This window comes from Podarcis muralis, chromosome 1 (assembly GCF_964188315.1).
Source record: "Podarcis muralis chromosome 1, rPodMur119.hap1.1, whole genome shotgun sequence".
NCBI classification, from domain to species: domain Eukaryota; kingdom Metazoa; phylum Chordata; class Lepidosauria; order Squamata; family Lacertidae; genus Podarcis; species Podarcis muralis.
Genome location: NC_135655.1, coordinates 131,694,886 through 131,837,493, shown reverse-complemented (window position 1 = coordinate 131,837,493; position 142,608 = coordinate 131,694,886). Strand labels below are relative to the sequence as shown.

General features: G+C 44.8%; 1 protein-coding gene across 16 annotated transcripts; it reads left to right on the top strand.

Moving 5' to 3' along the window:
* Positions 1–29,209: 29,209 nt before the first annotated feature.
* Positions 29,210–140,799, top strand: COL6A3 (collagen type VI alpha 3 chain). 16 transcript variants are annotated; one of them, XM_077918652.1, is made up of 47 exons: positions 29,210–29,340; positions 54,617–54,758; positions 57,430–58,047; positions 62,871–63,473; positions 71,934–72,536; positions 74,488–75,066; positions 77,200–77,772; positions 79,184–79,789; positions 81,623–82,225; positions 84,066–84,665; positions 86,494–87,096; positions 88,809–89,155; positions 90,814–90,892; positions 91,942–92,087; positions 92,980–93,072; positions 94,183–94,236; positions 95,478–95,549; positions 97,372–97,398; positions 97,530–97,574; positions 97,692–97,745; positions 98,122–98,184; positions 98,766–98,831; positions 98,954–99,007; positions 100,706–100,741; positions 102,371–102,433; positions 103,363–103,425; positions 104,535–104,597; positions 106,182–106,244; positions 106,557–106,607; positions 108,126–108,161; positions 108,260–108,322; positions 109,419–109,481; positions 111,757–111,789; positions 111,887–111,923; positions 112,026–112,037; positions 112,197–112,690; positions 113,084–113,180; positions 114,993–115,685; positions 117,568–117,661; positions 118,572–118,630; positions 122,395–122,661; positions 123,276–123,359; positions 128,701–128,871; positions 128,987–129,037; positions 134,239–134,322; positions 138,688–138,858; positions 139,971–140,799. In XM_077918652.1, exons 2-47 carry the CDS (start codon positions 54,668–54,670, stop codon positions 140,009–140,011), a joined length of 9,468 nt encoding a protein of 3,155 aa, XP_077774778.1. In that variant the 5' UTR covers positions 29,210–29,340; positions 54,617–54,667; the 3' UTR covers positions 140,012–140,799. The 16 variants fall into 16 exon arrangements, with proteins under 16 accessions (XP_077774778.1, XP_077774786.1, XP_077774773.1 ...); XM_077918660.1 differs by lacking the exon at positions 29,210–29,340 and adding an exon at positions 29,653–29,842 and having other exon boundaries at positions 128,990–129,037; XM_077918647.1 differs by lacking the exon at positions 29,210–29,340 and adding an exon at positions 29,653–29,842.
* Positions 140,800–142,608: the final 1,809 nt, after the last annotated feature.

The following is a 142,608-nucleotide window of genomic DNA, read 5'->3' as shown; positions in this document are numbered from 1 at the left end:
ACACTTATATCTCTTAAAAGTATAAAAATATACTTCTCCCACAATATGAGAACCAAGCTCATATAGTGAATGACGTAATCTTTTAAAAACACACTTCACAGAGGAAACTTTGGAATAATTTATTTCAAGCTCTACATTAATTTGTGCCTTCTAGACTACATTTCCCTTAACACAGAAATAGCAGCTTGGCCTGAGCAGTGCCAAGATTTCAATGGGTTCATAGGCTCTCCTTTGCTCTTATTTTTGTCCTACATCTTTCAGACACAAATTTCAGATATGCTGAAGTTGTTTTATAAAGGTGAACTTGGAATAAACCAGCTTTCTTTCAGCCTAGGTGTATATCTGGCCTGTTCAACTTCTCTTGCAAAGCTGTTTTCATTATCTGCAATGGAGGGAATCTAGGGATAGAGGGATCAATCAGTTTCTGTGTCGTGTCAGTCAGGCACGCTATGCCCAATTCTGTCCTGTTTCTACATCATTTGGCAGGGCTTTTTTTAAAACATACACACACCATTTTGCATTGTTTTTGTATGCTTATTATATATATTTTGGTATCTTTTATGCACTAAGACCCATACCAAAATACTGGGAGAATGTGCTGCAATCTTCCTATTATTCTGGGAAGTGCGAATCAGATCAGCTAACTTTAAATTATGGCTGAACAAAATCCTCAAGCTTCCCGATGTGATGCTATACAATTATCTACAAATTAACATTTCCACTAATTTAAGCTATACAATGCAAACAGTACAGTCCCTTGGTTTGGTGGTTGAAACTCACAAACCATTTAGTCTGGAAAGATTCTGTCATAAACCTCATGAGACTCTCAATATGACTAATCCAGCGCACTGCGGGCTAGCTCAAATTCCTTAATATTCTGAAAAACAACTTTTAGATTGTTGCATAAATCAAACCATCTGGAGCATAGTTAGAAGGACATTTCGGATGCTGCACACTAGGGAGTAGCTAGGAAACTGTGTTCAGGATCGTATCCTATGAGAAAAAGTAGAAAAGAGGGGAAAGAGGTCTCTCAGGTGGTGCAGAATGAGGAGGAGATGCGCAAGGCCAAGAGTCTCAGTAAAGGTTCTTTGGACTATAATTTCCAGGGCTGATATTTGCAAGCAAGCCAGAGAACTCTCTTTCCTTTCTGCTTAAAAAGCAGCAGGACAACAGGAGGGAAGTTCCCATCTTGGATGTTGCTCTACTGGCACTAACTTGAGCATTTCATAGAGAGCAAAGATAATGGAAAGGCCTCTGTTTCCTATAGGAAATATTACTTCAAAGCAACTTCTCTGATATGCCAGCACTGCCTTCAACTCCTCCATTGGGAGCAGACTCCTGCCATGGGCAATAAGTATGGAGGGTGAATGCAGGGGGAGAGGTTTCAAGAACAGGCTTCTGCATATACAATATATAGCCTCTGCGTGCATTATCTGTATATCCAGATTATGTATACCCAGGGGTCATTTGCCTTTACCTCTTTACATTATCTGTAGCTTCAAAAATGTACGGTAGAGAGCCTGGAAACAAAGCCTACATTCATACAGATCATATACAGTGGTACCTCGCAAGACGAATGCCTCGCAAGACGGAAAACTCGCAAGACGAAAGGGTTTTTTGTTTTTTGAGCTGCTTCGCAAGACGATTTTCCCTATGGGCTTGCTTCGCAAGACGGAAACGTCTTGCAAGTTTGCTTCCTTTTTCTTAAAACCGTTAATACAGTTGCGACTTGACTTCGAGGAGCAACTCATAGCACGCGGTGTGGTAGCCTTTTTTGAGGTTTTTGAAGACTTTTGAGGTTTTCGCAAGACGAAAAAATCGCAAGACGAAAAAACTCGCGGAATGAATTAATTTCGTCTTGCGAGGCACCACTGTATATGTATCACTGTGCAGAAGAGCCAGTCGAGGCCTGGCAGGTCAGGGAAGGACAGTTCAAATGACTCCAGAGCCTCGCAGGGGCTGGTCACAAGCTGCAGGGTCACTGTCGAAGGAGCCAGATTTGGTTTCTGACTCAGAGTCTGCTGCAGGTGACCAGAGGGGCACTAAATCCAAAGCTGGCAGGCAGATCCCCCCACTACCTAGAACGGGGGCCCTCCCTGGGGTCTCCTCCTGGGGCTGAGTGCCTCCCAGCCTACATCACAGATCCAACACCACATGGACCACACCAGGCGCACCTTGTTCCATGGGCTCCTTCCCCAGACCAGAACAGCACAGTAGTGGGTGCAAACCCCACACCACCCATGCGTTTATTCACCCTGCAGAAAGCTAATGGAAATACATTTTTCGTTTCTAGTCATACTCAAATAACTTTTTTCAGTTCTTTAAGGGTGTCGGCAACCATGTGGCTTAGGATGGTCTAGTAGGCATTGTGTACTTCACTCCTGAGCAAACTTAGCAGTCATGGGATAAGTAGTTAGGTCCTCTTCTATTTTTTTAAAAAAATAATATTTATTACTTTTACAACAATTTAAACACTACAAAAAAAGAACAAAAAAACCCAATACAATACAATACAAAAACACTACATAACACTAAAACATTAAACTAACAGGACAAAACAAAAACAATTTAAAAACACATTTAAAAAAGAAAAAGAAAAAGTTTCAATATCATATCTTTTTTTCACATATTTCAACGACCTCCTCACACCTCCCTTTTTGTATTCCACTTCTATTAATTATTTCAGCAATTCCTTTCCATCTTCCTCTGTTTTCTATCCTATAATTATCTTAACACAAACTAACCTTATTTTTTCCTTTAATGTTCTATTAATCTATTTATACTTAATTCCTTATAACCTTTCTACTAAAGCCATATAACTTCATTCCAACATTCTTCTAACATTCATTAATTTTACAATATTTCTGTAAATAGTCTTTAAACTTTTTCCAGTCTTCTTCCACCAACTCTTCTCCCTGGTCTCGGATTCTGCCAGTCATTTCCGCCAGTTCCATATAGTCCATCAACTTCATCTGCCATTCTTCCCGGGTGGGTAGATCTTGTGTCTTCCAATATTTCGCGATGAGTATTCTTGCTGCTGTTGTTGCGTACATAAAAAAAGTTCTATCCTTCTTTAATACCAATTGGCCGACCATGCCCAGGAGAAAGGCCTCTGGTTTCTTCAAGAAGGTATATTTAAATACCTTTTTTATTTCATTATAAATCATCTCCCAGAATGTCTTAATCCTTGGGCATGTCCACCAAAGGTGAAAGAATGTACCTTCAGTCTCCTTACATTTCCAACATTTATTGTCAGGCAAATGGTAAATTTTTTCAAGCTTGACTGGCGTCATGTACCCCCTATAAATCATTTTCATTAAATTTTCTCTTCTGGATCAGCAACTGGTTAAAGATCAGGAAGCAGAGAGAGAGAGTAGGACTAGACCGTTCTCACAATGGAGGAATGGAAGAAGTGCCCCCCCCAGTATTTGTATTAAGATAAGTATTTTTTAATATGTTAAATGGGGATTGTAGCTTGTGGACACCCCATTGTCCATAGGATCTGTGCATAGTTGCTAAACAGTTAGATCACTTACTGTTGGTGCTTATTCTCAGGGTGTTTCAAGCATTTTGTTTTGCTTATTCTTAAGGTTTTTCTGCATCTTTGCACCAGCAGGTTCAGTTGAGTGTCAAGGACTGCTCAATTTCAAGGATCTATCATAAGAAAAAACATCAGGTGTTTTTTTTCATTGCACAGCATAGGGGATGAGGTTGGGTGCTGAATAAAAAGGATTGGTCTTTAAAGATATGTATTTGCTTAGCCCACATCTTTGTAAAATGTTTACATCACTCAGAAAGCGTGTGTGTTACTCAGATAAAAACACCAGAAGACAAGGGATCCCTTAGGGATTGTCATAGGCACTTAATTGGCATTTAATTACCTAGCGGCAATCATGTCTTCAGACTACTGGAGCTCTCATTCCAACATTTTAGATAAAAGCTACAAATGGGTTCAAGAAAAGCTGGGGGGGGGGGCAGAAACGAACTCAAAGAATCTTAAAATAAATCTGAACATCGTAATGTTACATTTGAAAAATTAATTCAAAATTGGGGCAAATGGAAATATAAAGTGAGATGTTAAGAAAATAAATGGTAGAGGGGCCTTGTTATGGTGGGAACCAAGCCTTAGGGCAGCAACAGAAGAGAAAGGAATGGAAACACGGTTTCTCCGGCCCTCTGGACGTTTGAGATCACGGCGGCCAAAGCGAGGAATCAGCCTGGTAGTCTTTGGCCTATACATTGGGCATGTGGCAAAGGCCTGCCAAGGACAAAGCCCAGTTCCTGGAAAACATATTTATTCATGAGTAATCTCTGCAATGTCATTGGGATAACTGACATATATAAAGTCTGTCATACAATAGGCCATGGCAACTGGTTCTGTTTGAAATAAAGTAACCATAACACCAGGATTTCCACCACAAATGTTCAAAAATTGTGAATCACTCACTCTCCGCTCTAAACTGAGTTTCAGTTAAAATATTTTAGAATTTAAAAATATAGGGTGTACCTGAATCTACAGAGATTCTGTGGGTGCTGGCACTGGGAAGGCCACGACTCCAGCAGAGCCCCCCTGGGCTCCTGGGCAGCTGGGTGTGACTTTCCTCTTCCTCCTCTGGATGGACGCCCCATGCCCACCAACCGTATGATCAGTTGACTGTACCTTGGATGCTTCTTCCTCCTTGATCCTCACATTCAGTCGCTTGCCATGTTTCTTTTCTCAGCACAGAGCAACACAGCAAAACCCAACCCATTGCCCTCTCTCTCCCTGCAGCCAAAATGCTGCTCCATGCTGGACTTGAGTATGGCAAGTTCCTTCCTTCTGCACTTCCTATTTCACACCTTAGTCTTCTCTCCAAATCTGTCCCTGCATTTTTTTTAACAAAAGCATCCTTTAGAAAATTAATATTTGGGGTCACAAATATAGTCATTACACATGCCATACAAACTCTAAGGCCAATATCAGCATTAGTAAGGATAGTGTATGATGCAACACCTCTTAATATATAAACCTTTCTATATTTCTATGGTACTTTAATACAAAACCTTTAATATCACTGTTGTATATTAAAGATTTGATGAAATATATACAGGCAGCAACCATTTTAGGCGTGATCAATTGATGTGTGTCCACCAACGCGTGGTCCTTTTGGCCCCAGAAGTAGGCAGAAGAGGGGCAGAGTGGGGCAGACCAAGGGGAGGCACTCTTCGACACACACAGGGGCAGGAAAAGGAATCCCCATGCGAAAGGGTTGTCACCTGTATATTAAATATTTATTTCCCTTGCGCGCGCATATATATATATATATATATATATATATATATATATATTTGCTTTCGTAGATTTTCACGGGTACAGGAATGCAGGTTTTGGTGTCCTCGGGTATCTTCCCGTGTAAAAGTTGGGGTGTCTAGGCGACGTTTCGACGAGGTCTCACTCGTCATCTTCAGGCTGGTGCTTTCGGCTTCTTGTTACTGGAACAGAGCAGGATCTCAGTGTTTGAGTTCCTATAAATACTGTTGAGGAGGTGTGGCCTCCAATGTTCTGGGCAGAGAGGAGGTTCCCAGGCTAGTGTGCCTTTTCTTCTTTTGTTCCTTAATTGCTTGAGGGATATCTTGAGTGATTTCTTGAGTGATATCCTGAGTACCACTTAGGTGGGTCATTAGGTGTGGATTAGTTGCTAAAGCCTTTGTGTCTTGACCTCTTGAACTTTGTGAAGAGTTTTTCTGAGAAGATGGGTGTACTACATTTAGTTGTGCTCTGGCTTGGCTTCGTGTATAGGGGCGAGCTGTGGTTTTGTGGCCTGTGCCAGCCAGATCTGTGTAGGATCCGGATGCTGCACCCCCCTGCAATCCCTACACAGATCTGGCTGGCACAGGCCACAAAACCACAGCTCGCCCCTATACACGAAGCCAAGCCAGAGCACAACTAAATGTAGTACACCCATCTTCTCAGAAAAACTCTTCACAAAGTTCAAGAGGTCAAGACACAAAGGCTTTAGCAACTAATCCACACCTAATGACCCACCTAAGTGGTACTCAGGATATCACTCAAGAAATCACTCAAGATATCCCTCAAGCAATTAAGGAACAAAAGAAGAAAAGGCACACTAGCCTGGGAACCTCCTCTCTGCCCAGAACATTGGAGGCCACACCTCCTCAACAGTATTTATAGGAACTCAAACACTGAGATCCTGCTCTGTTCCAGTAACAAGAAGCCGAAAGCACCAGCCTGAAGATGACGAGTGAGACCTCGTCGAAACGTCGCCTAGACACCCCAACTTTTACACGGGAAGATACCCGAGGACACCAAAACCTGCATATATATATATATATATATATATCTGTTGTTTATGTCCATGGAGTTTTCTTGGCAGGGACAGTGGAGTGGCTTGCCAGTTCCTGCTCCAGGTGGATCATGTTTAGTCAAAACTCTCTACTATGACCTGTCCGCCTTGGGTGGCCCTGCATGGCATTGCTCATAGCTTCTCTGTGTTATTCAAGCCCCTTTGCCATGGCAAGGCAGTCCGTATACTTAAAGCTATGGTTTCCCCAGTAGTGATGTATGGACCATAAAGAAGGCTGATCGCCAAAGAATTGATGCTTTTGAATTATGGTGCTGGAGGAGACTCTTGAGAGTCCCATGGACTGCAAGAAGATCAAAGCTCTCCATTCTGAAGGAAATCAGCCCTGTGTGCTCACTGGAAGGACAGATCCTGAAGCTGAGGCTCCAATACTTTGGCCACCTCATGAGAAGAGAAGACTCCCTGGAAAAGACCCTGATGTTGGGAAAGATGGAGGGCACAAGGAGAAGGGGACAACAGAGGATGAGATGGTGGGACAGTGTTCTCGAAGCTACTAAAGTGAGTTTGACCAAACTGCGGGAGGCAGTGGAAGACAGGAGTGCCTGGCATGCTCTGGTCCATGGAGTCACAAAGAGTCAGACACGACTAAACAACTAAACAACTATATATATATATATATATATATATATATATATATATATATGCACGAGCGCGCGCACACACACACACAAATTTATCTCCAACATCTCAGTAGCAAGTATTTGACTATTTAAATGCTTGCTTATAAAAATGTATGACTATTCAGGAATTAATTTCCTTTATAGTAGCAAGTGATCTAACCTTAAATCTGTTACACATGTGTGTCTGTGTGAATGTGTGAATGAGAAGGAAGGAAGTGGATAAATGGAATCCAAAAATCATATGCCTACTGTATATGATGTTGGATTCCATTTATTCATTCCCCCCCCCCCTTGTAATTTTATATGATTGTATCATCCCTGTTAATTTCAAATTTCCCCTCTGTTTCCATATCTTTCTAATTAATTATTACTTTCTTGGAACCTGGCTCTGCTTCCAAGATTTGGCAAATGATATCCCTGCTAAAGTATATACAGTAACTGTGTTTGAAGCTTCCTGATATTTGCCTTGCCTGGGGGGCAGTCAGAGGGGTGGGGCTTCATCTGCCTTTCTCCCCATTGTTTCTTCAAGGGGCTCTCAGACAATGTTGTAGTTCTTCCCCCATTTCCCAGCGCTACTTTCCTAGCTTGGGTTCTCACAGAGAAAATTGCTTGGGCCAAAAAGGATGATGGGAGGATGGGTGCAGCCAAGAGGGGGCAGAGAAGGCAGGGCACTATAATCAATCAATCAATCAATCAATCAATTAATTTTACTACTCAGATACATTCCCATCCTGCCACACCCATGAGTGTGATTGCCTTACACTGCAAAGGAAAGACACACATGGTGTGCAAACATCATTAAAACCCACTAACGAGAGAACCTGGAAACTTTGTATTTAAAAGCTAAGCATGCCATACACCTATGGCTTGTTTAGAAAACGTAGTAGTAGTAGAAGAGGTTTATTTAACTATAAAATAATGTTTAAAATCGGAGCTTGTCTTATACACAGATAGTGCAGAGGGGGCGATGGGCGATTGGTTGCAGCTGTGAGCAGGAGGTTGTCGGCGGTGATTAGGTGGGTGAATGGTGGCTGCTGTGGATTGGCTTCCGCTGCATCAATTGCGCTTGCGCTTGCCTGCTGCTTGCAACTATCAGGCAGACGCTTTGTGGCTTTTTAAAAAATAATAATTTTTATTAACCGGCCAATCAAATCAAATTAAATCACATCACATAAGTTCCGAATTACAAAGCCGAATTTTAAATTTTGTTGGGGGGACCCATATTTCAAGATCCGAAGGGGGATTCTGATTATCTTCTTGCTACTGCATTAATGTCCAAATCAGACCAAATCAGTCCAAACAGAGTTCATAATTCTATCCAGTCTTATCTTGCTGTTTCCACATCACACCTTGTTCATATATTTTCTCTTTTTTCTTTATGATCTCTTCTGATAGTCTCCTTAAGCCGATAAACACCAATATTAATCCTGTGTGAATTTTTCCGTTCTTCCAATCCTCAAATCGAGATGGTTCTCATATATCATCACCTTCATAGATAACATCGTTCTTTCCATCATTATCTCGCAAAACTGTCGTTGAAATATGTGCAATTAGCTTCATCCAAATTGTTTCTTTTGAAGTTCTTGCAGCTAGTGGCGTGGATCAGGGACGGCGTCCAGGAGTGCCGGAATCCCACAGGAGGGCTTTGTGCCTAGTGCCCCCATCCCCACAAATTCGGGGGTGGTGTAGGGCACAGCAGGCAAGGCAGTCCCCCCCACCACCCTGGGGGGGGGGGGGTAAGAAGACTAATTACCCCCATCATAGCCTCCAAATTACCTCGTGTGGGTCGGAGAGATGTTATTGCCAGCCATCTTCCGATGCGCCCCCTAGTGGCCCCGACACTTTGTGGCTTTTGTGACGTGTGCGATTGGCGATTTGTCAGTCTGGTGAGTGATTTTCGCCAACCCCTCCAAAAGCTCAACAGCTCTGGGCCATCTCCGCCCATTTTCTCAAATTGGAGTCCTCAAAAATAGGGAGCGTCTTATACATGGGAGCATCTTATACATGGAAAAATACGGCACTTAAACCTGGAACCTTCCTTAATAACTGTTATTACCATTTGTGAACATGCTTTAGGCTTCCTACACCTCCACCACATGAAAAAAACACCTCTTGACCTCTCTTTGGTGCCATAATTGGCTGTTGGGCCTATAATTTGTTTTGACCATTGGGCCATGCAAATCTCTCCCCTCAAATCTATTGACTGGCTCCCCATCTGCGTCATGAATTCAGTACGGTACATTCAAGCAGACATACAGGGAAAGTTTAGGCAGGTCTGTTCCCCTGAGGTTCTTACATCTAAAATGTACAAGAGAGAGAGGGAAGGGAGAAATTGCCTCCTCTTCCAATGGAGCCTTGCTTAAGCAACAAGATCTCCCTGACTTTAGGCGTGTCTCTGCAGCCTTGGCTATCCTTTGGTGCTGACTGATGGATTGCACCTTGACTTGGGCTTGTCCTCCGGTTCAGCCTTGGTCTTTGGGTACTGGGTACTGGCAGGTCCCCATGGCCCCCTGCTTCTGGCTCACTCCAGATTACTCCCCACAGCCCAGCCCCTGCAGGACAGTCCTTCTTTGATTGTTGGCTGTAGCTTGGAATGAAGACTAAGAGGAATCATAGAATCATAGAGTTGGAATAGACCACAAGGGCCATCGAGTCCAACCCCCTGCCAAGCAGGAAAAGCCAAAGGAAAAGCCAAAGGCTGTGAAACAAGGAAGAAAGGCAGCAGCATGGCTGTGTCAGCAAGGCAGGAGCTCCATGCATATGGGAGAAGGGCTGGAGAAGGATAAAAACTGGACACCTTCAGAAGGTTAAGGGGCTGGAGGAGAGGCGGTCACCAGGGGCATCTAATGAGGACTGAGGCATGGATAGGGCAGAACCATGGACAAGGTTTGGAGATGTAAGGAAAAGACTCATAAGAGTGAAGAACATGGGGGGGGGCATTTATTTTGTCTTCTCCAGTAGAGTTTAGCTTGAAGCCAAAGAGATGGACATGCTGAACCCCCACTACAGCAACAGCTCATGCGAAGGAATCTGTGGTCACCATGTCCTGCCCGCATAGCAAGGGAGGGCAGAATAAAATTTCCCAATCTGTTTATGGTGGGGGAAATGTCCTTTGCTTAAAACTTTTCTGTTCTGGGGTGACCCCCTCCAGATTATTCACCGGTGACACACCATTCCAGTAGGAAAAGAGCAGTAGCCAGAATGGGCCCAGCCAGTTATTTATAGTCCCTGGGAGTGTTGCCTGAATTCTTCAGAGAGTCATCCTTGCCATTTGGGATATGGGTGGGTAGTTCTTGAAATGCGTGTAATGACGACAAGGACACAAACGCACAGTGTTATAATTCGGGTGGGTGGGGTGCCACACCTTCAAGTGTTTCCTTTGCTGCATAATGAATTAAACGTTTGACAGCACACTAGCAGGCCTCACAAAATTTGATTTCTCCGTGTTTTATAAGGAAAGCTGAAGTCCTTTTTCCACTGCCTTCGCCATCGTCTGTTGGAAAGGTTGGAAAACAGTAACAGTAACTATGTAAGGCTGCCCCACCTCTTCCTCTCTCAGAACAGGTCGATCTTGCATGTCAGAGTACACCTCAAAAAACAAACCAACACCCTTCATATAAAGTGGTGAACTGGAGCCTGGCTGACTCCACCGAGAATGTTCCAAAAAATCTGGATGTTCATTGTGGGCAATGGTCACATTCCTGTGCGGGAGGCCAGCTGAATGTGCCAGGGCATCTCATTTGCTCCAATGTTCCTTCGTCACCAGACATTAAACTGAGCTCACAATTAATTGGGTTGTGCTGTTTCCTGGTGAAAGGCCCAGGATCCTTCAGCACTATTTTCCCCTGCCCAAGTTATAAGGTATGTGCTTATTCACCTAGTGCTCAGCAAGACCCTCCCGTTCTAGCTAAAAACCTTAAAAACCCAGGGGTATGTATATGTGGTAGGACCAACCCCCCCCCCACAAAAAACCCAAACACCACTACCACCCCATCCATAACTGTGGATGAACTGTCACGTGCAAAAGGAAGCTAGGTGTCAATGCTTCAAACAGCAAAACCCAATTATTATTACATTAACATTGAATGACAAACATATCTTAAAGAACTTGGCGCTAAAAATCAAAACCCAAGGTTTATTGCAATAATACAATACAGTGGTGCCCCGCAAGACGAATGCCTCGCAAGACGAAAAACTCGCTAGACGAAAGGGTTTTCCGTTTTTTGAGTCGTTCCGCAAGACAAATTTCCCTATGGGCTTGCTTCGCAAGACGAAAAAAACGCAAGACGAAGAGACTCGCGGAACGGATTAGTTTCGTCTTGCGAGGCACCACTGTATAAATCTTGTGGTGATCACATCTGAAATCCCACTACATGCAGCATAAAAATAACACCTATACAATACCAAATAAAAAAAGCAGAATTGTACTTGTGGTTATTTTTAAGCAATATCACTATTTCTAATAGAGAGCTCAGTTAGTGAGTGCTGACAGGGGTATAGTGAGGAGGCTGAGAAACAAGAGGCAGGCATCCATTTCCTTGGTGAAACCCTGTGGTTTGCAGAAATACACAAAAAACACAAAAAACCCAGCAACTTATTTTAAGAACCCTCAGCCTAATAAAGACTGGTTCTGCTTGGTGGCCATAGACGTAATCAGAGGAGACCAATTGAAATCAACAGGTTTAATTCATTCTTACTCACTGGCTTCAATGAGTCTACTCTCAGGGCAGTTCAGTAGTGTTTGTTCAGCAGAATCAAAGGAGTGTTCAGAAAGTTCATGGAAGCCTGTTCTGGCAGCGTTGATTCGAGGCCACACTTTCTGCTTTGTGCTATAGGCCCTCTTTGGCTGCAGATGGATCTTGCTCACCACCAGAGAGTGGCACTGTGGTAGCTCTGCGGTAGCGCCTGGTGACAATCAAGTCCTGCTGGTGCCAGTGGCCTGAGCTTGGATGTTTTCAGGAGACTCAGTGTTTTGCTTTGGTAGAGAAGAACATGTCTGTGATGCAGAGGTTGTGATACAGCACAGCTAGAGTAGCCTTTGTCTGCTCTTGTTCATGGCTGCCAATGCCAAAGTGGCCTATGCAGCTGTCCTATGTGTGATGGTCATCCCCAACTCTGGCACTGAAATCTCCCAGCAGGAAAAGGTGTTCACAGTCTGAGACCATCCTGACAGCCTGGTCTAGTTCCTCCTAGAACTGCTCCTTCACCTGTATGTCAGTGGGAATGTAGACACTCAAGATGCTAACCGGACTGGAGGTGGTTGAGAGAAAGAGAGAAAGCAACCCTCTGGTTAGCAGTTCTATCGCAGGCAGAAGGAAGTTCCTCACTGAAAAGACTACACCATGAATACATGGTTTTTTTGGATGCCCTCCTTGCCAGAAGAAGGTGTAGTTCTTCTGTTGTAGGCTGCCATTCAAAGCGAGTCTGGTCTCCTGTGAAATGGCAATGTTGAGTGTTTTCAGCTCATGGTCAATGAGTCATTGACTTGTGACAGGTTCGTGGACAAGCCACCTTGTTAGGTGTGTGTGGGGGGGGGTTAATTATCTTCTTTGTTGCCTGGTCTGCTTGTCAAGTGATACTCTGAGCTCCAAGTACCCATTGAAGCAGGGGGCAGTGGTGGGTCAGCACCCTATTGACTGGTGGCTGCACAGCTTAAAACAGGCAGTAGCTGACCAGTGAGACACAATGATCTTTCCCACTGATGAAGGCAACCCATAACTCTCATGCCTTACACAGGCTGAGCTTATAACTCGTAACTGCTGCCTCCTGCATTGTTTTCGCCGCATTAGCAGCACCAAAATGACCTCTCCAGGGTGCAAGCCTGGGCAGTGTGTATGGAGGTCCTGGGCTGCCCAGACAACATCACACACACACACACACACACACACACACCGCCTTGCTGGTGTCATTAACACATCAATGAAAATCATAAGCAGGGCAAGAGATTCTCTGCCAGTCGGGGGGAGGTTACAGGAGACATGCTGTCACACAGGAAAAATATGTCCTTTCAAAAACAACAACAGTGGTCTGGAGAGGGGGCAAGCAGACAGGTTGGGAGGAGTTGCTTGGCAAGGGGTTTTCTGGGAAGGAGAAGGAGGAAGCAGGAAGAAGTCCATGCAGGGGCCGACCTTGGCAGGTAGGGACAAAGGCATGGGGGATGCGGTGGACCCAGGTGAACATTTATGCTTATAAACCATATTTCTTAAAGACACAACAATTTCCGCTGCAGCTTGATTCCCAGTGGAGACACGACCCTGGGTGAGAGCCTGGAACCCCCTGGAATCTTGAAACCTCTCGGCAAAGATTGCAGGTGGTGTGCAACCTTCATAACAAAATTGTTCAGATCAGTTTATGGTTGGGGTGAGCTGAAGTGAACCATTTTAAATTAGGCAGACGATGGTTGTGTTTGAACCTTGTACAAGAAACAAACAAAAGAGTACTGGTGTGTATATAATGCATGTTATTACATATATGAAACATAAAGGAAAATGCCAAAGCACTTAACTTTTTTTATATATAAAAATGAAGCTGAAAGTAAAATTTCTCATAATAAGTAAATATGAAGAGTGACTAGTGGGGTGCCACAGGGTTCTGTCTTGGGCCCGGTCTTATTCAACATCTTTATCAACGACTTGGATGATGGACTCAAGGGCATCCTGATCAAATTTGCAGATGACACTAAACTGGGAGGGGTGGCTAACACCCCAGAGGACAGGATCACACTTCAAAACGACCTTGACAGATTAGAGAACTGGGCCAAAACAAACAAGATGAACTTTAACAGGGAGAAATGTAAAGTATTGCACTTGGGCAAAAAAAAATGAGAGGCACAAATACAAGATGGGTGACACCTGGCTTGAGAGCAGTACATGTGAAAAGGATCTAGGAGTCTTGGTTGACCACAAACTTGACATGAGCCAACAGTGTGACGCGGCAGCTTAAAAAGCCAATGCAATTCTGGGCTGCATCAATAGGAGTATAGCATCTAGATCAAGGGAAGTAATAGTGCCACTGTATTCTGCTCTGGTCAGACCTCACCTGGAGTACTGTGTCCAGTTCTGGGCACCACAGTTCAAGAAGGACACTGACAAACTGGAACGTGTCCAGAGGAGGGCAACCAAAATGGTCAAAGGCCTGGAAACGATGCCTTAAGAGGAACGGCTAAGGGAGCTGGGCATGTTTAGCCTGGAGAAGAGGAGGTTAAGGGGTGATATGATAGCCATGTTCAAATATATAAAAGGATGTCATATAGAGGAGGGAGAAAGGTTGTTTTCTGCTGCTCCAGAGAAGCGGACACGGAGCAATGGATCCAAACTACAAGGAAGAAGATTCCACCTAAACATTAGGAAGACCTTCCTGACAGTAAGAGCTGTTCGACAGTGGAATTTGCTGCCAAGGAGTGTGGTGGAGTCTCCTTCTTTGGAGGTCTTTAAGCAGAGGCTTGACAACCATATGTCAGGAGTGCTCTGATGGTGTTTCCTGCTTGGCAGGGGGTTGGACTCGATGGCCCTTGTGGTCTCTTCCAACTCTATGATTCTATGATACAGTGCTGGTTAACTCATTTGATGAAAAATAATAAAAATAAGAATTCCAGAAGGCATTTTAATTGGTTTGATTTTAGTGTTAACTGATTCTGATTTTTATACTGTATCTTTGCAAACCACTTAGAGAATATTGTAGTGAAGTAGTGTATTAATTGATGTAAAAATGAATGAAAACATTGCTAGCATAAGACAGACTCGTGTTGAGTTTGACATTCAACTTCAAGCTGCATTCTGAGGCAGCTCTGGTCTCAAGCCTTACCAATGCATGGAGAGGTCCACCATCCCTGGATTCCCAAATCTGTCCAGTGCTAGTTCGATTTACAAACATCACGTAAGGATAGGTGGAACAGTCCCTCACCTCTCTCTCTGTTCTTCATGCATACATAGGCACAAAATGTCACTAGTTTTATCGAGATGCTGCTTTCTAGTTCCCACAAAATTCCTCCGATGCTTTGCCTAAGCAGGAATCTCCACATTGACCTTGGATTCCACTTTAGACCCCGTTGAATCTGCGTGCAGATTGGGAATGGATGAGATTTGATTCATTTTACGTTTGCATGTGAAACTACTAGAGTCACATTTTATAAAACAACAAAGGCCATCTTTCAAAATTTACACTTCTCCAGATTCTGGAATGCAATTCTCCAACCATTTAATTTGTACAGAAATATTTATACTATGGTAAAGTGTACATAAATATATGTACATTAGGATAATAGAATGATCGAGTTGCAAGGAAACCCGAGGGGTCCTCTAGTCAAAGCCACTGCAATCCAGGAATCTCCACTATAGCATCCCTGACAGGTGACCACCCAACCTCTGCTTAAAAACCGCCAGTGAAGGTATTACTGAATATAGCATTATATTACATTATACTGTAATACATTATAATACATTATAATAGGGAAATTGTATACAAAACGTGTAAATTAGGATAAATCTGCACTAAAATGCTGATGGATTTTTATGAGGACCTTAAACCAAAGCCCAGTTGGTAGAGCATGAGATAATTAATCTCAGGCTCATGGGCCAAAATATTCCTGTATTGGAGAGGGTTGGACTAGGTGATCCTTGTGGTCCCTTCCAACTCTACAGTTCTATGATTCTATGTTGGGAAGTGAACTTAAGAATGAAAAAACGAGAAGCCAAGAGGAACCAAAATTGGCCAATGTGTACACATACATACACACATGGGATGGGGGAGTGGAGGGAGATTGGATAGCATCAGCTTGGACTGCATGTTGAAAGTTCTGCTTGTGCCAGTGTGGTGTAGTGGTTAGGAGCGGTAGACTCGTAATCTGGGGAACCGGGTTCGCGTCTCTGCTCATCCACATGCAGCTGCTGGGTGACCTTGGGCCAGTCACACTTCTTTGAAGTCTCTCAGCCCCACTCACCTCACAGAGTGTTTGTTGTGGGGCAGGAAGGGAAAGGAGAATGTTAGCTGCTTTGAGACTCCTTCGGGTAGTGATAAAGCGGGATATCAAATTCTTCTTCTTGTGGAAGGGTCTTTGTGAGTAGGCAGGCATGATTTCTCCTCTTTTTTTTGGTGCAAATTATAGACCGTGCAATAAGATGCACATTTGGATGCATTTACCTAAGCCCCTTCTATTAAGGTTGGTGCCAGCAGCCATGCTTCTATGCCCACCTCAGCCTCCACGTGTTAATCTATGCCTGGATGAAGCATCTGCACAGGGATAACGACGTTAATGGAACAACTCCAGGTGGCTTGGAACTATCATATTTGTTTTCCCTTAAACAAACAAAGACGATTATGATGGAGAGAATGTCACTCCTGCCCCCACCCAAAATTCTCCGCTTGGCCTTATCTATTCTCACATACAGACCCTGGCGATTGCAGGTCCTCTTGTTCAGCATGAGCAACAGCTGTGATAATAAAGCCACACGCAGCTGAAGACAGAGGCTAAAAGGGAATAAGGTTATAGAACTGAACTTTGCACATGAGCTGTTTTTCCAGGCTGATTTAGAGGGTTCAGATCAAAGCTATTTTGATGGATGGAGGCAGCAAACTTACATTTTCTAAAGCACACAAAGAAAAGAAATGGAAAGGAGAAAATGGAAAATGGAAAGAAGAAAAGAAATGGAACTTTGAAGAGAATTTGGGTTAGGCTCAGAGATCCTATAGATCATGGGTAGGCAAACTAAGGCCCGGGGGCCGGATCTGGCCCAATTGCCTTCTAAATCTGGCCCATGGACAATCCAGGAATCAGTGTGTTTTTACATGAGTAGAATATGTCCTTTTATTTAAAATGCATCTCTGGGTTATTTGTGGGCCATAGGAATTCGTTCACCCCCCCCCCAAATATAGTCTGGCCCCCCCATCAGGTCTGAGGGACAGTGGACTGGCCCCCTGCTGAAAAAGTTTTCTGACCCCGTTGTAGATACTCCCTGTCTCACAAGGCAAGGGCCACATCATGGGTTTTCTAAACTGCTTGAACTTTTCACAGGGCTGCTCATAGGTAAGCAAGTCGGAGGATTTTCCAGGGTGGCACTGTTGTACTGTGGACAGCAGAGAGCCAATGCGAGTACAAAAAGCATGATGCACACATGAAGCCATCACAAGCCTCACAATGATGGGGCAAAGGCACAACCATGTCTCCCATTTGTGTTGCCCCTTGACATGAATAATGCTTGAAGAGCGCTAAATTCTGGTTATGTTCTGCAAACCAGAAGTGTTAAAACTAGTTCTTAATGCCCGAACCAGGCACCGTATTAGAGATTCCGATATGTCTGCCAAAGAGCTTCCAGTGGCTTTCAAACTTTTTAGATGGGGCAACCTTTTCCTCTCGGATTCGCCTACTGAGGAATCCTGATGTGTTGCCAAGGATGCTGTGCTCTGTTCCGAGATAGAATCATAGAATCATAGAGTTGGAAGAGACCACAAGGGCCATCGAGTCCAACCCCCTGCCAAGCAGGAAACACCATCAGAGCACTCCTGACATATGGTTGTCAAGCCTCTGCTTAAAGACCTCCAAAGACGGAGACTCCACCACACTCCTTGGCAGCAAATTCCACTGTCGAACAGCTCTTACTGTCATGAAGTTCTTCCTAATGTTTAGGTGGAATCTTCTTTCTTGTAGTTTGGATCCATTGCTCCGTGTCCGCTTCTCTGGAGCAGCAGAAAACAACCTTTCTCCCTCCTCTATGTGACATCCTTTTATATATTTGAACATGGCTATCATATCACCCCTTAACCTCCTCTTCTCCAGGCTAAACATGCCCAGCTCCCTTAGTCGTTCCTCATAAGGCATCGTTTCCAGGCCTTTGACCATTTTGGTTGCCCTCCTCTGGACACGTTCCAGTTTGTCAGTGTCCTTCTTGAACTGTGGTGCCCAGAACTGGACACAGTACTCCAGGTGAGGTCTGACCAGAGCAGAATACAGTGGCACTATTACTTCCCTTGATCTAGATGCTATACTCCTATTGATGCAGCCCAGAATTGCATTGGCTTTTTTAGCTGCCGCGTCACACTGTTGGCTCATGTCAAGTTTGTGGTCAACCAAGACTCCTAGATCCTTTTCACATGTACTGCTCTCAAGCCAGGTGTCACCCATCTTGTATTTGTGCCTCTCATTTTTTTTGCCCAAGTGCAATACTTTACATTTCTCCCTGTTAAAGTTCATCTTGTTTGTTTCAGCCCAGTTCTCTAATCTGTCAAGGTCGTTTTGAAGTGTGATCCTGTCCTCTGGGGTGTTAGCCACCCCTCCCAGTTTGGTAGATGCACATCCCCCTTTGCGCATCACCCCAGCCAGGCCAGGTGAGCTTCCCCAAGGGCCACTGTGAGCTTGAGGGTTTGCTCTACATCTCTCTTCCGCAGCTGCCCATCACAGGGGGGTGCTGATATGAGTGCAAACTGTCCTACAGGGAATTGTCTACAGTTCTTATTTCTTAATACAGAATAAACTGTAAGTCTCCCCCCATTTTAATGTTGCTTGTCAACTGCCTTGGAAGAATTTGTGTCTTTCCTGAAAGGTGGGATATAAATAATGGTAATATAATGCTAAATAAATAAAAATCAGAGTGGAACAGTATGGTTCCTCCAATGATGATGTAATGCTATGGGAAATTCTGAACACGTAGTAAGTCGCCTTCTCTGCTTTTGGCACAGGGAATTATTTCCCAACTGGGCAGGATGCTTACATAAAGTGAGATCCTCACACAACACTCAGAGGCTATAAGGTGGTTTTACTGTCTCTGTGAAAAATAGACTGCAACATACAGATTAATATTTAAAGAAATGATAAAAAAGTTACATTCTTAATGGTATTTGTAGTTATATTTGTAACCCAGATAGCAAGGGTTTTGCAGAACCATTTAGAGACAGTCCAATTCAGTTCTACTGATGTCATCTCTGGAAATCTTCTGGAGTTCATTAGAAGCAGCTAAATCTATATAGACCCCCTTCTAACAAAATATTCTGTTCAAAAGCATTTTCCATGTGTGATATTGCAGCTCTTATCTCTGAAACCGACAGAAATTGCATAGCTAGAATGCCTTCAAATCTCATGTGGATTTCTCTGAATAAAGAGCATTCCAAGTTATAATGAATACTTAGAGGTGCCAAAACCCAAGACTATTGTTTGTTTGTTTATATCCTGTCCTTCTCCTAAGAAAAGCATGCAAACGCCCAGACTTCTGACTGAGAAGTTCTTCTCATTATTCAGTGGTATACTCTGCACATGTTCAGAAAGACTCCATTCTGGTTTTTTTATAAGATATTTATTGAGATTTTACAAAAAATAGACAAGAGTTTACAAATAAAAATAAAAATAAAAATAAAAATACAGAAAAGAAAAATACAATAATCGAAAAAGTAAAAACACATAATTAAAAGAAAAGAAAAAAAATTGGGGGGAAAAATAGATCAATTTTTATGCCTTTTGCTTCATTTACTAGTTTCCTTGACTTCCACCCGCCTCCCCTTTTTGTATTCCCATTTACCTAATCAATTCAGCAAATCCTTGGCCTATTTCCTTTATCTTAACTCTTTATCTTGACATATTTATAAATGAATATTTTCATCCTTTGTCAATCTATTTTTAACATATTCTTTTTAACTTTGTTGCTAACACCTCTTATTTTCAATCCAACGTCAAATTAACATTCTATAATTTTACAATATTTCTGCAAATAGTCCTTAAATTTCTTCCAATCTTCTTCCACCGACTCTTCTCCCAGGTCACGGATTCTGCCAGTCATTTCAGCCACTTCCATGAAATCCATCAACTTCATCTGCCATTCTTCCAGAGTGGATAACTCTTGCGTCTTCCAATACTTTGCAATAAGTATTCTTGCTGCTGTTGTCGCATACATAAAGAAAGTTCTATCCTTCTTTGGCACCAATTGGCCGACTATGCCCAGGAGAAAGGCCTCTGGTTTCTTCAGAAAGGTGTACCTAAGTACCTTTTTCATTTCATTATATATCATCTCCCAGAAAGCCTTAATCCTTGGGCACGTCCACCAAAGGTGAAAGAATGTACCTTCAGTCTCCTTACATTTCCAACACTTATTATCGGGCAAATGGTAGATTTTTGCAAGCTTGACTGGTGTCATGTACCACCTATATATCATTTTCATAATATTTTCTCTTAAGGCATTACATGCCATAAATTTCATACCAGTGGTCCACAACCGTTTAGAAAGACTCCATTCTGATTACTTTCTGATTAGTATTACTTTATTTTTTCTTTAAAAACAAAACAGGCATTTATCCAGTTGGGAATCACAGGGTTCCATCTTGTCCCCTTTCTTGTTAAGCATCCATCTGAAGCTGGTAGGAGAGAACAGAGCACTGGCGGATCAGGGCAAAGGCCTGCTCAGTCCGGTCTCCTTTTCCTCACAGTGGCCAGCTCGATGACCTCCATGAGAAGCCCACTGGGACTGGGTGCAGTGGCCTCCTCCAGCGGCTGTTCCCCAGTGGCTGGTATTCTGAGGCATGTGGCCTGTGATCATGGAGGTAGCAGGATACAGCTGTCATGACTATTAGCTTATCCTCCAGGACGTTGACTCATCCTGTTCTAAAGGCATCTAAGTTAGTAGTCAACATCACACCCTGTGGAAGTGAATTCCATGGGCTGAGTGAAGAAGTGTATCCTCCTAAGAACACACAGGTCATCTGGAATATTGTCGGATGTGATGTGGTCCGATGCGACTCTATTGTGCTTTTTGGAGCCCCTCCCAAGGGAACCCCCTACTCTCCAATATCCTAATTTTGGATCTCCACTGTTATATACTGAAGTTCTCACCCTGGGCCAGCAGGGGATACCTTAGATAGTTTTCACTCAGGTCCACATATGCAAATAAGGGATTGAAAGTGACGTTCAGTGATTGGATAGTTACAGAAAATGGTTACTGTTGCGTTCTAGTGGAGCTCTTTATAAGCAGGCTGGCTGAACCCTTCAGTTCAGTTCTGTTCTGGCCTGTGAATAAACAAGAGCTGTTTGAAGAATCTCTGTGTCGTCTGATATGTTCACCCACAACTTAACATCCACCACCCTCTGCCCTATTTCCCCCCTCCCTCCTTTCTACATGGGCTGTTGGCTTCCATCCCTAGCGCCACCCTCTCAGGGACAGGAGTGCCCCTGTTTTCCTCTGTGAAATGTTATGCATCTCTAGCTGAGCATTTACAGGGCACCTGAGTCTCTGGGTAGAAATGTTTCGGCTGGCACACCATTATTTTTTTCCTCTGGAAGGGAATGAGTTGCCCAAAACTGTGAAAGCACTAAGATATAATTCAGGCTTCTTGCAAATCAAAGTGTGGTGAACTGCCTCAGAGACACCGGTGTGGAAGGTTTAAGCTATTTTTTTAATGGAAAGAACTCCTTGAGCTAAATTGCTATTGCCATTTGCTGAGACTGTATCAACAATCAAGGAACAGCTGAGTGGGCAGCACAGGGGGCATTGTTAGGTTTTCTTAATATTAATGTGGTCAATGGGGCTACTCAGAGAGGTGTGTGTGCTTGTAATCTTAGCCTGCATGGTGGCACACCTGTGAGCTATCAGCAATTCAGCACACCTGTGGTATGTTAGCAATTTGCCTAACTAGCAAGGGGAGTTTACCTGCTGCACTGAATGCAGCGATGTGATAGGATAATTGATTATTTTGAATACTGTATTTAAGTTGACCAAATGCTTTGTATCATATCTTGCTATCTTACTCTCTTATTTTGTACTCTCTGTTTGACTTACTAATTGACTAGTATAGTGTTAAATAATTTGGTTAATGACTGGGGGAGGGTGTAGTGGTGAGGAAGGGTGTTTTGCAGCTGTTTGATTATTACTTAAAATAAAGCTAAGCAAAGATATTGTGGGCAAGTTTTTATTCCATCGTCCCAGCTGCTGCGCAAACTTGGTTGGCAGAGAAAAGTCCACCAGGCATGGCCTTCGGGAAGAGGCAGTCTGTGTTTTCTATGGCAAGCACCAGACGTTAGTTTCCCTCTTGTCACCAGGTTCCACAGGCTTCCTGTAGCCATGTAGAGAAATCTAGGGAAGCCTTATCATTTCACGACTCCTTTTTTTTTGAGGGGGGCAAGGGAAAAAAATATTGGGTGGTCATGAAGGTTAAGCCATGAGGGTCGAAAGGCTGCAATGTCTATACTGCATTGACACATGTGGAAATGTAACAGTATAGCTAGTTTGCTACCCTCCAAACTCCTAAAGCTGTTTCTTCTGTTATGAACATGGCTTCTCTGCTTCATAATGAGGCTAACCAACAATTTCTGGGCCATGTCACCCCTTTAATATTGGGTTCCCAAATGGGACTTATAACCACCAATACCTACTGGGTTTACCACACTGTTATACCCTGCAGTGCAGTTCTTACTCTCCTGTGGTTGCTTCAGCAGAAAGCAAGTGGTGAAGTTATAGCACAACTGTACCCAAAACCTTTCATTCAGTTTCTCCCTATTAACTTGTGTGCAGTTTGGCCTGGCAGCTTCCAGTGCTCCCCTGACCCCCAACTGCGATGCTTTAATTATGGCCTTGATCTAAAGAAACGTAATTATTTTGGTCATCTTGTGGGTTTGCTCCCTTTAATTATCATTTGGCCAAAAGAGGAATGTGGTGTGTAGGGTTCCACATATACAATTACAAAGGAAGAGCCAAATGTTTTGACCTATAGTTCATCAATCATGAGTAAATGGGACAAACAGAAATTCAATACAATTTTTATGCAAACCCAGAGCTATGTCTCTTGCAGGAAGTCAGAAGTTTATACACATCTCTACTGGCATTTCTTTTTGAACTATGGTGAAGGAGACAACTGGAGGTCTAGGGAACATTTGTTGGTGGCCCCCAGTGGCTGGCCTTGTCTTGTGATGCTGGCTGCTCTTTCCAGCTCTCAAATGGCAGCATTGTTGTTGTTGTTGTTTAGTTGTGTCCGACTCTTCGTGAGCCCCTGGACCAGAGCACGCCAGGCACTCCTGTCTTCCACTGCCTCCCGCAGTTTGGTCAAACTCATGTTCGTAGCTTCGAGAACACTGTCCAACCACCTCGTCCTCTGTTGTCCCCTTCTCCTTGTGCCCTCAATCTTTCCCAACATCAGGGTCTTTTCCAGGGAGTCTTCTCTTTTCATGAGGTGGCCAAAGTATTGGAGCCTCAGCTTCAGGATCTGTCCTTGCAATGAGCACTCAGGGCTGATTTCCTTCAGAATGGAGAGGTTTGATCTTCTTGCAGTCCATGGGACTCTCAAGAGTCTCCTCCAGCACCATAATTCAAAAGCATCAATTCTTCGGCAATCAGCTTTCTTTATGGTCCAGCTCTCACTTCCATACATCACTACTGGGAAAACCATGGCTTTAACTAATGGCAGCATTACTGACAATGAAATTTTGCTTTTCTGTTGCTGTTGCTTCTGCCTACAGCTGGTGAGTGGAGCCAAATTGAGTGGCAAGGGGCCTTTTACAGCTAAGTGTCCAGAGGGTGATGCTGGAGACCCCAAAAGCCCACAATGTGAGTTTTGTGATGAAGGGCAGTGGAATGAATGAATGAATGAAGAAATGAATGAATGGATTGTATCTGTTCTGACCTGTTGTTGTTCTACGTTCATAGAATCATAGAGTTGGAGGGTCATCTAGCCCAACCCCCTGCAATGCAGGAATCTCAGCTAAAGCACCCAGGACAGATGGCCATCCAACTTATGCTTCAAAATCTCCAAGGAAGGAGAGTCTGCCACCTTCTGGCAGAGACCGTTCCACTATTGAACAGCTCTTACTGCCAGAAATTTCTTCCTGATGTTTAGTCAGAATCTCCTTTCTTGTAAGTCTTTCAAGCTGTTGGTTTGAGTCCTGCCCTCCAGAGCAGTAGCCAACAAGCTTGCTCCCTCTTCCATATGACAGCCCTTGAGATATTTGAAGATGGTTATCATATTTCCTCTGTCTCCTCCCTGTTGGTGAGGACCAGGTCCAAGATAGATGATCCCCTGGTTGGTTCTTCTACCTTCTGGGAAATGAAATTGTCAGAGAAGCAATGGAGGTATTTGTTGGACCTTACATTCCTGGCAGAGTTTGCGTTCCAACAGATATCTGGGAAGTTGAAGTCTCCCATCAGTAATATATCTCTCCTTTCTGAATGCTGCTGTTATTAAATATATATTTTCCCTGGCTGGGACTCAAGGTGGCTTACAGACACAATAAGAATCGCTAAAAACATAGGAGGGAAACAATAATTAAAATACAGCTGAACACTGATTGAATTAAAATCATCTCCTGGTATGTCCCACAGAGAAATTTACGGTCTTCAAATAAAAACATCTTGAAGGTCCCAGGCCACAGAGAGGTTAGGCTGGCCTCAACTAGAGCCAGGGCTTTTTCAGCTGTGGCTCCGATCTGGTGGAACACTCTGTCACAAGAGACTAGGGCCCTGCGGGACTTGACATCTTTCCGCAGGGCCTGCAAGACAGAGCTGTTCCACCAGGCCTTTGGCCAGGGCACAGCCTGACTCCCTCCTTCGACAATCTTCGCGGAGCTCTGGCCCAATCGTTGCCAGTGGTTTGATTTAAATTAATTTTATAATGAATGATTTTAGAGTGTTGTGTTGTACTGTTGTACTGTTTTATTGTTGTTAGCCGCCCTGAGCCCGGCTTTGGCTGGGGTGAGCGGGATATAAATTAATTTATTATTATTATTATTATTATTATTATTATTATTATTATTATTATCTATGTATCTAAACATACATAGTCAGTTCCCCAAAGTCAGTTCCCCAAAGCCTGTTGGAACAAGAACGCCTTCATCTGCTAGCAGAAGGACAGCAAGGAGGGAGCCAGTCTAGCTTCTCTAGAGAGAAAGTTCTGATGTCTGGGAGCAGCCACCACTGAGAAGGCCCTCTCCCAAGTTCCCACCAAGCGTGTGTGAGAGGGTGGGGGGACCCAAAGAAGGGCCTCCCACAAAGATCTCAAAGCCCAGGAAGGGGCTCTATGAGGGAACAGAGTCTTTCAGATAGCTTGGATCTAAGCAACATAGGCTTTATAGGTCATAACCAGCACTTTGAATTATGCCCGGAAAAAGACCAGTAGCCTGTGGAGATGTTGTAACAAGGGAGCCGTCTATTCCAGTGGCAAGCGCTGGTCAACCATCTGGCTGCAGCTCTTTGAGCCAGTTGACATTTATGAACACTTTTCAAAGGCAGCCCCATGTATAGCATGTTACAGTAATTGTTCAGGAGCTGATAACAGCTTTTTATGAGGTTTCTGTGGTTACCCTTGAGTTTGTCCAGCCTGACAACATGAACAGGATTCTTGGAGAAATGTATCAGCCGTGTGTGTGTGTGTGTGTGTTTTCAACCCTTCCCAGGTCCAGGTTATCTATCTTGGCAACTGAGTTTATTCACGCTTATTTGAGAGGGGTCCTTGTTCCAACTAGCAGGAAGTACTAGGGTGTCCCTTGCTGAAAAAGTCATTTCTGGCTGTTGGACCCCAGTCTCTAACACAGCTATCCTAGGAAAGGTCCTTGTGCCGTTGTGGAGGTCCAACTATTGCATGATGAAACTGATTACAGTGATACCTTGCTAATGGGGCCTCCTGCTGCTGCCGCTGTGCAATTTCCATTCTCATCCCGGGGCAAAGTTCACAACCCGAGGTACTACTTCCAGGTTAGCAGAGTTTGTTACCCAAATTGTTTGTGACCTGAAGTATTTGTAACCCAAGGTACCACTGTATTGGGATTCCTTTCTGTGGGAATGTTCAGGGATGCAGGAGAGGATACATTGTCTGATTATATCCTTTTCCAACTTGTGTTAACAAGTTCCACAATTTAGCAGAGTAACATTCCTCTTTTTAAACTTGCAATGGATGCGTTTGCTCAGGCTCGCTAAAGCATCTATAATAACTGTTCTGGTATTTCCCCCTTATTCCCTCATCAAAGATAAGACACAACACAGTCTTCTATAAAAGTAAAAAAAAAAAGGTTTACTCACATATCATTCTGTTCACAGTAGGATCCCAGAAGGCAGACCTAGCTTAGAAAAGTAACATACACTTGGAAACTATTCCATAAGAAGACAGTTTTTTTGTCCTCTCTTGGCTGGAGGCCAAGACAGCATCTTTGGCTAAGCAGATGTTGCTTCTTTGATGCATGTAGTCAAAGAGGGAGATGGCTGCTCTGCCCTGTGCTTTTGTCGTTACCTGCACAGGTGAGGCCATGCCCACCTCTAATCACATACAGAGGATGCCTGTCCTAGCCCAGAAGGAAACAGGAAGTTTACCTGCTGGCTGGACAAACATTCCTCCCCATGTGTAAACATGTTCACTCTAGGAATGTTGTACTTGACTACTCTTGTGTTTCACATCCCACACTTTTCAGCTTGGCCTTGTTTCTTGCTGTGGTGGTTTCTTGGCCACCTCCAACCAGCTTCATTTGTTCTGCTGGATAGAGAAAGAGAAGAGCCAAGAGGAAACTCAGAAGAGCCCGCAAGAAGACAGCCAGCTACATGTGGGATTCAACCAACACCATTCTAGGAACCACACTCTGGAGCTGGGTCACATGGTCCCCTTCTGCGACTCAACCACAGAGCGCATGTGAATGATATAGGAATGATGCTTGAGGTGCCATCCTTTGTGACTGAGTTGTACAGTCCTGCTAGCTCCTCTGTTTGGCATAGCAGTATGGTTGACACTGAAGTATGGGGGTTGTACAGAAGGAAGTCGGGGGCTGCAGGTGGCCCATGGGTTGCATCAGAGGAGCAGGAAATGGGATGCATTCCTCTTGATCCTTCTGGACCTATTGGTGACAGGAAGTGTTCTAGCCCCTGCAGGGTTGACCCAAGACATTTTGGGACCTGAGGTAAACCACAAAATGGCTCCCCCCACCAGGGAAGGAAGAGTGAATGAAGATCTATGTTGGGAACAAGGGTGTTGGGGGGACTCAAAATAACCTTACCCATCAGTTGAAGTGGGAACCTGAGACCACCATACAGAGAACTGGGCTCACTCTGAATCACGCTGGGTAGGTGCAGAGGCCAGGAGACTCCAGAGGGCAGCCGCCACCATTTCCTCCCAACCTTGGTTGAAGGAGTGCTGAACATGCAGATGTAGGTGATGGTTAGTTGATGAAGGACCCTGTGTGAGAGGCAGGGAAGGGAAGGTTGCTCAGGATAGGAGGCTCAGAGATGAAAGCTCCCAGGTGAGAGCTGGGAGGGCTCACCTTTCTCTCAAATTAAGATCTCCCTGTGAAGGAGAATTTTATATTCTCCCCCCCCCCGCCTTTCTCCTCGATTCTTTGTTTAGATTAGTTTGTTCTTTTATTGCAATGTATCATGAAAAGTCTTAATAAAATCTTTCTTTAAAAAAACCCAAACCCACTCCAAGTCTTGCATTATGTCCCCCAGCTGAAGGCATGTGTGGTGGGACCCTGCCAGTTGCAATGCCTACACCCTAGAGCAGGTGTGGGAGCTTTCAGCCCCTCAGATACTGCTGAACTGCATCTCTCATCCTCTCTGACCACTGGCCATCTTACTGGGGCTGATGGAAGTTGCAGCTCAGCAATATCTAGAGGGTCAAAGGTTCCCCACTCCTGTTCCAGGCTGCCCACCCCCCGGGAGAAGCCCTTCTGCCCTCTGCGCTGCATACTTTCTGTTGCTAGCTGACCTGCTTCTTTACAGAGGTCTTGGAAAAGAGCTGAATTGATAATTTGTTCTGTGTACTAATTCTACCACTGTAATATTAGGTGTTGGATTGCACAATGACCATGCATCCCAACCAGACCTATGACCTGGGATTAAGGTAGGTCCTTCTGTAATGCATTAGGTGAGAGCCTATCCAGATAAGGCTGAGGCACTGCTGCTCTAGACCAGATGGATGGGAGGGGGCCTGCTCTGGATTACACTCCCTTTGAAGGAGCAGGTACGCAGCTTCTGGATCCATCACTGTCACTTGAAGCAGGGCTGGCCCACAACAATTTGGTATCTGAGGCGAACCACAAAATGGTCCTCCCACACTGATGGAGATAGGTTTGGGATTGACTGTAAACCTGTGCCATGTGTGTGTGAAAATATGGGTGTGGTCAGGCTGTGAAGCCCTCTTTAGCAGAGTAAAAACGTCTATGCACGTTTGCGGCTGACTGGAAGCTAGGAATTAGGCAATTGCACCTTTCAATCTCTGTTTGGATTTGTGATTTGCTTACTTTTCAGCCCTGAACTGAAGTTCAAGAGACCTCGGTGGCACAGAGTGCCTTCTATCAGCTATGGCTGGCGACCCAGCTGTACTTCTATCTGGACAGGGATAGCCTAACATCTGCCGTCTCTTCTCTGGTAGCCCCTAAGTTACATTACTGCAAAATGTTATACATGTGGCTGTCTTTGAAGGTGGTGTGGAAACTGAAGCTGGAACAGAATGTGGAGTCCAGGTGGCTGACTTGTCCAGGTGGTGTCCAGTTGGCTGACAGAATGGTCTAAGCGCATCCCACCAATCCTGGCCTGGCTGCACTGGCTCCCCATCAGTTTCTGGGCCCACTTCAAACTGCTGGTTTTGGCCTTATGCAGACCGGGCCTCAATATCTCAAGGACAGTCTCTCCATGGGAACGGAGTGCACAAAGGTTTCATTTCTGAAAATAAGGTTTCCTCTTTTAAACAATAGTTCAATTAATTCGAGTCCATTTAAAAGTTTTATGATTCAGCTGCTTCAAAGTTAAATACCTGGGGGCGGGGGGAACATTATTTAAAACTCATTGGCCACCTATAATATCTGGGACAATTTAAGATGTGCATACATTCATATTCTGCAATATATTAATCTCAGTACAGCAAAAGCAGGAGAGCAGCAGCACCACCCTTTTTGCCACTTTAATAACGCAAGCGAAGTGAAAGTTGTAGATCTTTCTTGCAAAAGGACGTATGTATTAAAACACCTCCAATGTTCATTTTGTCTATTACGGTAGGCCTGCAACTTGCATGGGGCTTGCATTCTGGGGATCGCGCCAAAAGCCAAAACCCTGTTTATTCCAAACCCGTAGGGCTCAGAGGGGGGTGGGATCGCCCAGGTCATTTCTCCCCGACGCCCGACCCTTCCCTGCCCCCTTTTCATTGTATAAACTTTTAGGCACGCATGTGAATTCGAACGCGCGCAAGTGAAATGCGGGCCGGTTGCGGGCTGACTGAATGACGGGGGGCTCTCGAACCAAGGTCAATCCGAAGCAGCAGAAGGGCCCGTTTCCTGCAGCCCCCCCCACCCCCAGGACGGCCATCTTTCCGGAGCTGCCTTGCTCTCCGTCTGCTTTGCACCGCGCACTGATGGCTGTGGGCGCGCAGGCAGAGAGATCTCGCCAACAACGTTCTGGGTAATATCACGTTGACAGAAAACCAAGGTAACTTCCGAGTTCAGGGCTTCTTCTCACTCAGGCGCATTCTCACGTTCTCTTTTCCCCGAGTCTCGAATTCAGAAGGAAGTTGGCGCCGAAACCAAAGTTTGACAGGAGAAACACGTGGGGGGGGGGGGAGAGAGAGAGAGCGGCGCTTCCCGCGGATTCTGGGCGCTGCTTGGCGCCCGGTGCGCGGGGCGGCGCGGACGGACCTGGGCCGGCCCCCCGCCCTCCCGCCCGCTGCTCGCCCCTTTGGCATGGCTGGAGGCGGCGCCGTCCCCGCCGCGTCTCCCGCCCCCCCCCCCCCGCCCCGCCAGCCCCTCCGCAGCCGAGAGCCGCCCGCGCGGCAGGATTTTCCGAGCGCCGCCCTCGCTCTGCGCCGCCGAGACGAGAGAGCGAGAGAGAGGCGCGAGAGAGGCGCAGGGAAGAGGCGGCCAGAGGGAGAGCTGAGTCCGGCGCGCAACGCGGCCGCTCCGCTCCTGCCAGTCCCGCGTCCAGCTTCCTCGGGGTAAGCGGGGCGGACAGGGCTTTCGAAGGAGCCGGAGCGCCGGCTCGGGTGGGTCGGCCGGAGGGGCCAGCGCGGGAGGCGAGTTGGGGGGGGGGGCGAGCGAGGCAGCTCCGGGGTCTGCAGGAGAAGCGGGCTGCCCAGTCAGCCCTCCAGGTCGGGCGCCTTCTCCCTTCCGACGCATCTCCCAGTTGGAGGATCAGTTTTGCTCGGGGAAGTTGCTCGGGTGGTTTTGCTGCCCGTTGTCAAGTCTGACTCTCCCTGCGTTTGCTGCCTGCTTTGTCTAGGTGCAAGACCTGCCCAGGTTGGTTGGTGAGTTAGTTGGTTTACTTACTTATTTTCTTATTGGTGGTACTTATATCCCAGCTTTTATTCCATGGAGCTCCAGGTGGCTTACATGAATCTCAACCCCCCCCCCATTGAATGCCCACAACAACCCTGTGAGGTAGCTTAGGCTGAGGGGCCCGGGGTCATCCACACAGTGGCGTAGCGTGGGGGGTGCAGGGGGGGCCGGCCGCACCGGGCGCAACATCTGGGGTTAGGGCAAATCCACAGGTTAGGGGGCGCAAATCCACAGGTTAGGGGGCGCAAATCCACGGGTTAGGGGGCGCAAATTACTTGCCTTGCCCCGGGTGCTGACAACCCACGCTACGCCACTGCATCCACAGCAAACTTCCCAGCCGAGTGGAGGATTCGAACCTGGAAGATTCGACCCGGGTCCACTGCTCCACACCGGCTCTCGAATAAGGCTAACTTTATTTGGATTGCAGAAGGAGGGAAGGTGCTGAGGGGGGAGGAATGTTGGTATTTGCTCAGGAAAAGCCGATTCAAATCAAAATACACGGACAGACAAGTGACTGCTGTTTGATGCAGCTGCCGGGTTCTGCCTGAGTCAGGAGGGGATTCCCAGGTTCGGTACCCAAAAGGTCTATCTTACGAAGCCAGGATGCGGCCAAGGTTTGTGGGCAGAAGGACGGAGCCCTTTAGGAAGCATTTATTAGGGCTGGCCTCCACAGGGATGCAAAGGCGTCCTGGATGCCCAAAGAGGGCAGAGCCTGGGCACCCCTTCACCAGTGACTGTGCGATGCCAGAGAAGGCACAAACAGTGTATACAGAGCAGAAACGGTGTCTTGTCTGGCTGCCTGAAGCAACAAGAAGAGGGAAAAGTAGAGTTAAGCAAAATGCACCAGGGAACTGTTTGGGTCTCTGTGAAGTGTTCTGGGGCACAGGAGGGATCTCTAAAGGATTGGCACTTTAGGAGAATTGTCTTTATCTCAGCCATCCCTCCATGGCACTGATCTCACATGGTTCAGCATCAGTGGCGTAGCGTGGGTTGTCAGCACCCGGGGCAAGGCAAGTAATTTGCGCCCCCTAACCCATGGATTTGCGCCCCCTAACCTGTGGATTTGCCCTAACCCCAGAAGTTGCACCCGGTGCGGCCGGCACCCCCTGCACCCCCCACGCTACGCCACTGTTCAGCATAGTCCTCATATTCCATAATGGACTTGGAAGTCTCATCGTGGGACAGGGACACACCCTTTGGCTGCTAAAAAGAAGTAGCTAGATGGCCCTTGGGGTCCCTTCCAGCTATGATCACACGTCTTCTCTGTTAACAGTGCAAAGACTAAATACAACTGCTCTTCTTTCCTTACAAACTGAGCTTTGGGACCATGATATGCAAGTATTAAGAAGAAATCTACCCATCAACATCTAATCATGTTAGTGGGATAAGAATCTGCTGACGTTTTGTTCCTCTTAAAGGTTCATTCAAGCTGGAAATCGTAATTAAGCCAAGTACTTCCCTGGGAATGTTTGCAATGAAACTAAAATGAATTGAATATGTGAAATTCAAGGCTATGGTCTGTGCCCACTTTACAAAATTATTCCCCTTTAAGGTTGCAATCTTATACATGTACAGTAGCATGAGAGTAGATTCCTCTTTAGACAGTGAGGCTAGAGATTGCACAGTAAATCTGTAGGTGTATGAATGCAGGATTTCCAGCTTAATGTGTATTTTGCAAACCTTTTCAAAATGAAGGTATCAAAATTTAATGGTGGTGCAAACTTCAGCATGTCTAAACTCTGCCAAATTTGGTGCCAAATACAAGGCCTTGGCAAATAACAAAACTAAGGGCGACGTTCCACCTCATGCTGTTACTAATGTTCTGTCTGTGCAAGTGCTGCAGCTTGTAAGATGGAACAATCCCCCTTCTCCCTGTGCACTTTTCTGGAGGTTTGGAGGACATGTGGGTGGGGGGAGAGGAGGGAACACCCCATCCTACAAGCGGAAGATCTTGTGCAAGGCTTCCGCTCCCAGAGCTCGTTACATGACTCCCACCCTAAAACGTTGCTCTTGTGTTCAAACGGAACAAGTGAGCTGAGGTACAGAATCTGGATCTCTTGCTTTAAAATGTTAGCAATTTCTTGATATGCAAATTTATCCCACATGTTGTAGTCACAAACTCACAAGGTGACCTTATGAAAGCTTTCATTTCTCTCTGTCAGTCTCTGCTCCACAAACAGAAGTATATATTATGGGAAGAGTAATATGGCACTGCCTTAACATGACGGTTGTATGACATTTGGACATTGGAAGCGCTCTATAAATGCTGAGTGTGATCATAGCTCCAAATGCACCATGAGAGATGTTCGTTTATTCCTGGTGCCTCTCTTGGAACTATTCCTTGGTTGCAAAGTAAATGAGCACAGCATACAGTGTGCAAAATGGAACTTTCAACAAATTAGTTGGCTTGCTTATTTTTGCTTTCGATATTTACATAATAGTGATGTCACCCCTGGGATCCCAGTTGCCAATGTCACATTTATAGCAGAGAAAATAATGATACTGCTGGAGGAAAATGTGTCTTCGGGTATTGCTGAAGTTTAAAAGTGACGGAGCACTGTCCTAATTAGGATGCTAGAGAATCACAAAGAACTCTGCTTGCGGGGAGCTCATGTTGCACTCCACCCCCACCACCCCCCTGCTTCCATGAATTGTAGATAATTCAAAGCCAACACTATCATGGCCCTGTAGACTGACTGACCTGTCAGTTAGAAGCTACCCTACCCCATGATGAATGCAACATCACCACTGTGAGCATCCACTTCTGCCATATTTGCAGGTTTTTTCAGTTGAAAATAAAGAACAAACGCAGCCCAAAGTAGCTGCAGAAAATAGCCTTTATTGCTCTCATATGAATGGATAGCAGTTTACTTTATGTAACTGTGACTGGTTTTATAGAGGCTGCTATGAAGGAAGCACGGAATCCGATCCATATATATATATTTAGTAGCTCAGTATGTTCCAGAAAAGAAGAGCAGTGGTAATACAGTCAAACTTTGGTTCCTGGGTGGCTCCGTTTTGGAATGTTTTGGCTCCCCAAAACCTGGAAGTAAATGCTCCAGTTTTTGAACGTTTTTCAGAAGCTGAGTGCAGGAAGCTTTTGCAACCAATCGGAAGCCACGCCTTGGTTGTCGAACATTTTGGAAGCCGAACGGGCTTCTGGAATGGATTACGTTTGACAACCAAGGTTTGACTGTAGGCTATACAAATGTTGCAAAAGCGTTGCAGAAACATGTGGAGAGGAGGTCACCAATAACTGTGTAACTAACTGCCAAGGGCATGAAAACTAAACCTGGGCTCCTCCTCTGGGAGATTTCTGTTATGACGGATCTCTGAGAAGGCTATGCCGTTTTCTCTGAGTAGCGCTCACTTCTTCATCAGTTCCCTGGGTGAGAAAGAGATCCCTGGCCAAACACTGCTTCCTGCCTGTACCTTCGGCTCAATGCTCAATGACTAAGGCAGGAATGGCTCAGATCCCATGCGTTCCAGCGGTTTCCCTGGCATTGGGAGAGAAGCTCTGTCAGTTTCTTTGTGGTTCTTTCCCCTGCGGTGATTCATAGGCCCCTTACACGATATGCTTAGCTGCAGGGACCCCTGCGATTCCCCCAGAGGCACTACTCTAACTCTTGGCCATCCTTGCCCAGGATCCAGGGAATCCTTCCTCTCCCCGCCTTCCCACAGGCTTTGCTGATTCATACCTTATTTGTTTGTGGGCTGCAATTTTTTAGTCTGATGTCCTTATCCCACGTCTGGAAATTTCTAAAAATCTTACTGCTGGGATTGATTACTGGCCAAGTTTTAACAACCATTTTTGTTTCTGAGTTACTTTAAAACTACTCTGAGCATTATTATTTTTCCTTTTGTTTGCTTTCTGGTCAGATTTTTATTTCTTCAAGTGTGGGCTCTATAGTGTCAAAAAAACCAGGCTGTCTATGGTTTAAAATTTGTTCAGAATTAAATAAGCTGACATATGTAAACTGGCAATTCGGAGATTTTGGCTTGGCTTGAATTTGTGTTTCCCACTGAGCTTTCCATCTCCTGAATCCTCTGCATGTGCCAGAGGACTTGGAGGCGTGGGGCCGCCCTGGGCCCCCCAGCTATGGAGAGGGGAGTGGGAACCTCTCATGGGGAGTGGATCTGGGGCGCTTGATCCTGTTGAGTTGGTGGGTAGGTTTGTGGAGGCCTGAACAATGTCCTTTCCACCTCATCCCACAAGTGACAGCAGCCACACCTATTATTTGCTTTGCTTTAGTATACTTTCTTGGAATGATTTCTCTGTAGCTTAAGAACACATGAAGAACACATCAGAGGGAAACTTTTACCTGCCTACCTGTTCTCGATATTCCCTTCTGCCCTTATAACATTTTGGGGCTAGTCACTTTTTCACCCTCCATTCTTTCACTCCATTCATCTCATCACATACAGTCATACCTCATGTTACGTCTGCTTCATGTTACGTTCCTTCAGGTTACGTCCCGCAGCGACCCGGAAGTACCAGAAAGGGTTACTTCCGGGTTTTGCCGCTCGCACATGTGCAGAAGCGCAATATGAAGTCATGCGCATGCGCATAAATGCAAGATGATATCACACACATGCGCAGAAGCAGCAAATCGCAACCCGCGCAGGCGCAGGCATGCCGCTGCAGGTTGCACTCTTTTCATGTTGCAAACAGGCCTCCGGAACGGATCCCGTTCGCAACCAGAGGTACCACTGTACACTGATTTGATGTCTACATGCTTAATGTTAGCATGAAAGGGACCTGCACACCTACAAGTGTATGCATATAGGCTCCTTTCTTTCACACTCACACTGCATCCCATGGTGTGGGGGACAACAACAGAAACTTCCAGTGTGCATATAGGGGGAGCCTCTGCCATACTCTTCAAAGGCGCCGCAGATGCTTTTGACCAGGCTTCCTCAACCTTGGCCCTCCAGATGTTTTGAGGCTACAATTCCCATCATCCCTGGCCACTGGCCCTGCTAGCTAGGGATCATGGGAGTTGTAGGCCAAAAACATCTGGAGGGCCGAGGTTGAGGAAGCCTGCTTTTGACTCTTAACTCCCAACATGGCCAGTGGTCAGGGAAGATGGGCGTTGTAATCCAGCCATGTCAGAGCCTGCAGGTTGGGGAGCCTGCTGCAGTGTGGGCAACCAACAGAACCCAGAGGGGGGCTATGAGTCAGTTCTCAGTGGCTCCTGCTGATTTCTGTGGGATTAGCAGGTGTCCCAGAGGTTAACACATAAGGTAAAGGTAAAGGTAAAGGTACCCCTGCCCGTACGGGCCAGTCTTGACAGACTCTAGGGTTGTGCGCTCATCTCACTCTATAGGCCGGGGGCCATTGCAAGTCCTAGGCGCTGAGGCTTTAACCCACAGCGCCACCCACGTCCTTGAGGTTAACACATATAAACACACAACTGCCATTCATTCTTAGGAGAAAGGGTGAACAATTACAGTGGTGCCCCCATCACCACACTGGGCCCCCCAAGCAGTACCAAAGCATGCTTGCACACTCTGCCCTTAAGGCCCCTCCAGTGTTGTGGGTGAGGGTCAATACTTTCTTCTTCTCCAAACTCCCAGAGCCTGAAGATGCCCTGATATACCATGCAAAAGATAATAGGGCACTCTTTTGCATAGGTGGGTAGGGCTGGGCATGTGTCTTGGTGGGCAGGGGTTAGATGGTGGGTCAGCAGAACGCAGACTCAAAGGTGCCACAAGTAGAAAGTGGGGGGAATATACAGAACAGTGAACAAAAAAAGGAGGGCAGGCTTTTCTTGTTGTGGTGGACCAATTAAACCTAGGCTGGTTGGCATACATATTTGTTCCCAAAGGCCTGGTTGCCGCTTACAATCCATTCTGGATCCATAGAGCCCCATATATTTCTAAAGCTTTGGGGTTTGAAGGGAAGCAGATATACTGCTTTTTTGTTGGATTTATTAGTGGCAAAACTTGTGCATGAAATCAGGTCTGGTTCTGGAACCCTTCTGTTCTTCCACACAACAAATTAATAATATCCTTTGCATAACTAGTTCCTGCTCTGAAATTTGTTGCAAGTTTGTTTTGAAAGGGTAATATATTCCCCCATGATATTTTGGTTATTGAACCAACTAAATGTGGGCTAGATTATAGGACTGCCATGTGGGCCCACAGCTTGTTGGAAATTCTGATCCAGTGTAAGGGAGGTTTCTAGAATGGGGCCACGGGGCTCTGCCTTGGACCTGGGGCTCTACAGTGTTGCCAGCCTGGTGACTGCAGGTATCATGGCACCTGCAAAGTCTTTCTGTGTTGCCCTCAGGATGAACCATAACCTTCCTTTCCTTTCTTCCTTCCTTCCTAAAAGAAAGTTGCTAGCATCTTTAGAATCTGAGTTATGAGGCAAAACTTACCAGGTAGCACGCTCCAGTGTTTACCTGAACATCTCTTTGCCATCCTGTGGATGCCCATGTGCCTGGAAAGGGGAGATGTGTGGCTGCCGCCTGCATGCGTGGGAGAGAGGGCTACTTATGTATGTGTGGTCTGTGAGGAAAGATTGCGTGTGAATATGTGGTCTGTAAGGGCTAGAGGGAGAGAGAGAAAGAAGTGTCCGTGTGAATGAAGCGCACATACAGGAGTGAGCGAGTGAGCAAGTGAGATATGCACATGTGCCTGTGGTCAGTATGCGCGCAGCTACTATGTGTGAGGGAAGGAGTGGGGCATGGCCCCTTATACATTTTTCCTGGTGTTGGGCTGTGTTTATGTGAGAAATCAATATGGTGTGATCTCCACAGTCAGGACAGCTGGGCATAGTTGACTTCCCATGGTAATTCTAAGGCTGCCTGAGGTGGCATGGGGTGTGTGTGTGTGGACGCAGCGGTGACTCTGTTTTCTGTGGTGCAATGCCCTTCCTCCTCCTTGGGAGCCATTTTGTGACTGGTGGCCACAGCACTTTCTCAAAATTCAAAATGTGCCCACAGGTCCGAAAAGGTTGGCAACCCCTCTCTGCAACTTATTTATCAATGACTTTGATGAAGGGCAAACTTGTCAAACTTATAAAAGGCCCGGGAGGGACAGCCAACACCTTTGGAGGCAGAAATAATACAAATGAATATGGATAGGATGAAAATCAGGGTGCAGATTTACAGCATGAAGTTAATCAAGGACAAATGCATTTAGGCAGAGACACCTCACAGATATAGGACAGGGATTTACTTTCCCTGGTAACATCAATACATGTGGATATGATATTGCTAACTGAACATAGCAGCAGTGTGATGTGCCTGCAAAAAAAAAACGGTTGTCAGGGGTTCAGGGAGAGAGGCACAGATGAGGGAGGAGACTGAGAGCGAGGGGGAAGAATCCCGGAACGAGGAGGAAGAGGATGACAATGACTTGAGGGTTTCCATGAGTCTTTCAAGTGAATCGGAGGATTCCCAAAAGGGGGCGCCCCTGGTCAGGCCAAGGGGAGCCACAGGGGGGACTCGTCAGGAGCAGGGGAGCAGCAGGGGAACCCCGAGTGGGAGTTGGAGATCGGGGCCGGCTTCCCCGCCGGAACGGAGTGAAGAGGGTGGAGTTCCCAGTGTGACAGACGAAGCAGAGCAGGAAGCAGAGGGGGGAAGGAGATCGGGGCAAGACGTCCTGCCGGAAGGGGCGGAGAGTAGTACAGAGAGTAGTATAACTGTCAAGAGGAAGGTCAGGGGTAGCGAACGCGCGCCAAGTTCAAATGTGGAGGCGCGCGGAAATGCGGAGAGCCCGGAGGAGGAGCCTGGTCCCAAAGCACGGAGGAGGGGGGAGCAGGCGTCTGGGGACTCAGCGTCAGGGGAAAGCAGGAGGGAAGGAACCCAGGGGGGCAGAAAGACCCTGCGGAAAAGGAAGGACAGGAAGAGGTGGACCAGCACAAGCCTCTTAAACTGGTGTGGAGGCGGGACTGATTCAGAGGGGACTTCAGCGGTCTAAGCGTAACAGACGTGGGGCTGCGCGCCTCGGCTGTGGAGCAAACAATGTACTTCAATAAAGACTTTTGTAAATAAAGTGGACTTGGCGTTGGTCTCTTGTGAGCTGGGACCTGAGGCGGCCCTGACAACGGTTTATGTGCTTTTTGGTTCCATTAATAGAAGAATCATTTCCAAGTCGCAGGAAGTAATAGTTCCATTTTATTTGGTACTGGTATCTGCACAATCAGAATGAATTTTAGGAACCAGAAAGTTGTCTTCAAAAATATGACTTTCAAGCTCTCTGGTCCCCAAATGGCAACTGTGGCCCTGGTTTAAGGAGTCATTTGGCGCCTAGCTTATATATCTGAGTCCCGAAGGGCTGAAACACAGAAGAGGCCAAAGACGTGTCCTCTGCTGCCTCAGAGGGTAGGAATAGATTAAAGGGGTTTAAGTTGTAAGAAAGTAGATTGGAGAAATGAACCAATTCCTGAGAGGCCCTGTGGTCTCTTCCTCCCCTGGCATCTTCCTGCAGAGACTTGAAGGCTTTCCTGTGTGTTGAAGCAGGAGGTTGCGACTAGGCCTTCTCCAACTCTTTGATTCTAAGAGAACTGTCACAATCTTTGTAGACGGGAGTTGCCACAAAGCTTATGGAGATCACTGAAATAAAGTTTAATAATGAACATCAAATCCTTTAATTCAGTTAGTACATCACTGAAAGCAGCATCTGAGTTGACTTAGCACTAAGATCCGCAGAAAGGGGCAAAGGAATACATTATAGAGTTGTGCTCTCAAGGAAATGGCGCTCCTTTTCTGAAGGGGGTCTGACCTTGTTCACAGGCTTTCCTAGGGCAAAACCCAAAACTGCAGTAGGTGTAACTGCCATGCTTTTCAAGGGGGATTTTGCAGAAGTGTGACTGGGCCACAGATCAATGTTCTTTCCCCTATACAAGGGGGCAACTGACCCCGTGATTGTGCAGGAATCTAGTTCTGCATCTGCCAATTCCAACAAACTTTCTCCTGGACTGAATGAGCTCTGTTACCTGGTTTTTTCCCTTCTGATTCAGAAGCCCAGCCTTGGAGTGCCATCATTTTTTCCAGATCCTAATGTTCTGTATTCCACATTAAGATGCTGAGTGGCATGGGTGGAGGGAGGGTGGTTGGTAAAATATGTGGTTGTATACAAAGACTTGTTGAGTTTTTAGGGAGTTCCTTGCTTTTTTCCATAAATAATCCCTCCCTGCCCCTTACTAGCTTACGTTGAAGGAATCAGAAGCAGAAAACAGGCAAAGCCTAGTTATAAATACCATTTACAAACAAATAAATAAAAGTCTTCTTTATGACAGTGCCACTTTTATTTCTTTGACCTTCTTCCTCCCTCCTCGGGTTTATTTGCACGTTCCCCTGGCATGGGCACAGAAGCCCTGAGAAATGCAATGCAAGAAGCCATATGAGAGCCAGGAAGTGTTGGCCTTTGTGTCTTGAGATGGGAAAGGAACGTGTGAGGCTGCAGAAATGAGTTGTTTTTCTTATTATTGTTGAACAGAGAGCCTTGTTCTCTGGGCTTTGGTTTTTCACAGCAGAGGGCTCTAGCTAAATGTACCTTGATGCAGGCCTATGGAGACCAGTTTGATAAAACCTCTTAGCTCAGTCTCACCCTCTCTGGAGATCTACTACGATTGTCCCCAGTGGCTGACCTGGGCTCTACGCAAGGACTGCAAGAGGGAACATGCAAATGAATAAATGACCTGAGCCTGAGGTTGAGTTGTGGTAGAAATCCAAAGGGTAGGGCCGCATGTGATCTCTTTGGAGGGAAGAAAAAATCAGCATGAAGTGTGCTATATGTGCAAAGAGCAATTTGAATGTTGCAACATTTTATTCCCCTTTCCCCCTGGGTTATGAGACACAGCTATCAAACTGGATTGCTAGGCCAGGGAAGTTGAGCAGGGGGGACTTCCTGCATCAAGCCCGTTACTATATTTTGCACCAGAGGGGACAGTGGGATTTCATTAGCTGTATCCGTCCTGTGCGTAACCCATGACTTATCGGTGGTACTTCACTAGGTCCCATTCACCATAGTGATCTGATATTGGACAGGTCCCAAGCTTGGACCCTCGCACAGCTGTTCTCGGTGATCAGGCAGCTACTGATGGTGGATTTTGTTCCTTTATGGTTCCTCTTGCAGCAGACCTGTGGAAATCTGGATTAGGGTGGTGTCTGCACAACCCTAAATGAATCATGTTTGGACAGGTTGACATAGGTTTTTAATGGATCTTTTTCTGGTTTGTGTTCCACTGTAATCTAAAAGAGTGTGGTGCCTAGAAACTCACAGTTTTAAAGAAAAAGTGTGAAATTTGAGGTTCGCAGTAATTCCATATCAAATCGCAACCATGCTGTGTATGGCGCTGTAAAAGCTATAGGAAAGTATAGGTGTAATACCCTGGGATATCAGCAAATTATTGTATTTATTTTGCCTTACTCTTCTGTGCATGAGTATCCTTAGGCACTTGCCAGAAGTCTGTGCCTCAATTCAAAGTAAGTGTTTTATGCAAAAAAGAAACAATGGATCCGTGCGCACACACACACACACACACACACACACACACACTCACCAGGCTACATAATTTTGTCAGGGAAACCGATGCACACTTCTTTTTTAACTGAAACTGATCTACTACTATCTGAGAAACATCTGTCATCTTGATGCATTCAAGAAGCTGCTATGTGGACTGAGGGGTCTGATCCCTTGATGGCCTTGTGCATAATTTAATCAGTATTAATGAGCAACTGTAGATGATCCAGATCTCAGTGGACAAACATCCAGGAAATCAGTTACTTCAGGCTGAGGAGATTGCTGGCCAATGATTTAACCGTCTAAATTGGAAGACTAATGAATCTTGCACACAAACTACTGTATGGATTTGAAAACATTAAATTTTGGCTCCCCGCCCCTTGATTATATCAGCCTATCTAGATCTGTAATTTCCCGGACATATCCGGAATACTGCAGCCGCAAGCAGTGTCCAGGCGGAAATCGGAGAAATGTCCGGGAAAATCCGGCCCTATGGCAGCCCATGGCAGCATTGTCATTTCTGCTGATTTTCCTCAGAAATAGCTCAACAAATTTAGGCAAAACTATAAAAAAGCTGTCTGGATTTTCACTTTTTGAAATATGGCAACCGTAATCTAGAACCACCTCTGTAACCACTGCAGGCGGAAGGCTCGCCTTCAAATAAAAATAAATGAAATGTATGCAGGAGCATTCATTCCTGTGAGCACCACCCACACTCCCAGTGTCAACTGATATGTTCACAGCCCTGGCGCATGGTAACCATCTCAGAGATAACTAGGCCACAGACCTTAAAAAGATCTATGAGGCAGGGGGGAAATAAAACAGCCCGACAGCAATCTCATGGAAGGTTTTGCTTCATCGTTTTAACTGCAGAATTTCCACCCACATTATTCTTCTTCTAAATCAGGGGTCAGCAAACTTTTCCAGCAGGGGGCCGGTCCACTGTCCCTCAGACCATGTGGGGAGCCGGACTGTATTTTGAAGGGAAAAAATGAACGAATTCCTATGCCCCACAAATAACCCAGAGATGCATTTTAAATAAAAGGACACATTCTACTCATGTAAAAACACGCTGATTCCCGGACCATCTGTGGGCCGGATTTATAGGAAGGTGATTGGGCCGAATCCGGCCCCTGGGCCTTAGTTTGCCTACCCATGTTCTAAATTCTGAGTCCCCACTCAGAATCAAGCTTTTGTGTTTGAGCATGTTAAATACTAGTTGCACAAACCCTGTAGCATCAGGAACAGTTTCTAATGTGTGCCGTGGGTGAGTAAACATTTGCATTATAGCCTGAGATTAATATCCCTTCTCAGACTAGAAACTCCTCCAGAAACCTACTCATAGCACTGAATAAACTACTCTTCGCGATGAATGGGAAGGAAAGCTATTGCCATCGTTAAGTAAAGGCCCCAAGTAATTTTGTGAACAAATGTGTGGCGCTTGCCTAGAAAATCTCCTTGCCTTTAAGAGGCTTCAGGCTTTTAAGTTTCCACTTGTTCCAAGGTTTTTGGGAAGCAAGGTGTTATGTACTGAAGTTCTCACTCTGGGCCAGCAGGGGGATACTTTAGATAGTTTTCACTCAGGTCCACATATGCAAATAAGGGATTGAAAGTGACGTCTAGTGATTGGATAGTTACAGAAAATGGTTACTGTTGCGTTCTAGTGGAGCTCTATATAAACAGGCTGGCTGAACCCTTCAGTTCAGTTCTGTTCTGGCCTGTGAATAAACAAGAGCTGTTTGAATAATCGCTGTGTTGTCTGATATGTTGACGCACAACTTAACACAAAGGGATCCAGACTGGGGGACAAGTTATGGCTCCAGCAGCAACAGCAGGAGGGCAGCACCCGCATCAGGCAGCAGAAGTGCAAGAGGCAGCGTCTCATCTGCCAGCAGTGGCAGAGCGCATGGAAGCCCGGCCCACTGCGGCTGACCTTGCAAAGTGATGCAGATGGTGCATTCTCATGCCACAGTCCAGGAGAGTGGCGGCAGCATTGCCACCCATTCTTCTCTCTCCGCCAGAGCTGCTGGGCCAGGCACAAGGAAGTGGCAGCTTTCTCATGCGCCGCAGCCTCTCTCCAGGGTGGCAGAGCTGTGTGTGGCACAGCCCAGCTGAGGAAAGGGGTGGCAGTTCTCGGCCACTGACTCTCTTCCACTCCACCCCCAGATCAGGTCTGACATGGGAACTGAGCTTGGGTTGGGCGTGAGCTTGCATGCCTGTTGTTTTTTAATTCAATCCAGAAAATGTGCCCAGGGAGTGGCACATTCCCATATCACCTCAGGGGACAAAACAGGCTGGGCTCCCTCTCTCTAGCATCCTCCTCCTCCTCCTCATATGGCAGAACATTTTTGCCCAGAAGCTTGTGTTGTAACATATCTCCTGCTTCCTTCTCTAGTCAGATCCAATAATTACCCATATGATGCTGACCATTTATTAAAAGAACAAAAATAAAATATTTTGTAATTCAGTCTTTCTTACCATCCCATAGTGAAGACCAACATTAAAATACAATAAAACAATATCCCATTTAATATAAGACCAATCAGTATGCATCAGCCAAGGGAGGGACAAATGCTTGGGCAAATAACCATGTTCTCACCTGGTGTTGAAACTCCCTTGGTGTCGGTGCTAGTCACCTCTGGAAAATGAGAGCATTCCAAAGTCAGGATGCCACCACTGAGAATGCCCCCTTAGTGGAATTTCCTGCCACAGAATGTGGTGATGAACGCTGTCTAAGAAGGGTCTTAAATGGGATGAGACAGATTTCTGTAGCATAAGGCTAGTGGTGACTATGAGGAATCAAAGTTAAATGGTACAACCTCCCTATATTCAGGTGAAGTGTACTTCTGAATGCCAGCAGCTGGAAGCCTACAGTGGAAAGGGACTGCTTCATGCCATGCCCCGTAGTTTTCCTGATAGCATCTGACCGGCTATTGCTAGACCTACCTTGACCTAATCCAACCACAGTGTTCTTTGTCCTTAGCTAACCACTGTCTGCATCGCAGGTTCCACATGTCAGGTTGGTGAAATCAGCCCCCAAGGGGGGGGTGCAGGCCCAGGGTGTGTGTGTGTGTGTGTGTGTGTGTGTGTGTGTGTGCAAAAACCACCTATCAGACTGTGGGGTGTATGATGTATAGGCGTCTGGTGATGTGCCACTGCTGTTGCAGCAAGATCAAATGTGGAAGAAACTTCTAATCCTTCTTGAACCATGGCACAAAGGTGTGAATTTCCCCCCACCCTTCCCCTATCCTCACCCTCACTCTGGATGCTGCAAAGTACTTGGGCCGCACAAAATGTAGTAATCTCTAATGTTGCTATTGTGGTAAAGTGATTTTTAAAAGGGGTGTGCACTGAAACAGCCCCTTGCCAAGGGCGCAAGGGACCCTAGGTATGCCTCTGGCTTTTTGAAAACCTAATGAGTTTGTGCCTGGTGTAAAAAGGTCAAAGGTTGCAGTAAGGTGTCCTGGGACAAAGAAACAATGAGCAATTTCGAAAGTATGATCTCTTGTTCTTGCTTTATGATGATCTCTTGCTCTAGTCAGTATACCCATGAATATCAGATCTCACTTGCTGGATCATCACCTTGTCATGGTGAGTGGGCTTGCACGTTCCTGTAACCCTTGTGAGTGAAGCCATCGGAAAGCTCATACTCCCAGCAGGGTCACCCAAGGCAGTAAGGTCAAAGGCAAGGAGCTAGACAAAGAAAGATCCAAGAAGTCCTCAATGGCCGAGCAGGCAGATGATAACAAGAGGTATGTTACAATGGCTGTGAAGGCAGATGAAGGCTGCAGCAGATAGGAATCTACCGGTCGTCGTGACTACTCATGCCGTTGGAACAGAGCCTTACTGCGAAGACTGCGTTGGTCAGCGTGCACTGATCTACACACATAAAACAAACTCACGCACAGGCATCTTCTAAAAACCCATCCCAAACCCAAAGAAGTCCCATGGTGATCGGCAAATGGTAACGGGGGCAGGATCGTGAAATCTGGAAGCCCCTAGTCATGAACCGGCACATGGGCGGTGGATACAGATTCAGTCACTCTGACTCAAGAAACAAGGCAGTTGAGCAGCTCGGCAGCTGTATCCAAGACTGAGCAGCCCTTTTTAGGATCCACTCTGCTCACCCCGAAAAGGGGGAGGGGCTAGAAAAGATGCCCTAAACATAGTCTGCCTCCCTTTTCCACTGACTAGATAACCGCGCCCAGTGGGGTCACCACCTAGCAGTTGTAAAAGACAATTGAACTTTGGAACATGGAATATACGGCCTTTGTCAGATAACACAGATAACGAGGGTCCTGAACGCAGAACTGCCATCATTGCAAGAGAGTTGTGACATTTTAACATCGATATTGCAGCGCTTCAGAAGTCTCGAAGAGCAGGCGAGGTGCAACTGAAGGAAGAAAAAGGAGGCTACGCATTCTTCTGGAAACGTCTATTTGAACAAGAACATCAAATACATGGGGTAGGCTTTGCTATCAAAAACGATCTTGTGAAGCTCCTGTCAAAAGTCCATATCGGCATTAATGAGCGGCTCTCAACCCTTTGAATAAAACGCACCAAAAACCAACAGGCTACTATTATAAACGCTTATAAACATCAACAATTGGGAAACACTTGCCTGCGAGCGCTCCAATTGGAGAACAGCCTTTACCAAAGGTGTTGTGGGCTTTGAAGACACTTGAATCCAGGATGCAAGGGAGAAACGTGCTAAGAGGAAGGCACGCTTGGCAAATCCACACAGTGCTCAACTCTGGCCCAGAAACCAATGTCCCCACTGTGGAAGGATGTGTGGATCCAGAATTGGCCTCCACAGTCATTTACGGCCTCATTGTTAAAACCGTGTTTATGGAAGACAATCTTACTCGGCTACGAGTGATTGCCAAAATAGAAAGAAGAAGAAGAAAAATATCAGATATGGGGGGATAAGCCACAGGGGAGTGTGACCGCTTTCATGCCCTTCTTACAGGCTTAATGGGGTCATGTGGCTAGCTACATTGGAGATTGGTCTCTGAATTCAAAGATCTTTTAATACTTTATTAACTTGGAGGAGCTATTCTGGGAGAAACAGACATGGCTCCAAAAGGCAATGGATTGCATTGAGTGGCATTTTCCCTTCCACAGGAAACTGTCTCCTCTGTCACCTAACTAACCCAAGTTATCAAGCTAGCATGATATTTGCTCTTGGAGGATAGATCAGTAGATCATGCTAGGGGTCATTAGGAAGGGGACTGAACTAAAACTTTCAAGCATTGTTTTACATCATCCAATATGGTGTCAACCACGTTTAGAATATTGTGTGAAATTCTGGTCATCCCATTCCAAAAAGGTGTTGTAAAAGTTGCAGAAAAGGGAAACCAAAATAATTGTGTGGTTGGAGAACTTTCCCTAAGGAGAAAGGCTGAAGCATTTGGGCTGCTTTGAAGCAACAGCAGGACCAATCTGTTTCCCTTTCTCCTACTTGTGAAGCATCTGGTTCACTATACAAGTAGGAAGGAAGATGCTGGAGTAGGTGGATTATCTGAACCAGCAGATCTCTTTGTGTATTGTTAGAGAAATTACAAAAGAGGTCAAGGCCATAAAATAATAGTCAAACTGTTCCATCCCTACTAGTTTAACTGTTACATTCCTTTAGATCAGTGTTTCCCAACTGGTGTTCCGCGGCACACTAGTGTGCCGCGAGACGTTGCCTGGTGTGCCGTGGGAGGGAGGCGGGCGAGTCGGGCGGCGAGAGGCGGGGCGGCGGCGGTGAGGATCTGCGTCGAGGCGGGGGCGGCTCCGCGGTGATGGTGCCGAGGTTTCTCTCTCCATTCTCCCCTCACACACACACACACACACACACAGGAAATAACACAGGATCAGCTGACAGGACCCGGCCAATGGGGCGGCGGCGGGGCAGCGCGCACAAAAGGGAGGAGCGCGAAACGGCGGCGGCGCAGGGCGGGAGGGCGGCGCATTGCGCGTGCTCAAACCCGCCCTCCGAGGCGCAGAGGGGAGCTGGGCAAGCGCCTTCTTCAACCACACGCTCGTTTAAAAGTTTCTCTTTCAAAAAGGAAACGTGGGTTTCTTCCACCCCATTGGCTGCGACTCCACCCACTCCGTCCTCCTCCCCCTCGCCCGCCCGCGGCGCCTCGCTCCTCAGCCTCCGCCATGTACCGCTCGCTCCGCTCGCTCCAGCGCCTGAGTTGCGCCAGGGGCGCCGCCGTCCACGCGCGCCAGAGAGGCCCGCCGACCTGCAGCCGCCACGCGCAGCCACGGAGGATGGTGAGCGACGCCCCCCCGCTGCGCGCGCAATGGAGGGAGGGAGGCGCAAGGGCGTCAGAGGTGACCTTTGCCGGCCTCTTGCGGGACAGGCGCCTCCTGCGCGGCTGAGGGGCCCCTTCCCGCCTTTGTGGGCCTGACGCGGCCTCAGGGTTCCCTCCCTCTCTCCACATATATAAATTGGCTTTTATTATTAGCGCTTTCGCATTCCTTTTTCTCCCTCCCAGGAGCCCCGGGGGGGGAGGGGCGGGCGGGGCTCCCCACCATTTACCCCCCACAACAACCCTGTGAGGGAGGCCGGGCTGAGAGGATTCCAACCCGCGTCCGCCCCCGCTGCTTCCTTCAAGTGGCGTCCTGGGCGAGGACAACATTTGACGGCCCCTCCCTCAAATATCCCTCATTTTCGCAATAATTCATTTTGGTACAGCTGCTTTTTCCAACGGATCTGTTCAGTGTTGTTATTTGCGCCCTTCTGCCGCCAGCAGCGTCCCAAATCCAGCGCTGCTCCCCTCCTTAGGATGCCAAGCACTCTGAATTGGGAAGTGGCCCCCTTGGGAAGAGGGAGGCTTGCCTCCAAGTAAAGATGAATATGAAAGTACCTTGTTTTTAAGGGCCTGCGGTGGTGGTGGCTGTTTAACATCCAAGGCTCACAACACAAAAACACAAAACTACATTACATGGGACAGTGGTACCTCGGGTAACTGAGGCTTCAGGTTACAGACTCCACTAACCCAGAAATATTACCTTGGGTTAAGAACTTTGCTTCAGGATGAGAACAGAAATCGTGCTCCAGCATTCAGTTTTTTTTATAATAATCTAAAAAAGTTAACTACAGCTTTGAAACTTCCCAGGAGAGGCCGCCCAGCGCGGGGCTCTCGCCGTCTGCCTGCCTGGCTGCCTGCGAGCTCGGCGGGCAGCGCCTCCGTCCGCAGCGCCCGCCTCGCGGCTCTCATTCCCTGCCCCTGCCAAAGCTCACCCAGCCAAGCCGCGCTCTCCTTCCTGCCTCGCTTTGCTGCCTCCTCCCCCCCCACCCCCAAAGCTTGGAGGTTCCCCGGCGCCGGCCCGCAGGTTTGACCCCCTTCTCACACCTGTTCGCGCTCCTTGCACGGAATGGGGCGGATGGGGAGGAACGGGGCTCGCCGCTGCCTCCGCTCGCCCTCCCCCCCTCCGCCGGCGGTCCCGCGATTCTTGGCTTTTTGGCGGTTGGCACAGAAGGAAGGCAAGGGGGGGGATTGAAACTTACACTTTCGTGCGTCCCTCCCGGCGTGACGCTGCGCGCTGACGTCACAGGGCTGTGGTGTGCCTCGAGATTTTTTTCATGAAACAAGTGTGCCTTTGCCCAAAAAAGGTTGGGAAACACTGCTTTAGATGGTATTGCTATAGAGACTGGATTGCTCACTTATAGGATAAGCTGGATGGTTGGATGGCCATCTGTCATGGGTGCCTTAGCTGAGATTCCTGCATTGCAGGAGGTTGGATAAGATTACCCTTGGGGTCCCTTCCAACTCTGCAATTCTATGGTTCTATGAGATGGCAGCAAACCTGAGGTGTTCAAAAGCCACTTAGTTAATAATATAAAGTGACAACAAACACTCTTCTTCTTCGGCGACGACTCATTGCCGAGTAAGATTGTCTTCCATGAATATGGTCTTAACGGTGTGTCTGCAGGTGACTGTGGAGGCCAATTCTGGATCTGCACATCGTTCCACAATGGGGCATAGGTTTCCAGGCAGGAGTTGATCACAGTGAGGTTTTGCCAAATTTGCCTTCCTCTTAGCTTGTTTCTCTTTTTCATCCTGAGTTTGTGCTTCTTCATGACACCTTTGGTAGAGGCTATTCTGCAATTGGAGCACTTGCAGGCCAGTGTGTCCCAATTATCCATGCTTATACTGCATTTTTTAGGTTTGCCTTGAGAGTGTCTTAAACCTCTTTTTTTGTTCACTGGCATTTCGCTTTCCATTCTTAAGTTGGGAATAGAGTAGTTGCTTTGGAAGATGATTCTGGAAGATGAGAACATGAATGCTCCTAGTGTGTATGCAGCCAACCCCTTTAAAGTCACCACAAATCACGCTTTCTGCCCTGTCCCTGTCCGCTGAACTAATAACTCCAGTTCCCAGCTCAAATTCTGCCCAAGGCTTTAGTGCTCAAATCATATCGGCACATAAGGCAAAATAGAGGTTGCCGGGCTCAGCAGGTACGTAGGAGGTTCAGACACATTATGAAGCAACTGACGCAACAAACAATGCCCCCCTCCGCACTATCCTTTTAAAGAGCGGGTGGGCACAACCATGTGGGTGGCAAGCAGCCGGAGGCACAAGAATGGGCAAGCAAAGCAACGCTCCTTTGGGCGGGTGGGCTCTGTGGCCTTTGTTTTTGCTGGTGTTGCCATTTCTGTGTCCATGGAGACAGAGTCAGAGTCAAGGCTGGCTCAGCATCAGATTCTCAGTTGCCTTCTAGAAGGGATCAACGCCTCTCTGAAAGGAGAAGGTGCCCCAGAGGTGGCTTCCCAGGTGGAGGTGTCAGACTAGGAAGGCCTCATGTCGAAGAGTGGGACATCCCTCTGACAACCTGCTTGGTCCCTCCCCTGAATCCAGATCGCCACACCCCCACCAGGTCCCTGGACCCCTCCCCAGTGTTATAAGAATTTAAGGTCTCAAATATATAAATTAAATGTTCATAAATTTACAAGGCAAACACATGCATAAGTATGTAAGCCATGTGTCTGAAATAGTACAGGAAACCATTTTGACTCTCCCAAATTGACCTCAAATGTCTGTCTGCAAGGAGGAAGGAAATGGGAAAACCTCCCCATTGTCTATGCTCACAAATCCTGCCTTAAGGGTACATTTGGATATGAATAGGGACTTGGGTGGCGCTGTGGGTTACACCACAGAGCCTAGGACTTGCCGATCAGAAGGGCGGTGGTTTGAATCCCCACGATGGGGTGAGCTCCCGTTGCTCAGTCCCTGCTCCTGCCAACCTAGCAGTTCGAAAGCACGTCAAAGTGCAAGTAGATAAATAGGTACCGCTCTGGCGGGAAGGTAAACGGCGTTTCCATGCGCTGCTCTGGTTTGCCAGAAGTGGCTTAGTCATGCTGGCCACATGACCTGGAAGCTGTACGCGGGCTCCCTCGGCCAATAAAGCGAGATGAGCGCCGCAACCCCAGAATCGGTCATGACTGGACCTAATGGTCAAGGGTCCCTTTACCTTTACCTTTTAGGGTGAGCCTGTGACCTGGACTCAGGAATTAAGTATTTATCATCACAAAAGAATAGCCAGGCTCTCCAGATAAACCCATCAACAGGTTTCCTGCCAGACAGGATTCAGTGATGTTTGTATGATGTATTAAGCTTACAGGGTGGCAATTTCAAAGAGTCTATATAAGGGCTTGTATGCCATTGTTCTGGGTTGCTCCTCCCTCCTGCATGTGGTGAGTGAGGACCCTGTTGTAACAGTTTAATAAAGATCAAGCTTACTGGCTGCTTTGCTTCTCAATATTCTCTGGTTGGCCTCTGTTATTTTCTCCTACCGATAGGGAACCCACTTAAGGACTCTATACGGGCAGATTTTGTTTACAACACCAGGATCAGAGACTTATTGGGGTGCCATTTCTGCCTCCCCCATCTCTGAGGTCTTCGCATTCCTCCTAGAGATCTGACCAGCACCTCCAAGGGGCTCATGACATTTCCTCCCTCAAAGAATTCTGGGCACTGTAGTTTGCTAAGAGTTGCTGGAATTAGAACTCTGTGGGGGATGAACTACAGTGCCAATTATTTGAGGAAAAGAATGTACTTTTTAAGTGCATACAGTACCTAGACCCAGACAATGAGCAGCAAAACTAAGCTGGGCTGAAATGTGAGAGAAGAGCTGGTCTGGATCTCCCTTCTCTTCGGATCTCGCCATGACTTCTGCTCCAGCCGAACCTTCCCACCCACAGCTTGCAGAGTGTGCAGCTGCAGTGATGTATGCACAGTGGAGAGCAACTGGGAGGAGGCCTGGGCTGGCTCTTGCCCAGCAATTCCTGTCCTTGTGGCCTTTTGATTTGGAGTGGCCCCCACCATATGGACTGTGACCTGAATGGCAGCATTCCCTCCCTGTGAAACGCCACATCCATCACTTTTCACATCTGAGTTTATTGGCAGTGCATCAGCGCATGCTTGTGTAATATATTCTTCAGCTGTGTTCTTGGATCACAAGGAAGAACATCCCCACCCCCCTCAAAACTTTGTTCTTCGGAGGGAACGAACGGCGTTACATGAGTTACAGCTGCATATGCATTCTCCTTCAAAGGAGAAAACTGCGTTCATTGCCATATTTGTATAATTAAAGAGCCAACAGATGAAGTGCTTGGCCTGCGAATACTTTCAAGCGTTTATGGAGGGAAGAGGAAGAATGCCTACAGAAAAGAGAGCCTGCAGGCCAAGCAGATTCGCCTCTGAACACAAGAAGATCGGGGATGATTCCTACTCTGCTTGAAAGAGGAAACGGGTGGCAAAAGGAAGCCTTTTACCAATCTGGAGGACACAAAGTTCTTCAAGCATTTCATTTTCTTTTCCTCCTTGAGTTTTTATTCCTGAATATGTTACTTCTGTTTCCCCATGCAGTCGAACTGCCTCGGTTCCTGTTCCAGACTTTGGGTTGCATCCAACTAAGTTTTGCTCATAATAAACCCATTGAAATCAATGAACCTAGTCATGTCCATGAATGTTGATGGCCTGCTTTGAGTAGGTCTAACCTTGGATAGAATCCTATGTAGTAGTAGTAGTAATAATAATAATAATAATAATAATAATAATAATACAAATAAAATAATCTGACAGCCCATTGTACCTACCTCAATCGGCCCAGTGGGATTTACTCACAGGTAAATGTATCCTGCCAACCTAGCCAACGAAAGCACGTCAAAGTGCAAGTAGATAAATAGGTACCACTCCGGCGGGAAGGTAAACGGCGTTTACGTGCGCTGCTCTGGTTCACCAGAAGCGGCTTAGTCATGCTGGCCACATGACCCGGAAGCTGTACGCCGGCTCCCTCGGCCAGTAAAGCGAGATGAGCGCTGCAACCCCAGAGTCGGCCATGACTGGACCTAATGGTCAGGGGTCCCTTTACCTTAAATGTATCCTGGATTGCAACCCAAATTCTTTAACCCTCAGTCTATGTGCTTATGAAAGCAAGTAGGAAGTCAAGTATGTGTTTATGTCATTTTGATGTATTTAGTGAGTTTTGTGTTGGGGACTGCCCTGAGATCTGCAGATGAAATGTGGCATATAAATTTAATTAATAACAACGATAAGAAATTCATTGCCTGCTTCAGGAATGTGAAGATTGCTTTGAGAAAGAATTTGTGTTCTTTTACATGAATTGTGTTTCTGTGAGGCTATAGTTTTATCGTGAGAGAAAATATATAGGAACTGAGACTGAATACCATATTTGTGAGGTAGGAGGGGAGGAAAAGAAATAACTACGTTTGCAGATCAGTTTCTGTAATATGTATGAGAGTGAGGAGTTCTTTTAGGGAAATTCAGAATAGAAAGGAAAATAAAGTTGAGTTATTGTTCCTTTACTCAGGTAGTAAATCTATATATGGACTGTAGCACTTCAGACTACAGGCAAAGGCTTATGAGACAGAATGATCTACCCTACGAAAATCCTTCCATAGAAAGAACTAGAGGAGTTCTCATTTGGTATTCTTTTTGAGCTGCTGGTGTGCACTGGGGAAAACCTTATATTGTCTGGACATGTGTTATGATAGAGGCACCTCTCATTTGCAGCTTGGAGCAGAATAGCCCAGATGCAAGTTGACCAGCTCAGTGAACTAGGTGACAGCAGGACACATCTCCAAAGCACTGTTCGAGGCCAGTTCTCCTGGGTGCCACAAGTGATCGCACTGAAGCTTCCTTCTACACCACTTTTTCCTCACTCTGCAGGCCTGTTCAGGCATGCCAAAGAACATGTGAGGACAGAGTTGGGGGGATGGGGTGCATGATGCACTTCTGGGATTCCTGCCCCTCTGCACTTGCAGTTGTCTGAAGAGATTCTGTCTGTGTATGTAATACAAGTTTTCCAGTTACAAGTAGGACTCCAGGCAGCTGGGTGATGGCATGGCACAAAGAGGGCAGCTTGACGTTGGATATTGTCCCATGGACATGATCTGCATTTGTGGAGGTGGTAATCCAGCAACATCCGGGGAAGGGTTTCTCAAACTTGGGTCTCCAGCAGTTGTTGGACTACAACTCCCATAATCCCTGATCACTGGTCCTGCTAGCTAGGGATGTTGGGAGTTGTAGTCCAACAATAACTGGAGACCCAAGTTTGAAGAAACACTGATCTGGGGACTCCGGATGGAAGAACATCGCTAAGCTGGACTCCAGCTGTAGTGAGTGGTGGCACCACATAAGGGAAGTGATCACAAAGGAGAGGTTGTGCTGGCCCTGTAGTTCCAAGAGGGGAAGAGATGCATCTGGGTTCAAGTTGGTTGCTCACATGCCAAGGAGCCATTCTGGATCTATGCTAACCTACTTTGTTTTCTGGATGGCAACCTATTTTTTATCGGCTATATAGTGGGCACATGCAGAGTGCCTGACCGATTTCTTCCTATATAGCTGTTCTATGATTTTGAGGCCTTATGATTCTGGAGGTTTCTTCCTCATTTCCATCAAACCAGATACATTCTGCAAGAAGTTATTGATGCGATCTGTAGTCGTCAACCTTAGCTGTGCATGTGTTGGACTGTGTGATTTAACTTCTCAGACCAAAGAATTGGAAGGAACCCCAGGGGCACCCTAGTCCAACCTCTGCAAAACAGGAACCAGAACTAAAAGTTTCCTGACAGATGACTATCCAACCTCTGCCCCAAAACCTCCACCAACTTTTGAAGGAGTCCATTCCACTCTTCAGCAACTGTCACTGACAAGATAGTGCAGAGTTTCAAAATTTTAAGTGATCTGGAACTCTTTCATTTCCAACTGGTTTGTTTTTGACAGTTGTTTATTTTTGTTACAGAAACATGTTGCTTGTCGTTAATGAGCTCAGACTTCCTTGTCTTTCATGTTGTGTTGCACGTGCTGAGTTAAATTGGCAGAGAAGTTGAGACGCTGAAACACTTTTGGCTAATTGGAATGAGGCATCTCCATCTTCATGGGGCAGGGAGAACCCTTTAAACTTCAGGCACAGAATGCTGTTGCAGGAGCGCAACCCTGTTTCAGACCTTGCCATTACACACCTCGTGCCAGCATAGCCTGGATGAATCCGGATGATGCTCGGTGGGCTGCAGTCTTTGGAGCTCAGCCATGTCACCTCTTATCAGCACAAGGCTCAGAGGAAGAGGGAACCTGGGAGAAGGGAGGGCATGAGAGGTTTCCTTGCATCTTACTTTATAAGCTGGGGAGGTAACAGAGCTCTGAGGGGCTGTAGCTCCCTCCCAAGCACCTCTGGGCAGGAAGGCGGCTCAGCCGATGACTTTCTCTTCCTAGAAGACAGAATCTATTTGTGCCAGTGACAAACGTAGGCTGAGTGGCCCAGAAGTAAATACTGATGGCCTAGTTTTCATTTTTGTTGCGTGATTGAAAACAGTTCTTGATAGCAAACGCAAAATCATTATGGTATGTGTGCTTGGTTCGTGGAATGAGTGAGTTATGTAGATTTCCCATTTGAAGTTCCGTAGGAATTTTCCTGACAGCATCTCTGTTTCTTTTCAGATCTAAGAACTGGTGCTTTGAGAAACTAGCCAACCCACCTAAAAAAAGAAAATGAGGAAACACCGGCATTTGCCTTTAGCAACCATCTTTTGTCTTTTACTCTCAGGCTACCATAATGCTGATGCGCAGCAGCAAGGAGCTGGTAAGTTGCCATTATCTTTAGGTAACTTGCTTTTTGATGTCTTGAAGTTGGCAGAGTGTGAGGACATGTATTTTGGGCCCTAAACAAATATTTGTTCAAATCAGTTGTACCAACTGCAGCTTTATATCCCTGAAACTCTGTTGCGTTTCCATAAACACATTCATTGCAGTGATCCCATGACAGAGACTGGAGACAGATCTCTGTGAATTAAGTAATTGCCCCTGTATAACCTCTTTTTTCCTTACCTTTGCTTACTGGTAGAAATAGTAGGCTGATTTGGATATACCAAGCTTAATTTTCAAAACAAGCCTTAGGCTTGTGAGCTCTCTCCTCCTCCAGCACAGCCACGCAGAGCTCAGAAAATTTTGCCTCTGTTTTAGTTTAGTCACCGCTTGCCATGACAAACTGTAGTTCATTTTAACTATGGTTGGTAGAAACAAGCCAACTTCAAACCATAGTTTATGAACTTCTTTTGTTTTCACTGACTGTGGTTAATCTGAAATGGAAGGGGAAGGAGGAGCATGTCATCTTGAGGCTTGCCAAGGTTCACTATGCTAAACTATGGTTTAAATTTACATCCAAACATGGCCAGTGTCTCTCTTGGTATACATACGTAGCACAGGAAAAATATGGATACTGTCGGCAATGGAAGTCTTCCACCTTCCACCCTCATTCTCATTATTACAATACAAAAGAGGAAACTATTCCCACTCCCTTTCAAAAGTGATCAAAAATTAGTCTGAGACCAGTATTTTTAATGTTCTAATGTGCTAAGTAGTATTGCAGAATATCTGAGGGCTATTTCACAGGGGTGATTGTAGTAAGTCTTTATACCATTCCAGTGGCGTAGCGTGGGTTGTCAGCACCCGGGGCAAGGCAAGTAATTTGCGCCCCCTAACCCGTGGATTTGCGCCCCCTAACCCGTGGATTTGCGCCCCCTAACCTGTGGATTTGCCCTAACCCCAGATGTTGCGCCCGGTGCGGCCGGCCCCCCCTGTACCCCCCACGCTACGCCACTGTACCATTCTTTTTTCTACCAATTATTGGCATGCAATTCCAGTGAGCTTTTAAAACCCCAGAATTCTTTCCTGCCTTGGATCAGAATTCCAGTTGGAAAATAATTTCCACATTTCCCTGACGCTGCCAGCCTTTGTTGTCCGCCAAAGCCCTCTGTGCCAGACCCCAGTCCACCAGGCACTATCCCTGCTTCCCATTATGCAGAAGTGGCTTTCCCTGGGTGGGCAGGGGGTGGAGAGGCACAATGCTAGCTTTCTGGCAGCAGGGTCACTGCTGCTTACTTGGAGGAGGTGGGAGGGAAAGTGCAGAGGCTGGCACAGGTTGGGTGCACTGGCAAATGGACTCCAGTGGTGGACCCACCCTGCGCTGACCTCCCAGCCACTGTCCCTCTCCCTCCCTTGGCAAGCAGCAGGAAACCCCGCTGCCAGGAAGCCAGTGTTGTGACTCCCACCCCGCTCCAGTGATTTGTTTTCTGCCATTACTTGCTTGTCATTGCTTACTTGTCAGGTGGCGGTTGGCAGCCGCTTTCCCCCTCATTTCCTCCCTCTGCCCTACTGATTAGTCAAATGCCAAGGCAGAATTCCCAGGTGATTGTGGTAGAGGTAGTTCTCCCAAGGATTCTTGCAGCCTAAGCAACCTGGTGATGGAAGCAGAGGCAGTATGGGAGGGAAACACAGCTCCTGTTCCCACTGTCTCTTCATAGCAGTGGCGTAGCGTGGGTTGTCAGCACCCGGGGCAAGGCAAGTAATTTGCGCCCCCTAACCCGTGGATTTGCGCCCCCTAACCTGTGGATTTGCCCTAACCCCAGATGTTGCGCCCGGTGCGGCCGGCCCCCCCTGCACCCCCCACGCTACGCCACTGCTTCATAGGCATGTAAAGGGAAGAAGGAGGTCTTTGGTTTTTTAAAAAACTGGTAGCAGGTTCGCAAGGCACTTCCTAAGTCTTCAGATAAACTCAGAAAAATGGTTCAAATGTTTTATTTTTTTCTGTAAGAAGCATGTAAATAATTTCAAGGACTGACATTTTAAATCAGTACAAAAAATCTACCCATTACTAGTGCAGTGTGATAATTTTCAGCATTGTGCTAACGTAGCATGTGGGGTGAACTTTTCTATAGCTCTAGTTATTTGCGGATTCAGCCAGTGTTACAATAAGGCTGTTAACCTTGCAAGTGGAATAACTTCAATTCCCACAAATGCGGCCAACAAAATCAACAGTCAAACTGCCACTGTATTCTTCAGTGACCTATTCAGGAGCTGCTACCACTGGATCAACAGGTTTTGAGTATGACTTAAAGTCATTGGGAAAGGATGACACATGAACGCATCAGGGTGTTTGCTCGTCCTGCTTAGGTAAGGGAATCCCATATCTAGAGAATATTCCTTTGGAAGAAGTTTCTGTAGCAAGAAACAGCCATAAGTTTACGAAGAATAAAATTATATATTCAGCGTACCATATATTCAACAAGAGCAAGCTGATCTGTTGGAATGAGCTTTCCCCCCCTTCCTCCTGCCCCAATTTATTGGGTTTATGGGTTCATAAGGTCTGTGCTCCTGCCAATTATGCCAAGCGGGGTCTATGACTATAGAACAAGACTCCCCTCTCCTGGCCTGTGGCCTCTAGAAAATCATAAATCCATGTGTTTTTTTTAAAGATGTGAAAATCGGTGCTGCTGCTGATATAATATTTCTAGTGGATTCTTCTTGGAGCATTGGAAAGGAGCATTTCCAACTTGTTCGGGAGTTTCTGTATGATGTTGTAAAACAATTAGATGTGGGTGGAAACGATTTTCGGTTTGGTCTGGTCCAGTTCAGCGGAAACCCACACACAGAATTCCAGTTAAACACATACCATACTGTACAAGATGTCCTCTCCCATATTTCACACATGCCTTATATGGGGGGAGGAACCAAGACCGGAGAAGGATTAGAGTTTCTAATTCGGAACCATCTTTCTAAAGCTGCTGGAAGCAGGGTGAGCGATGGTGCACCCCAGGTTATTATAGTGTTAACGGATGGACGATCCCAAGATGATGTGGCTCTGCCGTCATCTGTTCTTAAATCTGCCGATGTAAACATGTTTGCCATTGGAGTGCAGGACGCAGTGGAAGGGGAATTAAAGGAAATAGCAAGCGAACCTCTTGATGTGCACTTGTTCAACCTAGCGAACTTTACTGCTCTCCACGGCATTGTAGGAGACTTAGTTGCAAGTATTCGCTCATCTATGACTCCAGAAATGGCTGGAGCAAAAGGAGTGATTAAAGACATCACAGGTAACGCTGTTCTGCTGTGATATTGCAATACTTGTACTCAAGGGAGGTGTTGCAATTGGTGCTCTTCCCATCATTTTAGACATTTGGATGTGTGGACCAAGGGCCTTTCCCGGCAACAGTAACCGCAGGAATCAAATTAAAAAGACGGGAGGAAGAAATAACAAAATAGTGAAGTTCTGCTGCAGATCTCCCTGCATGCACCCTGCGCGAGGGATTCCTTGCTTGAGTGCTATGGTCAGGGAGTGCCTAATCTCTAATAAATGTATACAATTATGAGATATATAAAGTATTTTAAAATTTTACAGAGTGTCATGTAGATGGGTGGAATGTTGCTTATCGCACTACAGCAAGTGATAAGTAACTCAAGGGAGTGCTGGAAAAAATTCTCTGCACACTGGGGGGCTGTGTTAGCGCAAGATGCCTGGTCCCTCTCCTTTTCAGCTGCTGAGTAACAAAAGCCAGAATTGTCTGGAAAGGCCCTAAGTTGCACATCTGAGGGGTTAAAAACAAAGGCTGCTCAATTTGGCATATTTTTTGCTACAGGCTTTAAAGCAGAATCACATACAAATGAAGTCCAAAGTGCTTCCTTATCCTGTGGTCATTAATAAAGTACATTTAAATGTGACATAGAAGATTGTTATCGTAACCACATTTTGTGAGGGAGGCTGCTGCAGCCGAGATAATGGTGTGCTCAAGAACACCTGAATCACAGTGAATGAAGATCTGGCAAGACTCTATCAGCACACCTTAGCTTACATTTACTGCAGATACAGAACTAGAACTAAATGAATGTTGCTTGCGAAACTTAAGCTCTCCTCCTCCACTCCATAGCTGTCAACATTTCCCTTTTTTTAAGGGAAATTTCCTTATTCCGAATAGGATTCCTCACAAGAAAAGGGAAAAGTTGACAGCTATGTTCCACTGATGTGCCTTCCTAGAGCTACACTTTATGTGAAAAAAGTATCTATGTGCCCAAGGACTTTCCCAAGACCAGGTGGCCTCCTTCCTGTTCTCAGGTAATCTACGGACTTGAAATGCGGGGCAAAGAGCTCCCTTGTGGTTTTCGTATTTGCAATAGTTTACATAGGAAGTGGGCCTTGGCCATGGCAGTGGGAGCATGTCGCTGGTCAAGCCCAGTTTCCTTGATGGCCACCTGGAGATTCCCCTTTACCTGTTAATCTTTCCAGGTGCTGTGGCAGCTGCCGTCTACCTCTGCCCCCTCCCCATGTGCTTTTCTCCCATCCCTTTTGTAGGACCCCTCCCCTACTGCTCACTACTAGAGGTAGGGGAGGCGCCGTATAAAAGGGATGGGAGAAAAGCACACCTGGCAAGTCTAATCAAGGAAACTCCTCCGATGAAAGAGAGAGAAATGGAAGTCAGGCAAAGTGGAAGATTTCCTCTTACTTCATATCTTCCTGTTCCTCATTAAATGGAAGGAAATGGGAGCAAAAGGATTTTTTAAAGGGAATCCTGAATGTGAAAAACTATTGAGTTTAATCTGATAGAGCGATTCTCTCGCATTGTGGACTTCTCAGACCTTTGTTTTTATACCCTGGGATGCATGAAAGGAGAAATGGATGTTTTGAATGTTGCAGGTTGACAGCAATATGCAGGTTATAACACTCATCTTGTCCTGTCTGATTAACTCCATTATGTGCTCCATCATCCGCCATTGCATTGCTGCATGATACACAGGCAAACAGATGTTTCTCTCATTTTTCTGCAAATCTTATGGGGCAAAATTCAGATTCATTGAGGTCACTGATGAGCTGGCCATTTAGATATCAGAATGAATTTTTAATGTTTTTAAGTAAAATTTTAAAAAGCATATCGGAAACCTATGGTAACCTTTCTTGCCAGGAAGGACTTCCATCACTGGCTTTAAAGCACTTGAAATTGATTCCCAGATCTTGCTGTAAAGAATCGCCATGCAAAAAAGGTCAATTCAAGGCAAGACATCTTCATAACGTCCTTTAGAGAGCTTGAGCATGCAGGAGGCAGAGAGATGTGAAACACATATTGTAGGATCTTCCCTTTACCTCTAAGGGTTTAGGAAAGTACACATTCATCTCTGGGTCTCTTTGAGAGCCTTCTGCCAGAGTTTAATCTGTATTGGAACCAATATGGTGGGATCCTCTTTATCTGAGCAGAAGCTCTGATTTAGCCCTCACATCACCATGAGATTCTTGGTTCATCTTTATGCAGTGGTATATATGAGTTCATGGTCTGGCAGAGCCCAGCGTGGAGAGCTGGCTTGTGAAATATATATCGCAAATGGTATATGAGTTAAACAGTGCTTAAAGGTAACTGTGCACAAGGGTTATTCCAGTTATTCACAGAATGTATATAACTATATAGAGTACAAGGTGTATTATTCAAAAATTTTACTATAGTTGCCGGCATCCAAAAGTAATGTTCTTTTTCTAGAAATGGTCATATAATTGGCTTAATAAGCTTATATATATCAAGGCATAACATGAAATTTAATCAATTACAAATACTTTTTTACCTGAGATAGAATGTTAAACCCAACAGGTGCTTTTTACAGCCTCCACATATTAAATGTGATGATGATATGTTCCCAAAGTTGTAAAGGACAGATTTTGGTCATGCTGGAAATGAATTACTTGACCAGTTCAGAGTTCACTTTTGTCGTTTTCCTGATACATATTTTACTGCATCATGGTTAATGACCAAGTCACTGCTTCCTTTCTAAGCCAACAATCCTTTGCTTAGTTGTGTAACAAAGCATGCTTTAATTTGCCCTCCACCACCAGCCTAATCCTTCATTGTGTACTTCAGTATAATGGTATTTCAGTGGTGACAAATTATCCAGCTGTTATGTATACTTCCTCCCTATTTCTTTGAGATCAGCAGTATTTCAGTTTATGGGACCTTCAGGTCATGTAGTAAATACCAGCACACTAGGTTTTTGTGGCCGACAAAGAGTGTGATAGTTAAAATGGCAAAACAGAAAACTTTAAGCTTTCCAGAATGTTCAGCATATTTATTCATCACAGATGTATCCTGTCCCTTCCTCAGGGGGCTGAGGGCTAGAGTTAAGGAAGATCAAGTTACAAGTGAGGTTGTTCAGGATCAGCTATCATGACCTGCTTAAAGTTTTGGGCCAAAATCTCAGTGGTCCGAGTCCATCGTTCTCTCCACTGGTAGCATAAACTGTGAGATAGTCACTATGAAAGAGCAAACACTGGCCAAATTTGATCTAAATATACTTTAAAGATAATGTAATACCAGAGTTTGGTGGCTTTTCCTCTAATCATCTTGATGAATTTAAATATTCATGAAATACTGTAGTATTCTTGTATTGTCTGTTCAGCCCCAGCTTTGGCCATTTTATAGTGGTGCACTAAATTTTGCTGTGAGCGGAGGACGCTTGTCTGTTGTGTGAAGCTAAACATGATCCACATTCAGCTGCTTGTGGATAAAAGAACCAGAACAGGCGCTGTTCCAGATCAGCAGTTTTACAAGAAAACTCCACATATGGAGACTGACGTGTTAAGGGTCATTTGTTAAGACACAGTGATTTTGGTCAGATTCCCAAACGCTTAGATTAGTTTAGGACAGTGCAGATTATAGCAAGCCATGGGTGACGTCACCTGACTAATGACTATGGTAATTAATCTGTGATAAGCGCATCCAGTGCCAGCTTACCTCCCACTGAGATGTTCCACGTAATTATACATTTCTTATATCCAAAAACAGCTGATCATTCAGGAAGAATTCTCATATATAAGGTTGGATAATTGTGTTATGACTGACTTCATCACCTTGTTTTAACATGATTCTGCATTACTTGATTGAATATCCAGTAGTCATATGGTACGTGAAGAATAAAAGCAGAAATGTCTTCATTAGAAATGCAATTTTGAACAATATTCCTATAAATCATGTCTACAAGCATATTTATATAGGTTTTCTTTCTACTCCTTAGAGGAAAAAAGGTGTGATATAAATAAGTAAAATAAATAAAAAATTTTAGTGTTTATATCATTAGTAAACATGTAGACATACCTTAAATATAAAGAACAAATATATGGTCAATATACTGTGATACTTACCGTATTTGACCTTTGAAAACATTGCCTTATATCCTGGTCAATTCTTGATTGGAATTGTTAAACACATTTGAACATATTTTTTATATATACACAATTCCCTTCTTTCCAGGATTTCTCTAAGAAGCTCTAAAGTTGTTTTATAATTTATCATTAGATTAACATTTTAACCGTTTTACTTGTACTTTAAGGTTTGTAGCCTGTAAAGTTTCCCCTCTTATTGCAAGGATTTCTGCCTACAAAAGGGGACTTCCTTGCTCTCTCATCTCCCTGGTTATTTGTTGGCCAAATGCGCCCGAAAGCACAGCCTGAGAAGGTGTTGTGCATGGGCCAGGTGACAGAAGATAGCGACAGTAAAGGCCACATGCCTTAAGCGTGAAGGTGATGTTGTATAGCACAGCCTCATGTATCAGTGTGCACAAAGAGGTGGGAGTGACCTGCCCACAAATGCAAAACGTAATAAACTATACAATGAAAAGATGTCACTCCCCAACCCTCAAGTAGACCTATGTGAGAATTCTTTCAGGTACAATGTTCTTATGCAATTAATAGATATGATCTGGTCATTCATATTCAATCAGAATGCAGAACTAGCAGGCAATTTGATCTTGGCCACCTTGTGTTTTGTTCCTCCATATTCGTGTTTCTTGCTGGTTTCCGAAGAAACATGTCAGAACAACTTGCATGGAATCACTTTGTTTAATGCTTTCACCTGTTGCATTTCTCTCTCTCTCTCTTTTTTTTAAGCACAAGAATCTGCTGACATTATTTTCCTTATTGACGGATCAAACAACATCGGCGCTGGCGCTATCGCAGCCATTCGTGATTTCCTTGCAAATTTTATTGAAAAACTCACAGTTGGAGCTGAGCACATACGCATTGGGGTAGTGACGTATAGTGATCAACCCAGAACTGCATTCTTCTTGAACAGCTACACCCAAAAAGCTGACATTTTAAATGCAGTGAAGGCCCTTAGCTTGCCGGGTGGCGAGGAAGCGAATATCGGGGAAGCTCTTGAGCATGTGGTGCAAAACCACTTTACCCGGTCCGGAGGCAGCAGGATAGAGGAGGGTGTTCCCCAGATCTTAGTGCTGATAAGCGGCAGTGAGTCTAGCGATGACCTTAGAGAGGGGATTTTGGCCATAAAGAAAGCCAGTATATTTTCATTTAGCATTGGGGTCGAGAATGCTGACAATGTAGAGCTTCAGCAAATTGCTACTGACGGAAGCTTCGTGTATACTGCCCTGGACACAAGTAACCTTGGCGAACTTCAAGATCTCTTACTGCCAAACATTGTTGGAGTGGCCCAGAGGCTCATTTTGTTAGATGGCCCAACCATGCTTACAGAAGGTATGTATTTATTTTTATGAACCATTGTATTGCATTCAGTTATTTATATTCATTTATGGGAGCTTATAAACAGCCCTCTTAATTGCCTGAGGAGTCAGAGTGCGTCATGGCTTTACACAGGCTCCTGTAGTGAATGCATATAGGACTTTGAAAACATATATCTAAATACAGTGGTACCTCGGGTTACGAACTTAACTCGTCCCGGAAGTTCGTTCTTAACCGAAACCGTTCTTAACCTGAGGCGCGCTTTCGCTAATGGGGCCTCCCGCTGCTCCCGTGCCACCGTTCTCATCCTGGGGCAATGTTCTCACACCGAGGTACTACTTCCGGGTTAGCGGAGTTTGCAGCACGAAGCGTTTGTAACCCGAGGTACCACTGTATATAAAATGGCCAAGTGCAGATGAAACAATTGCCACTGTGGTCAAGTGTGGCTGGGGGATGGGAAAGAGGCAAGATCTCTGAGCCCCACTGCTGACCTACAAGATCTTTGGCACTGGAGAACAGAATCCTTATGGTGCCCCTTCCATGGAAAAACTTGGGTGCGTGATGGAAATAACCAACACTGTGCAGTTTTAATGTTACCCTCAGGCCTTACTTTTTAATGTTATTGACGTTTACTCTATTTGTAAGAATTAGAAATTCTGCATGGTGGGTGGTGCTGTTGGTGCTTTACCTTAATACTAATATAGTCAGATGCTAGTATTAATACATTAATAGTAATGCTTAATAGCTAGCTGACTTTAAAATGGTTCACAAGGGCAAACAACCCACCCACAAGCATTTCAGGAGCATGGTGTGTTACTGCCAGACATCTGTAGGAGCACTTCTGAAATCTGTTGCTGGCACAGCACCCCCACCTGTGGGTTTGTACACTCAGCTGTCATTTCTGTGATTGTAGCAACATTTTGTCAAGCTGCTGTCTATCTGAATTTGATGTATACAACCATGTGTACAGTCCTCCCATGGAGATTCTACTTTATTTATATAGTAATTTAACTTGTAGCCTGTTGGCACCTACTGCCAGCTGTGAGACCAAGGTGTTCATACTTTTGCAGTTTCATACATGCCCTGGTTCTTGCTATGCTTTCAAACACCGAAACCCTGGTTGATGCAGAGGAGCTATTCATACCGGGGTCCCTAATAATAATAATAATAATAATAATATTTTAAAATTTATACCCCATCCATCTGCCTGGGTTTCCCCAGCCATTCTGGGCTGCTTCCAGCACATATAAAAACACAATAAAACATCAAACATTAAAAACCTCCCAATACAAGGCTGCCTTCAGATGTCTTCTAAAAGTTGTGTAGTTCTTTATCTCCTTGGCATTTGATGGGAGGGTGCCACTGCCAAGAAGGCCTCTTCCTGGTCAGCACCAACACTTTGAATTGTGCTCGGAAACGTACTGGGAGCCAATGTAGGTCTCTCAGGACTGGTGTTATATGGTCTTGGTGGCCACTCTCAGTCACCAGTCTAGCTGCCGCATTCTAGATTAATTGTAGTTTCTGGGTCACCTTCAAAGGTAGCCCCTCGTAGAGCGCATGGTAGTAGTCCAAGCGGGAGATAACCAGGGCATGCACCACTCTAGCAAGACAGTCCCTGGGCAGGTAGGGTCTCAGTCTGCGTACGAGATGGAGCTGGTGAACAGCTGCCCTCGACACAGAATTGACCTGTGAGTCCAACTGTGAGTCCAAAATGACTCCCAGGCTGCGCACCTGCTCCTTCAGGGGCACAGTTGCCCCATTCAGGACCAGGGAGTCCCCCACACCCACCTGCCCCCTGTCCTCCCAAAACAGGACTTCTGTCTTGTCAGGATTCAGCCTCCATCCTGCAACCGCCTCCAGGCACTCACACAGGACCTTCACTGCCTTCACTGGTTCTGATTTAAAAGAGAGGTAGAGTTGGGTATGATCCAAAGAGGGTCTCTGCACATGACTCAAAGGCAAAAGATGGGCTATGCCAAGCCAAGCACTCTACACCATAGACAGTAGAATAATTAATAGAATAATGAATACTTGTTGCATAGTAGCTCTTTGAACAACAGTTTAGATGTCCCCAGACCTCGTCATATTCCTTCCTCATGAAAAATGAATCTTCAGGTGTTTTTCCTAAAATACACATAACCTGACTTTCCTCCAACCCAACCAAGAGCTATCAGTTGTTCCAAGTGCCCAATTACATCTGCTGGGGACAGGCAGTTTTGTTGTTCGTGTCTCTGCCCTGGCATTCCTTCCCATCTCAGAACCACAAAGTGTTCTTGACAACAGGGTGGCGCAAGTGTTGCTGCTCCTACACACACCACACCCCCCCGCCAAGAAGCGCCAGGCAGACCCTTTCACTGCACTTCTTTCAGCACCTGCCAAAAACAATTTTGCTAAAGCAAGCCTACTCAGAGCTGGATAGCTCAGCTGGTTAGAGCCTGGTGCTGATAATTCCTGCACTGCTGGGGCTTAGACTGCATGGTCCTCAGGGTCCCTTCCAACTCCACGATGCAGACATATTTTATTTATTTTTATTTATTGAATTTATATAAGGTGTACATATATTTTAATCTGTGGTTTTTGTTTGCAATGTGTATTTTTAGTCTGTTAATTCTGGAGATGGGAAGGTCTGGAAAAAAAACTGGGAAAATTGGAAAAAAAAACCAGGTTTTTTTCTGGGGGTTTTCCAAAGCCGTTTCCCCCCAGAAAAATTGTAAAAAAAATCAAAACCCAATTTGATATAGTTTGAATATTCCACACACTTCCTTGCCCATCCCCCCAAAAAAAACAGCTTTGGAATTTTTTTTTTAAAAAAAACCTGGGTCCCCCCCCCCAATTTTTCCAGTTTTTTTCCAGGCCTTCCCATCTCTAGATTCATTAAAAGTGTGGAACAAGCATTATGTGGCACTTAGAAAAGTGTCAGTTCTGCAAATCAAAGTGGTCAAGTGTATTTGAGATGAGATTTCAGTTGAAAAAAATGCTAGTTTTGTACAGTGGTGCCTCGCAAGACGAAATTAATTCGTTCCCCAAGTTTTGTCGTCTTGCGATTTTTTTCGTCTTGCGAAGCACGGTGTCGGGAAAGTTTTGGAAAAGCTTCAAAAATCACCAAAGTCTTTAAAAACCTCAAAAAAGGCTACCACACCGCGTGCTATGAGTTGCTCCTCGAAGTCAAGTCGCAACTGTATTAACGGTGTTAAGAAAAAGGAAACAAACTTGCAAGACGTTTCCGTCATGTGAAGCAAGCCCATAGGGAAAATCGTCTTGCGAAGCAGCTCAAAAAACAAAAAACCCTTTCGTCTAGCGAGTTTTTTGTCTTGCGAGGCATTCGTCTTGCGAGGTACCACTGTATATTGATGGACTAGATTATTCTAATTCAAGGATCAATTCATCAGAAGTTTCTAGAATAAGTTTTTTAAAGTATAGTTTAGTATAATTTACAATGCCTTTGCAACGTAGAGATGATTTCAGATACAACCTGGAATTGCAAATTTACCCCCAAAGAATAATTAATCTATTCTGCTTCCGTATAGAATATGATTGTGTCTTTTAGTGAAATTATATAAACCATTAGGACAAAGCAGAGGAAGCTAGTAATATGCAGTGGAAGTTAAAATGCATAGTTCCATCAGGTGTGGAAAGTCTGCAGGTGTTAAATGAGCTGAAGCTGATTTTTAAAAAAGGAAAGAAAAAGATCTCCAGTAACAAACTCTGGGCATCCAGAGAAAGATATGGATCCAGGAGACACCCCCCCAGCCCAAAGCTGTGAGCTTGATTTTACAAGGGGAGTGAAACCCCATCTAGAATGGGACCACTCACCTGATCTAGACTGCTAGTACCGTACTCTAGCAACAGCCCTTCTGTCTTGTCTGAATTAAGTTTAAACTTCCTCTGCCTGCCTGAGATTGGACAATGGAAACAACAGGTGGAGTTCAGTGTTGTCTACATGTTGATTGGACTTCAGCCCAGAGTTCCAGGATAAGTGGCAGGGAGGAACTTGGGTAGACCATCAAGCTGAGATAGCCACCTTCAGACTCCAGATTTCTTTGTATACAGCACAGTTTGTTTTCACACATTTAGGGAACATGCATAGATCCTTCCTAGGCTTTTAAACTGAAAAGTAAACTGATAGAAAGATTATGGTCTCTTTCTCACAAAGATGGTAAACCTTAAGATGGCCCACTTCAGGCTTCAGATGAGGATTCACATGGCAGAACTTTCCTGCATATACATGGAACATGGGATTCTAACATGATCAGTGTAGAGCATATTCTTTCCATGCAGAAGGTCCCAGATTCAACAACAAAGTAAGCCTAGGAAGGATGCCTGTTTGAAACCATTGCTGTATAGATACTGGCTGTACCTCAGTATAAGGCAACTTCTTAAAATTTTGCAGGAATGTGTTTTTCTATTTTTCTGTGTCAAGGAAATTGTTCCTTTGCAAGAATGCCTGAAAACTGAATTTTCTACCTCACAGAAAACTAGTATTACTAAATCAGTGCAAAGGCACAACTGATTTTCCACTACTTTGGTCCTCTAAGCACACTAGTTATAATCCTGCAAGCTCTATGTGGAACAAGCTCTATGTGGAACATAGGCTTATATTGCAGTCTTTCTCTGTGTCTGCAGTGAACACTAGTCATAGGACTAATCACCCGAAATTCACAGGTATAATATGTGTTTGCTGTAGATTTACAATGCAAGTTGCCATTAGGTGCCCTGTAATGGTATTGGGATGCGGGTGGCGCTGTGGGTAAAACCTCAGCGCCTAGGACTTGCCGATCGCATGGTCGGCGGTTCAAATCCCCGCGGCGGGGTGCGCTCCTGTCATTCGGTCCCAGCGCCTGCCAACCTAGCAGTTCGAAAGCACCTCCGGGTGCAAGTAGATAAATAGGGACCGCTTACCAGCGGGAAGGTAAACAGCATTCCGTGTGCTGCGCTGGCTCGCCAGATGCAGCTTGTCACGCTGGCCACGTGACCCGGAAGTGTCTGCGGACAGCGCTGGCTCCCGGCCTATAGAGTGAGATGAGCGTACAACCCTAGAGTCTGGCAAGACTGGCCCATACGGGCAGGGGTACCTTTACCTTTAATGGTATTTAATCGGTCCCAGCTCCTGCCAACCTAGCAGTTCGAAAGCATGTCAAAGTGCAAGTAGATTAACAAGTACCATTCTGGCGGGAAGGTAAATGGCGTTTCCATGTGCTGCTCTGGTTTTGGTGTTCCGTTGCACCAGAAGTGGCTTAGTTATGCAGAAAAAACTGCGGTCAAACGTCGGCTCCCTCAGCCAGTAAAGCGCAACCCCAGAGTCGTTCACAACTGGGCTTAACTGTCAGGCGTCCTTTACCTTTTAATGGTATTTACACAAGGTTGTTAGTGAAGACCCTGAGCAAACTTTAAATCCTGAATTGTCACTTGATATTACAACCTTGATCATATCACAGTGAGTACTTCTTCCCTGCTCTAATTAATATTACATTAGGCATAGTGTCACATAACTTGCTAAAATTGTATTTTGAGCTCCTTGCGGACAGTATGGAGCGTTTTCTGCTAGTTACCAGTCATTTCCCAGGAATTCGGATTGAAAGCCTTTGTGATAAAACTATGGAGGGGAAATAGAGCTGACCCATATGTGGTTAATTAATAAAAGAATCAGATGAGCACTTAGATTCAAAACATGGGGCTTTACATCTCTCCAGTGGGAGAGAGCCCCCAGCAGCATTAAAAAAGGAATAAAGCAGTGGTATAGCATGGAATATAGGTTGTTAAACCCTTTTGCATATCCCATTTAGTGTCAGGCTTCGGAGAAACACACCCCCTCCCGGCTGTGCATCAGCAGAACAAAGCAATTAGAGTCCCTTACCTGTTTAAGGGGGACACAGGTGGCGCTGTGGGTTAAACCACAGAGCCTAGGACTTGCCAATCAGAAGGTTGGTGGTTCGAATCCCTGCAACAGGGTGAGCTCCCGTTGCTCGGTCCCAGCTCCTGCCAACCAAGCAGTTCGAAAGCATGTCAAAGTGCAAGTAGATAAATAGGTACCGCTCCAGCGGGAAGGTAAACGGCGTTTCTGTGTGCTGCTCTGGTTCGCCAGAGGCGGCTTAGTCATGCTGGCCACATGACCCGGAAGCTGTACGCCGGCTCCTTCGGCCAATAAAGCGAGATGAGCGCCACAACCCCAGAGTCGGCCACAACTGGACCTAATGGTCAGGGATCCCTTTACCTTTACCTTACCTGTTTAAGAGTGTTTAATGATCAGAGCGAAAGAACAACACAGCCATTCTCGGAATAAAGGTGCTCCCAATTAAGCTTTCCTCTGACTTCCCCCTGAGTCATCTTCATCACTTCCTCCTTCTTGCAACCTGATCTCACAACCACTGAGCCTTCTGCATAGCAACCTTATCAGCTCTCCTTGCCCTTGGAGATAAAGGCTGAACACTTTCTAGTGAAGGGGAGTCCGTTATCTCTCTCTCTTCCTGTTCTGCTTCTCCTAGTAGTTCCCCACTCAGCTCTGCCCACCTGTTGTTTTCCGAACTATGTCCCTCTGCAAACCAGTTCTCTAAATCTATGCTGCTCCACTGTTCCTGGGCAGCTTCAGGATCCTGGTCAGGAGCTGGAAGAGGGGAAGGTTCCCACCATTCCTCATCAGAGCTGTAATCCTCAGACATTTAGTCTGCTTTAAAGCTCTTCCCCCACCCCCGCAATGAACGGACCATGCACTCTTAAGTAAGTTTTAGATGTTTTGCTTACCAAATCCAAAGGTCTAGTTCATGCATTATTCCATGCAGCAGCAAGGAGAACACAAGTAGATTACTCTTCTGTGCAAAATACGGCATATAGTTTCAAACACGTAGTCTGAACTTGGAGCAAGTTTAGTCATGTCCATCCTCGTCAGTTATATAGCGAGAAATGAAGTGAGAGAAAGGAAGAGAAGAACCTTCACTTCCTCCGTCACAGAGAAGAGGGGTTGTGACCTATCTTTGTCTAGGAACCGAACTCTCTGGTCTTACATGGTACACTTTTTCTTCTTCCCCAAACATTTTGACCCCGCAACTGGTCTAAAGTGAATTATGGTGAATTTCAAGGCTGAATTCAAGCAACCCTGCCCTGTTGTTCACAGCTCCAGAATTACTACTGACTTAATTAGACTTTGATTCATTATGTCTTGTTGTACATTGTATGGTACTGAACCACACACGCCCACCCGTAGTTTACCCCTATACTAGCTTTCTCCCTATTGAGTGCTGAGTTCATTTTGCTTTGTAGGAGTAGTAAAGTCTTTACCACATTAGTTTTAGGAGACAGATTAATTCCATTTAAAAAATAAGAAGCATGGACACTGAAAGATCGAAGAAATACCCGTAACTTTTTTTAAAAAAAAGTTTCCTGGACTGGATTCTGGCCCTTCTAGTCACTTTCCTATTATAGAATCCAATTGCCCAGTTGAGCCGCGTTAGCAAACCCAGGAGGGAAGAAGTGGTTCAGATGAGCCCATGGAAGTTCTGGCTATGAAGCAAATGTGGTGCCAATGGGCTCATGTCCTCATCTCCCTGGTGCTGGGGGGCTGGGGGTGGGATCAGGGCTGGTAAAGAAGAAGATGGGGGAGGGCCCGGGAGGGAGCTTGGGGGTGGGGCAGTTTACTGGGCCGATGTGTCGAGGCTGGAGGTATATAAATGGAAGTGGTGGTCCATACTGAGAAGAGCAGGGCTGGGCAGTGAGTCTGATATCTTCAGATGGTTGGCAAATGCAACACAGGTGGTACATTGTTGGGAGAAGACAGGTTTGTGGGAAGGAAAGGCAGCTCCATAGCAGAAAGGGAGGAGACCTGTTCCAGAGGCTTCATGTCTTACCTGCAAGCTTCCTAAAGGCATCAGATTGGCCTCTGCTGGGAACAGGGCGCAGGCCTAGTGACCCCCCCCCATTGATCTGACACAACAGAGCTCTTCTTACCATCCTAATTTCACAGTGCAGAGCCCTGAACTGACTGTGTGACTATTGCAGAGGGCCAGTGTGGTGTAGTGGTTAAGAGCGGTAGACTCGTAATCTGGGGAACCGGGTTCGCGTCTCCACTCCTCCACATGCAGCTGCTGGGTGACCTTGGGCCAGTCACACTTCTTTGAAGTCTCTCAGCCCCACTCACCTCCCAGAGTGTTTGTTGTGGGGGAGGAAGGGAAAGGAGAATGTTAGCCGCTTTGAGACTTCTTCGGATAGTGATAAAGCGGGATATCAAATCCAAACTCTTCTTCTTCTGCAACGCTATTAAAACCTTGTGTAAAAGTGGCCAAGCTGGATTTAGTACATTTGAATTGCAATACAGTTCAGTATAACTCAGCATAAACAAACGCGGGGGCGGGGGACGACGACGACAAAAAGAAAGACACCTTTTGTAAGATGTAGCCCCTAGGAGGTATGTAGTGATAAGGAATTGATTGAACGGGTTAAGTAAGTAATACTACTGATTATATGTTTGTATATTGTTGCTTGCAGTTGTTGAAGTCAATAGGAGGGACATAGTCTTCCTGATAGATGGCACAGCAGCCTTGGGAGCTGCCCCTTTCAATGCAATTCGTGATTTTGTGGCCAAAATCATCCAGAAACTGGAAATTGGACCGGACCTTGTTCAAGTTGCAGTGGCACAATATGCAGAAACTGTAAGACCCGAGTTCTATTTCAATACCTTCCAGAACAGAAAAGATGTCCTTGCAAGTGTCAGGAAAATAAGGCCAATGGGTGGTGCTGCACTCAACACAGGCTCTGCACTGAGGTATGTGAAAGACAACTTATTCACCAGCGCTGCTGGAAGCAGGATCAACGAAGGCATACCATCAATGCTGGTCCTTATTACTGGTGGAACGTCCCAAGACGATGTTGCCGAACCAGCACAGGAAGTGAAAAGGAATCGCATATTCATCCTGGCTGTTGGAGCCCGAAAAGCGGATCGTGCAGAACTAGAACAAATTGCCTACGAACCATCCCTAGTATTCAGTCCTTCCGAGTTCCGCACACCTATCCTGGTAAATACTCTCAATGATATTTTGTCACCCCTGAAGACACTGTCCGGATGGATTGAAGTAACACCAAGTGGAAAAGGTAAACACTGTTCTTGTTAAGTTCTAAAATGCATCTGACCTTTGTAAATAATACTGTTTTAGAAACAGCCTCCCCATCCCGGTTATTCATCCTCAGCAACGCTAATGATAATTTACGATGGGTTTATTCGTCACTTTAGATTTCTCCAGGGCAGGGGTCTGCTTGGCAGGCCTTGAAACAGGCCTTTCTCTTCTGTCACTTGCATCTCTAGGGAGCTGGTAGACTGCTAAATGCACCCAAGACATGAAAGACTGCACTTATGGGATATAAATCTTTTGGAGTGAACACTTTTAAGAATCCTGAGCAGTCTTGCCAGTGATGAAGATGGCAAAACTAATGCAGAACAACAGTGTTAGTTTTCTAAGGAGCTTTTATTTCCTAATACGGAGATCAGTTATTCTAGAATTGCTAAATTTTAAAGCATTATCCTAAATTAAGATGAATATCACGGGAATATCTGTCACTTAACAAGCTTTTTCCAAAATGTATGTCTCTTACTAATACAGTCTTGCATGATGCATATAAACAGTGGCATTTTTATTTTAAAATATAAATTAAAAATGTTCTAAATGTTCTTATACTTCAGTATGTATATATATATATTTCTCTCTCTCCCTCCCTCCCTCTGTCTTCCCTCTCCCTTCCCACCCCCTGTTTCATTCCCTGCAGGTATAAGCATATGGGCATAAATTACAATTATCCCTTTCTATCTTATAATTACAATTAGGCTTTCAAACTATTGCCATATTTACACATTTAATAGCTGTGTGGGGTGGAGAACCTCTGACCTGAGGGCCAAATTTGGACTGCTAAGCTTCCAAAATTGGCCCACAAGGCTGTTCCCCCTAAACCAGTGGTTCCCAATTAGCTAAGTACTGTAGAGCCCTTGTTTTTCAAAAGCCAAGCCATGGACTCACTACTTTGGAAAATATAGATATCTCTATGGTAGTTTTCCAAATCTTTACTACGGTCATAGACCAGCATAAGCTAAAAGCACCTCCATTAATAAATAAACATGCTAGATAGGCAATAAGGCAACTGCAGAAGTAGAGGGTCACATGCTCATCCTCTCAGTTGCAGTCGTTTTTGTTATGTGAATGGTGCCATGGATCCCCTGGGTGGGTTACGTGGACCCCCTGGGGTCTGTGGGCCACCAGTTAGGAACCACTGCCCTAAACCAGGCACATCTGGTGTTGTATGTGATGTCAGGTGTGAGACAGATGAAGACACGGCTGCAGAAAGCAGGGCTGAAGCGGACCAGCGCAGTCAGGCATGGAAGGTGGCAGGGCTGGGCACAGGACGCAAGGGGTGGGGTCTCGCGAGAGTGTCCCTCCTCTAGTCATGTGGGGGAATTGAATGCCTTCTAGATATGGGTCAATCCGTTCCTGCTTTTTCAGGTGCTCCATAGACTCATTTGGGGAGGGAACAGAAAGGACCCAATCCATCCCAGGAGTGGATTCAGCAAGTGCCCTGGTGCTTCAGCAGAGACATCTGTGGGCCTGTGCAAATGTGCTGACACATTTACGACAAGTATAAAAGCCTCTAGGATCTGGCCTTGGTCCAAAGACATTGTCAAGTGAGTGCTGAGGACCAGGCTCTTTTGGAACTTCCCAGTCCATTTTTGATGCCCGATAATATCAATTGGATACTTAAAATTGTTCTGAGCTTTCAGATCCAGTTTAAAAATCCATTTACACTGAAGTTCACTGGCAATTTTAAACATGAAGAGTCCCTGCTTGCGTCACCTGCAGACAGAAAACCTAAAATGTAGTTGGGGGGGGGCATCAGGACACTTCACTCGTTTCTTCCTTCCATCTCTTCATGGCTGTCCTGTTTCTCTTCTCTCTCACGAGGTGAACATGTGTGTACAGCAAATGTTGTATGCACACATGACAAATTCTGGTATGTTTTTTCTGTGATTTCTTACATTATTTTCTGTGCTCTACTGCAGTTCTGTTAAATAAAAGGGATATCATCTTTCTTTTGGATGGATCAGCCAACGTTGGAAATGCCAACTTCCCATTGGTCCGTGACTTTGTTGTGAGCCTAGTTGGCTCCCTTGATGTTGGAATTGATGATATACGAATCGGCCTAGTGCAATTTAGTGAGAATCCGAAAACAGAATTCTTTTTAAACACTTTTCTAACCAAGGCAGAGGTCCTCGATCATCTAAGGCAATTGAGACTCCTTGGGGGATCAATACTGAATACTGGTGCTGCACTAGACTTTGTCCGTGAAAATCATTTCACCGAAGCCGGTGGGAGCAGGATAGATGAAAGCGTTCCTCAGGTTCTAGTCTACCTTGCGGCAGGGCGATCTGTCGATTCATTCGAACAGGCTGCCCATTCTTTAGCTCGTGCAGGAGTGCTGACCTTCTGCGTTGGTGTTAAAGATGCTGATTTGACAGAACTTCAGCGGATTGCATACAATCCACAAATGGTATTTCTTAAGGATGAATTCAGTTCTCTGGCAAACGTGCCACAGGAGATGATTGGTCAAATAACAACATATTATGTTGAAGAATCAGCAGGTAATTTGTTCCTTTCTTCATTCAAAATGGATTTAAGAATGATTTTGTTTTATCTTGCAGGTATGTTTCAAATGGCATGAAACATTTTGCCACAGCTGTGTCTTAGAGGCATTGCACACATTGTGAAATTCATGTAGGGAACCTGTTTCCATACACATAACGAGCATCACGGATGAAGGCTGCCACGTGTGACTGCCGCAGCATCCCTAACATGTTCCTTCCATGTTTGAATTTTCTGAAGAAGCCCTTAGGGCTGTTTCACACATTCTATGCACAGGGTATAAATAGAAATGCGGTTGGCTGGTGCGAACCCAAGTGCAGTGTTTTGCATAATGATTGCACGTGCATTTATTTTACCATTTGGACATATCTCGAGAAGCTACAGTTGACAAAATAGATACACGAGGAGTGCTCATTTTTTTTCTTTCTATAGCTTTACTTTACTTTTATTTTTTAAAACAAACTATCTCGCTCCTCCTCGTTCTATGATACATGTGAAAAGAAGTGCATAACATTTATAACAGTGTCTGAGGGTACAGCTTCTGTGCTCTCCGCCCTCATTCCCCCCACTTTCTTTGTTCCAAAGGGGTGGGGAAGATTACCGTATTTTTCGCCCTATAGGACGCACTTTTCCCCCTCCAAAAATGAAGGGGAAATGTGTGTGCGTCCTATGGGGCGAATGCAGGCTTTCGCTGAAGCCTGGAGAGTGAGAGGGGTCGGTGCGCACCGACCCCTCTCACTCTCCAGGCTTCAGGAGAGCCGCAGCGCCAGCCCCACAAGGTCGGGGGACAGCGGGGAGGCAGAACGCCACCATCCCACTGTCTCCCGATGTGGTTTGGAGGCTGACGGTGGGGAGACGCGTGCTTCTTCCCGCCGCCAGCCCCGCAAGCTCCGGGGACAGCTGGGAGGCGCAGCGCGTCTTCCCGCTGTCCCCGGACCTGGTCTGAAGGCGGGCGGTGGGGAGAAGAGCGCTTCTCCCCGCTGCCGGCCCCACAAGTGCCTGGGGGGAGAAATAATTTCCCCCCCTTTATTTCCCCCCCAAAAAACTTGATGCATCCTATGGGCCGGTGTGTCCTATGGGGTGAAAAATACAGTAACTGTCTGTGCACACAATAAAATAGAAGCCCGATAAACACACAGAAAGTGACTTGCTGTAGTAAAGCTCTCCAGAGGCCTTTAGTCCTATGCGCTGCCGATGTAGGAGATCCACTGCTGGGTGTCCCTCCTGCCCTCTGTTTCAAAAATGCCTTGCAAAGGGGAGACTACCACCTTCCAGGGCAGTCCATTTCATTTCAAGCAGCTCGTACCATCAGAAAGTGCCACAATCTTCACTTCGCTGGTTAGCAGGCCGGCAGCCACTGCCTGAGCCTGTGCCGATACCCTTCCTGCTGCTCCTTCTACCTTTTATCCAGCCCCTTAAGAAAAGCAAGACACTGTATGAGATGTAGGAGGTGCCTGCCACTGCATGGTGGGCTGTGGCCGCCTGAGCCTGTGGGGATATCCTCCCCATGTGCCCTCCAGCTACAATAGGACAAAGTAGGCAGCTACCTGAACATGCTCCTTCCTTCCCTCCCCAACTTTGTAAGAAGTAAGCCCCAGCATGGGGCAAAGGAAGCACTCTGGCTAGCAGGCAGCAGTGGCAGCCTAGGCAACAGTACTTGGTTGAAGAACTCCTTGCCAGAAAAAAGCACTGGCTATGATAGGAGAAGGCACACTTCTGTACCATCCCTCCTCTTCAGAGCCTTAAAGACAGAAGCCTCATGTCTCTACGATGTGATTCTGTGTTGATGACAGAAAGCTGCAAGTACTAAGGTCTGCTTTAGGCGTTTCGAAGAAGCTGGAATCATTTCCACTTCCACTTCCTCATTTTTAGGTTCACTGATTGCACATCTCAATGATATAGTTCTCAGGATGCATAATACATTAAAAGTACCAATAACACTCTCCTGGAAGTTCTAGAATGATTTCCAGTGATTCCACAATTTGGGGTTTTTAAGGAAAGGTGCTATAGAAAGACCCAAAGCCTGAATTCTTCCTCTTACATAATCAAGATCACTCTGATTTCTTATCTCCTAGTTTGCAAAATAAATCTGCAATATCTTTTTGTGTATTAAACATTTTCATTTCTCTTAGTTCCAGAAAACAAGTTTGATATCTTGTTCTTGATTGATGGCTCAGCCAACCTTATGGGTCAGTTTGTTGCTGTTCGGGACTTTTTGCACCGGATTATTTCTGACCTGGATGTGGGTCCCGATGCCATACGTGTAGCTGTGGCCCAGTTTAGTGATAATGTGCAACTTGAGTTCAACTTTGAAGACATCCCAAACAAGCAAGACATCCTTCAGAAAGTGAAAAGAATGAAGATAAAAACAGGGAGGTTGCTCAACATTGGTGCTGCGTTAGATTACGCCATGAGGGAAGTATTTGTGAAGAGTGCTGGAAGCAGGATTGAGGAAAAAGTGCCACAACTACTTATGCTCCTTGCTGCTGGGAGATCAAGCGATAGTGTGGATGTCCCTGCTGATGCTCTGAAACAAAGTGGAATTATTCCCTTTGCTATCAAATCCAGGACTGCAGATCTTACCGAATTAGAAAAGATAGCTTTTGACCCTCAATTTGTGCTAGTTGCTGACTCCCTTTCCAGAATTGGAGACCTACAATTTCAAATAGGCAGTCTGCTGAAAGCCATTCCGTCTCAGCCACCAGGTATTCATTTCTGCAGTTTTCGTCTTTTTCTTTGAAGCATGCACAGTCCGACGGGTTACACAAGAAGCTGTAAATAAGAAAATGCTGGCTACCTGCAATTTGCTCAAAGCATTTAGGAGAGTCTGTTTACTTTGAAAAAGTCTCAAATAGATAATTCTTGATGCATGTAAAGTGCAGGGAGTGTTGTGCTTCCTCTTCGCATGAGGGAGACCTCATTCACGTCTTTCCCCAGATACAAACGTCATTGAGTGTGCAGCTATAAGGTGCTTCCCATATATAATGAAGTGCAGTAGTGATACTAACAGGCTTTGAGTTGGGGGAAGTTTGAAAACAGACTCCCCAGTTTGGAAATCCAAGCTCTGTCATGAGCCAAGCTCCAATCTGTATGATAGATTATATCAGAAAGAACACAAGGCAACTGTTATATTTTACCTGTCAGCATAGTAGTCTCTTGCTTTTTCATGACTGCTTGCTATAGGTAAAGCACTTGCTCTGGAAAAAGCTCTTTTCTCTCATTATTAAATGCTGCTTCTCCATCCTATAGCTGCTTATTTGCTTGCAGTACCGTATAGCATGGCCATTTTCAGCCTGATGTGTGGGAAGGTAAAGCCAGTGTAAACGAGGGGTAATTTAAGTAGGGGCCCATCCACACGTCCTTTTGTGCTGTATATCTAGGGATAGGTCTGGGCTCTCCAGGTCCATGAGCATTGTTTTTTCTTTTCTTTTCTTGCACTTTTATCTGGGAAACCTGCATTTTACAGCTGAAACGTAGCAAACAGCAACTGGGTTTTCCACAGATGGTCATTCATTCTGAGTCAGTGGTTAAAAGATGGGTTTTCTTATGGAAAGTGCCAGGACAAAACAAAAACAAAAGCCCCATTTGGACACAGACCTGGAAAGCCCAGAGCTGTGTCTCGAAAGCCTGTAGCAAAGGTATGTGTAGATGAGCCCTTGAAGTGACCCTGAGTGTGGAAGAGAGAACTTTCAAGTATTTGCTACTGAGATGACGATGGGAGCAGGAAAGAGAGAGAAAATGAAACTTCAGAGTGCACAGGAATCTCTTGGTTTCTGAAGCATTTCAAATCAAGACTCTCTTCTTTGGGCTCAATCACACCACCTGCTTCTTCAGGAAAACTGCTTAAACAGTCACTTTGACTTTCACTGGCTCTCACCAGTAAATCTACTTAAGCTGGTAATCTTTTTAACCAATTCCTGTACCTATTTGAGGTTTTACTTCTCTTCATTCCCTGTGCTGGTGCCTTCCCTCATTTCTCCCCCTCAGTTTCCTTTTCACCCTGGGAGCAAAAGCATGCAAAATTTAATAGGCAAATGAGAGCTTACCCTTTTCTTTATGTGACACTTGATTGTATTCCCTTTTTTTTCTCTCATAACCCCCACATTTCTTCAACAGCTGAGGAATCTCCGAAGAAAGATGTTGTGTTTCTGATAGACGGTTCGGATGGCATGCGAAGCATTTTCCCAGAGGTGAAGTCCTTTGTGCAAGGTTTGGTCGACAATTTGGACATTGGTCCCGACAAAGTTCAGGTGGCCGTGGCCCAGTACAGCAGTCGTGTGCAGCCGGAGTTTCTTCTGAATCGCTACCAAGACAAGGCCGAAGTGATCAGGGCCATCCAGAGATTGTCTGCCATGCGAGGCCCTGCCCCTTATACAGGGGCTGCCCTTAACTACCTGAGGAGCAATGTATTCACCAGCCAGGCTGGAAGCAGGTTGTCTGAAGGGGTCCCACAGATATTGTTCCTGCTGACTGCGGAAAAGTCAAGCGATGATGTCACAAGGCCTGCCTTGGATCTCAAGACGAGGGGTGCGGTGCCGTTTGGCATTGGGATTGGAAATGCAGATGCCACTGAGATGCGGACAATTTCTTTCGTTCCTCAGTTTGTGTACCTTGTCCCAGGTGCCGCTCAGCTGGGCTCCTTAAAATCAACGCTTTCACAAACGGTGGCTGAGTTGACCGGGTCAAAAATAACCTCTTTGGCCACAGAGCTTCCTAGCCCAGGTGAAAAGAAACTTCTTAACTATTGAACCTGTGTTATAATTATGCTCCTACTACACACAAACACATTGAGGTCATGAAGCAGCCCAAGTTGGTGGAGGCAGCGGGGCGTGTTCTTCAGCATCTGGTTCAAAATGGGCATAGGGCTATTGCAGCAGCACTGATCACATTTGCCAGGGCTTGTTTTGGCTTCTCCGGTGGCTGCTTAAAGAGCACAAAATCTCACAAAAACATTCTGGTGGGGGAGATACCAGAATTACTGCACACAAATGGCAGCCATAAGTCTGGGTACTGCTATCTGCACCCAGAATGGATGGTTACACTACCAATGGATAATGTCTCACCTGCAGAAGGCAGGGAACTTCCTGTGTGTATGCTGTGTGCATTTATAAGGTTCCAGGGGTTACTCTTGGGTTATGCTTTCTGATTGTGTTGCTGGCTACATTATCTTCTGTGACCCAGATTTACTGTGCTGCAGCCTCGGGCTGATGCAGATTAAAGCAGCAGGGCTGGTGGGCTCCATGAAGGTTTGTGCAGTAGGAGAGAAGCAAAATGGCCATCCTACTGCATGTTGTGCCCACTTCACACCATGGTAAACTATGGTTTGCACTAGCCATAACCCCAAATGCTTCCAGATGAGCAACAGACAAGCTAGGGTTTAATGCTGCTTTTTCTGTTTTCATTTCACATTAGCTCAGCCTTCCTGCTTCTCAGTTTCAGAGTAGCGATGACCATCCTATGGATTGCCTATTTAGACATCATGCCAGGCTATAATTAACATAAGCCATGATTTGCAAACTTGCCTCGCAAGACGAAAATAATCCGTTCCGCGAGTCTCTTCGTCTAGTGGTTTTTTCATCTTGCGAAGCAACCCTATTAGCGGCTTAGCGGATTAGCGCTATTAGCGGCTTAGAGGCTATTAAAGGCTTAGCGGCTAAAAGACTATTAGCGGCTTAGCGGCTAAAAGGCTATTGGCGCCTTAGCAGCTTAGAAAAAGGGGGGGAAGCGGAAAAAATCGCAAGACTCGCAAGACGTTTCCGTCTTGCGAAGCAAGCCCATAGGGAAACTCGTCTTGAAAGAGCGCATCGAAAAACGGAAAACCCTTTCGTCTAGCGGGTTTTTCGTCTTGCGAGGCATTCGTCTTGCGGGGCACCACTGTAGTTTCTGACAGAGGAATTCAGTGTCACACTAATTTGATTGTTGTGTCAGCATTGGCATTTCTACTTGTCAGCCAAAAAGTTCTCTGCTCTCCTTCCCCAGGCCAATTGGGGGGAGGGCATGGGGGGAGGACATGAAGAGGGAAATCCCATGGTGCAAGTAGGACTTTTTGTCCTGTCTCCCACTAGCATACCCAGGGCTTTTCTTCATCCAGAACTCACTGGAACTTAGTTCCAGCCTCTCTCAGGTAGGCGCCATTGCCATTATAAGAGAACAATAGTTTTCCATCACTAAGATTGTGAGCTAAAATTGTCAGGAGAAACACTGATCAACTTTGCCAAGCTCACTTTGTGTAGCTTTTACTGAGTGTACATTTAGTTTCAGTGCCATATTGCTGATAAAGTTGTACCTCAGCTCCTGAATGCCTTGGGAGTCAAACGTTCCAGCTCCCGAATGACTGAAAACCAGAACGTTGAAAACCGGTTTTTGAACGTTCTTTTGGAAGCCAAATGTCCGACGGGGCTTCCGATTGGCTGCAGGAGCTTCCTGCAGCCAATCAGAAGCCACGCTTGGGAAGTCGACTGCAATCTAAAATTACTACTATTTGTGCCTTTCAAATGTGTTGCTTGCATAATTTATTTGTACTAGTGTCTTCTAAAGTCTTCCTTTTTTCTATAGTGGATGAGAGGAGAGATGTTGTGTTCCTTATTGACGGCTCCCAGTTTGCAGCTGCTGAATTTCCTTCAGTTGTTGAGTTTATTGAGAGACTTGTAAACAATATGAACGTGGGCTCTGCTACTACTCGGGTCTCTGTGATTCAGTTCAGCAATGACCCCAGGGTTGAGTTTCTGCTGAATGCACATTCCACCAAGGATGAGGTCCAAGCTGCAGTGAGAAGACTCAGACCCAAAGGAGGGAGGCAAGTGAACCTTGGATCGGCTCTAGAATATGTGTCAAAGAACATATTTACGAAGCCCTCAGGAAGTCGCATAGAAGAGGGCGCACCTCAGTTTTTAATAATTCTCTTTTCCCGCCCACCTGATGATGATTTAGAGGATCCTGTAGTCCAAGTCAAGAGTGTTGGTGTGGCACCATTTCCTATTGGAGTGAACATGGATTATGAGGAATTGGTCAAAATAGCTCTTAGCCCTCAGTATGTGTTCCAGATATCAACCTATCAGGATCTTCCAAGTCTGGAACAGAAATTGCTGGCCCCTGTTACAACACTAACTTCACAGCAGATACAAAGCCTTATTGGTGACACAAGTTATCCCCCTATAGGTAAGATTGCTGTCTGTTTTTGTTTGTTTAAATCATTTTCTCATCTCCCATTAGATAACCCACCTCTTCCATCTTATAGGGAAACTTCTTACCTGGCTACATGTCACAACAACTGCTTCAGAATTGCACCAGTCTGAAGGCTTAGGAGTTTGAAGAGTATGCAGAATGTTCTGGGGCTCTTGTTATGATAACTAGCACGGGGTCACATTAGCTTCTGTTCCTCTAAGGAGTTCACAGAACGATGCTAAAAGTAGGATAGAAGATCCTTTGCTTCCCCTCATTCCTGACATCACTATGTAAGGTTCTTAATCTGTATTTGGGTGGGTGAGGGCAATAGCTAGCTTTCTTTGCTAGCCAAATCTGCCGCATTTTCAGGTAGCGTTTTTTTTTAAAGGAGAATAAACAATCTCCTTATGATCAGTTAAAGCATCTGTAATTCTCTTGCCTAAGAGAATTGGTTTATATGTATGGTGGTGCCTGATGGTGCCCATTGAATGTTAGCTCACAAAAGCATAAGCTGAATCAGGGCCGTAGCATCTTCTGTCAAATGCTGGGGGGGCAGGGTGTGTGTGTGTGCTGCTGCCAGGCTGTGCATTTGTGCACCGGAGCCCGCCGCTTCCACCCCCCAAGTCAGGCCTGGCCATTGGCTTGATCCAGCAGGCTGTTCATATGTTCTGATGTTCTATCTCAGATGCCAACATAACTTGGGTACTATGCAGTTTCACTTGTTGAGGGAGGGATTTGCTGTTCCACTTCACATGGCAAAATGACTTGAGCCAGCTCCAACAAGTGATCTTGTTCTAGAACACAATATTCAAATGTCATTTGGTGGATATAAGGGTATACGAAGAGCCTTGCTGGATCAAGCCAAAGGCATATCTAGTCTTAGCATTCTGTTCTCACAGTGGCCAACCAAATCCCTTTGGAAAGACCTGAAGGAGGACATAAACCTCTTAAAATGGTGCCTCTGTATGGGTTCAGAGATAAATTTCTGCTTTTGGATATACATACTTCAATAAGGAAAATGGTTAGCTAAACAAATGTAATGATCAAGATATTCTTTTGGTATAGAATGAATATTAATACCCAACAGGAGAGGTTACTGTTGTCTCACCCCTTAATGCTTGCACACAACTATGTCAGCATACAATGCTAGCTTAATGTTTCTAAACTCCAAGAGGAATGTGAAATAATTTGCAGTATTGCAGTAGCAGAAATGGAATCCTGCTGCTAGCTTTCTTGGAAATGAAATCTACTGACATTAATGTTGCCTGCAAGTAGTTGTGGTTAAGACTAGGTGTTAGGATACTGACATTAGAAATGTGTTTGAAAACTGGAGTCAAGCTTCAGAAGCCTATTTTGTACAGATTTGCACAAACACATTTTTGAAAACGCTGCACATAGAAAAAAGCACCTGCAGCTTAGAAAAAGCTAAAGTGGTTTACCCGGTGTTTGCAACACAGCCTTTTACAGAGTTCCATCGTTGGTCCAACTTCCCCAATATTGTCTGTTCTGACTGGCAGTGGCTCAGTGGCATAGCGTGGGGGGTGCAGGGGGGACCGGCCGCACCGGCCGCAACATCTGGGGTTAGGGCAAATCCACAGGTTAGGGGGCGCAAATCCATGGGTTAGGGGGCGCAAATCCACAGGTTAGGGGGCGCAAATTACTTGCCTTGCCCCGGGTGCTGACAACCCACGCTACGCCACTGCAGTGGCTATCTATGTTCTCAGCCACTTCTCCCCAAGCTGCTTTTAACTGGAAATGCCAGGAATTGAGCCTGGCATTAGTGTCAGAAGAAAGCCAGTGACACTCCTCTTTGCTGCATTTTCCCTTCCTGCAGATATTGACAGTGAAGCAAAGGACATTGTCTTTCTCATCGACACCTCTGACAATGTCAAGCGGGACGACGCTGCTCACATTCGAGATTTCATTATCCAGATTGTCCAGATGTTGGAAATTGCACCAAGCAAAACAAGAGTTGGTGTTGTCCAATTCAGCAATGATGTATTCCCTGAGTTCTCCTTAAGAGAGCACAAAACAAGAGGTGCCGTCATAGACAACCTTCGGCGCTTGCGGTACAGAGGAGGTGCTCCCCTGAATGTTGGGAAAGCCTTGGAGTTTGTTATGAAGAACTACTTTGTTAAATCTGCAGGCAGTAGAAGAGAAGATGGAGTCCCACAGCATTTAGTTCTTTTGCTTGGGGGGAGATCGGAGGATGATGTCAGCAGACCTGCTGCCAAGATGCAGACATCTGGGATTAAAAGCCTGGGTGTAGGATCAGGGAATGCAGACAATGAAGAACTGCGAATAATTACCAATGATCCCCGAACTGTATTTTTCGTGAGAGAGTTTACTGAGCTCCCATCAATAGGGAAAAGGTTTTATGCATCATTTGAGGCACCTCAAGAACCGACACTCTCGCCGCCTGACGTTTTCCCTGGTTAGTCTTTCATTTCAAAACAAATATTTTTGAATGTAGTAATGGGGAAATACTGCAATTTTAGAGGAAATGAGACCTTTGCGCTCTCATTTCACACACACAAAAGAGACCAAGTGGGCCTGCTCTTTAGCAGAGGAAATGTCCCCTCACGCCTTCTGTGGTGGTGTGGTGTTTGTGGCTCGGAGTCTCCACAGCATGTCTTGACTCCAGCGACTGAAGGGGGATGTATTCACCTCTCTCACCGCTCACTGGAATTTGTTTTCCTGTTTGATTCAGTCGTGGGCTGGCATGGGGGCGGGGCCACTAAGGGGGTGGGGCCTGAGACTGACCCCTGGGAGCCTTCACTCAGGTCCACTCCCATGATTTAAAAGCTGGCCTGGCCTTGGACTGACCCCATATAAATTTGAACGTGATTGGCAGAAATCCACGCACTGTGTGATGAGGGGAGCACTGCTACTTTGGTATAGGCCATAAGAATAAATTTGATAGTTTCCAGAAGAGGAACCTTTCAAAGTGTAATGATAATGTATTGATTCATATGTTAAATGAGGTATACAAGCTAAAGGCCATTCCAGTGTTTCAGTCTTTGCTCATAATACCAATAATCCTTCACCACCCTTTTGATACTTCGTGATACTACTAATGGGGGTGAGAGCAAATGTTCACACCACAAAGCCCATTTTGCTTGATAGAGATACCAAACTTTCATCCTTCAAGCAGAAGGTAATCATCTGAATCAGCTCTTTCTTTCTTTTTTGCTCTCCGTGTGATAATTTTATTCTTTTAGAATCTAAAAAACTTTAAAAAACATATTCTTCATTATCTTGGCATCACATTTTAATAATAGGATACAAAATAAAATCATCTACAAAATTATCACATGGGGGCACAGGTAAAGGTAAAGGGACCCCTGACCATTAGGTCCAGTCGTGACCGACTCTGGGGTTGCGACACTCATCTCGCTTTATTGGCCGAGGGAGCCGGCGTACAACTTCCGGGTCATGTGGCCAGTATGACTAAGCCGCTTCTGGCGAACCAGAAGAGCGCACAGAAACGCCATTTATCTTCCCGCCAGAGCAGTACCTATTTATCTACTTGCACTTTGACGTGCTTTCGAACTGCTAGGTTGGCAGGAGCAAGGACCGAGCAATGGGAGCTCACCCTGTTGCGGGGATTTGAACCGCCGACCTGATCGGCAAGCCCTAGGCTCTGTGGTTTAACCCACAGCGTGTCCCGGGGGCACAGGAGCCTACCTTAAAAACCCCAACATTGAAAATGGGGTGTAGGGGTGGGATGTTACGGTTGTTAAATGTATCATAGCTGTCAACTTTTCCCTTTTCTTGCGAGGAATCCTATTCGGAATAAGGGAATTTCCCTGAAAAAAGGGGAAACGTTGACAGCTATGATCAGTATATATACTGGATTTGGTTTTAGCTTATCCCACATGGGTACTTGCTACCCAACTTCATTTCTTCCTCCCATAAGCACTGGCAAAGGATGAGTTGCCATTCATGGAACTTTGGGCAACAATAGTAGTCTAGTGAGAGGAAAGAATGTGTCTTCAATTGTTATTGTTCAATTCAATCCCTCTAAAATTTTAAGTAAGATTTAAGCACCTGCTTATTTTCAAGTTTGTCTTCACAAACCATCAATTCTAGACACTTTCTGTTCTTTACAAAGTAAATGTGGAGAGGTATCCATAAAGCATTTATCTATATTTTATGGATTCTGCTGGTGACCCTTATGCAGATGACGCAACTCTCTAGCCTTGCTGATTGGGGGTCTTCAGCCTGTTTCACACTTCCCCCCACCCATTTACATCTTTCAGATGGCAAAAAACAAGCAGACGTTGTCTTTTTGCTGGATGGCTCCATCAACTTTGGGAAAGACAATTTCCAAGAAGTGATTAACTTTATATATGGCATCATTGACGCTATTTATGAAGACGGCGATTCCATTAATGTTGCCTTGGTGCAGTACAACTCAGATGTGAGTGATGAATTCTTCCTGAAGGATTTCTCCAAAAAAGACGATATCTTAACTGCTGTTGAGAAAGTAACATACAAAGGAGGCAGAGTTGCTGATACTGGAGCAGCCATCAAGCATGTCCAAGCAAAACACTTTGTGAAGGAGGCTGGCAGCAGGGCAGATCAGAAGGTCCCTCAGATTGCATTTATTATAACAGGAGGCAAGGCGGAAGACGATGCGCAGGCAGCTTCTTTAGCACTGGCACGGTCAGGTGTCAAGGTGTTTGCAGTTGGAGTGAAAAACATTGACCTTGGTGAAGTTACCAAACTCTCCAGTGACGGCACCACAGCTTTCCGGGCAGCAACGGCCCAGGAACTCTCGGAGTTGAATGAGGCTGTGCTGGTTACCTTGAGTGATACCATGAAAGAGCAGCTGTGCAGACCAGTGGGGGAAGTCTCAAAAGGTAATGGCTGCCATTTTAAATACACTTGGGTTGTTTCCATTGATTTTTTCTTGTCCACTTTCCATCTTGACGCTCTGCATTGGTGTAATTATTGTATACAATTGTGCTTTTGCTTATTTCTCTCCTTTGATACTGCATTTTTTAAAAGTACAGTAGCTTCTTCCATAGAATGGTTGACTTCCTTACACTCTACGATAAAAGGTAAAGGTAAAGAGACCCCTGACCATTAGGTCCAGTCGTGGCCGACTCTGGGGTTGCGGCGCTCATCTCGCTTTATTGGCCGAGGGAGCCGGCGTACAGCTTCCGGGTCATGTGGCCAAAATGACTAAGCCGCTTCTGGCGAACCAGAGCAGTGCACGGAAACACCGTTTATCTTCCCGCCAGAGCAGTACCTATTTATCTACTTGTACTTTGACGTGCTTTCGAACTGCTAGGTTGACAGGAGCAGGGACCGAGCAACGGGAGCTCACCCTGTCGCGGGGATTCGAACTGCCAACCTTCTGATTGGCAAGTCCTAGGTCAGTGGTTTAACCCACAGCGCCACCCGCTAGAACCTACTTTATTTACGATAGAACCCACTTTATTTTCAACACTTACCAATTTAAAAAGCATGTCGCTCCTGAAGGCATGTGGGAATGCACCACTAGTGGTCTCTTAGGTGGGATATAGTCTGAGTCAGGCCGGTGAATGGCTCAAGGCCCCAAACTCCAGTTTCTTGAAAGACCTTGAAGCCTGAGGAGAGTTGGGGATCTGGCTGGTCCTGAATGAAAATAGTAAAGCTTGGATTTTGTATAGTGCTCCTTATGCCTTACCGCCCTGTTGCAACCTTGATTATTACAACCCCAAAGGCAGGGTGGGGTACTGAAAGAGAGAGACAGGGAGAAGGTTGCCTAAAGCTACCCAGTGAGTTAATGGCAGAGATAAAATTCAAACCATGCATGGGGCAAAGCTAAGATTTGAAATGCTCCCTCAGCTGCATTAAGATGAGCAGATGAAGTTCTGCTTACAGCTCTCACAGCCACGATGGTTCCCTCGCTGTGAGAAGCCAAGTTACAGGGAACCAGGCAGAGGGCCTTCTTGGTAGTGGCGCCCACCCTGTGGAATGCCCTCCCGTCAGATGTCAAGGAGATAAACAACTCTCTGACTTTTAGAAGACATCTGAAGGCAGCCCTGTATCAGGAAGCTTTTAATGTGTGATGCTCTGTTGTGTTTTTGTATATTGTGCTGGAAGCCACCCCCTCCTCTTCCTCCTCCTCCTTCAACATGGAGGCCCCTTTGGCTATCAGGGTTTATGACCCTCTTTTCCTCTGTAAGTACTGGAAGTGCATTACTGGAGCATTGTGGGGCAGAAATTTAAAAAGTAAGCTAAGCAACACCAAGTGTGCCACCTGTCCCAGGGGGTATCCAATATGTTAGGGGTGGAAGTTTAGTCGTGGTGCAAGTTTGGGGAAAAGGGAGAAGCAGAGTCAAAAGCTTTAGTAAGGGACATCTTTACTGAAAGCTTATCTGCATTGTAGTTTAATAATGATAGATACTGTTGTCATCAATTTACCCGTGAATAACAGAAAGAAAGCACCATGTGTAGGACAATGGGTTGTGAGTACTTGCTACATAAATCCCTTTTTCTGTATGGAAGAATCCTATGCACATTTGTGTAGGATGTATGTTCCCCTACGCGGTGTAACATGCCATTGTGCTTTTGTCTACTCAAGATTGCGATCTGGATGTTATACTCGGATTTGATGTATCAGATGTTGGACCAGGGCAAAGCATATTTGCTTCGCAGAAGGTGCTGGAGTCAAAGGTCAATCACATTCTGAACACGATTACTCAGATGCAGAAAATTAGCTGCACTGCCAGCCAGGCACCTCGGGTTCGGGTGGCTCTCCTGGCGCAGACTCGCTCTGGAGTTGTGGAAGCATTTGACTTTTCTGAGTACCAGCCGGAGTTGTTTGAAAAGTTCCAAGCTTTGCACAACGGTGGCCCATATGTCCTAACTGCAGAGACACTCAAATCTTACCAGAATAAATTCAGAGCATCTCCTGCTGGAACCGTGAAGGTAAGTTTGGACTTCATTCTCCCTCTTTTTGGAGGGGAGGGGATGGGCTCTGGATCTGTGCTGCTTTTCAGTTTTACAGCCAGCACATAGCCTGGAAGGCTGAGTAGCCATAATACTGGAACTGCTTGACATGCTCTGGCAAAAAATTCTCCCAACTGTTTCATTAAACTCTTGCAAAAATGCAAAAATATTATTTAATAGTTGCAAGCAAATTAAGCCCCCCCCCGCCATTATTTTAAATCCAGAGTAGTGGATTATGATCCTAATCTCTTGCTGCAGCCAAATATTGTTTTACAGGCACAAAGCAACAAGTTGCTCTTTGAACGCATTTGTAAAATCTTATTTGCTTTATTACCACAGCACTATCCACTACTAGCTGGGAAATTTAGATAAAATCTGATTTGCCAAATAAATGCTTAAATGAGAAGTTTTAAAAACCCCAAATGTGTTCCTTTATAGCATTGATCTTGACTGATTTATATGAATTAGGTATGATCTATGAATTGGTGTCTGAATTTAAAGTGTGTTGGGAAGAATGGTAGGGTTAGGGCTTCAGTTCAGGCTGCAAAATGTCTTGAGCTAGCACTTCGTAAGTTTTGTTTGCCTGTATGGAGTTATAGATGTAATTTTGGTGGAGATAGCCAACTTGCGTTGCCCTGTAAGCCGCTCTTCTGCCCTAAGCAGCCTTGTTCGTTTCAAACCTTGCCCTATCTTGCCCAAACCTCTGGAGACAGTCACAGTACATATGCCATGACTGGTAAAAGGTAAAGACCCCTGGAAGTTTAAGTCCAGTCCAAGGCGGCTATGGGGTGCGGTGCTCACCTTGCTTCAGGCCGAGGGAGCTGGTGTTTGTCCGCATTCAGCTTTTTGGGTCATGTGGCCAGCATGACTAAACTGCTTCTAGCGCAATGCGACACCGTGACGGAAACCAGAGCGCATGGAAATGCCATTTAATTTCCTGCCACAGTGGTACCTATTTATCTACTTGCACTGGTGTGCTTTTGAACTGCTAGGTTGGCAGAAACTGGGACAGAGGAATGGGAGCTCATTCCATTGTGCAGATTCGAACCATTGCAAGCCCAAGAGGCTCAGTGGTTTAGACCACATCGCCACCCGTGTCCCTCTGCCATGACTAGAGGAGCTATCAGTTTCCTTGCTGCTCCCGACTTCTACATCATCCTTCTTTCATCCAAGGCAAAGAGTGTGGAGGACAGTTGGCCTCGGATACCCTTGTGCCACAGGGCATATCCAGAAGAAATCCTTGGACAGCTCATGAACCACAGGCCATTTCCTGAATGTCATTCTGAAAACTGACCAGGGCACCTTGGGAGAACTACATGGCCCAAGGTTGCCCATGGCAGAGGGATGTGCACAGAGGTGCCTCGCTTCCCCGAGAACGGGTTCCATTTTAGCTGCAGAATTCTTGTTATGCAGAGAATAGCAGCTATGGCATCAGCACCCAGCCATGAGGAGGATTCATCTGAAAGCAGAATGGTTGTTACATTTCTCATGGCAGACCTTTTATTATGTGAACCGCCTTGAGATCTTATGATGGAGTGTTTATAAATCTAATAATAAAATAAATTACATTAGAGTGGTGTTTTTTTCATATAAATGTGTTTCACAACTGATGTATAATAACTTATTTCCTTCCTCAGGTTGTAATACACTTAACTGATGGCATTGATGGTGCTAGAGGGCAGCTAGCAGCTGCATCTGACGATCTGAAGAGAGAAGGTATTATCAACAATATATTTTGGAAAGTTGCATGTCTCTTTGCCTTTTCATTTGGACACCTCTTATGATATTGTAAACAAATTTTGCATGAGGGAGATGGTTTTTGTCTGTGTTTGAATACAAATGGAAGCCATTTTTAATCAAGATGGTGGACTGAACATTTCTGTGCCGATTTTAACCAAATTTTATATCTCACAAGCAAATTTTGCACAATGGTTCCTGAGATGGAAGAGCAGAATTTTGTCTGCATTCGGATACAACTGGACACCATTTTGAATGAAGATGGAAGACTGACATTTTAAAACTACCCTGATTTGTTCTCTTTTGCCATTCTTTAACCACTGTGACACCACAGAGTTAATTACTAGCTTGGGATGCCATTTGACATAGTAAGGGCTGTCCCAGACAATTGCAAAAAATGGAGAAAGAGCCTGGGGTTTCTTGCTCAGTGCTACATTTGCACTATTTCCAGTCTAGTGCAGCCAGAGGAATACCATATTCCTAGAGAATGAATGAGCCAATTGGGGAGCTGTGTTGCTGTACCGTCTTTTTAATTCAAGGAAGATGTGTGTGGCAGCATCGAGGAAGGGGCTCTCACCATCCTTCATTACTGGGATTTTTTTAGAAAAAAAGAAATGGTTGACAAAATGTTGAGCTGTGGGAGGAGTAGCCTGTAGTTGTCTCTTTCCAATTTTTAAAAGGCTCCTTAACTTCTGGGCCTGGCTGGTTCAACAGAGACCAGTCAGTGTCTGAATAGCAAGAACAATAATACAGCAGGGAACTATTTTCCAAAATCTGATGCTGTGGATTTCTGAAATGCCTGAGATGGCACCAGTAATTCAGTGCAACTTGTTTCTAGGCAGAATAAGCACAGAGAGCAGCAGAGTGTTTGGATCAAATGAAAGGAGAGCATTAGCTGCCCTCATCAGCATATTGATGGTGTCTACCCAGAGAACAAGGGTAGCACTTTGCAGAGCTATACAGAATAAGCTGTTTAGAGTTGGTGAACAATCGCTTATGACTGATGGCTTTTTCTTACAATTCTCCAGGTGTCAAGGCTCTCATTTTTGTTGGCTTGGAGCGAGCAGCAAATTTCGACGAAGTGATGAAGCTGGAATTTGGGCGTGGCTTTACTTACAACCGACCTCTTCGAGTCAATCTGCAGGATATAGACTTTGAACTGGCAGAGCAACTAGTAAATAACTAAGATCTGTAATTTGCCTGGGTAGCTTTAGATGTATACTTTTATGGACTTAGGTTTGAACACCTGTTACACACCTGTGGTTTCTTCTTTGCAGAAATGCACTCTTTTTGTGCCTAACTCTATGAGGTGACATTTCATCTAGCAGCTTTCTGTGTCTCTTAGCTGCTGTGTCAAACTAGTTCTCCTATGTAATTGCCCATTGGACTCTGACACTTAGTTACCGTACCAAGATGTCATTTTCAGAATTGTGGTCCCAACCACACCTGCGTTTAAACCACTTGGCTCCCCCAGTGAATCATGGAACTACAGTTTGTGAATAGCGCTTTGTGTTTGGTGTTCCCAAAATTCTTTGGGGGAAAGGCATGTGCTTTAAACGATTTCCCCAAATATTATGAATTCAAGGTTTGTTTACTTGTTCCTTGACATCCTTCGGCCTATTTCAGCACAGTTGCTTTCTAGAAAGGTGCTGCTTTTAGCACCTTTCCTGCTTTTTTCAGCTATTTTAAATTTAGTTCCCAGTTTTTAAAACATTAGTTTCTAAACTCTCCAAAAGAAATTTAGACAATTCATACATCAATTGCCCTCTTTCATGTTATTGGACTTGCCTTCATTGTGAGATATTGTAAGGAGCCTCTTTTGGCTTTTTTTTTTAAAGGACTTTGGTTTGTAGGGCAATTGGGTGCATATTAGCATATGCAAATTATATGTACATTTGTGCCATGGGCCTGTGCCTCAACTCCTTTCATTATCTAGCAACACACCCTAATCTACTGCAAACATGGCCACTGAGGAGAAGGAATTTACTTGTAGCTCGTGTGTCTTTTTAAAAAACGAGTTGATCTGTGTTCTAATTTACTAATGGCAATACTTACTTTCCTTACAGGACAACATTGCAGAAAAGGCATGCTGTGGTGTCCCATGCAAATGTTCAGGACAGAGGGGAGACAGAGGACTGCCAGGGTCTATTGGACCAAAGGTGAGATCTTTCAGCCTCATTGGAATTTCAGCCATTGGAAATTCAGCAACCAATTTTCTGGTTTTTGACCAGGATGCAAAGTACTACATAACTAGTTCCACACTTCCAAGGGAATTTAGATCTGGGGATATCAGCCCCATGACTAATAGCAGCATGGTTCTGAAACTGGGCGCTATCAGTGATATGGCATTGATGGAAGCAAGGTGGTTCTTCGGTTCAAAGGGGAAGAGGCCAAAATTGCACTAGAAAAATTGCCCAGACCCCTGGCACATTGAAAGTAGCTCTTTGGCTTACAGCTTTTCTTTCACAATGATCTATGTATTGCCAATGCTATTTTTCTAGAAAAAGAGGTGCCGGGACTCACCCTGAACGCCTCCCTTGTTCTCTTAGAATGGCAATGAGAGGGGCCAGAACTGAATTATGGCAAATTCTGTATATTGTACTCATGTAGCCTTGTTTGGAAAGAATCGTGCTTCCAGATAATCGGTTCAGTGCTGTCCATTAAAATTTGCCAGATTCTGAATTGAAATTTCATTTCAACTGATGTGAAATTTCATTTCAGCATTGTTACCTAGGTTGATAAAAAGCAAAGTTTCTACTTTTGGCTCAGAATTTGACCATGCTGGGGGCTGTGTTCGTAGTCCCAGGGTCATATTTCTGAGCTTGGCAGTGCTTGATTGACAAGTTGGATGTGAATAGGCAAAGACATCTGCCATGTTGGTCAAATTCTGAACATCTCATTGAGTTGTAATGCAAAGAATAATGAATAATTTAACACTGTTCACATTAGAGAAACAGGAATAGAACTTCAGGTGCTAGGGATAAGCTAAATACCATCTGCTTCTGTTATTATCTGGCTGCAAGCCTCTAATGCCCTAAAAAGAGGATACCCTTGCTATTCATGAAAGATTGTAAAATTTGATATACATACAGAATTATTTACTTCTATAAATAGTAAAATAGAAACCTTCTATTTGTAGAAACCCAGAAAGATTTTGAATTGAGATTAAGGGGAGGAATACAGGATATTAGAAGAGAGAGCCCAAGTATATGTACTGTATATAGATGGAAATACAAACCATGTGTGTTTTGTCTTTGTGTGTTTTAAAGGGATCTTCAGGGGAAAATGGCTACAGAGGTTATCCTGGAGATGAAGGCGGACCAGTGAGTAAAGTTTTTGAAATGGAAACTCTTTCATGTGCCCTGAGAAATTAGTTAGTCTCTAAGGTGCTACTGGACTTTTTTGCTGCTGTTTTAACTGATTGTAGTCTAGTAACGATTTACTGTAATGGTTGAGAGTGATTTTCTGTTTGATTGTTATTTGCTGATTTTGAAGTTTTTTAATTGTAACATATTTCAAATCAATTATTTATCGTATTACCATAGGACGCACCGCCCCATAGGATGCACCTAATTTTTTTTGGGGGGGTGGGGAAATAAAGAAAAGAAATTTATTTCCCCACCCCCCCAGGCACAGGGCAGGCGTGGGGGAAGCCCGAGCTTCCCCCGACCCCAGCCCCCAGAACAGCCTGCTATCCGCAATCCTAGGGAGCAGCGCCGGTCTCCCCAGGCTTGCGGAGAGGTGCGCGAAGCCCGGGCGCGCTCTTCAGCGTGCATCAGGCTTTGGAATGCAGGCAGCTCTGCGCTACCCTCCGGAGCCCCATGTGGCTTCACGCCGGGATCCGGAGGGTGGCGCAGAGCTGCAGGAAGCCCGGGAAAGCCTGCATTCGCCCCATAGGACGCACACACATTTCCCCTTCATTTTTGGAGGGGAAAAAGTGCGTCCTATAGGGCGAAAAATGCGGTAGTTGATTTGAGTTGTTTATTTTTATAGTAATCTGCTTCATTACGACTTCCTTGCGCTGGATCAGATTGTTATAGGATGTGTGATCTTTGTTCTATATTTTGCTGTTTCTGTGGCTTGTAAACTGCCTTGTGCTATGTAAAAAGGTGGTATGCAAATTAAAAATGAAATTATAGAATGAAAAAGAAGACGAAGGGGGAAAGTGACTTTAACCTTAAGGGTGTCTGCCCTTCCCCTCATCTTCTTGTTGTGTGGCTGGAAGGAAGAGGTTGCAGAAGTAAGTTACAAAGAACTAAGCAATGGTAGTTAGTATTGTGGGCTGATCAGCACAGGCCAGATGACTGGTTCTTCTCATCTGCCATTTAAAATGGGGGGGGGGATGGCGGCGGCAAATCCCATTTATAGTTTTATTAAAGTATGATGGAATTTCTATGTGAGTATTTAAGGAGAGGTGTCACTAGAGATCCACCAGGTGTTAATTGCAGAAGTGCTTAAATAATCAGCTTTCTAGGTAAAGCACAATAGCCAAGATAATACCCCGTCCATCTATGACTGAATGGACATAAATGCAAATTGTTGAATTATTCCTTTCTTCTCACAGGGTGACCGTGGGCCTCCAGGTATAAACGGAACTCAAGGATTCCAAGGTTGTCCTGGTGAAAGAGGAACTAAGGTATTGAAAGCAACAACCACAAATAGTACTGAATAAAGCAGATGAACACCTGTCCATAGGCATCATCCCTGTTCTCTCCAGCTGAAGATCAAATATTGGTATTTTGCAGCAGATCCACGAACACTCATATTTATCATGTGATAAATATTGGGTATTTTCATCACATTGCTTCGTCTTCTTTCCCCTAAGCTCAGAAAATGAATGACAGTGATGGAGGCTGCAGGTCTCGTCCCGCTTTCCTGGGGAGGAAGCCCCACTGAATTCAGTTGAACTTCTTCTGAACAGATATCTGTAGGATTATCCTGGGAGGCTTCACTCATATACCCACTTACCTGAGAGTAACCCCGTTGAGCTCAGTGGGATTTACCTTGGGGCAGGCACATAGAGGATTATGCTGTGAAACTCCGCTCCATAAACCGGGAATTGGTTGTGCCCTCACCAAAACCCAGACTGGCAGGGGTGGTCACCCTTTCAGCCCAATGGTCAGCCCTCTGCAGGCCACATGTCAGGGTGGATGGGGCCAGAGGCAGCAGAAGGGGATACAACCTTTCCGCAGTAAGTTAGTTTCAAGCTAATTCATTTATTTGCATGTAGACACCAGGCCATTGCAAAACAGGTTTAGCAGAATGGAGGGAACCCAAAATGACATCAACTCAGACCCAAGTAAGCTACAGGCAAGCTTTGCACAATAGACTGCATTCCACCCTGTGCAAAGGGAAGAGGTTTCTTCACATACAAAACCACTCTCACCCACCTCCGTCCTCTGTCCACCTCTGTCTGTCTTATTCTCTAGAGCAGAGTTTCCCAAACTCAGCCCTCCAGCTGTTTTGGAACTACAATTTCCAGCATCCCTGACCACTGGTCCTGCTGGTTAGGGATGATGGGAGTTACAGTGGTCTAAACCACTGAGCCTCTTGGGCTTGCTGATCAGAAGATTGATGGTTCGAATCTGCATGGTGGGGTGAGCTCCCGTTGCTCTATCCCAGCCCTGCCAATCTAGCAGTTCGAAAGCACACCAGTGCAAGTAGATAAATAGGTACCGCTGCAGCAGGAAGGTAAACAGCATTTCTGTGCGCTTTGGTTTCCATCATGGTGTCCCATTGCACCAGAAGCAGTTTAGTCATGCTGGCCACATGAGCCGGAAAGCTGTCTGTGGACAAAGGGTGGTTCCCTCGGCCTGAAAGCAAGATGGGCGCCGCAACCCCATGGTCACCTTTGACTGGACTTAACCGTCTAGGGGTCCTTTACCTTTAACAGTCCAACAGCTGAGAAAGGCATTTATTTGAGCAGTTTTATCCTTTCAAGCTACAGCAACTCTTGCAGCTTTTCTGATTATTCTAGTTTGTGTGCTCTGATCCCATGCTCATTAGCCCTCTGAGGGACTGGAATCTTCATTGTGTCCTTAAGAACTTACAGAAAGGGTAGAAAATATAAAGTTCTTCTTGATGCTGCAATATCCACTGGCCTTTGCGGCTTTCTGCACAGTTCATGCCCAGCCCCTCCAACACATTCCTATCAAAGTCTACTGAGACCTCAGTAGAACTCACTCTGGGGTAAATGTGCATCAGATTTCAGCCTTTAAATTTCGTTTTATTTTTTTAAGTTGGGGGCACCTTGAGCCACAACATTCTTGCATCAAGCAGTTTTTAGAGCAGGCCAACTCTTACACAAGTCAGTGGAAAGGCTGATAGAACTCAGAGGATCTGCTGCTTCGAACTGTGGTGGCCCCTTGATTATCATTTGATTTATTTCTCTAATTTGGGTTTCTGAGGAACAAGGTTTTGCTTACACGAATAACCTTCCTTTTCTCGTGTCTCTCTAGGGAGGTCGTGGATTTCAAGGGGAGAAGGTATGTAACCATTTAGAAATATCAGAAGGAAAAAATGTGTGCCATGCATTGTCTCCTAAAAACAATGCATTGTCACCTTTGTGTAAATTTGGTGGTTTGCCCTGTAATAACTGCTTTGTTCCCTTCTGCAGGGTGAATTGGGTGAGGCTGGTCTCGATGGAATAGATGGGGAAGAAGTAAGTTGCCTGGGAAACATTTGCTCATTTAAAGGAAACTTTTCTGGTTTGGAAAATATTTGTTTTATGTAACAAACTTTCATTAATAGATGTGAATAATGTGATTGCTTTTGCCAGGGAGACAGAGGCCATCCCGGTTCTCCTGGGGACAGGGGAGGCCCCGGTAGACGGGTAAGTTTTATATTATCTATTACAGTACTCAAAACACACTAGGGCAAATGTGAACCCAGAGCTGTTGCCGGCACCCAAACAACCAAAGCAAAATGCTTGCAACCTCAAGACCTCCGCGGGTCCAACACAGGCACCAACACATCTGATTCTACAATAGAAAAGACACGCGCGGCCTGAGGTGGGGTCCTTTTGTTTGGTATTAAAGAGGCCCTGACATAGATGCAAGAATGCAGTCCATTTTCCGTTTCATTAGTATTTTCTTTGTAGAAATTGTCAGACAACATACTTAAAGCTGCAAGCGACACACTGACTACAGAAAGCCATAGCTGTGTTGGGTGCCTTTCAGCTGTGTTATGATGTGGCTATACCTTTGCAGGGTGCCAAAGGAGTCAAAGGAGAAAGAGGAGAGCGTGGCGACCGTGGATTGCGAGGAGATTCGGTAAATACGCTGAACATTTTTCAAGGGTTTTTATTTCAGACTTTAGACTGTGGCAGCTGTCATGGAGCAGTTTCTCTGTGAAGCAGAAGGCTCTTGATGTCGAGTGGTGTGCATCACTAAAACGTGTACACAATTTTGGTTCTTCCCCATCTCTGGCATGCTGTATACAAGCAGCCCCTGATGTGTACATGGTTCCTGGGAGTGGGCCACAAGCTGTCTCAATTTATTTAGGTTTCTCTGCTGACCAAGTGGTGGCTCTCTGGAACGGGAACATCTGGGGTACTGGATGCACCATGCTGCAGCGTAACATGCAGATGCAGCTACCTCTTCTGAGATGACTGAAATTTGGGCTCCTAGAGCCCAACCCTCAAAGCAATTGAGGCATCAACCTTTGCTAGTTGAACCCCTTCCACTGGGCTGAGGCAGGGGAAATATATATATAGCATAACAATCTGAGATCTCAAGGCAGGTTAATTTTGCAGCACCTGCTTCAAAACACAAATCGTGGCTACTCAGGAAGTTACGAAAGCAAATGCTACCTCACTAATGACTTGTTCACTTTTCGCTGCTGCTGCTTCCAGGGCACACCAGGACCTGATGTCACTCAGCCAGGAGCTAAAGGCCAAAAGGGTGAACTTGGACAAACGGTAAAGCTTATTTCATTGGATTGTCACTGCAATGAAAACTGATCATTCAAACAAAATGTTGCTATATTGATTACTCTTTGCCTATAAAGCAATAAAGAGACTGTGTGCTTTGTCTGTCCCAGGGAGAACCTGGAAGAGATGGACCAGCAGGGACCCCAGGAGGACCTGGAAGAAATGTGAGTACTGTTCATTTCCCCTACTGTTCAGTTTGCTTCTGGCTAATGGTTCCTAGCGTGTAATGGAAGGAAACAGCTTTGCTACACTCCATCAACAATGCATCAGTTCAGAGAACTGAGCTGTTATTTGTAATATTTTTTATACTGTCCATCAAAATTTGCTTCTTGAAAACAATTTGAAGGGGGGTGAAGGTTGGTGCAGCACCCCAGTGTGGGTTCTTTCTTATTTATTTATTTATGTAGGTGCATTTAGAGCCCACCTTTCTTCCATCAGGAAGTTCAAGCTGACATTCAGTGGGGTTCCCAGGTGGTCTCCTATGACTGGCTCCACACTTGCTTAGCTTCACATCTGAATTGTGCGCCTTCCAGCCAAGCTCATGCTACTATTAGAAATCAATGTGTGGGGGTTATAGTATTTGGTTCCTTACAAAACCAATGAGAGAAACTAGGGGAAACAGCCAGGTGTCACAAACAGCAAAGTTCCTTCTGTTTGTGATCTTATCCATGAAGAAAGCAGCACCGTATTTCTTCAGGGATGCCTGGCCTCTCCTGGTTGCGTGAGCCATTTGCCTGCTCTCACCTGCGTGCTCTCCTGCTCCCATGGCAGTATCATCAGGGATGGATTCCCTGCATTCAGTCGCCTTGAGCTGGTTGCTGCCTCAGACAATTCAGCGAATTGTCATGCCAGCTTTGGAGCGAGGACATATTGGGAGGAACACATGGCAAACTGACACACCTTCATCCAAAGATCTGGATATAACACTTTCAGTCTCATAGGGCCCCAGATCTGAGGCTTGGCGGGAGGCCACATTGCCGTGATGAAGGAGGCATGGCCCTGCCTGGTACAGGGAATGGTTTCACCACAAGAATGCCAGATTCATTGGGTGGGAGACATATTGCCTGGTGTTATGAAGCAGGGTATTCCTAAGGGATCTGGGTAAGGGCAGTGAGAATGTGGGTCCTGTCTGGGGGGAAGCCATGTCGTGGGCATCACTGGGGAAGAAACATTGGGGAAAGGAGGGCCAGAAGCTGAACCAGAGGAGGTGTCGGATAAGGCTTGTTTAGCTAAAACAGCTACTTAGCCCTGCTGTGATCTTCCACACGCCTTCCCACAAAGGAAGTTCAGAATAAGTGGCCTGTTTCCTATCAGGGAACCATGAAAGAAGACTGCAAGTCGGTGGAAGAAGTTTGGAAGAAATTTAAAGACTATTTACAGAAATATTGCAAAATTAATGAATGTTAGAATGATGTTGGAATGAAGTTAAGTGGTTTTAGCAGTAATGTTATTAAGGTTTATGTAAAAATGGATTGTTAATAGATGGGAATTTGAAGTAAAAATATACTAAGAAAAAGGATTAGGATAAGAACAAAGAGGGAAAGGATTTGCTGAATTAATTAATTGATTTGGGATGCAAAAAAGGGAGGTGTGAGGAGGTCCGGGAAACAAGTGAACGAAAGATAAGATACGGAAATACTGATTTGTTTTTAATTGTTATTCTATTTTTCCTGTTTTTTGTATTTTATTTTTTCTTTTTTTATTTTTGTTTCTTTTGTATTACTGTAAAACTTTAATAAATATTATTATTAAAAAAAAAAAGAAGACTGCAAAGCAGAGGCAGTGACAAAAATAGAACAGAGGTTGTTGCTAGAGATAGATTCACATGACTGTTTGTGGCTGTGCTTTTTATCGATTTGCAGGGAGAACAGGGCAGAAGAGGACCTGCAGGGATCAAAGTAAGTGCTAACAATCTACATGCAAAATACAATACTTCTACACCATTCTTTCTTTCTTTTTTTAAGATCCATGACTGGGAATGTGGGTTGCAGGACAAGAGAAGTTATATCAGATTTGAAGAACGCAAATGAGAATTCCTGCAATTCTGATATTAAATATAATTTTGTTAGGTAACTTTGCATTTAGGATAATTTGTTGTAGAAACATTTGCCCTAGAAGCAGCTGAACCATTTATGGATTTATTTATTTTTTAGCTAATCATGTACACTGCGCATTTATACAAGGCAATTGTTATGACGTTTGCAGACATGAATATACTTCACAGGTGGCTCGTGTCTGGAAAAATTTTTTTGTGAACCTATTAGTAATAAGACCTGAAATTCAGTGAGGTTTACATGGTGTCCCCCAAAGGCATGCACAGCACATTTCGTTCAGGTGTGCACCCGTGGAATTTTTCTTTGTTTAAAGATGAACATTTATTGAATGCGTATTCATACTCAGTCTTAAAGAACATTATTTTTATTCATCCAACAAAACAAAAGAAACTGAAGCTTAACTAAACTTACTTTTTAAAATTGACAACTAAACTTTACTTACACAACTTAAAAACGATACACAAAATACCAAATTTATACGGTAGTATTAATCAGACGTGCAGAAATATATGGTCAATTTTCATGATCTTTATCTTTAACCAGATAACGAGCTGACTCAAATTGACCAAAACAGATCAAATTTTCTTCATCTTCCTGGCCTAGAGAAAGACTCCCTCCCACCTCCCTTACTGCTGCCACAAGAGCCAGTCACCCCAGGGATGCTTCCAGAGACTGATGTGGACAGAAGCCATTCCGGCCTTTTTATTCTGCCTGCATCTCTCTCTGCATTCCTCATTCCCCATTCTGCCTTTGTCTCTCGCCCTCCCCACAGCTTCCCTGAGAATTGTGGCATTTGAGGGAGCTAGGTTGCTGCACTATATGCTCTCCTCCTCATCACGATTCCTGGTTTTCTGAAACATTAGGGTGTCCCTGGCTATACCTGCCACACCCCATGCACACGTCTGGTGTCGCCAACCCCCCCAATTTTATCCTTGCAGCAACCCTACAAGGTAGCTCAGATGAAGCTAAGCAGTCATGACTGGTCCACAGCCACCCAGTCTGGTTCATGGAAATAAACCTTTGAGGAAAGTGAAGCTTTCCATGTAGATACTGGACAACATTTAGGAAAGTTACAATTCATCTTTTAAATGCTAGACTCTAGCCCAGAACCCTGTTCCCAGCAGTGGTCGGTGCAGATATTTCTGAGAAGCCCACAAAGAGGCAACATGGAGGCAAGAGATGTCCAGTCCTGCTGTTTGAACGTAGAAACTCCATGGATTTGCCTAATCTACTTTAGGCATACAGACTCTCATTAAAAAGGAAGCAGAATTCACAGGGTAGGCCATGTATGCGTGGTTTGAGTAGCAAAGGCAGAGGACAGCAGAAAAGTCTTCAAACCCTGTTCAGTACCTCACCTAGGGGTAGTCAATTCCACATGTTGTGAAGAAGTGTTTTTTTTCTCTTTTTGTCTGTCCTTAATTTACAGCCCACTAGTTTCATTACACTGGCTACTCAATTACTCTTATATTTTAGGGAAACAGAGGTCCAGCAGGTACACCAGGATCTGTGGGAGAACCAGGTCCAAGAGGACCACAGGTGAGGAGATTCTGTAGCTTATTTCTGGCATTTCTGGCGATGTTCCAGGGCAGAGCCCTGCTAGTCTGTTGCACAACAGAGAACAGAAAGGAGACTTGTGGCACCTTGAAGACTAATGTGGCTTGAGCCTTTGTGGGCTGCAGCTGAAGCATTTTCCCGGGTGAGGCAGTAAACAGTGGGAGCCCAAAGGCCCGGAAACGTCACAGCTCACATACATGCCCGGTAAGGTAAATCTGTCCATTCATAACAATAGTAAGTGACTGGTGATTCTCTCTCCCCACTGCAAAGTACCAACAGAGGATGCTGTGATCTTTATCTTTCTACATAGTTTCTGGGGATGTGAATTGAAAACGTACCAACAGTAGAATTGCACTAAATAGTTAATGTTGTATATTTAGCCTACTGCATGGGATACTGGTTTAGTTCAGGTCCAGTGCAGACCAGAGCCGTAGCTGGCTGATCTTGCAGAACCATCCAGATTGCACCCCCCAGCCACAGACAAATTAGCTTTTCTTTCCACCTCTCCTCCAACCCTCCTCCACCTATTCAATTCCTCACGCACTTCACCTTGTAACGAACTCTTTCACAGAAAATCCATTATTTAATTTATTTTTATATTTTTTAGCCAATTTTGCCCCCCCCCCCTTAGCCTTTCTCACCACTCCTTAGCTACAGCCCTGGTGCAGACCATTATATATTTACTGAAGAAATGTCTGCACAGAGCTTCTATATATTATTTTGGGGTGTCATGACATGGGAGAGTAAGTTTTTGCCATTTCCTGAGATTTACTTATATCAGGGAAGAAATAGTGCCATGACCTCAAAAGTTGAACCCAGGCCTTATGTTACTGCTCCTTTGTGTTTCGGCAAAATTCCATTTTTGTGTTGAATGTTTTTTACCTCAGCTATTTGCTTTTGCTTATGTACAGGGAACGCCTGGGACCATTGGAACTCCAGGTCTTCGAGGAGAGCAAGGCCTGCCTGGTCCAAGGGTAAAATTCTTTTATTCTTCTTAGAATCCTAGAATTGTAGATTTTAGAGGAACCCTTCAGGGTCATCTAGTCCAACTCCCTACAATGCAGGAATCTCAGCTCAAGCAACCATGACAGGTGGCTGTCCAACCTATGCTTTAAAAACTCCGAGGAAGGAGGTTCCACGACCTTCCAAGGTCATCCATTCCACTGCCAACAGTTCTTAGTGTCAGAAAGTTTTTCCTGATGTTTAGCTGGAATCTCCTTTCTTGTAACCTGAATCCGTTGGTTTGAGTCCTACCCTCCAGAGCAGGAGAAACAAGCTTGCTCCACCTTCCACGTGAAAGCCCTTCAGAGATTTGAAGATGGCTATCCTATCTCCTCTCAGTCTCCTCTTTTCCAGGCTGAACATACCCAACTGCTTCTTTCCGTTCCTCATAAGGTTTGGGTTCAAGACCTTTCATCATCTTGGTTGCCCTCCTCTGCACACAGTCCAGCTTGTCAAGATCCTTCACAAATTGTAACTTCTTAAATGCTCCTTGTTTCTGTTAGTCTGAAAAGTTTCATTCAAAAATCCGTCCAGCAGAATTTTCCCTGTCAGGGAAAAAGGCGGAGTATAAATCAATAGATACGGTAATAATAATGAAGCTGCTGTGATGTTATTGAGTAGCATTAGCAGAAATTCATTGTAGCAGTTCCTTCCACAAATTCTTCCAACGTTGCCGAAAACTGGAATTGGAAATAAAGTTGACAAGATTACCAAATATGAGTGCAGCATGAGTGCAGTTTGAAATTTTGGTTTTAAAGGAACTGCACTTATTTGCCCAAATTCATCTGGGGATTATATGAGTGCAGAATTCGCTTCTCATGGCTGCCTTATGTCCAACATTGCTCAGGAATTCTAAGAAACCAAAAAATCAGTTGAGTTTTGAAGTCAAGTCAGTGGTTAGAATCAGTGCAGTTTTGAAAGGTTCAGTCTACCATCTTGATTCCAAACGCTGCCCAAGTATATCTGAACATAGATTAAATCCTGCCCCTTGAGCTTCCATAAGAATTTCTGTTCATGCTGTTCCTGTTGTTATGTTTGCGCTATTGTTCTGTTGCCAATCTCCATACCTTGGTCTCCATAGGGCGGTGGAGGCCCACCGGGAGTTGCTGGGGAGCGTGGCCGGCTGGGTCCTCTTGGGAAAAAGGTAAGTGACAAAATTACAGAGAACGGCTGGAGATGGGGGACACTAATGTTGGTGTTAAGATGTGAATGATTTTCTAGGGTTCCTGTTATGAAGGGGAGTCGGCCCCATTCTTCTGTGACTGCATGCATTTTAACAATATCACTTTGAAAGCCGTAAATATAAGAGGTCAGCTCCAGTGACGTTGCCAGAATGTGTGAATGCCTAGTTTGAAATGTGAAGTTGCTTCGTGCTCAGAAGCAGTACAGAACAAGCATGATTATTTCTCTCAAAGTTCTTCTGTAGCTCAAATTTAAAAATGAGATTCTGCACATATGCAGAGTGCAAATGCTGCAATTCCTACTGAAAATGTGTCAAATGCTTTGAATGCTGATGTATCCAGAAGGGATTTTTCTGTCTCAAGTTTAACTATCAACATAGGCGGGGGCGGGGGGAGCTTACAGAACCTGCAATAAAGCCTCTCCTTAATGTGGTTAGGTGGGCTATGAAGATAGGTGCCGTTTTAAGCCAATTAAATATAGTGCAGCAAATATTAAGGGCACAATCTTAGGGTCTCTGGAAGGGAAATCCCCAGAGATTCTCATCTCTGCTGGCTGCGTATGAGGTCTGCCCACAGATGCCTCCTTGCTGCAGCTGTGGAAAACTCTCCAGTTGTTCCTCCTCTGTTGCTGATACAGCACCTGCGTTAGGAGGGGAAACTGTCAGAGCCCTCCTCCCCCCAGAATGGAGATAAAGTTCCCTGGCCCTGAAGCTTCGGGGGGGGGGGGATTTAGGGTTACAGAAAGGAAAGAGAAATGTTGCCCCCCTTCTACCCTCCAGTGTAAGACCTGCAAGAATTTGAATTTGGTGGTTCCTCCATCTCGAGGCTTCCTTCCCTTCTCTCTTTGGGTTGCTGTGCCCAGACGTAGGAAGAGAAAGAGAGAAATATTAATAAAGCTTTGCATTTAGATGCCACTAAACACAAGTAGTAATAGTAGTAGTAGTAGTAGTAGTAGTAGTAATAATAATAATGATGATGATGATGATGATGATGATGTCATTATTTATACCCCGCCCACCTGCCACTCTGGGCAGCTCCCAACAGAATATTAAACAGAATAAAACACCAAGCACTGAAAACTTCCCTAAACAGAGCTGCCTTCAGGTGTCTTCTAAAAGTCAGATAGTTGTTTATTTCCTTGACATCTGATGGGAGGGCATTCCACAGGGCGGGTGCCACCACCGAGAAGGCCCTCTGCCTGGTTCCTTGTAACCTCACTTCTCACAGTGAGGGACCCTCCAGAAGGCCCTCGGAGCTGGACCTCAGTGTCCGGGCTGAACGAGGAGGGTGTAGACGCTCCTTCAAGTGTTGAGAGCCCTTTATTTACGTTATCTTGTTGCAATGTTTACAGCCCTCCTGCATGTGAGATTAGTATTGTTACCCCCATATTTCAGATGGGAGTGCTTAAGCAGAGGAGGCAGATTTCCTAAGGTCACCTCATGAGCCTATTGCGGAAGTGATTCCAACCAGGGATTCATATCCGAGTCCCTTAAGTACTGTGTTATACTAGCTTGCATCCTAAGTTAAATTTATTATTTTTAACACAGGGCGAACCTGGCAATCCTGGTCCAAAGGGTCCCAATGGTCCCACTGGGCCCCGAGGAGAGACGGTAAGTGTGGCTCCGTGGAGGCTGGAAGCATTGCTGAACAGCATTTCCCCATTGAGAAACGAACAGCCAACCCCCACAGGCTCGCTTCTGAGAGGCTGAAGGGCCTCCAGCGAGGCCAGCACTGGCAGCTCACAATCCACTTCACAGAGCCTCCGTTTCAACTCTCCCGATCCTCTCTTTCAAAGAACCCTCTTTGAACACATTAACCTTGGCCTTCTGATACGTCTAATTTTGAGGATCACGTACAGTGGCTGAAGACGGCTCTAAGCTCCAGGATGTGTTGCGCATTCATGCTGCCTTTATGTCTTGTAGGGAGATGATGGACGAGATGGAGTTGGCAGGGCAGGAGCTAAAGGCAGAAAGGTATGTACAGTCCCAGGGCTTGCCTTTATCCGATAGATACATGAAGGGTCCCTAATCCACAAGGCACGTCTTAATGCAAGCTTTGCAGTTGAGTTTGGAGAAAGCAAAATGTGTATCAAGGAGCGCAAGGCCTCTTGCCCCTCCCAGGGTCTCTTGCCTTGTAAGGCAACCCTGCCCATGTCCTCTTCCTGCATGTTGTGTGGCCCTCCCTATCTCCCGCCCTCAGGGCAGGCATGACACCACCTCTCTCTTTCTCCAGAACCTTCCTTGTCTGCGTGGCCTTTGGCTAACCCCCTTCATCCCTTTCCTTTCCCTAATGATGTTGTTGTTTAGTCGTTTAGTTATGTCTGACTCTTCGTGACCCCATGCACCAGAGCACGCCAGGCACTCCTGTCTTCCACTGCCTCCTGCAGCTTGGTCAAACTCATGTTAGCACCTTCGAAAACACTGTCCAGCCATCTCCTCCTTTGTTGTCCTCTTCTCCTTTCCCAACATCAGGGTCTTTTCCAGGGAGTCTTCTCATCTCATGAGGTGGCCAAAGTATTGGAGCCTCAGCTTCACAATCTGTCCTTCCAGTGAGCACTCAAGGCTGATTTCCTTCAGAATGGATACGTTTGATCTTCTCGCAGTCCATGGGACTCTCAAGAGTCTCCTCCAACACCATAATTCAAAAGCATCCATTCTTCGGTGATCAGCCTTCTTTATGGCCCAGCTCTCACTTCCACACATCACTACTGGGAAAACCATAGCTTTAACTATACGGACCTTTGTCGACAAGGTGATGTCTCTGCTTTTTAAGATGCTGTCTAGGCGGTCACACACAAATCTTTGGGGAGGGATCTGCCTGTTTTCACCTGTGAAACTCTGCAATGTTTCAAGTACACTGCAAGTACTCTACAAGAATACACCCTGGTGGTATTGTATGAATCATAATAAAAAATTTCTTGATAATGTTAGTCTTCACAGCGGTTGTGCTTAATTAGCAAAAATGATTTTATAAACAGGATGACCGAGAAATAAAATGGATGATAAAAGCCAAGACTAACAAGTTCAAACCAGAGCACAATGTATGAAGTTATCTGAAGTATGCATATACAGAACTAGACTCCAATGAAACTATTATTACTTGGAAAAGAAATCCTAGAGTCATTGTAATCAGCACATGGCAGTGGGAAGGAGTTCCTTGGGGCAATTCCACACCAGCCAATTACTTCCCATTTACAGCCTCTCAGGCATTCATGGGGGTGAGGAGCATCCAGGCAACATCAGTTTTATGTTGCATGAATCCCCCCCCCCCATGTTAATTTGCCCTTACAGGGGGTTGGGGGCACAATTTCGAAGCAGAATTGATGGAGGTGGTTTGTTTCTGCTGAGTGGCATGGCATGCCTGTTGGGTGCCTCCTCAGGTCTGGTTTGGCCCAGCTGGGAACATCTGAGCCCTTTTATTTCTGGGAACAGACAAGGGAAGGTCGCTGCCTTTGCTTCATTGAACCCACAATCTGTTTCTTATTTCCACAGGGAGAGCCTGGTTTCCCAGGATATCCAGGAATAAGGGTACTTACACAAATTTTAATTATGTTCCTTATGCTAAAATACAGTAGCTCAGGTGTGACATGTGCCAGAGAGATAATGCTTTGCTCTGTTTTAAACAGGGTGCGCCTGGAGATAATGGTGGCGTTGGAGATCCTGGCCCCAAAGGAAGCAGAGGTCTCAGGGTAATGTAGCTTCCTGTGCTTGATAGTGGAAGATTGAACTGAGAGCCTGCTTGGTTCATGTTCTTCTACAAATCATTTTCTTTATTCCCAGTTTCATCCTGTTGCAACTACTTGCATAGTTGTATTCAGTGCCTTTTTTGGGTAAAAAAAGAAGTCCCAGTACTCATATATTCATAAAAGTGCTGTAGGTGCCAGCACAAAATCGGTCTCAGACCATCAAAATGATCAGTTCCAAGGCAAAGATCAGCTGCCACTTCCAGTTTACTAGAGAAGAGATCTGTAATAAACTCTGAGTGGGCCAACTGCAGCCAAGTATAAACACATCATAAAGTTAGACTCAAATGTGACCTGCTTATGGAAAGTGCTTTCTGTTCATAGTAGTGCTGTTTTACAGGTCATACTAGAGCATTGTGTGATAAAAGCAAACCACATCTAAATAAGTGTCCACGTACTTGTGCAAAAACTTGTGCAAGCTGTATTTGAAGCTGTATTCAAAGCTACCTGGTATTGCACTGCAGAAACATTTGCAAATACTACTGGCTATTTGTTTTTCACACACTATTTATGGATCCAACCTATTCTGCACAAACACACTGGAGTCTGCATAGTGTACATGAACAAAAATGTTACTTAAACCATTTATATGCTTTTTTTGCCAACTGGTCCTCAAGGCAGCTTACAACACTTGCTTAAAATACAGATCATTTCAGCATAAGTAAGTCCAAATCATCAGGTAATAAAAGAGCCCCTACAACAGTTAACTAGTATAAACTTCCAAATGAAATGAAATGCTCTCAAATGTTTGGGTAACTTGTTGGAGAGCGGATTTCTGTTGAACGTCCAGGCGGGTGGGGTGAGGAATTTCAGAACCCCCACGGCCTCCTCCCTCTCTCTCAGCCTCACGGACCAGGGCAGGGCAGAAATAATGGAGAGGGGAGGGTCTGCAGGTCGGCCAAGTAGAATCATGCTGGCTCTGTTTGCATTAATTCGAACCTCTCCAGGTAAACAACCCACAGCAGATACGATTAACGTAAAAGGGCAGATGTGTGGGATTTGGATCAAGCACGTTTACTCTTGTTTGCCTTTTCCTGTTTAGGGAAGTGCAGGGGCACCTGGTGTACGAGGCCAAAAAGGAGAGAATGGATATCCCGGGCCAGAGGTAAATTTGCAATACACACATTACTGATCTGACATGTTGATTTTGCTGAAGAGTCTAGAATACTTTTCCATTTCTTTCTATACTGAGCTTACTATTAAACTCACATACCATACTTCATCTCTGTTAATCTAATAGAATGATCCCGAGTTATCTTGAATAAACCTTTATTTCTTGTATATCTTTCTTTTTATACCCCGCCTTTTCCCCTGGCGGGACTCAAGGCAGCTTACAGATAAAATTAAGAACCGCTAAAAACAGGAAAAACTGTGCGATTGTGTGTGAGAGATTAAGGAATTATAAAGAAGAAATTGTTATTGATCTGAACATTTCTAGCTTGCTTGTATTGCTTGAAAGTCTTATTTTTTATTATTTATTTTACTATTTATTAAATTTGTATACTGCCCTATACCTGAAAGTCTCAGGGTGGTTCACAGGATAAAATCACAACATAAAAACATATGTGCAAAGTTTAAAGAAAGTTCCAAGAAGAAATGATAGTACAGTGAGGGAACTGGCTCTTGCCAGCTGATGTGAACATCACTCCTATGACCCGTACAACTGAATATCAATTTATACATTTTTTAGTAAAAGAATGGCTGAAGATGTTAATCAATGCTTTTCTAATCTGAAATGAGACTGGAAGATGCAAAATAATCTAAAAATCAAACACCCAAACTGACAATTTTAAGTTATCAGTTTCAAAACTTGGACCGTTAAAGTTTGAACTCCAGTTTGAACTCCAACTCGTGTGCATTTCAGGCTTTGCTTGTGATATCTCTGGGCTTGAGTCACCCACCCTCATGCCAGCCATACTTGTGCCATTTTGATAAGCGATTATTATATAAACTATTCAACTCCTGCTTGATAATAATGAAAAAAGCAGTGAACAGCAGCAAAGAACCCCCTCTCAGTTCATTGGAATATAAGAAGAGCCCTGCTGGGTGAGACCAAAGGCCATAAATTATTTCCTTCTCCACCAGAGGCGCCAACTTCCGCAGGAGAAGGGGGCCGTCATGGGGTGCATGATGTGACCCACACGGCATCAGGGTGTGGGTGGAGCCAAACGCAGTGGCTCCTCCTCCTCCGGGAGCTACTTTCCTGCTCCTTCCCCTCTGTGGCCTGCTTGCCTCTTCCTCCTTGAACATTTTCCTTTGAACCAACCTCCTCCCTGAAAATATGGGGGGGAGGCCAAAAGGGTTTGGCGCCTCAGAGATGGAAGCCCTGTTTTCCACCCTCCACCATCTTGAGTAATGAAGAGAGCTCCGGAATTATTTCCCCCTTAATTTCCCTGGTTTCTTCCCGCTCCTGTCAGGATCTAGGCTTAATTTCCCCCAAAGTAACCCTCCTGTGACCAGAGGCAGCTGTTTTACAAAAAGAGTGGAAGAATTACGCCACTCCTTGCAGCGCCAACCTTATGCCTGCAGGATTTGGGGACAGCATAGAATGCGCCAAGGACTTGATGGAGGCTTGATGGTGTAACCCAATCAGTAGAATCATGGATAAAGCCCTCAAAATAGTGGTACTCAGATTTTTCACTAAGAAGATCTCCCGATGAAACTTTGGCTTGAATTCAAGGCACACAGTTATCTGGAAGAATGCACACAAAACACACACACACACACACACACAGTGGTACCTCGCAAGACGAATGCCTCGCAAGACAAAAAACTCGCTAGACGAAAGGTTTTTCCGTTTTCGATTTGCCTCGCAAGACGAATTTCCCCTATGGGCTTGCTTCGCAAGACGAAAACGTCTCGCGACTTTGTTTTCTTTGTCTAAAAACAAAGACATGTTTTGTTTATAAAGTTAATTTATTTTCCCTTCAATTTTTGAACTGCTCTTTACAGTATGTGTGACTTTAAAGAGCAGTTAATAAACTGTTGTTGTACCAAATTTGGCTTTGTTTGGACTTTTTTTGACCATAGGAACACATTAATTGATTTTCAATGCATTCCTATGGGATTTCGTGCTTCGCAAGACGAAAAATTCGCTAGACGACAAAAATTGCGGAACAAATTAATTTCGTCTTGCGGGGCACCACTGTATATTTTTTATTAATTTTCAAATATAAAAGTGATGCAGGATTCTGCAAAATACAATGTCAACAAATAGGATCTGATGACAATGAATTGTAATTTGCTTCCTCCCCCCCACACCCCCTTTGCCCTCCTCCCTGACTACTCAGTTGACTGAAATCTGTCAAGCTCCTATCAGACAAGCACTCTGAAACCCAAGTCTTGCAATTACAGTTGCATTTTAAAATCCTTTCTTTCAGGGACTCAAGGGTGACAGAGGAGAAGCAAGAGACGTAAGTCATCTTCTCATTCCGTGATGTTTCGTGCTGGTACCAAACTTCTTGTATTCCTTCATTTTTTTCACAGTTTGCCTTTCCTTTTCCTTTAAAGCAATGCACCCTTGTACGCAGCATCAAAGATAAATGCCGTAAGTCCATTTCTTTTGCCTCTAATGCTTAGTTTGCTTTGGGGGAGACTATGAAGTCATTGACTTTCTTTCTTTCTTTTTCTTTCTTTCTGTTATTCACAGCCTGCTGTTATGGTAAGTCCATATTAGATTCCTCAGTTTCTGGCACCAGAAATGGATGCAAGCTTCAAAGGAACGGACTGGTTTGTAGTTGCAGAATATGTCCCTTGCTATTTTGGAAGCAAATGTGTTTGATCACATTCCTTTCTTGTTTCATGTATCCACTACCTGCAGGTCCCAGGGAATGTCCAGTTTACCCCACAGAACTGGCATTCGCTATAGACACCGCCACTGGGGGAAGTGCAGACATTTTCAACAGAACGAAGCAAGCAGTGTTGACAATTGTCAACAACCTCACAATTGCTGAAAGCAACTGTCCCAGGGGTGCCCGGGTTGCGTTAGTTACCTATAACAGCGAAGTCACCACTGAGATCCGTTTTGCTGACTCCCGGAGGAAAGGAAATCTCATCAAACAGATTCAAGAGCTCCAAATGCCACAGACCTCAAAACAGCGAAGCTTAGAAACGGCCATGTCTTTTGTGGCCAGGAATACCTTCAAACGTGCCCGCAGTGGGTTCCTCATGCGGAAGGTGGCTGTTTTCTTCAGCAATGGGCCAACAAGAGCATCTCCTCAACTTAACGATGCTGTCATGAAATTATATGATGCGGGAGTTGTGCCTGTGTTCCTTACCTCCAGAGAGGACAGAGCCCTCATAAATGCACTGCAGGTTTGCATCCCTTCAACTTTTCTTCTCCTCCAGGGGTATTTTGTGGGATTAAGCCACAGCCATTCTCCAGGGACTGTGGCCATCAGGCATATTGCTCTCTTTTAAAGCCTTGCAGTTTTTTTAAAAAAGAAGTGACATATGTATTAAAGCATTTATAAATATGAAAAAGAAACAGTTTTCATTTTTATGCACTGTGAAAAAGGATAATGAAACTGACTGTCTGATTTCTAGCTCTCAGCCACCATCTCCTGTGTGGTCTGAAGGCAGGTCTAAAAAGCATAAGCTGCTCAAAGTTTTCAGAAGTCAGCCGAGTCTTCTGTTTGGCCTCAGCTATTCATGGGCTGTCTACACCAATCAATGTTTGATGCCTGTTTTCTTTTTTGTCTAAACCAGATCAACAATACTGGTGGGCAAGCCATCGTATTTTCTGGCAACAGGGATCAACTGAGCCAAATTATTAGGAGAGTAATGACGTGCCACGTTTGTCTAGGTAAGGTTCTTGGGTTTCTTTCCTATATAATGTACTTATCAAGGACAGTACGGTTTGCAGCCATTACTAGGAATTTGCTTTAGCTGCACTGTACAGACAATATGATCTTCTGCAAGTTAGGCAGGGCCTCTTGTCAGGAAAGGCTTTAAACCTTTGTCCCTTGTCTGCCACACTGCAGAGCCATTCAAGAACCTGACACCTTCAAATTTGCTACTGAAGTGTAGGTACCTTTACATTGTAGGCCAGGGTCAGGGCTCTGTGCCAATGTAGAACCATCCATTGTACATTTGAGCAGCTGCTGGACCCCTAAAACCCATTCCTTGTGAGGTGCCAAACCTGTTTATCTTAGTGAGGTGCAAATATACATTATATGCTTATGAGAAGGGTCCACAGGATCTGCTTGGGAGTTGTTGTTTTCCTGGAGGTCTACCAGTTGAAGCCAGGTACAGAACCGTAGCTCAGCCAGGCAGAAACAGGCTATTAATTAAAGTAAAGGGTCTCCTGAGCACATGGTCAGCCAAGAATTCATAGTCAGCAAAAGACCCCAAATCCACACCTGCTTTACCACACCCCTCAAAGTGTTCTTTTCCAGCAACACAATTTAGGAAAGTGGGGCAGCGGAGCTTTTTTTGTGTTGCTGCTGTTAAACAAAGTGGGAATCAGAAACCCTTCTGGATCTACTGCGAATAGAGATCTTTCAGTAGATCTCAATCTGCCCACCCCTAATATGAAAGTGTGTTTCAATTGGAAATGTCCATATCACACATTGTTTGTTGCACGATGCACTAATTTTATAGTGATTTTATTCTGAATATTATATCTAACTGAAAGAGCACTTTTTGTTTGCAAAGCCCCTTATTGTGGAAACGTGCTAAGTTGTTTTCAGGTTTCTGGGCCATTAAATTAGTGCCGTACAGATAAAGGTAAAAAGCCCTATCTTGCCCAAACCTCTGGAGGCAGTCACAGTATATATGCCATGACTGATAAAAGGTAAAGGACCCCTGGACGGTTAAGTCCAGTCAAAGGTGACTATGGGGTTGCGGCGCCCATCTTGCTTTCAGGCTGAGGGAGCCACCGTTTCTCCACAGACAGCTTTCCGGGTTATGTGGCCAGCATGACTAAACCGCTTCTGGCGCAACAGAACACTGTGACGGATGCCAGAGCGCACGGAAACGTCGTTTCCCTTCCTGCCACAGTGGTACCTGTTTATCTACTTGCACTGGTGTGCTTTCGAACTGCTAGGTTGGCAGGAGCTGGGACAGAGCAACAGGAATTCACCCCATTGCAAGAATTTGAACTGCCAGCCTTATAACTGGCAAGCCAAAGAGGTTCAGTGGTTTAGACCACAGCTCCACCTACGTCCCATGCAGAAGAACCATTGGTGGTCCTGCCATCTTTCTGCTCACAGCAGTGCTGTTCAAGTGCCTTCATTCTACCCTGTGATGCTTAGCCCCTGCAGGGTCCTGCAGTTATAAACTGAAGTCTAAAAACTGGCTTGACTTAGCCAGTGCAGCATTGCCATGACTTCATGGACAGCTGTCCAATTAACTGGTAGTAATTGCAGCATTTTGCTGGGGAGAGAATCAACGGGCCTGTCACATGTTCATCTTTTGCCCAAACTGTACACTCATTTTGAGGGAATTTTAAAACCATTTGCTTTCTTTGAAATTCTCAAAAGTATTTGGGAGCTACCAGAAGCTGTGATACTGATGCAATATGCCAATTCAGGTTCCTACACCCTCTTGTTACTGTGATGCTGAAGGATGTTGATTCCAGATATTTGAGTTAACTGTGATATGTTTATTCCTTTAGATGTATGTGATCCTGATTCTAGCTGTGGTCCCACAAGACCTTTTAACAGAGACAGACGGGCTGCTCCTACAGATGTTGACATTGATATAGCATTCATTCTAGACAGCTCTGAAAGCACCACCCACCTGCAATTCAGAGAGATGAAGAACTACATTTCGTATGTAGTAAGCCAGCTGGAAACAAGCTCTGACCCCAAGGTATCCCGGCACCATGCCAGGGTGGCCGTCATCCAACATGCTCCCTATGAGTTTGAATCAAACTCAAGTGCATCTCCTGTCCAGGTGGAGTTGTCACTGACAGATTATGGATCCAAAGACAAGATGATGGATTTCATTAGCAACAAAATGGCACAGCTGTATGGCACACGGGCTATGGCGAGTGCAATTGAATATACGACAAGGCACATCTTTGAGAGTGCGCCAAACCCTAGAGATCTCAAAGTCATAGTCTTGATGATGACTGGAGAGATTAAAAGCAAAGAACTCGAACACCTTCAGAGAGTTATTGTAGAAGCTAAATGCAAGGGATACTTCTTTGTCATTTTGGGCATTGGCAGGAAAGTGAACATCAAGAGCATCTACAGTTTGGCAAGTGAGCCCAACGACGTCTTCTTCAAATATGTCGATAAGCCCTCTGAGCTCCATGAAGAGGCTTTGCTGCGCTTTGGGAACCTCTTGCCGTCTTTTATTAGCAGTAAGTATATGCAGTGGCACAGCAGTGGGAAATTTGATGCTGACCATGAAATGTGCAAGGGGAGGGGAAGTGTGCATTGCCCCCCCCCCGGACATTTGAGCCAGGTGAAAGGGGCACTGATGCTCTGATGCCAAGTACTTCAGACACGGGGCAGTATACTTCATTTGTGGAACAAGAAGATGATGGTGGTGGTGATGTACTTGTTTAGTTAATGTCACACCTTTCCCTCAGTGCAGGACCTAAGAAGGCCCATGACATGCATTAAAAGCAGATACAGAGTGCGTACACACACACACACACACACACACACACACACACACACCCTAAACAGGTATAAATCTTTTTAAAGGTTGCCTTCTTAAAAGTGACACTGAACCAAAACAAGCTGAAACCATTTAAAAACATTGAAGGATAAGAAAATATGCAACGCCCACCATTCAAAGACCCGGTCGCAACAGCCAGTTAGTTCCAGAGTCTGGGAGCAGCCACCAAGAAGGCCCTCTTGTGCCTGTGAGGATGGTGGGGCCAAGAGAGAGGCTGCCCCCGAAAATCTCAAAAGCCAGGCAGGCTCATATTGTGAGAGACAGTCCTTCAGAAAGCCTGGACCCCAACTGTTATAGGGCTTTATAGGTCATAACTAGGCTATGCAGAAGCTCCCACACGGCTCTAGTAAACCCTCCCCTCAGAGCTACTGCTGCTCTCCCACAAAAGCGCCAACTCAGCTGTGCCCCATCAACTGCCGTTCCTGCAACTTCCTAGCCACTGATCTTTCACCAAGTGCACATTTGCTCTCCAAAGGGGCTGGAAGAGAGTTATATGCAAGGCCCTGCGGAGGCATGGGTCAAGAAGTGGAGGGCCTCAGCTGCAATGCAAGGTCCCCTCTGAGTTGTGGCAGACATGGCAGAGCAGAAACAGCGCATCAAGCACACAGTTGAGGGCAGGGAGATGCTGGCCCCAAGGGACCTCCTCTATACCAAGCTCTCTCTAGCTTAGCGTGCTGCTCTGCAGTCCTAAGGAAGAGTGTTTTAAGACAGATTTCAAAACATGCAGTTGGCAGGCATGTAGCCTTACCAGAAAACTCATACCTTGCATGAATATTATGTGAAGTTTTTCTCATGCTGCTGAGAAACAGCGGTACTATTCAGGCTTGGCTGCCATATAATCCAGGCTACACAGGGACTACTGATTTTAAGACCCCAAACAGATGGGTCTGCTGAACCAAATGCATAGAAGATCATATATAAAGTTTTCCCACAAAAAACTGGATACTGTGATTCTAAAATCCAAGAGACATATGAATTTCTCTTAAGGGATTCCTCAATTTCTGTTCTTGACTCTAGTAATTACTGGTAAAGTTGGAGTCATAAACACTTTTTGTGGAGACTCATCTTGTGTGCATTTAGGATCACAGCTTTATAGTCCTCCTTTCAGTTGTCAACAATTTCCAGCTTTCTGTTGCAAACTTAAAACTCTTTGAACCCTAATTTGGTAAAGTCTCTTGTTTCTTCCCTTTTTTTAGGTCAACCGATAAGATATTTAAGTCTAAAGCATAGTCTCCCCCATTATAGCTAAAGAAAAACTTCCTTTAGTTGCTGGCAGAATTACAGTCTCCACATATTTTGCTTATATCGTAATTAGAAGCAGCAGAATGGAGAGCTGTGTTTTATTACTTGCAAGACTGAAACCATTTTTCATTGGGAAGAAAGGAAGAAGAGATTATGCAAATTACTATTTTTCCATGTATATAAATAAATGCTAAGTATTAAAAGGCTTAGATATGGCCCCTATCATACTTACTAGACTACTTTTATTATGGTTTAAATTGAAATAGTATGTTTGGCCAGGGAGAATGGCTTTGTTGAAATTCTGCTTGTATTTTTAGGTGAAAATGCCTTTTACCTGTCTCCAGACATCAGGAAACAATGTGATTGGTTTCAAGGTGATCAGCCAGTCAAAAAATTTGGCCAGAAAGAAGTGTAAGTTTAATGAGTTTTTAGTATTCTGAATAGAAGGAAAAGACAGGTGACTGAACAGTTGCAGCTTATTCCCAAAATCAGATGAAGTACCGTATTTTTTTCTCTATAAGACTCACTTTTTGCCTCCTAAAAAGTAAGGGGAAATGTGTGTGCATCTTATGGAGCGAATGCAGGCTGTGCAGCTATCCCAGAAGCCAGAACAGCAAGAGGGATCGCTGCTTTCACTGTGCAGCGATCCCTCTTGCTGTTTTGACTTCTGAGATTCAGAATATATTTTTTTCTTGTTTTCCTCCTCCAAAAACTAGGTGCGTCTTGTGGTCTGGTGCGTCTTATAGAGCGAAAAATACGGTACATGTTTTTTGCCAGCAGTATGCATGTTTTCTGTTTCTGACAAATACACTTTTAAGATGAATTAATTCTCTTTCCTGTATAAGAGTGTGAGGCACACAGTGAGAAAAGGAACGTTTTGTATGTTTCACTTTCCAAGGTTTTAGCTCCAGTACCTCTCCTTTGGGGGATTTTTGCTGGTTTGTTTGGAAGAGATAAACCTGCATGCCAGTCTGCAAAGCTAACAATGAGATCTACTGAAGGCAGCGAATTAGACTTATCTTGACACTGGGTGTAGAAAAGATAATGAACAAGGGATCATTTTTACAGTTATTCTTCCCAGTCTCCTGCATGGGGAAATGTGCTCCAGATTCTAAAAATTGATATTGGAAGGTGCCTCAAACTGAGAAATTCCATGTAGCAATCTAGTTAGTCTATTCCTCTGGGAAGTACACTGGATCATGGAAACATCATTAAATTTAAGATTAAATGGATCAGGAAACTTTATAAGAACTGTAAAGCACTTTGCTCATGGGGGGAAATATACACATATCCATAACTAATTTTTGTTTTTTTCAATTAGAAACATTCCAAATAATGTTACCTCTACACCTACTACTACAACAAAAGAAAAACTGGAAGGTATGTACAGTATCTCCTGTTTACCAAATGTCTTTAGCATATTTTATCCTTAGGATATTTGATCCTTGCATGTTGCATTTTGGCAGCAGTTAAGGACCACCACTTTTCTTTGGTAGAGGACAAACTACACATTGTACACAAATGCACAAATGTGTTTGGCTTTTTGAAAAAAGGAAAGGAGCTGCAGGAGGCTGCAGTCTTGAGTGCAGGAGCCGCAAAGGCAAGTGGGGCATATTTGTTCTCTAGAGCAGGGTTTCCCATCATCCCTGACCACTGGTCTTGCTAGCTAGGGATGATGGGAGTTGTAGTCCAAAAACAGCAGTTAGGAACAGAAAAACAGATGCTGTGGGAAAGTTAGGCACCTTTCTCTCTGCAGCTCCTCCGGTCACAATTACAGTCAAGCAATGCAACTGTTCAATAAAGAGACAAAACAGAAACCATAGAGTTGTATCCAACACTACTGTCTTGTTCGCACAAGGACTTCTGCTTGGGCAGCAATACTTTTCCTTGCTCTCCTCTGCCTGCAGAGCCTGCAAATTCTAGGAGTTCCCCCAACCCTCAAGAGCAGACTGGAGGGCCATGGAGAGGGGAGAGGGAGGGGAAGTTTTGTTATGCAAGTGGTAGTTCTTGCACAAATGGAAGAAGTCTGGTGAATGCAAGCCACTGGGGTTTTGTTACAGGCACCTGTAGTTAAAGTGTAGTTTGCTGCTAGGTTAGCTTAGTTTTAACTGAAGCCTCATCCCATATACTCCAACCCAAATTAATTGAAATTCTGTGCTCCCAGATGATTGGTCTGCACTAAAAGATGGACAGAAATTAAATGATCAGAACATTTTGCCCTGATGGGGTTCTTCTGACGAAATTCCATGTGATGTTTGTGTAAATAAATCTATTTACTCATTGAGCTGAGTGACACCCATGATGCAGTCAAGGACATTGAATTTCTTAGCTGTATGCTGGGTTGGTTTTATGCCCATTGTTTTCCACTGTATTACACTTCTTTGGTGAATCTCACAGCCAAGTCAGCCCATTTCAATCATCTGACTGGGAACATTGTCATTTGGACCAAATAAGCCAATACCGCTTCAAAAACACATTGTCTCCGTGTGTTGCAATGCATATTGTAAAAAATTCATACCATATGCTGTTAGCAGGAGAGCTCCCAAATCATTATGGTCCACAAAAACAGATTAATGCAAGTCAAGTGGCATGTATATGTTAAATTGTTAGAAAGAATAATCTTGGTAGAGGAAGATAAATAACTTCACCTTCCATCCATATACACAATGTGGATAGATTTAAATATTTTGTGTAGATTTTAATGCGTGCATGTATGTTAAATAAATACATATTTTGTGGAGATTGATTAAAAAACCAGTCCCATACTCAGATTAATGCTGTTGCATTACTATGTGTTCCTCTACCAAATTCTTCTTTCTAGTAATTTAAACATGCATGTGTCATCTGACTTTTATTAACTTGTTTCCATCCACCATAACAAATCAGGAGATCTCTTGTTCTATATGGGTTGTTTTTCAGCCTGAAGACTAATAAAATAAAATCCAAAAACCCCACTATACAGTAGACTTTCATTTTTTTAAAAAAAGCATGGAGCAGTAAGATCTTTATATTACAGTGGATCATTCAAACAAGTTCATTAGAATAAATTTCACTAACAAGTGAAGATTGAGAGGAATCATTTCAAAACTACCGTCTTCAACAGGGATCTCACCAGTCCTACCACAAGTCTTTATCAGTGGGACGTTTCACATTCTGCAGACTTCCTAAGCAAGCAGGCAGGCAGGCAAGCGAAATTAATATCTACAACATTGGTGCAAAACTAGAACCTAAGGTGTACAAACAGCAGGTGAGCTAGTATGATAGCCTCTTCTAGGCTGCATCAGTGTTGACTAGAATTCTCCTGCATAATTCCCTGCCCAAACAAAACCAGAATATCAGGGAGAAGTGTTCTAGCCAAGCCCTCTCTTTGACATGCTGGTTTTCTTGAGGTGGTTAATGTGATAGAGCTCAGAAACAGGTTGGGCCCTCAGCTGTTCTTTATGAGAACTGGGCCTAAATAGTCAGAAAAGCCCCAAATACCCACTTACAGAAGTAATAATAATAATAATAATAATAATAATTTATTATTTGTACCCCACCCATCTGGTTGGGTTTCCCCAGCCACTCTGGGTGGCTTCCAACAAAGACCAAAAATACACTAAGATGTCACACATTAAAAACTTCCCTGAATAGGGCTGCCTTCAGATGTCTTCTAAATGTCAGGTATTTGCTTATCTTTTTGACATCTGATGGGAGGGCGTTCCACAGGGCGGGCGCCACTACCGAGAAGGCCCTCTGCCTGGTTCCCTGTAGCTTTGCTTCTCGCAATGAGGGAACCGCCAGAAGGCCCTCGGCGCTGGACCTCAGTGTCCGGGCTGAATGATGGGGGTGGAGACACTCCTTCAGGTATACTGGGCAGAGGCCGTTTAGGGCTTGGTCAACACCAACACTTTGAATGGTCAACACCAACACTTTGAATATCCCCAGTTGGCACAGCTTTTCACACTTTTCATGTTGGTGACACACTTTTTAGGCATGCATCATTTCACGACACATTAATTCAATTTGACTAGCAAACCGGAGGTTAAATTAATCCCTTTCCAGCCCTGGGAGGAGCGTGGGGAGAGATCATGTGACACACCTGCACACTGTAGCTGACACACTAACATGTCGTGACACACAGTTTGGAAAGCTCTGTGTTCCACTGCTGAACAGCTCTTACTGTCAAAGTTTTTCCAAATGTTTAGTCGGAATTGCCTTTCTTGCAACTTGAAGCCATTGTTTTGAGTCCCACCCTCTCATGAGAGTCTGTTCCACTGCCGAACAGCTCATACTGTCAGAAAGTTATACCTGATGTTTAGTCGGAATCTCCCTTCTTGTAACTTGAAGCCATGGGTTCGAGTTTTACCCTCCAGAGCAGGAGAAAACAAGCATGCTCCCTCCTCCATGTGACAGCCCTTGAGATATTTGAAGATGGCTATCCTATCTCCTCCCAGTCTCCTCTTTTCCAGGCTAAACACTCCCAGCTCCTTCAAGTGCTCCTCATAAAACCTGGTTTCCAGACCCTTGATCCTCTTGGTTGCCCTCCTCTGCACACATTCCAGCTTGTCAACATCCTTCTTAAATTGTGGTGCCCAGAACTAGACACAGCATTCCAGGTGTGGTCTGACCAAGACAGAAGAGAGTGGGACTATTGCTTCCCTTGATCTGGACACTAGATCAATTTTCACTGACCTGTTTTTAAAGGGCTGCCCCTCTTAGGGGTTTCTAACTAGATTTTTTGGCTTCTGCAAACCTTGCCCAAGTCTGCTGAAACCTCCCTTGATGGTGCCATTTTCACTACACGAGTACTGGTAGTTGTCTTTGAACATTGGAAATAGAGGGCATAATTGACCATCCAGGTTAAGTGCCAGCTCATAAGTGGCAATTGGAGTTGTTTTGAAATTAAATTATTGTTGTTAGCCTTCAGATGGGGAGCGCAGGATATAAATAAAAATTTATTATTATTATTATTATTATTATTATTATTATTATTATTATTATTATTATTATTAAATCCGCCATACAAAGGGAATGCTATATTTGGGGTGCACTTATTTGAGGTCTCTTGGGTTTTTATGGATGATCTCTTTCTCTATTCTTTTAAAAATGCAGTCTAGATGCTTTCTTCTTTGAAGCCTTATGCCAGGTTCTGTTTTTGACAGTGGTTAAGCGCGCAGGTGAAGTCCAAATAACTGATATCACAGAAAACAGCGCTAAACTGCACTGGGTGAACCCTGAACCTCAACATGTCTTTGTCTACGACATCACAATCACCTCCGCACATGACCACTCTCTAGTCCTGAAGCTCAATTTAACTGGCACTGAACGGGTCATTGGAGGCCTCCGGAGTGGGCAGAAGTACAATGTCTTTGTGACTGGCTACCACAATGCACAGGCCAAAGCAACCTACAGAGGAACATTTAGCACAAGTAAGTTTGCCTTGTTTCTTGGGATTGAATTCACTCGCTTTCAGATGTTAGAAATATTAAGAACAGGCAGGAAATTAACATTGCATTAATAATGTTGACTCATGCTCAGACAGTGCACAAAAATTGGCATTCTAGAAGCTGAAAATGTTGGTGAATGGCTGTGATTTTTTTCTTTGTAAAGGCTTGAGTTTTCCAAAAGCAAGTGAACTGGATCTGATTATTTATAGCACTTCAGGGTAAGAATTGTCTCCTGAAGAGAACTAGATTGAAAAATATTAACTGGGGGGGGGGGAGGGGTTAGCAGCTGAAGAAATTCATCTATATAGTCAGTTAATCAAACATCTGTTACTAATGTCCCCAGTGGAAACCAATACTCATTTCAAAATCTTGTGCTTCATGTTGAATGATGTCCCAACTGTTATTTACCAAGCTTAATTCAGTGGTTTGTAAAAAGAGATCTCTTCTTCCTCTGTTAAAAAATGACACCTCTAGTTCCCAGCTAGAGATTTCTGTGGGTGACTTTGATATAAATGGAAATGTACACGAGGTGTTGCTTAGGAGGTTACTATGAGGGACCCCTCACGCTCCACAATTTCTTTGCTTTCCCTTTGCAGAGAGTATGCCATTGCCCAAGCTACCTGCAGCAGCTGTAGCCAATCTGATGGTGAACACTGCCCCTTTGGAAGGTCCGGAAACAGGTGAGTCCAGGGCCCCTGAGGTATCAAAGTGGTGTCCCGTTTTCAGCAGGGCTCCCTGACAGATTTTTCTTTTAAAGTAAGGGACACTTAGGTGGCATATTTTCTGAAATAAGGACAAATAATTTCTGTACAGAGGGTGCACATAAAAGATGCAGATAATGTTTCATAGCACCTTGATGTTCCCAAATAAGAGGCAAATATTTAAATTAAAGGGAGTCCATTAACATATGGAGCACCCGGCATTCTAGGGAGAGCCAACAAGTAGTGTCATTATAATTGATGCTCAGTGATGCTCCACCAACCAAGCCAAGAATGTAGAACGTATTGATTTTGTTAAGAGGAGGGGGGAAGTGGGCTTTGCAGAAAAGCAGTACAATTCAGCAGGTGTTTCAGATGTTCAAAGAAAAGCCAGCAGGGTGCTCGACTGATTCAGTGTAATATGGAAAGCAATGACATGTGAATTTCTTTAGTTGCGAGATGCATGGCCTTCGATTGAATGTGGCTCTGCCGCTTTGAACATTGCACTGAAAACACAAAGAAAAGGGGAGCCTGCTGATGGAGTAGTCGCTTGAGAGGAAAACACCTGCAATTTGAATATCCATAGTTTGTGTCATTCTAGTGACTGAAACGCACTGTCTGCATCCCTAGAAAAATCACCCAGGAAGAAATGCCAGCAGTTTCAATGTGCACAGTTCATTTCATCCCAGCACTGTGCTGAAATTCTTCTGAGGAGACCTGTGTCCCATTAGACCCTCCTTCAGCATTGCACGACTTAATGCTTAATAGTGCAATCCCAGTCTTGTCAGCTTAGAAGTACGGCCCACTGAATTCAGTGGCACTTACTTCTGAGTAGACATGTTTAGGCTTGCATCCTTAGAAGGGCAGCACACTCTGTATCAGAGAATGGATCCCCAGATCCCAGGCCACAAAAATCATGGGTTTTATTCTTTCACAGGTATTGAACAAAGGTGTATTTATTATGTTATCAGCTATCTGCTGGCTGATAGGGACGCGGGTGGCGCTGTGGGTTAAACCACAGAGCCTAGGACTTGCTGATCAGAAGGTCGGCGGTTCGAATCCCTGTGACGGGGTGAGCTCCCGTTGCTCGGTCCCTGCTCCTGCCAACCTAGCAGTTTGAAAGCATGTCAAAGTGCAAGTAGATAAATAGGTACCGCTCCGGCAGGAAGGTAAACGGCATTTCCATGCGCTGCTCTGGTTCACCAGAAGCAGCTTAGTCATGCTGGCCACATGATCCGGAAGCTGTCTGCGGACAAACGCCGGCTCCCTCGGCCTATAGAGCGAGATGAGCACTGCAACCCCAGAGTCAGTCACGACTGGACCTAATGGTCAGGGGTCCCTTTACCTTTATCTGCTGGCTAATTTGGATAAAAGGGAAAATACTAGGTAATTTTTTTAAAAAAAAAAATTCTCTAGATGCCTAGATCTAGGTTTGGGGCAAGTACTCTTTGGTGAGACAGCCCCAGCTGACATTTAAAACAGCAAAACACACAGCAAAGCCAAGAGTGGAAATATAGACTGTTAGATCTCTAACATACCCTGTTCTAAGTTACATCCAAAGTTGCCCACTTCCCCTTAGCATAGAAAGGGACCAAATGTTTGGGAAGTTAAAAAGGTCAGATTCATGCGCTTTTGCATACAGCAGCAAGAAAAAACCAGCAGTCTAACTTAGGTTCCAAAATTTCTAAATTATTTGTATAGCAACACAAATCTGGCTTGCTTAAGCCACACAGTCTAAGCCTGGAGCATCCAGCTTAGACCTCCTTCCTTGGGAGGGTTGGCATGATGGAATGGGAGAACAGAGGGGCAGGACAGATTACTCTATGTTCTTAACCTCTTCATGCATTGTTTGGAGCTTAGCACGTTGGTTGTCTGAGGCTGAATATCCCACATTATCTACATGCCTTGAAAGACGTTTCCCTCAAAACTCTGACCATCTAATTAACTGAGTAATAAGCAAGCCTCATGGGGTTGGGAAAAATCCAAAAGAAACACCAGATTGCCATGGCTTCTCTTCCTTGAGCAGGCAGTGGCTAAGCTTCCCATGTCATGGCCATCATGGAGCCAACAATAAAAAATCACCAAGAGATATTGAAAATATTTATTTTCCTGTGGCTCACTGGAAAGTATTCAGTTATGAAAGTTTGTGTCACATTGTAAGTCCTTGTGCTTGTCTGTTTGCCTTGTCTCAACGCATTAATGGTTTGTTATCATTTATAAACCATTAATGAACAATTAACATAGCTTGTACTCCGTGATTAACAATTATGTGGATGAATAACATTTTTTATAAATGTGTAATTGTTGTGTGTGTGAATGCCAATAGTCTGTTGATATTTCTGTTTTAATAATTATAATATAATGCAATTCTCACATAATTATTGGATTGAAACATCTGTTAGAACTTTTGCTGCCCGTTATATGTTAGGCATATATGCTAATCTCATTTGCCTACTCATATTTATTTCTCAAAGAGCAAGATAGAAATAATTGATGGCAAATCTGCTTGTTTTTCTAAATGTGATGGTAGAGATTATCATGTCGACACCAGCTCTCTGCTCATTATGCATTGGCCGCTTGTGACAATAGACATCACTTGTGCCACATAATTGTTCCAAATTCAATGCCATATAGTTCATAGCTTGGGCCAGGGTTTCCCAAACGTGAGTCTCCAGCTGCTTTTGGATTACAATTCCCATCATCGCTGACTATTGGTCTTGCTAGCTAGGGATGATGGGAGTTGTAGTCCAAAAACAGCTAGAGACCTAAGTTTGGGAAACTGTGGATTAGGCAGTCCAATTTACATTATTTTGTCTGTTGCACATTAAGCAGTTCTTGCCTCAGCTGTCTTATACAAGTTCCTAATTTCCTTGGTCAGTTTTCTTGGATTCAGAACTGAGTACTTGGTGTTAAATTTTTTGAAGACTACAAGCTGCTATGAAGAATACCTGTAAAAAGAAATTCAGTAGCTTTTCTTCTCATGCACATTGAGTGCTGCATAGAACTGTCTTCAAACAAGCTGGCCTGTGTGGAATATGCTGTTCCATATACCTGAACAAAACAAAAAAGGCACCTCTGGAATTCTTAATTGTTTTTGAGAGAGCTGGGCCCAAATAAGTTACCTTGCTGAAAGCCTGTTTCCCGGATGTTCTGTGGTGATGCTGAGGTTGTATGTTGCTTGTTCTGTTGTTGAAGTCGTGCGCTCCAGGGTGTGGTCCTCCATTCATCTCTTCTGTGTTTTTTCATCTCCCTTCACTTGCATCATTCTATGTCATGTTCACCTTCAGATTATGTGTATAACTGCACTTGGTCCTTTTTTGTCACCAATTTCCATCTTGTATGACACACTGAGCAGATTCTTGGAAGGCACTTGTCCTTGTCTAGATGTTTTAACTTTTTATTAACTTTTTTGTTTTTGTAAGAGAGCCACAGGGCACCTAACACAGGTCTATGAGCCACAGTAACACCTCACAAAGTGTATAATAAAAGCTGCAAGCATAGGAAGGATAATGCAGAAGAATATCAGGAATTATCAAATCAACACACTTCTGTCTCCAGAGGCTGCTTTCACACGTGAAGCTCTCTTTTTCTCCTTAGCCGGGGTGTAAATTTGATGGAATAGCAGAGTGCTTCTTCCTGCCTTGCTTCCACCTACAGTTACCAATAGTGCAAGAGTGCTGTCATTATTGTCACGTACAAAAATGCTCATGAGCTTGGATACCTACTGCAAGGTATCTAAGGTGGACGGTCTATATGTTGAGTCCTGGTGCCCATTACAGGGGTAGTGCAATTGTTTTTTACATATTAAAATAGTGGTATTTTACTGTGGTATTAAGAGGAAGCTTCTATACTGGTCACCAGTATAGATACAGCAGAATACTGTCTGAGCTTACAGATGAGAGCAACATGGGTGTGCAGAGTTAAAAAGAGATGGCCCACGAATGAGCATAAACAGCAGTAATAATGCGAGCAAGCCACAATTTTAATAATAATAATAATAATAATAATAATAATAATAATAATAATAATTAATAATTAATAATTAATAATTGCCCCACCCATCTGACTGGGTTGCCCCAGCCACTCTGAGTGGTATAGTGGTTGGCAACAAACAAAATAGCAGATTTCCACTCCAAGGAGCTTGCAGTCTCAAGTTTAACACAGGAGAGCATAAGGAGAGGGAAGGGAAGCCATGGCTCACGGTAAAGGCAATGAGGTTCATGGAATGAAAAACCTCAAGCCCAAATGGGTGGCCTATAATATATTGGTCCCTACTGAAGTGCCCAACTTTACCCTTTCTCCCCATGCTCTTAAGTGCCCTTGCCTGGCTCAAAGCCTCCTTCTACTCCCTGCTCTTCGCTTCCCATGTTGTCATGTGCCAAGGAGAGCCTGGCAGCATTAGATGCCCCAAGCTAAGAAGCCTTTTGGGGAGAAGGTAGTCATGGAGGTTGGAATATCCTTCAGGGTTTGAGTCTGTCTCAAAAGAAAGCACGGTTATAGCAGGAAATAAGTTCCTTCCTAATGTGTAAATCTATCCTCAACTGGTCAGTTGTGCTGTGGTGCTGTGTCCACTAGCTGACAGGCAAAGCCGGTGTGTCTGCTGGCTCCACTTCCTTGTCTTAGACTTCCAAGCTTCAAGCATGCCAGCTCCCTCAAGGTGAGGATTTTGCCTCCAGATAGCCAACTCACCTCACTGCGTCTGGACTGAGGACGTATATATCAGCTGGGTGGGAAGCAGGCTAGAGGCTGAATGGGAAGCCAAGTTTCTCAGTTGTGTGTACCCCTTAGCCGATGGGAAAAACCATATTTATTGTAGCCATGGTCTGCACCTGGGATACAGGTGCTCATTGGCCAACTTGGAACAGCGTTGTCTTTGTGATTTGGGGAACCACCCATGAACGTCACTTGGGTTGTAACATTTGACCATTGCACCATTCTTGCATTTCTCCACTATGCTTTTTTGATGCCTCTGACTACTACACTGCACTGGATGTGGCTAAAGACTTGCGGAGGCATGTACGAGCCTATCAGCTTTTACAGCAAATCCATGCCAGAAAGTAAAATTAAAGCAGAATAAAACATTGAGCTGCATGCACTGGCTGCTTGGCATGTTTGTGATTTTACTAGGAATGGGCACAACATTATTATTTCCCAGGTTGTTTCTGTGAAGGAAGACATTAGTAGTTCAGATCAAGCTCCCTTTCATTTGTGCTGTTGAAAATGGCTCCTCTCCCCCCCTTTCTTGCTTCCTGTGCTTTTTTGCAGCTTTTAACCTTTTCAGAATCATTTAACATTTGCACATTTTGAAATTCAAATTTGACAGATCCTTGCTTGCTGGACCTTGACATGGGCACGCAGTGCAAGGAGTATCAGGTTAAGTGGTTCTTTGACTTCAAAAACAAGATCTGCACCCAGGTTTGGTATGGTGGGTGTGGCGGTAACGCCAATAGATTTGAGACAGAAGCTGACTGCATTAGCAGATGCTTGAAGCCATGTAAGTACCCACAGAGGGTTAACCCATTTTGCACTTTTAAACATTGTCAAGCAACGTTTCAGAGCGGAAGGGGACAAAAGTTTAAAAACAAATTCCACACACTTTTTCTCTACAGCAGATGAAAGAGTCATGCAGCTGCCTGTCCTTGGGAAAAGTCCCTTATCAGGTAAAATCAGGAATGGAGAGGATTATGCGTTTAGTTATGTGTCATTATACTGGATGCATCTTTTGGATGCTTTGCCCAATGTAACCCATGCGCCTCCTTCCTGCTTTCCTGCATTGCTGTCCCATACTTCTCCATCTCCGTCTGCATGCCTCCCATCAGACCTAGAAAAGCAATGCTGGTGTAAATATATTGCACTTTCTTCTGTCTCCTGCATCCAGAGGGCAGTCTCATTAACTGGGACGGAGCCGCCTCATCGTCTGGTGGGCAGCGCCAGCTTTGACTCCACCAGGAGAGGGGCTTCTCTAACAGGATGGAATGGGGGAAGCCCCTTCCCCTATCTCTGCTAGCCACCCATCCTGTGGATGTGGTGAGATTTTATCTAGTACATCTACCATATCAGAACCTTTGGTTTTGCACCTGGATTGTGGACCTAGTTGTCATGGTTGGTCAACTTCTCCTCCTTCAGCTTCAGGATCTGTTTTTGGAAGGGGAGCTGTAAGCAGTTTTCAGAGAGATGAAGGATAAAAACTAAAAAGGGAGCAGAAGAAGACTCTGTCACATCCAGCCTCTTTGGATCTCAGGGCCTAGACCAGCCTTATGCAGCCTGTTGCCATCCAGATGTTGTTGGGCAACCATCACCTTGACTATTGGCTGTGCCAGTTGGGTCTGCAGGGATTCCAACAACATCTGGAGGGCACCAGGTTGGGAGAGTTGGCCCACAACCAAGGGGCTTCAAGAACTGGGAAGGTGCTTCCAAGTCATCTTGCTCAGGTACTTGCCAGTCTGCATCCTCCAAGGGAGGGGGAGAGGCAACAAAGAGGACGCCAAACTGAGTGGCCTTTTCAGCCATGCTTTTCAAAAACATGCTCTAGTATTGTGATTTGTGCTCACCTTCCCATACCTGATGCCCTTTGCAACTAACAGCATTAAGACCACAAAACACAATGAAACAGAGTATTATTATTTTTTTAAAGGAAAGGAAAAGATCAGAAATAAAAACTAGCAGCTCCCTGAAAACTAAAAATGGGCAAAATATAACAGTGCAACAGAGCAGAGAGCCAACAAACCATTCAGCTGGGACCCTTCTGGGTGAAGCCTTGGCCTGTTGGCAAAAGGATCATCAGAAATGGAGCTGGACTGGCCTCCCTAAGGAGGAGTTTGTAATCCTGTCTGCAGCCCCTGAAAGGCGGAGGAGTTTCTCTCTTGAAGATCTTAATACTTGCCTAAGCCGTTCTGCCGCTTGCCCTAATTTTGCAATGCATGGGTGTTTCGGTCAGATCCACCCAAGGAGATGCCACTGGGTATGAGAGAGACAAATTTTCTTACTGTAAATTTTCATTTTCCAAGTGTGTCCAGAGGGAAGGCTACTTGACCTCTCACCTTGAGAGCATTTTGGTTTGAGTCTCACTCTTGTCCTTGTCCGCCTCTTTTGTGTTTATCCACATGCATTTTTGTGCTTTGCCCTTAGATAAATATTTTTATTTCCATGTTGAGTCATGTCATAGGAGTCAAGGGACATCTTCTTTTCCAGTTCAGGTTTGGGGAGTCAGGGAGCCCCTCCCCTTGGTAGAGTCAGAAATTGACACCAGCTCCCCACCAGGAGGTGGTGCTGACCTGGAAGGAGACACAAGAACCAGAATTTAAAATAAGAATATGTCCCTTTCTCTGGTGAGCATGTAAACGTCACCACTCATGCTGTATTGTCCTCAGTATTACTAACATAGTCACTTGTGTGTTTCTACTTTTGTACAAACAACGTGTCCTCGTCCTTTTCATCATGGCCTTCTGCTCCAGTGGTCTCCTTTGAGATAGGAGACCCCTTCCTGACAAAGCACTGCTGAGACCACCATGAGAAACCCTGGAGGGTATGGCATGAATAGGTGTCAGGCAGGCTTCAGATTGGGAACACCAGACTCAAAGAAAACCCCAAAGCACCACATCATCTTTTGCTGGGTGTAGACTATTGTTCCACGCACAAAGGCAACATGCACATCCCTAGAATATCCCATAAGAGATGCCTCTCTCTGATTTCTCAGAAATCTCCAACGAAGAGGCTTTTACAGCCCTCTGTCCAGCCAATCCTATGCATGCAGACGGAAGAGTAAGATTTCTCCCAGCTAAGTGTGTAAAGATTTATAGCCTGACTCTGTTTCATTCCTGTGCTTCTTTTACATTCATCAGTTAACCAACATCTATCTTGTCATTTTTACCCATGGCTCCTTGGCCAATTCTCAGCAGATATAGTGCTTAATGCTTCCTTCTTGTTTAAATATTTGAAAAGTGTAGTAATATCTTGGGATGGCATATCCTCTTGGGCAGGCTGCAGTGGTGGTGAGACAGCACTGAATTGAGCTGCACCATCAGGTTACCCCCTTTTTTATTCCTGAAGAAGAGGACTGGTTAAAAGGAGTCTTCCCCCATCACTCTCTGCCTGGCCCTGCATGTGCTACTGACATGACTCAATGCCAGCCAGAGGGTGAGGCTTTCTCTCTCCCATCCCAAGGAGTGCTGAAGCTGAGCCATAAGCTCCAGCTGTGCCCCCCTCGACCATCAGCTTCAGATTCCGAACTCAGGCCAGGGACATCCATTGCACCCCTTCCACTTTTGTTGGGAAGGCAGAGGGGCCCTCAGTTAGGGCTTGGCCACACTTAGCTGTTGCCCTGCTCTTTCCAGGCAGAGGTTGATACTTTAATGCTTGGTTTCTGAGTGTGTGCCACTCCCTCCACCCTCCACAAAAGCTGCTCTTTAAAGCTGAATTAGAACAAATGTCAGTTCAGGTTTTCATTGATGTTTGCTCCAGTTGAGCTTTAAAGAACAGGTTTTCACAACTAAAGCTCCAGAGGAGGGGAAAGGGCTCTGGGACATGGAGCTTTAAATTGTGGCCCATGCTTGGAAAAAGTGAAAGAAATCTAAGTGTGAATAAGCCCTTCCTCGCATCTCATAATAGAAATCCTGGAATTTTCTGAAATAAATTTTGTGATGGATTGCAAGTGAAAGAAAGAGCTGAGGAGTTGACTATTAAGCAAGCCTAGCAGCAGTAACAAGGGGCAGAAGAAAGGTCTTCCAAAGGCACCAAGACAGAGACAGCACGGGAAGGAGCAGGGTCTGTTGCTGAAGCCTCTTGAGTCCATCTTCCCTTGCCATAGCCTCTAAAAACACATAGCTTGGTTTCTGAGTTTATTGAAGAATCTCAATAGGTATTCCTTTGGTTTTTACGCCATAGGTGTCCCCAGCATTAGTTAAGAGTTCCTTCTGAAATAAGAGCAGCAGCACCTATGTTACGGAAATCTAGATTTCAACGGTTTGGATCATCTTACAAGATGAGGATGATCTGCTAATTTTACTTTTTGGCTCTTGACTTCAAGCCCTTTTGAATGCTTTGGATAAAGAACACTGGTTCTGAGCCAACTTTAATTTTGGTTTCTTATTTATTAATACTATTAATAGCCCACCTTTCATGTCAGTGGATCCCAGGGTGGAGTAAAAAAATACATAAAATCATAGAAAACAAAATATTAAACCATAAAAACTATTTTAAATGCAGCTAAAACAGCAGAGGAGTCTAATGTATCACCAACAAATTACAGTGTACCTTGGTTCTCAAGCTTAATCTGTTCCAGAAGTCCAGTCCAAAACCAAAGCGTTCCAGAACCAAGGTGTGCTTTCCCATAGAAAGTAATGCAAACTGGATTAATCTGTTCCAGACTTTTAAAAACAACCCCTAAAACAACATTTTAACATGAATTTTATTATCTAACGAGATCATTGATCAGTAAAATGAAAGTGATAAGTAATGTACTGCAGTCACAATCAATCAGTGACTGACCTCAAAACTGACCTCAGCGTAGCACTCAAAATGGAAGTGTGGCACTCAAGTGTAACACTCAGAACTGAGCACGTTCGGCTTCTGAAAAAGGTTTGCAAACCAGAACACTTCCGGGTTTGCAGTGTTTGGGTTCCAAGTTGTTTGAGAACCAAGGGGTTTGAGAACCAAGGTACCACTGTAATTCGCTAAGGCTGCAGTCCAAAGGGGGTAGGGCAAATGTGACAGTACAGGAACACTCAGGTGCTCCTTTGTCCATGTTATGACTTAAAAAAAATAAATCCCTTCCATTCGAAACTGACAGTTGGGGATGGGGATGGAATCAGGGCAAGAATTTTAGACCAGCTCCTGCATAGTCTGTGGGCTTATTGGACCCTCTCTCATGAGATTGCAGCCTAAGTGTTGGAAATGCAACAAGTCATTACTTGGTGCCATAAAAAAATTTTAAGTGTGGCAATAAGAGCATTGATTAATAGTGAGAACATTAATTTCAAAATAACTGAAATGTACACAACGCCACACTGCAAGTTATGTGGCCACTCTTGGAACCATTCTTACGTAGGTAGATTAGATAGATAGATAGATAGATAGATAGATAGATAGATAGATAGATAGATGTGGAGAATGTAAAAAGAGTTCACTTCATTTGTTAAACTCTGTGAAACACACTGAGAAGCGTAAACCAAGGTTTTCTATCCAAAGGGCTGAACACACCAAAACATTTTGTAAAGACTCCATTGAGTCCTTTTCCTGACAAATATAAATTCAAGGATACCAATTCAGAGCATGGGAAATTAAATAGCACAATTCTTCCCCCCAAGATTCAGGCCAGCAATGGGCAATGGGTGCAATGGGTATGGTGAATGGAGATGTGCAATGCTATTGAGTGGAACTGGCGAAACAATAGAACGTCCCCATCCCTCCCTGTTACTTCAAACCTGATAGGCATAAAATATAAATTGTTGTATCCCATTTTGAGTCCGGACAGTTGAATAGGATGAAGAATGCTGATTTAACCAGCAACAGAAAAATCATATACTTAAAATGAAGAATTAAACTTTTCCCAGCTCGTTGCTTGAGATACATAATGCCCTTTCAGTAAAGATTTGTATTTGTATAGGCTGCATGAGTTATTTCAATTGCACTGAGGAAAAATGACGCCCAGACTCAACACAATTCCTTTTCAATGAAACAAAACAATTAAGCAGTGGGTTGAATTTAGTGGGGCAGGAGGCAGGGGGGGGAGTCCTGTTGTGCAAGCAGAGCTTGTTCCCTGCACACCGACTGCACTCAGTGCTCAGCTGAATTGCACTCCATTTTCAGCCTCACTCCTAGGCTCCCCAAGCCATAGTAAAATAACTGGTCTCGACATTTACAGGACAGAAAGTGCACAAGAAGAAGTTACGGAGGAAATTACCCAGAAGGAAATTGGAAAGCAGAGCAAAAAAGGTAGCAAGAGCAGGTATGAGAAAAAGAAACCAGAAGTTAACTGGATTGAGGAAAGTATATGTACTGAACCGTGGGTCTAAACCACTGAGCCTCTTGGGCTTGCGGATCAGAAGGCTGGTGGTTTGAATCCCCGCAACGGGGTGAGCTCTCGTTGCTCGGTCCCTGCTCCTGCCAACCTAGCAGTGTGGAAGCACAAAGTTCAAGTAGATAAATAGGTACCACTCCGGGGGGAAGGTAAACGGTGTTTCCGTGTGCTGCTCTGGTTTCACCAGAAGCAGCTGAGTCATGCTGGCTACATGACCCAGAAAAACTGTCTGTGGACAAACGCTGGCTCCATCGGCTCGTAAAGCGAGATGAGCGCCGCAACCCCAGAGTCGTCTGCGACTGGACTTAACTGTCAGGGGTCCTTTACCTTTTTTTATATGTACTGAAAAGAAACAGGGGGAAGAAATAAAGCAAAAAGACAAAGGGAAAAATTGCCTCCGGGTCAGAGCTCCTGCTTTGTATGCAGATTCAGTCCCTGTCCACCCAGCACTCAGGCAGGGGAAAGAGCTCTGTGAGGAAGTCTGGAGAGACCCGGCAAGTCAAGATAGGAGGGTCCATGGGTCTGAGGCACCTTTGTGTGGTCAAAGATCCCTCAAAACGGACCAGAGTTCAGAAACCATGACTTACATGAGAAAATAGAAAACAACACAAGGCAAAATTTTGCCCCGAAACAGGAAGGTATGGGATCAATAGATGCAGATTCTTTAGTTTGTCTGTGGAGAGAAGTGTTCAAGCATCTCCCATGGAAGTGGTTCCCAATGGAATCCCAAGGATTCCCAAGTAAAACTCCCATAGTGCCAGTGAAATTTTGCTTCATTAAGAGCAGTAGGTTCTTCTGGATTTAATACTTGGCTAAGTCAATTATTCGTTCACTGTAAAGAACAAAGTAAAGAGAATGAATCTAGTTTTTTCATCACTGAGCAATCCAGAATTTTAAATATGGATTGCAACTCAGTGGCTGTTCCAGGTTATGTAACAAGGACCACCATCGGATAATAGATGCTCTGACAGCTTCCTAAGTTCCTCGAGAAAACTAATACTTGATCAAGCGTCAAAAGCATCTCAAGAAGCTCATGAAATGGGGAGGGGAAGGATGCAATATGAACATGATGGGATGGCAGGTGAATTTGACTTCTTTTATACTGGACTTCTCTGAATTTGATGAGCATAGTTGGACCAGATTAGATTCAGTAGCAATGGCCTGCTCTTTTTCTAGCAGTTGCTTCCTGCATTTTAAAAGCGACACATGCCAAAATTCCACACAAGCTACAGTATGTTTTCACCCATGGACTTGGTACTCAGGTCAATATTTCATCCCAGGGAGAATAAGCCCACAGTTGGCAGATGCTTGTCACTTTGGTCAACACAAACACCACACCCACTGCTGGACTGCACACATTTCACGCATCAATGGATTAAAAGTACATTTTGTCTATTTTCATATCAGCAGCATACTTTCTAAATGTCAGTTCGAGCTCTGGAAAGCATTTATTAACATGATGCAACTGTTTTAAAGTATATAAACACATGGTCAATCTGTTGCCTAAAAGTATGTTTCCAATCTGTGGAAAAATTGCTTCATTTAGAATATCTGATTTCACTTCATCCTTCCATCACTTTACTGGATAGCTCTGTGTGTGTGTGTGTGTGTGTGTGTGAGAGAGAGAGAGAGAGAGAGAGAGAGAGAGAGAGAGAGAGAGAGATGAGAAACAAATGCACGCCATTCCTGGTTCCTTGTAGATCCCAAGGCAGAATTCTCAGAAGATGTCATTCATTCATTCATTCATTCATTCATTCATTCATAGCATATGATCTTCTCCTCATCCAAAGGGCTCTCTCTATGTCTGGCTTACCAACATCTGCAGGAAGGCAGTCCATGCCCTTAAGCTGACAGTGCAAAATACATGATGCACAAGGGGAAATGGGTGGATTAGGAGGGGAAAGCAACATCAGGCACCAGTTATTTGAACACTGTTACACAGGGCTGTATCCAGTGTAGCTCCTTTGGAATAAATGGGCATTGGACGAATTTAGATCCATTAAATTCATTGGCTTTACTTGGAGTGACTTACAACCCACAGGTCTACCTATGCAGATTCTGGCTTCCTCAGAGAAGATGGGCTCCTGGCAAGCCCTCCCCTCGGATCAAACCTGGGAGCAGGGCAGCTGTCCCTGTCCAGGCCAAGCAGGCGGATCTCTTCTTGCCACAAGCCTCTTCCCTCAGGCAGTTGACTTGAGGGCCGTTGGAATCACCGCAGGAAAGTGATCCATAGAGTTGGTCTGTGGCAGTTCTGGCTGTGTTGGCCTTTGAGCTGGATCTCTCTTTAGGGACTATTTCCCCCCCCCCTTCCTTTACAGTGTTCAGGGTAAATCAGAGATGCATCATATTCATTAATACACCCTACTGAAACATGACACATTTGGCATTGAGCCATGGCCAGTGTCTCATTTAAACCAGACCCTCCACCACCATGCATGTCATGTGAGAAAAGCAAGGCAGCTCCTGGCTGGCCTTTGGGTCCCTGGAGTGCTCTCTCACTGTGCAGGTACAGGTCAGATGGTATAGTTGAAAGGAGATATTTGCACCTGGGATCCAGTTTACATTGGGCTTTGGAGCTTATTTAAATGTGCATAATTGAGATGAAAGCAATGTCACGTAGGACATGTCCCCTCTAGCGTTTTATGGGGAAGAGGTCTTGTTTGAAATCAACCCCGTATCAAAAACCTATTGCATCACAGAGAAGGGTCCATCTAGCCTTCTCTTTATCCTGTGATAAGTTACTGACATGGAGACCATGCTTCCATTGCAAGACCTGAAAGTAATGCAGTCATCTCCCCACTTACGTGCAATCCATTTGCGCACAACCCTGTATATGCCAGAAAAGAAAGAAATAATTCTCACCTGAAATGGCGGGAGAGAGCTGGAAAGACCTTGTGGCTCATGAGGTGACCCCCCCCCCCAAGAGCCTGAAGAGGACGTCAGTGAGCCAAAAGTCCAGAAAAAAATAGACTCCAGGGGCTCTGGAATGATACATGGGGGCTCTCACTATCATAGATTTCTGGACTTGGGCAATAAAATCCTGTGTGCTTCTGTTTGTGGTGGACATTTCCAAAATCATACACTGAATCTGTTGTGCTTATGTGCTAACTCCTCATTATCTGAATGTTAACTGAAGGAATCAGGTCTGCATAGATTTTTCATTCTGTTCAAGAGACAAGAGCTAGCAACACTGAATTCTCTTTCACTGTTGTGGCTGCTGGTATAATCAAGTGCAAATGCCTCCGTGCTTGCAGATGCCCCACACATTACAACCCTCCCATAACATCTGGAAGATGGGAGGGAGTAAAAATGGGGCATCAGTACATGTTATAAGGGTGGCATTAATGTGGTGCTGGGATAAATGTGGTGATTTATTTTAATTAATAATTGTGACCAAACACGGCTCAGTTTTTTGGTCACCCAGCAGAATAACACTTTATATTCCCAACATATGGAAACCACTTTGAGTTGTTTTTTTCCCCTTATTTAACAATCAGATGGTATTAAGAGCCAGTGTGGTGTAGTGGCTAAAAGCGGTAGATTCGTAATCTGGGGAACCAGGTTTGCGTCTCCGCTCCTCCACATGCAGCTGCTGGGTGACCTTGGGCCAGTCACACTTCTCTGAAGTCTCTCAGCCCCACTCACCTCACAGAGTGTTTGTTGTGGGGGAGGAAGGGAAAGGAGATAGTTAGCCGCTTTGAGACTCCTTCGGGTAGTGATAAAGCGGGATATCAAATCCAAACTCTTCTTCTTCTTCTTCTTCTTAAAATGTTATCAGATAAATAATAAATAAACCTCATTCACCTGGAAGTTCAGTGTGTGCACACTTACTTTGCAAGACTGCCCGAAAAGCAGGACTTTGGAATAGTTTAGATCCTTTCTTCCCTTGCTCCCTTCTAACAAGAGGTTCTCAATATATTGTATCATCATTTAAAGCTAGGTCAGTGGTGCAGTATTGGAAGTCATGATCCCCTCTTCCTAAATCAGTTGTGTTCCAGGCATCCCATTACTTCTGCATTCCTTGTTCCTGTGGCAGATAGGGCTTCTTGGTCATCTCTTTGTTGCCGACATGGTCTTCTGTTGTCGCTTCATCTTGCATGCCATACATATTGGAGATGGATAAAACTTCCCATGTCCCATGTTTGTCCCTGTCCCTTCAGCATGCACATCAGCAGAGGGGATGCTTCGCCTTCTTGTTCTGCTGAGTATCTGTGAACACGCAAAGCAGAAGATACTCACAGGAAGCATGGACTGGCCAATACATTGATTATTTATTTGTCTACTGATTTCCAGCCACAGATATCTGTCAATTGCAAAAAGAGGAAGGGACCTGCAGGAACTTTATCCTCAAGTGGTATTTTGATCTAAAAACCAAAAGTTGTGCTAGATTCTGGTATGGTGGCTGCGGTGGAAATGAAAACAGATTTGACACACAGAAAGACTGTGAAAAAGTCTGCATTTCAGGTAAGGGATGACCTCTACTTTTGCCGCTTGCCTTTATTTGAAAAGAGTAAGCAACGAATGGGGATCTTCCATGAAACTGTTGACACTAGAAGAGCTAGGTCAAATTCTCACCGTAGGCTGGTGCTGCCATGTTGACTTTCATCGACAGATCCCATTGAAGTTGCATTGACATATTAAAAACAGTCGCACAACTATTTCTAGTTAGGATTGTTTGCCTGCTATGCCAAACCAAAACAAGAACAACTGTGCAGATGTAAATGTGCCTACTGAGTATAACTTTGTTTTCATGATTTATTTTAAAAACTGATGACATAGCCCTAGGAAAAGCTATAAAGGAAAAAAGCAGTAGAGCATCATTCAAATAAGGAAGGAGGATGAAATCATTATTTGCTGGCTTCTGCTTTCTTGCAGGCCTAATTGGGCTAACCTAGGAATGGACGGATCCAGTACCAAATGGAGATGGCACTAAATCCGCCCTGTCCTGTATCCAGGCAGATTTTAAAATGAAGTATCTATTAAAATCTGCCTGGAAACTCACAGCTTAAAAAAAGAAGCAGCACTTTGGGGGCAGTTTAGAGTAGGTCCCGCAGCCTCCCACAGCCTGGACCTCCGATAGCAACACGCTAGGAGTGCAATAGCCATCAGAACAACAGGACTGGAGAACATTCTATTGCTATCAGAGAGAATTGTATGGGGAAAGCATAACTGCCCCCAGTGTTTACTTGGAAAAGTTGATTTTTAAAAAAGAAAAGAAACATTTTTAGAAGAACAGGCAGCCCACCTCATAAATGAATCTGCTCGACTGCAGATTCTGAAGTAGACTAATAAAGTGGTCCCGGTCACGATCTGCCTGGGTCAAATTAGGTGAGTCTCCTTTAGAATTTGAGTTTGGCATATTTCTCTCCTTGTTCACATTCTACAAGGGTTAGGCTGGCTTCACTCTTGCCTGCTCCATTTTTTAATGATCGCTTTCCAAGGTCCCCACAACCAGAGAATAGTAGGTGGTCCACCCGGATGCTGACGTTTATTTTTCGTTATCTGCTCTCATTTTCCCATTGAAACTTTGTATTTTTGTGATGTGAAATCATAATAAGCTATTCTTGCTTTTTCAGCTCCTGTCAATCCTGGTGTTGTAACAACAATAGGGACTTAAATCACGGCGAAACATCAACACATACCTCTAAGAGAACCAGGAGTCAGCCATTGCCAATATACCCCATAAAAGCTAAGGGTATAGACTACCTTGCACTGTGTTATTTCTGCTTTACGTTCGAAGCAAAGCTTCAAAAAAGTGTTTTGCTACACAACTTTATCAATATGGTGCTAAACTGTTCATGGACTGAATGCTAAATATGTCTGGGATATACTCTATAATTTCAACATTATGTAATATTTACCCACCACAGATCTTAGTTGTTTGAACAAATTACAGTTTCCTTTGGATCCCAGTATCCTGCCTGTTTTGGGCAAGGTAAAGACTAGAAAATAATGTGGGAAGAAAATCACTGCAGCTGTTATGTACTTGCTTCTTTCGTTTCCATAACTGAGCATAACTTTAGATTGAAAGCCTTATGTTCTGAAACACAAGCAGTCAGTAGCCAGTTCTGAAACACAAGCAGTCCAACTTTTCATTCTGTTTTACTCTTGCTGGATTATACTAATTCTTTTTTATGCATATGTGATCAAAGAAAAAAAATGCGAATTTCTTAGTACAGATGCACTGCTGGGACCAACGACTGAGTTAAAGAATTTTTAAAACATGGTGTAGAATGTTTTTTTGTTTTTTGTTTTTTTTGGCAATCCTCTAGTCTAATGTTGTGTGTTCTATTGAAAAAAAGTATTTTTTGGCAGGGGGTGGGAATTTTATTTTTATTATGGTTTTGTTTTTAGGAAATCTATACAAAAGAACTTTTAAATAAAGTTTAATTGTGGTTTTGAGAATTTTTCAGTTTTATAGTGTTTTGTGTTTTCCCTTATTATTCAATAAAAGCAACATACTACAAAGATGAAGGGCAGATGGGGGGCTCGTCCACCTGGGAAGGTAGCCCATCTAGGAGAAGGAAAGCTCTGATCCTGAACCTCCACTGCAAATTACAATACAGTGGTGCCTCGCAAGACGAAAAGAATCCGTTCCGCGATTCTCTTCGTCTTGCGGTTTTTTCGTCTTGCGAAGCAAGCTCATTAGCGGATTAGCAGATTAGTGCTATTACCGGCTTAGCGGGCTTAGCGGATCAGCTGATTAGCGGCTTAGCGGATCAGCTGATTAGCGGCTTAGCGGATCAGCTGTTAAGCGACTTAGCGGATCAGCTGATAAGCGGCTTAGCGATCAGCTGTTAAGCGGCTTAGCGGATCAGCTGTTAAGCGGCTTAGCGGATCAGCTGATAAGCGGCTTAGCGGATCAGCTGATAAGCGGCTTAGCGATCAGCTGTTAAGCGGCTTAGCGGATCAGCTGATAAGCGGCTTAGCGATCAGCTGTTAAGCGGCTTAGCGGCTTGGGGGAAAGGGGGGGGAAAACCCTGCAGGAACTCGCAAGACATTTTCGTCTTGCGAAGCAAGCCCATAGGAAATTCGTTTTGCGAAGCACCTCCAAAACGGAAAACCCTTTCGTCTAGCGGGTTTTCCGTCTTGCGAGGCATTCGTCTTGCGGGGCACCAATGTACATGCACACTTTGATTAAAGAACAAAAGATCCCCTAACTATTCTAAAAGCCTACAGAAGCAGGTTTTGGGGCGCGGGTGGCGTTGTGGGTTAAACCACAGAGCCTAGGACTTGCTGATCAGAAGGTCGGCGGTTCGAATCCCCGCAACGGGGTGAGCTCCCGTTGCTCAGCCCCTGCTCCTGCCAACCCAGCAGTTCAAAAGCACAAAGTGCAAGTAGATCAATAGGTACCGCTCCGGCGGGAAGGTAAACGGCGTTTCCACACGCTGCTCTGGTTCGCCAGAAGCGGCTTAGTCATGCTGGCCACATGACCCGGAAGCTGTATGCCGGCTCCCTCGGCCAATAAAGCGAGATGAGCGCCGCAACCCCAGAGTCGGCCACGACTGGACCTAATGGTCAGGGGTCCCTTTACCTTTACCTTACAGAAGCAGGAGCATCAACCAGAAATGGGGAGGGGGGGAAGTATGCCTGTCCATAAAGTGAAGCAGACATGCAGTCCTAGGGAGCTAAGTGGGTTAAGTGCTGTGCTGTTGGAGCCTTGAGAGCTAAGGAACCTTTGCATCTAATTTTTTTATACACTTTGCCAAGGCTGCCAGTGGATAAGGGAGGGGCTGAGAAATGAGTGATTCTCAAAATTGCTAGTTACTTCTGGAATTTCCTGTCTAATTCTCACCTTGCCCATCTTTGGTCATCCTGTTCCTGTTTGTTTAAGGTGAAAGACTTGTGATAGTGAGCAATGACCTGAACCAGCCATCTCTGTCTTTGCTTGTCTTTTACCATTGTATGGGTGGATCCCATTCAGAGGTTGAGCGTTCTGTACTAGACAACTAAATTTGCATGGGTTAATCTTTTAGGTCAGATGTGGGTGAACTCCGGATATGCCCAAATGCCTTTCATCAGGGGGCTGGGATTTGGCTGGTCCCATAGTCACCAAAGCTAATCATGGAGGGTCTCATGTCATATTAAGAGTTATGTCAATCTTATACTTCAGCCATGATCTACAGAGATAAACCACATCATAAATTCAGATTCACCCCCCCCCTCCTTACAACACTGAGGTTGCAGGTTTGAACCCTGTATGGGACAGCTGCA

Bases quoted from the DNA above. Each gene is read 5' to 3' on its own strand.
- COL6A3 (XM_077918652.1), top strand. From the start codon at position 54,668: ATGAGGAAACACCGGCATTTGCCTTTAGCAACCATCTTTTGTCTTTTA. The intron at 115,686-117,567 runs GTAAGTATATGC...TTGTATTTTTAG, and splicing joins CTTGCCGTCTTTTATTAGCA to GTGAAAATGCCTTTTACCTG. The intron at 128,872-128,986 runs GTAAGTACCCAC...TTTTCTCTACAG, and splicing joins TAGCAGATGCTTGAAGCCAT to CAGATGAAAGAGTCATGCAG.